At 37.4% G+C, this 130,314-nt stretch overlaps 9 protein-coding genes and 1 pseudogene across 12 annotated transcripts; 5 read left to right on the plus strand and 5 right to left on the minus strand.

The window, feature by feature from the left end:
* Positions 1–31,503: 31,503 nt before the first annotated feature.
* LOC135789273 (soluble guanylate cyclase 88E-like) lies at positions 31,504–42,702 on the plus strand (annotated as a pseudogene).
* A 6,250-nt stretch (positions 42,703–48,952) lies between these two features.
* Positions 48,953–55,931, plus strand: tnfaip8l2b (tumor necrosis factor, alpha-induced protein 8-like 2b). Its single transcript, XM_065298204.1, has 3 exons — positions 48,953–49,140; positions 53,815–54,134; positions 55,077–55,931. Exons 1-3 carry the CDS (start codon positions 49,125–49,127, stop codon positions 55,317–55,319), a joined length of 579 nt encoding a protein of 192 aa, XP_065154276.1. The 5' UTR covers positions 48,953–49,124; the 3' UTR covers positions 55,320–55,931.
* Positions 55,877–57,890, minus strand: lysmd1 (LysM, putative peptidoglycan-binding, domain containing 1). Its single transcript, XM_065245421.2, has 3 exons — positions 57,711–57,890; positions 57,084–57,385; positions 55,877–56,896 (listed from the first exon to the last, which is right to left on the minus strand). The coding sequence occupies exons 1-3, from the start codon at positions 57,888–57,890 to the stop codon at positions 56,746–56,748; spliced, it is 633 nt and encodes a 210-aa protein (XP_065101493.2). The 3' UTR covers positions 55,877–56,745.
* Positions 57,891–58,282: 392 nt separating this feature from the next.
* Positions 58,283–63,238, plus strand: scnm1 (sodium channel modifier 1). 3 transcript variants are annotated; one of them, XM_073811590.1, is made up of 10 exons: positions 58,283–58,411; positions 58,810–58,922; positions 59,058–59,128; positions 59,219–59,307; positions 59,393–59,487; positions 59,597–59,697; positions 59,813–59,845; positions 59,903–59,955; positions 60,036–60,180; positions 62,070–63,238. In XM_073811590.1, coding segments are annotated over exons 1-10 (810 nt in total). In that variant the 5' UTR covers positions 58,283–58,410; the 3' UTR covers positions 62,179–63,238. The 3 variants fall into 3 exon arrangements, with proteins under 3 accessions (XP_073667691.1, XP_073667690.1, XP_065154274.1); XM_073811589.1 differs by having other exon boundaries at positions 59,813–59,955; XM_065298202.2 differs by lacking the exon at positions 58,283–58,411 and having other exon boundaries at positions 58,418–58,922; positions 59,813–59,955.
* Positions 63,173–74,951, minus strand: tmod4 (tropomodulin 4 (muscle)). Its single transcript, XM_065298200.1, has 10 exons — positions 74,790–74,951; positions 69,826–69,988; positions 68,319–68,475; positions 65,975–66,097; positions 64,841–64,933; positions 64,609–64,739; positions 64,318–64,425; positions 63,904–64,047; positions 63,629–63,773; positions 63,173–63,516 (listed from the first exon to the last, which is right to left on the minus strand). Exons 2-10 carry the CDS (start codon positions 69,931–69,933, stop codon positions 63,494–63,496), a joined length of 1,032 nt encoding a protein of 343 aa, XP_065154272.1. The 5' UTR covers positions 69,934–69,988; positions 74,790–74,951; the 3' UTR covers positions 63,173–63,493.
* Positions 74,952–75,477: 526 nt separating this feature from the next.
* Positions 75,478–83,858, minus strand: vps72b (vacuolar protein sorting 72 homolog b). The gene is made up of 6 exons (XM_065298198.2): positions 80,030–83,858; positions 78,059–78,211; positions 77,736–77,859; positions 76,874–77,050; positions 76,647–76,791; positions 75,478–76,420 (listed from the first exon to the last, which is right to left on the minus strand). Exons 1-6 carry the CDS (start codon positions 80,144–80,146, stop codon positions 75,988–75,990), a joined length of 1,149 nt encoding a protein of 382 aa, XP_065154270.1. The 5' UTR covers positions 80,147–83,858; the 3' UTR covers positions 75,478–75,987.
* Positions 83,859–95,906: 12,048 nt separating this feature from the next.
* On the minus strand, positions 95,907–97,773 carry mcl1b (MCL1 apoptosis regulator, BCL2 family member b). Its single transcript, XM_065245423.2, has 3 exons — positions 97,295–97,773; positions 96,784–97,031; positions 95,907–96,665 (listed from the first exon to the last, which is right to left on the minus strand). Exons 1-3 carry the CDS (start codon positions 97,647–97,649, stop codon positions 96,549–96,551), a joined length of 720 nt encoding a protein of 239 aa, XP_065101495.1. The 5' UTR covers positions 97,650–97,773; the 3' UTR covers positions 95,907–96,548.
* A 438-nt stretch (positions 97,774–98,211) lies between these two features.
* On the minus strand, positions 98,212–105,754 carry ensab (endosulfine alpha b). The gene is made up of 3 exons (XM_065298197.2): positions 105,582–105,754; positions 103,829–103,951; positions 98,212–101,743 (listed from the first exon to the last, which is right to left on the minus strand). Exons 1-3 carry the CDS (start codon positions 105,636–105,638, stop codon positions 101,570–101,572), a joined length of 354 nt encoding a protein of 117 aa, XP_065154269.1. The 5' UTR covers positions 105,639–105,754; the 3' UTR covers positions 98,212–101,569.
* An 866-nt stretch (positions 105,755–106,620) lies between these two features.
* On the plus strand, positions 106,621–110,838 carry hormad1 (HORMA domain containing 1). 2 transcript variants are annotated; one of them, XM_065299051.2, is made up of 14 exons: positions 106,621–106,681; positions 106,816–106,960; positions 107,039–107,099; positions 107,199–107,235; positions 107,338–107,358; positions 107,482–107,508; positions 107,666–107,733; positions 107,867–108,018; positions 108,343–108,500; positions 108,611–108,697; positions 108,794–108,845; positions 109,652–109,731; positions 109,812–109,892; positions 110,348–110,838. In XM_065299051.2, exons 1-14 carry the CDS (start codon positions 106,649–106,651, stop codon positions 110,426–110,428), a joined length of 1,083 nt encoding a protein of 360 aa, XP_065155123.1. In that variant the 5' UTR covers positions 106,621–106,648; the 3' UTR covers positions 110,429–110,838. The 2 variants fall into 2 exon arrangements, with proteins under 2 accessions (XP_065155123.1, XP_073667819.1); XM_073811718.1 differs by having other exon boundaries at positions 106,816–107,099.
* Positions 110,839–123,208: 12,370 nt separating this feature from the next.
* onecutl (one cut domain, family member, like) lies at positions 123,209–130,308 on the plus strand. Its single transcript, XM_065245425.2, has 3 exons — positions 123,209–123,649; positions 123,921–125,225; positions 128,558–130,308. The coding sequence occupies exons 2-3, from the start codon at positions 124,181–124,183 to the stop codon at positions 128,866–128,868; spliced, it is 1,356 nt and encodes a 451-aa protein (XP_065101497.2). The 5' UTR covers positions 123,209–123,649; positions 123,921–124,180; the 3' UTR covers positions 128,869–130,308.
* The last annotated feature ends 6 nt before the right edge of the window (positions 130,309–130,314 follow it).

Genomic DNA, 130,314 nt, shown 5'->3' on the forward strand with positions numbered 1-130,314 from the left:
AAACACGGTGTGCATAAGATGACAACACACAAATAATTCTAGTGTCTTTTTTGAAGACACCCATTAAACATTCACAGTGCTGGAGGAAAATGTAAGTGAATTCATAGACTAATTACTTGAAAGCTAATTTGTGTCAGAAGCTGGCAAACTGGAGTCCAATTAATAAAATTAGTTTAAGGTGTGGTTTAGTGCAACTTTTATTGATTAAAGACGGGGTGCATGATCTCTGAAAGCTAATGTTGATATCTGAAATCACCTAAAAAAACATGCCCCTACCCCAATAAAATCTGAACCTTCTTTTGATAGACCCGCCCCATATATACGCAACCCAGGCAACGATGTTGGTTAGTAGACACGCCCCTTGTTGCTGCTTGGCTACAAGTGTGTTTTGGTAGTCGGCCCGACTGACTTTTCAAAAGTTTTTTTAAATAATCATGCATTTAATCAACATTTTAAGATTGCCGTTCTTAAGATGAATCAGCTCTTATGAACCATGCGCTCCTAAAGATATCTGATCAAGAGTTGTTGCACTCCACACTGTAAACAATTACTCTGGAGGGTGTTAAATAGAACCCATGAAAATTAGTTACAGTTTACTTAAAGTGCCCATATTATGACTGCTTTTCCACAAGTTATATAGGTGTATGAGTTCCACAAAGCATGTTTCAAAAGTTGTTTGCTCGAAATAGCTTGTAGGAAAAGATTGTTACCCATCTCTAGTAGCCTCTGTTTCAGTGCATTTCAGATTGTGCCGTTTTGAGCTGGTCATTACATATTTATGAGCTGCTGCTCCTTTGATCATGCCCCACTACTAACATCATGTGCCCGTGCGCGTGCTCAGTGGTATCGTGAGCAGTACAGACCATACTGTGTTATTATTTGTATATATTATTATTAACGGTTTATGTTGCCAACAGACAAATCAAGCAGAAAAGTGTCACTAATAAGTACACTCCAGGAGAAGAAACTCATGACACACAAAGATTCCAGAGTAAATTGTGATGTAGCAGTCACACTCGTGTACACTCGTTTTCCCTGGACAATACTAACATATTCCCGTTATAAAACATTTTCAAACGCATTATTTTCGCAAATGACAGAAATTTAGACCCGCCGGGGGATGTATACTCCATGTGGACCGCGTGCTAATTGCTAGAAGCTAGCGGGAGATCGGGACCGTAAAGTTATAAGAGACTCGGGGGTACGTTGGCTTCGTCAGAAAAGCCGGATCGGTAAGGCCCGGTCTCGGTTAGTTTGGCAAAACACTTTTGGCAAAGCACTATTACTTAGTTCATGTAGAATTGTAAAATAAAGCAGTTAAATATTTTTTTAAACTTTCGAAACCACGCTGCAAACTATATAGCCTGCAAAAAATATCTATATAGCCTACGGTCTACAAACAATAACATATACATTTAAAAGGTATAATTTACGGCATTAGCATCAATGTATGATCTCTGTTTTGAGATACAGATACTCTAGCATCATAAATGTAGTATTTTGTGACAGAAGATGACAACTTGCCAAATATAACGTGACTTCTTACCTTTTGTGTTGATATAGCGATCGCGAATCGAATCCAGTCTGTTTCAGATGTGTGAATAATCCATTAAAGTCCAATATAATACATTCAATGACCATTTTTGTCCACAAATGCGTATAATCCATGAAAGTTACATAGTCTGTTGTTTACATCAGATTTCGCATGAACGTCTTATCGCCTACAATCTGAGGACAATTTGCGCCGTAACACACTGTATATGAGATCACATTTTTGATTTAAATAAACACGCGTTTAAACTTTGTTTTTAAAAGTAGGCGGGAGTATAATCCATAATATCCAAATAGCGCTGTTATTTCCGTGAGCCATGATAACAGCATAGAGGGTATCAGCGAAGTGACTGCTCAGTGCTCTCTAGCTACCTGGTGGGTGGAGACCTGCGAGTGGGTGGAGACCTGCGAGTGGGGTGGTGGGCGGGAAAATCAAACTGAATGTGACGAAACGGCTAGTTACGTCACTTCGGAGCTGAGTTTGAACTCGCGCAATCTGAGACTCAAGGCTGAGGACATTCAGAAACCTGTCTCTCACTCAAAACTGCATGGATGGATTTTTTTCCAAGTTTGTATGCGTGTGGAAGCATCAGAGACACATAATAACACCCCAAAACCCAGAAAAAGTGAGTTTTTCATAATATGGGCACTTTAAGTATAGCAAGTAAAATACAAAATAATGGGTACATTCTACAGACGCTACAGACGCTATTTGTATTTTAACAGGTATAACTGCAACACTAAAAAATCAGGTAAAATATACACCAGAATATTAGCTTTGGCACAGCAAAGTGCACATGCGTTAACATCCAGGCGGGACTCAGAGCCACTGTTTTCCAATTTGTTGAGCAGCTACAGGTACGTTTTCATTTTTCAATTCAAGTTGTTGGTATCTTCATGAATGAAAATGTTAAGCTGTTTAACGGTAAAATCTACCAGAAGGTTGGTCATTTGCACGCTTCTCTGTCTTTGTTGTCGGATGATGACAGATTAACAGGTTAGAATTTGTTGTCAGTCAAGTTAGCATTGAAATAGATTGTCCAGTTCTTGCACCTGCATTTATGATTGAAATATATTAACTTACATTATTATTATTATTATTACTATTTACATGGCTGAAATTCATGAATTACAGAGCTGCTGCACATGAGTGTTTGAACTTGAGCAAGTGACGAGAGAGAGCTGAGCATCTGGACGGGCATCGAGCAGACGAACAAGGGTAAAGCGGTCGATGCGTTATGCTAGATAATTAACTTGTTGTTAAAGTTTTCTTGAATTTATCTGTTGATATATTGAGTTTTGTGTTAGAATGGATCAATTTATAAAGCATTTTATTTTTATTATTATTGTCATTTACAGATTTATAATTAACATTAGCCTTTCCATGTGCGTTTAAATTAATGTCTGTTTAAAAAAGTATTTCAGGGTTTATATGTTAAATGACTGAACCAAAGGTCTGTGTGAATGGGGTTTTGGAGTGGCCTAGTCAAAGCCCAGACCTTAACCTGTGGAATGACCTCAAGAGAGCAGTTTATGTTAAACCGGTTTGGTAAAGGAATGGGTACAAATTAATTCTGAACGATGTGCAGTCTGATTCAGAACTACTAAAGTGCTTGCTGCCATAGAAGGTTCAACAAGCCATTAAATCCAAGGGTTCACTTACATTTTCCCTCAGTACTGTAAATGGTTTATGGGCGTTTTATACACTAGGGTTAGGGTTACACTAGAATTATTTGTGTGTTGTCAGCTTATACACATTGTGTTTGTCTATTCTTGTGACCTAGATGAGAATCAGATCACATTTATTGGCAAATCACTGTAGAAAACCAGTTTATTCCTAGGGGTTCACATACTTTTCTTGCAACTGTATATCTGAAAATGACTAAAACACACTGAAATATTTATGATCAAAAAAATAGATTTGGATATGAACTGGATTAACTTTTACATGCAAAATCACAGCCTTCAGTGGCGATGGATTCTGCCTGATGGAACCTTGCTTGGTATTGATGGCAAGTCAAAACTTCTGTCCTCAGGTGGTTACAGTTAGTGCTCCATATTGATCTCAGATCATCTTTAAGATTCAGAGGAGCAGCTGGGCCAACAGCAGAGTGGTGACAGGTGTCTATTGAAAGGTCAGTAAGGAGTCTCCTACCTGAGGGAAAGCTGGAAAGGTTGGCTCTGCCACACTCCATCAAAAATTAATCCCAGCATTTCTTTCCCAAAGGACCGAACACCACCAAACAAACAGAGGGGATTGCGCGTTTGATTGCACATCCAATCGCAGTGTGAAAATAAAGAGGACTCCAGGCTAAATTTCGCAGGGGGTTGAAAAGTTGCATGCAATGTGGTATAAACGGTCAAAGCTATTATACAGAAACAAATTGAAAACCCCAGAAAGTCAGCTTGGGTTGAAACGTTCATCTGTTTGTTTTCATTTGGGACAGCCGCATTTGTTTTACACAAATCTCATCCCGTATCCTGAGCCACTGACCTCTTCAAGCCAAAAAAAATTTGTGCCACACACAGTATGATTTTTCATTGTGCGGGAGCAGCGTGCATGCTGTTCATTTTACTGGCGCAGTTTCATCCTTGTAGTTGCCTGTTAAAGGTCAGAGTCATAAAGGCATGGGCTCTGTGCCCTTACTGTTCAGCTAGAACAGAGGCACCTATCGTCTCAATGACTCACGCTGGACTCTTGGAAAGGTTACAGGCAAATGCTAAGGAAGAAAAAGGAGGCTGAATGCGGGCTCTCGCTGAGAGAATCACAGAATTGCTTGTTGTAATGTCAGGTGCCTTAATGACATTCCTTTGCTCCATTGGCCACAATCTTCAACTATATTTGCTGAACTATTGCGCAAGCTATATTTATTTAGTTTACATGATTGAGAACAAGTATGTGGACGGTTGCCATATTACATGAACTTCACTTAAAGTAAACGTGAACTGGAAGTCAGTGTATTTCCAAATGAAACAGAATATAACGCAAGGAAAATAGTGGGTGTGGCTTGTTTTCCACTGTGCTTTGATTGGATATAGAAAAGTAGTCATTTCATTTAGAAATGGAACTGGCATAGGACTGACAGTTGGAGGGTGCGGAGCCCAAACCATCTAGCTGACGTCATCAGAGAAAGATTGCCACAAGAGGAAGGATTTACATTTTCAGAGTTTAATTGAATTTGATTAAATAAATTTGTAAACAAATAATGATATATTGTTTATAATAAACACTGCAAAATTACAATAAAGGGGACATTTCACAAGACTTTTTTAAGTCTTTGGTATCCCCAGAGTACATGTGTGAAGTTTTAGCTCAAAAATACCATATAGATTATTTATTATAGCAAGTTAAAATTGCCACTTTGTAGGTATGAGCAAGAATTTGTCGTTTTTAGGTGTGCCCTTTAAAATGCAAATGAGCTGATCTATGCACTAAATGGCAGTGTCGTGGTTAGATTAAGGGGCGGTATTATCCCCTTCTGACATCACAAAGGGAGCAACATTTCAATGACCTATTTTTTCACATGCTTGCAGGGAAAGGTTTACCAAAACTAAGTTACTGGGTTGTTCTTTTTCACATTTTCTAGATTGATAGAAGCACTGGGGACCCAATAATAGCACGTATACATCACTGATCTATATAAATGACTGAATTGCGCATAGAACGCTTGACGTAACTGCGTGAGGTGAAGCCAGCGCAGAGTTCGAGCCGCCATCTTGGTATACCCAACCGGCAGAGAGCGTCATTGACTTCCATTCAATATCATGATCAAAATGTACCCCCTTTACAGCGTATCAGTTACACAAGGTTAATTTTTAGGATATGTGTACGTTAATTATTTGTTAATTCTGGTGTTATTTGCAATGTTTATGTTTTATTCGGGCAGGATAATGGATTTATAAAAAACCGTTAAGGTGAGTGTGTCTGTTGCATTTGTTAATGACACGGGTATAAATAAAGTTTTTTTGACATTCAGCTACACTGTGACGGTCAGCGTTATTTCTCTAAATAAGTTTAGGTAACTTGTAAGTTTACAACATAATTACAAAACTAGCAAATTATTGCATGCATATACGGTACAAAGTATGATTATTTATTTAGATTTCAGAATGAGCACGTTTATTGTCATTAATACTAATATGCTGCGGTCTGTCTGCTGATCTGAATATGTAATAAAGATGAATGTATAATAACTGTTTAAAACGCAAAATGTACAACTTTCAGTAAATAACTATTTACATGCTTTGGACGTTTGTGTTGTAATAATGTACAGGGTAACTTCACATATAAAAACGAAGACAGAAGTAAAGTGATGTTTTATCATTAAAATCTCATAACGTCCATTGATTTAATAGAACGTTTGGGTATACCAACATGGCGGCGCGGTGGCTTCACAAGTGTGACGTCATGCGCAATCCAGTCATTTATATAGATCAGTGGTATACATCAAAAAAGTCAGATTTTCATGATATTTCCCCTTAAAGGACTTATTAACAATTACAATATTAAAGTATAAGGAAAAATAATGTAAATATTAATGTTTCTACAATTTTTTTAGTTAAATCAATCAACATTCAATTGACTTTCTATCTACTTTCTATCTACTGTGGCAACCTTATCTGTAACACTGTCAAAAAAAGGTACAAAAGCTGTCATTGGGATGGTGCCCTTTAACCCTGGAGAACCCAGGAAAATCCAAAAACCCATTCATTCTATTGAACAAATTTGACCCCGTGGGTTCTCCAGGGTTAAAAAGGTCCTAATTTGTTCCATTTAGGTACAGCAATGTATCTTTAAGGTATCAATGAGTACATCTGAGGTACATTTGAGGAACTAATATGCACCAATTAGGTACAAAAGTGTGCACCACCCCAGCGACAGCTTTTGTACCTGTACATACTGTAAAAAACAAACCTTTACCTGTACATGGACAGGTTTTTGTCAATCTGCTAAAATTCAGCAAAAAAGATACCTTACGAGTTTTTTATGACACAGTTACAAATAAACTGAGCACATCTATATAATAAAAGTAACACAATATGCTGCAATGAGAACCATTTATTGCATCCCATAAAATTTGGAAAACACGCATTAATGTTTTATAACCTTCAAATACATCTCCATCAGCTCATATACAACTGAGCGAAAGAGCATTTTGAAGTATTTAATATTGGTATGTGGCCAATGGAAACTAAGCTATTTGCATAGTCGTCCTGCAGTATGACGAATGCATTTAAATGCAATACAGTGCAATTGCCAATGTTCTGTCAGGGATATCGGTCAATTTACTTGGGTTCTTTAAAAACTACATGTAAAATAATTACACAATAATAAGAAAAGTCTTGTTTAAAGTAGTTTTAGATTAAGTGTACCATGGCACACCGCCGTCACTGCACGCAACTTCCACTTATTTGACAACATTTTCATAGTAAACCCATTCGAAGTGTTAATTTTCGATGCAAATGCAGAGATCAACATCTGTTCACGGTTAAATAACATTTTGCTTGTATAAGACACCTCAAACGACAGCTGCCACACTAGCACATAAAGCTGACAGTGAACTTTTGAAAACCTTTAATTACTTACTGTATTTTTTGGACTCGCGACTAGCGAGGAGGAAACGTGCCACATGGACTTGAATATTGCATACTGACATACTGCTGTGAAGTTGCTCAAGCAGCCATTAAAGTATTCCTGCCATATACCGGAATCAAAATAGAAAATGGAATAAATAAAACCCTTGTTGTTGCACACTGCTGTTTAATATAACAATTTGCAAAGCTCTCTCAGCCAAAGTAAGCCATGGGGAGCCCAGGCGTGTGTTTTCAAAGTATCATATAACAATATGGTGCTCTTAAGTGCATATGATACAGACTTATTTTCAATCTCACATCAATTTTTCTCCTCTCACCGAGCAGGGAAGGAGCCAAGTGTAACATGCATAACAAATGTTGTTATAAAATATCTTTTTCATCCTTTCTAAAACAAAAGTTGGTAGATTTTAAGGATCTGTGTCATAGAGAACAATTTCAAACTGGCACCAAGACGGCTGTCTGCCTGCTTCTCTCTGCTCTGCACACTAAAAACAACTGAATGATGCGAAAGATCCAGACGTATATAACCACAGAACGAATGCAATGACAAGTCAAGTCTCTCTTATAAAAATAGAAGTCGAAAAGATGGAACGGTAAAGCTCGGTTTCCACCCCTCCGCCTTTATTCAGCACTAAATAATGGATTGTGGGTAGGTAAACGTTGGCAAATCCTACAGCCTTCCAGGAGGCAGAGTTTGAGGTCATTCGGGGTTTAAATTGGAGAAAGAAAATTCAGGAGGCACTCTGCCCTTTTTCCTCCAGCATGGCTGTGCAATCCAGAGCAAACAGCAGCAAGACATCAATACCATGGATTAACAAATCATACGCTACTAATAAAAAATCCTTTTGGCTGTAAACACTCCAGTCAGTTCTGTATGGGAAACATGCAATCAAATCCAGAAATCTCAAAATGTTTGCCAACTTAGAGAGCCATCAGAGCACATTTAAAGGTTCAAAGAAACATCTCAGCCAAAATGTAGTTTTCAAATAACACATTTACACTGTTGACCACCTACAGAGATATTCATAGACTGCTTTTAATGCATATAGCACAAAAATCAATCACAGTTTATGGGATACACCGATTTCATTCTGCGGATGAGAAAAATCAGCACACCTACACAGCTTCATCCATTACAAAATCTCTTTTAGAGTTTTATTCTGCAAGAAAGACTGTTCAAAAGTTGACACACTTAACACAAGTAAACTGAGCAAAAGTTAAAGGCCATCATTTGTTGTTCTTGCTATGGTAGACTCTTAGAAATAAAGGTACAAAGGCTGTCCCTCGGGTGATACCCTTTAAAAAGGTAACCTTTGTACCTAAAGGGTGTATATTAGTACCTCAGAGGTACATATTGGTACTTCAAAGATACATATTGGTACATCAGAGCCCTAGTGGCCAATTGAAATTAAACTAGCGCGATAACAGCTCAAGGACGACCAATGACAGAGCCTCAAGAAAAGACCCCCAACACAAAAACACCTAGATGCTCAGCTAACACCAATCTCACAGGATAAAACCTATCTGAAAAAAGGCAGCTTTGTGAGAGCAAAGGGAAAGACTCCCAGACAGACCCCTGAGATAATAAGTAGGATGCAGCCGGTCATTTGGAGCATGTTGAAGCTCAGTTGGCAGAACGTCGGCGAGCTCCCCCAGGAGACACCCGCCGTATATTAATGTACCGGTTAAGCTGGAAAAGAGCTTGCTTTGTTTACTACAGAATCAATGCCCTTACAGTTTAACCTGGTGAGAGACGTGTGGGTCATACAGAGAGGAGGAAATAAGGAATGAAAGAGAGAGCAAGACCATTTATGTTATATTTAGGTCTCGAAAGACAAAATACATGGGTTGTTTCTTAAAGGAAAACAGCACCTTTTTTAAATATTTTACTATGTTTTTACCTTAACTTAAATGAATTAATACGTACCTATCTGTTTTCAATGTGTGCACTTTTAATCTTTGTACATCGCTTCTAAAATGTGTTAGCATTTAGCCTAGCCCCATTCATTCCTATGGCTTCAAACAAAAGTTTTATTTTGTGCCACCATACTTAGTCGTGTAACTACTCATGTCTATAAAAAGAAAAAACATGGAAGTGTTTGGTCGCTTTTAAATTCATTCCTGATTGGAGCCATATGCGGCTTTCACATAGGACGCAGTGTGCGCTGCGCTATGAAACCCATTCATTTCAATGGTTTGCTCCGTGCGAGGGCGGTTTGCTCTTGCGTCGAGCAAAGCGCAAGCACAGTGGCCAAAAGAAACGGGGCATCCAAACAAGCAAAATGGACGAAAGCTTATACTCGGAATTCTCTGAGCTTTATAATACAAGTTTATGCTCCTACAAAGACATCGGAAGGAAACTTTCTACAAAAGTTTAATGCCTTCAAGAAAACGTTCTGGAAAAAATTTTCTCTTTTTATTACCTCTTTTTAATATGGAAAGGTTTCTTCAAAAAATACCAATTTCTAAATTACCAAAATACCAAAGGACTTTTAATAGAGATCAGAGATTAGAGAATATAGATTCAGAATAATCATCAAAACATACACAGAATTTTTACTGTTTGATCTAATGGGTTGCTTCCGGGTTTTATATCTTGGTTAAGAGCACCACCTGGGGGATAATAGCAGAAATACAGTTTGCCAGAAAAACTCGTCATTGGCAGGGAAGCGCTTTCTCTTAATTGACGAGTTGACTCATCAATGTCGGGGAAAGAGTTACAGACACGTGCAAAGTTTCTGAGAACACTTTTGTGACATAGTGCTAAATCCGTATGAAATTCTTTTTTCTATAAAACTAAGGAATGATTTTGTAAACAATACCAAGATTATACACTTTGTGCAATGTGTCAGCGCTCACGTAAGCTTTAGGATACAATTACAGCATGCAAGAGGTCAAAGGTCACATTTTTTGTTACATACAGCAAACATCTCCTCACTATCAGCTTGCTGCCTATCCGCTAATCAAACTGTAAAAAAACGCGATCTCTGTAGACAGCCCAGGCTTCACAAACGGCAATAACAACACAGTGGCCAAACCTAGCACCACAAAACAAAACAAAGTGTTCCAGCCAATAAACGACAAAAAGGATTTGGAGGTGGGGGTTGGGCGCGTTCATGAAAGCACGGAAGGGAGGGGAGGGGGAGGTGGAGGAGTTAGCTACACACCGTCTGTTTGAAAAAAATTCAAACGTCAACAAAAACTAACGTCTCGCAGATTCGCTTAGAACGCCTTTAATAATTTCTTAACAAAAGCCCAAAATATCTTTACTTTTTAATCTGCGACATAAAATACACTAGTAATACCCCGATTCATGACTTTCTAAAACTTTGAAGTCCCTTAAAAAGGGCATTTGCTAACAAGTTGCTAAATGGGACTACAGACTAGTTTAAACGTCATCATACATTAAGATCTCAAAAACAGAGCAACACGGGGCACAATTCCCAACAAAGATTTATACACAGAGTTCTCTATTTCCTTTCAGGGAAAATGTTTTAAGATCTATTTAATAAAGTTTGAAAGAGTTGTCAGAAGCTTGGTGGTAATGACGAAACCCCATGCATGGTGCAGTTCACTTGTAGCCTAAGGTTAGCTTTTTATATAGACTTTGAAATTCATAAAACTTGTGACAAAATGTGTAAGCATTATAAACTTTTGCAATAATCCAAAAGTCTATTGGAAAAGTTTATAGGCTTTTTGGCAAGGGAACCAGTGTCCCGCTAACTTACAAGTTGGCCTACAAAAATATGTGATCCCTGCGGTACCTCTGAAAGGGTTGTGGGTTCGATTTCCAAGGAACACAAATACGTATACCCTGAATGCACTTTGGATTAAAGCACCTGCCAATTACACAATGTAATGTAAATGACTATTATCCAGAAGGCAATTTTAAAAGTTTAAATATACAATTTTTTTTTACAATCTTTCTGGGTCAGTATGTGCTTTTTGGAGTTTCAAAACGCTCACGAGAGTGCAATGGAATTATAATGACCAAAAATGGAGAGCCAGCATGTTAAGTCAGATGAAGAAATAAAGGCAGCAGAGATGGCATGAGGGTGAGAAATAAGAGAAATTTCATTTTTGGGTGAACTATTCTTTTAAACAACGATGTAAAAACTGTAAATGTTTTACAGCTACTGGTTAAAAATTTGATTTGCCAGAAGCATTTTTTGCATTATTCAATGCCATGGAAATTGGATATGAGTGGTAAAAATGAATAACCCTTCCTAGCTTTAATACTGTATGTGTCAAAAGGTTTTGTACATATGCAACATTCACTGTGATTAAAATGGTATCAAGGGAAATGTTTTTATGTGAATGTTTGAAAATATTTTAGTCTTAAAGCTGGCCCCAAAGCATTAAATAATGTCAAAACAGTCTCATGTAATTAGACCCATATCTGTGGATAAAATATTTAATATGTTTCCCTTGGGCAGCTCATCTTTAATAAAAGAAAGCAGGTTTTGTGTCTATTTACATAGAGACAAAGAAAGAATATCTAATCCGTATCAGAGTTACAATAAAGCAGAACTTAATTATTCCTCTCACATTGTAAGATTGCTTTTTGAACACTTGCTGGCTATGATTACAATTCAATTGGAACTTATTACTTCAGAGCAATAATTTTGAAATCTTGAACAAAAACTTGATTGTGGAAAATGAGGAAAATATATTATGCATATAATTATGCATGACATTTACAATTCATATATTTAAAATGGTATAGGAATTACACAGTACTGTATAAGTCTGGCGAGCTCATCTTATGTTTTAAAATTGGTTTATTAATTTAGTGGTGACAGAGATACACAGTATAGTGGTTAACATTTATCTATCACTATAATAATATTAATACAACACGTTCATAAAGTACATGCAAGTAAATTCATATATACAGCGGGCCGGGGTATATATGTACAAAGTATTAAATAAAACATGTTTAATTCGTTTCCCTGTGGCATTTCACTTTATTTATTATGACTCAACTTGTATACTTAAATGTTCTGATTTCTTTGTTTGAATTAAATGTTTGCCTTGATGTTAAATCTGGTGAAAATTTTGTGTCAATAGCCCACTTAGAAATCCTCTTACTGATAAAAATGCTAATGTGTCAAATACTTATTTTCCCCGCTGTATGTACAAACACACGCAAAGATTCAAACTACATTTATGCATTTGGCAGACGGTTTTATCCAAAGAGACTTACGCTGCATTACAAAGTACAAAATTTGTTTTCAGTATCTGGATTTAAACCCATGAGCTTTTTCCCTGCTAACACAATGCTCTACCAGGGCATAGTGGTTAGAGAGTCGGCCTTGTAACCCGCGTTTTGTCAGTTCAAGTCTCACGGCTGGCAGGTTGCAACTGTGGTGCCCTTGAGCAAGGCACCTTACCCTAATTGCTCCTTGGGCATTGGGATAACTGCCCACTGCTACGGGTGCATGTGTTCAGGACTTGCAGTGTGCGTGTGATGGGTTAGATGCAAAGGTCACATTTTGTGCGTTGCAAGCTTGCCACGTTCACCATTTAAACTAATAAACATTTACATATTAAATAAAAAACCTCAAGCTCTGCATATGTGCACTTGAATGCGAGTTAATTGACAAGTCTAGTGTGACTACAACAACGTGTTCGTAGTTAATGTGATGAATAAGTCTGTAGTGGCTCTACTAGTACACCTGGATACACTTGAGCAGGATCAGCTTCATACAGTCAAATTAAAGCCTACTAAAGCTTGGACCACTAAGTTATGGTCCAGCATCATTTTGTTTGCAGCTATCGTCTAATGCAATGAAATATAGACATATTTAAATATGGCTTAAGGGTCCAGATGCTGTTTGGGGCTTCAAAATGCTTTATCACAGACATGCTGATGGCTCTAAAAAAAAGGCATAAATCTCCATTCTAAATGCTTCCTATGCTAGACAGCCCAGCAGCATCATAAACTGATTGGTTTCCTTGCGTATCCAGCTGAAGAGAATTAGATTTGATCCCTTTCTCCCACTCTGAATGACTGAGTGTTTGGCCTACAAAAGCGTACCAAAGAAAGCTCAGCAGCAATGTAGAAAACAGTTTTCCTCTTTTTTCCAAACCTCACAAACCTTAAACACCTTGACGGCGTCCTACAGCGAAAAGGAAATGGGCTGGAAAATATGGGTGTGACATCTAGACAGATGGTGTCAGCATCCAGGCACGAGCTGGGGGAGAGGGCATATGCCCACATTTGGACTGGTACAACTAGATGTTTTGGCAAAAACAGCACGGTTTAACACTCTGCAGTCAGAAAGGATGTATCACATCCACCAGAGCTTTAGAAGACAAAGATCCCGAAAATCTAAATTGTGTGTGTGTGTGTGTCCCGTTTCTCAGAGGAGATTTCGAGCTAGACTCGATCCAAGTGTGACAGAATCATAAGGATTTGTAAAGCAGTAACAAAGCGAGAAGGATCTTCACAAAGTAAATGAGTGTCACTCTTGACTTTGAAACGTCTGAGAAACAGCTCTGCCGATTGATCACCGCAAACACACTTAGCAGCGACAGAAACTCTGTGATCACACGGCACTGGAGGCTACAGTCCCGAGAGAGCCATTACAAGGATACTTTCAGCTTTATGGAGTGAGGTGTAACGGTGCTTTTAAATGAAACACTGTTGTCAAGAAAGTTGAAGTTTTTAAAGAGATTACAAAGGAGAAATAAAAAACAATATGTTATTTATAGTATATCAGGCAACATTACAGACTGTATACATTACAGTGGGATTCACAAGACTGAAAATCTTAGAATGAATGTAAATCAGGAAATCAAGTTTTAGGATTTGAAAATGCACAAACATAACATGTTTTCACTTGTTTCCCATGGAAGTGCCACACTTTTAAAAAATGCCAGCAGCTGGCGTTTTTGTCCGTGCTCACTGTCAGTGCCCTGCATTTTCGTCTATGCACCAAGATTTTAAAAATCGTGAAACTTGGTAAAGAACGCTGACCTCGTCAATAATACTCTACACTCTGCTGTCCAATCACAGTGGAGGAGGGGTGGTACCAACCAACCGCATCATACAATGACTGATAAACAAAACAGAAATATAATACCAACCAAAGCACTCAGCTGAAAAATGCTGGCAAGCACCCGCAGTTGCCGTGTGCATGGCATTTTCAGCCACATTTAAATGCTTTGGTGGACACAGGGCCTTAAGGTACATTCACATTAGCAGCGACTAGCAGCAGTAGAGCAACGCAATCTCATTGATTTCAATGGAAGCGAACGACAGTGACCGTTGCCAACTGAATGGGGACTGTCCAGTCGTGCGACAAAATTGAGAAATGTTTAACTTTATGCAAATTATGAGCGACTTTCTGAAGCGACTTCCAATGAGAACGAAACAGTGGAGTTCACGTCATCCATCTCTTGTCAGTTACTGGAGTGGACGATACTCATTTGTATATGACAGTGGTCACCAATCCTGGTCCTGGAGGGCCGGTTTCTCTGCAGAGTTTAGCCCCAACCTTAATCAAACACAACTGAAGCAGCTAATTAAGGTGCTTCAGGTGTGTTTGATTAGGGGTAGAGCTAAACTCTGCAGAGACACCGGCCCTCCAGGACCAGGATTGGTGACCACTGGTTTATGACAACCAGATTTAGAAACGCCTCTTTTGAAAGAGCCGAGTGACACACAGCGACAAAGTCGCTTATAATCAGGGGTACACATAACTGGTGCCCAAGTGCGCAATCAAAATAAAAAAATACGCATCAGACACTGCCGTAAAGGCGCTTTTGCGTACCAACACTGCTGGAATTTTGTTAGTGCATAATTGGTAAGATAATTATTACAAACGTATTAAAATTAATGTGTTGTTAGCAGATGCAACAGTCACTGGCCTGATTGGCCAATTTAAATATAATGGGCCCTATTTTAACGATCTGAAATGCAAGTGCGAAGCGCAAAGCGCAAGTGACTTTGTGGGCGGATCTTGGGCACTGTTGCTATTTTCCCAGCGGGAGAAATAACTCTTGCGCCAGGCGCAAATCAATAAGGGGTTGGTCTGAAGTAGGTTCATTATTCATAGGTGTGGTTTGGGCGTAACGTCAAATAAACCAATCAGAACGCTATCCAACATTCCCTTTAAACGCAAGGGCGCAAGTTCCATGGCGGGTTGCTATTATTATGACGGATTTACCAGGTGCACGCCAGCAGCGGTTCACAGCCGAGGAGACCCACGTTCTTGTAAGAGCAGTCAAAGACAGAGAAGTTGTTATGTATGGGGATAGGAGAAACCCGCCCAAATCAGCGTAGGTTAAACAGGCGTGAGAGGAAATAGCCACAATTGTCTCATCAGCTGGCATCCCCATCGTTGCGCCAAACGCTACAATGATGTCAGGAGACGGGGGAATCCCAAGCTTGCCAGCATAAATCGGGCACGCCGTGTAACGGGAGGTGGATCTGCCTCAGGACCTGACGCCAGCAGAGGACATCGCTGCGTCTACCCTCATCGCTGAAAGGGTTTGGGGGCTTTGAAATCGGACCCAAGAAACGCAAGCAAGGTCCAACCCCAAAGTACTCTTACAAATCAAGTTCATATACATCAAGGTTTCTTATGAAAACATTTTAATTATTATTTACATAAAATAAACGTAATACAGCCACAAAACAAATATGAAAATATTTTAATCGTTATTTGCATGAGAATTTTTTAATGCAGCCACACAATAAATAAAAACTATCACCACAATGCTCACCACTATGATTCCCCTTATCTCATGTGTTAATATTTTTTAGTGTAACAATTTATGATTTGCAAAAATAACTGTTGCATCTGTGTAGATTAGATAAGCAAAGTGTGTGCGCGTTGTGCACGCTATACATTATGGTCAAGCATGCGCCCTTAAAATAGCATAATGAACCAAGCGCAACGCGCCACTGACTTTAGACTAGTTTTTTTTGGTCAGTGGCGCAATTGTTTTTTGAAACTGCAAAATAGCATCAGGGATGGTTTGTGCCGCAACACGCCTCCTTTTTTGACAGTACACCCATTTTAAGACTATAAACCTGATGCTGTTTTTAATGTTAATCAAACAACAGACAAAGAAAATCATAATTTCCTTGTCTTGACTAAATAACGTTTGTAACTTTAATAAGGATTAATCCAGTTTACACAGTAAAGACTATGCAGTATTATCTGATTACTTTATTTAGTTTCTGTACTGTACCTAAAAACTACAGACCAATCTGAAAACATAAACAGCACTGTTTATTTCATTTGTATGTTGGTTCTGTTGTATTTATTTTGTTATTGCTCAGTATTAGATTTTTTTATTTTTGAACATTTACTTGTCTTTGACAATATATTTGAAATGTATATGAATTAGTAGTAATAAAGGTTACATGGGTTAAAATGTAGGCATATTTTAGATTATGTACATCATTACATGGGTTAAAATGTAGGCATATTTTAGATTATGTACATCATTGTCTACCATGTTTAAACCAAAGAGATATAGCAAAGAGAGTAGTCAGGAGATTAGTGATGATGACAGCATGTAGGATGTCGGTGCTATGAATAGTGCGGCACCAAGCAACATCTCCAGGTGCTCCTTTGAGAACCAGGCCAAAAAAGTTATGTGCACCCCTGATAACTTATAATGGTAATGTACCTTAAGTCACCTAGTCATTTAATCTGCATAGAGTTAATATCCATTAGTACATCAGGTTGCTTTGACACAAGGTTGCTTCCAGGAATACACCATAATGAGATTTCTTCTTGAATATGTGAACATAACAGATTGGTTCAGCCTTATACACAGCTGCTGTCCCTTGAATCATAAATTGCACATATGATTCAATATTTAAACATCCTATAGAGGACATTAAGTATGTGCAAACACCCTGAAAATGTTGAGAAGAAGGTTCAATACTATTATCCCATAGAAGTCAATTTTCGACAACAGTCTATTCACCCATCAGCCTCCCCTCAGTGTTATTTAGTTGACAACCACACAAAAGTAATCAGGTGCTCATTGTAATCATTTAGCAGCTGAATTCAGCCAGACAAAGGGCAGAGTGTAGGCCTGCTGTGAGCAGAGAAATAGAAGTCTTTACATCACATTAATGCTCCATGCCAGGAAGAGACATCGGCAGAGAGGCGATCCTCAATGGATGAGTGGGGTCCAGATTCCTTCAGGACCGTGATAATTACGTTCCTGGATCCAGATTAGGAGCATCATTGACTGAGTGCGCTTGGCCGTCGACCAGAACGTTAACCTCGCCACCAAAACGCCCTGACGAAGAAAGATCTGGCTTTGATAACTCTCTCCACATTTTCTATCTTTCCGAAGCCCCCCTTCCCACTTTGACCCTCAATCTGCATCTTTCCACCTCATTATGCTTTCCTCGCTCACTCGTCCTCTTTGAGCCAGGGAATGAAAGGCAGGAAATCTATTGGGTGCCAAATTCACAGGAGTGGAGGCAAATGGCTGTAGAGAGACAATGCTGCAGGAGAAATACAAGCACATTAGTTCACAGCAGACAGCGTTTCACAGGCCCTGTTCCTCTGCACTATATCACACGGGCCTGCAGGCAAAGGAACGGTAGGAACCCAAACCACAGATGGGAGGTGCAGAAGGGATCATCAGTCTGTCTCTGGTTCCTCCCTCCCCGTAGCACTGCAGACCTCTGGGAAAAAAGACGCTTGTCCAAACATTGGTGATTTTGATTGGTGGATGCAGAAGCAATGATCATAACTTATCGTTAGGTGAGGTTTTATTGCTAGGTGGAGAAAACAAAAATGGATCATTGGGCTTGAGTGGAGTAAATATGGCTTTAATATCTTGGAAAGACGTGAAAATTGGAGAATATATTTAAATTATTCACCCATTTGTATGTGCTAATATCTTGTAAAACTATTGTGTGAAAGCATACAGCTATTCATTTGCGAATTCACCGATGGTTGTTCTGCTGTCTAAAACACTTTCTAAACTTGCTATACTGAATAATAAAATAGTCTGAAGAACTATGGCAGAGTCTTTGATGTGCACTATAAAAGCATCGATATGAAATTCTCTCAGTTTTCAGTTTAGTCTCTGTCTCTCTCTCGCTCTCTCTTCCCCCCATATGTGCCTGCGTAGTAGAAGATGACAGCACAGCCCATTTTCTCTTATTATATGAAAGTCTACCTAAGCAAACACTCCTGGGAGCCCTTCATTTTCCAAGTAAGCAATCTCACACTCTTGCACAGCGACACACACACACACACTAACAGATACAAGTGAGCTCTTCATCTCAGTAGCTTGATGTCAAACTTAGCTGTTTATTGCGCTACTAAATTTATAAAAAGCGTCTGAGGTGCTCTGTCCAATGAAGATTCACAGGAAGTAAACGGATAGATGACAAGTTCACAGTTTGTTTCGTTCTGTCAGCAGAAAAGGCTAACATTTAGCACAGCTAACGCCAAACGCTCAGGCTGTACAATGTAGCTGACTAATTAGCCATTTGCATCTTTGAAAACTTGTTGACAAACTTCCCACTTGCGGAAACAATCATCCTGTAACAAGTGGAAAACGTCTTGTCTTGTTGTTCTTTCAACATGTTCTATGTTAGTGCTTGTCTATGTTGGGTAGATCTGCTATATTTGGGATCTTGTTTTTGCGCTTCTCCCCAGATAATATCACATACGAACTCATAGGCGTCTATTTTTATTTATGTTTTGGATGCATCAGTGCCGGTTCTTGCTTACTTGGTTCCCTTAGCGACTAAAAACACTTTTCACAACTTAGCAGATCTCTTATAAAGTGCAAGACTTGTTAGATCAGCGGTACCATTTTTGTTTAGCGTGCAAGGTGACTGTGTTTAAATACAGACTGTAATTAGTAATAAAACAAATCAACTTGACAAGAAATGTTCTCCATAAACACATTTTACACACCTTATCATCACATTGACGTTTTAATAATATCTTCTTCTGTGTCGTGTGAATCTAGAGAAACATTAGAGTGGGTAGATCATGACAGATGTTTAAAGTGCACCTATTTCATTGCTAAAAAACAACGTTATTTTATGTTTGCGTGGTTTATGGTTGAAAAACACATTATTATTTTCCACATACCGTACATTTTGTAGCTACAGATATACTGCTGTCCTCAAACGCATTGATTTTGTACAAAACTCATCGATCTGAAAAGCTCCGTGTCCCTGATTGGCCAGCTTATCTGTACGTTGATCGGTCTTAATATCCCCGACGTCAGCCGGAAATGTGAAGCTCCTTACCATGTTTGAAAGATTCGGTCATAATGCAACGCTAACAGGAGTTAATTTACAGGCTGCGAGTCCAAACGGGAGGAATTATGATAATGTCGGTCTTGTCCATGTCAACAGGCCCAGGAAGTAAACTGTTGCCTACAATCTGTTGTTTGTTATAGTCCAAGAAAAGAGATTTACTTTGGAAACGATAACTCGCGTCATTGTTTACTTTGGTCTTCTCGGGTCCAAATAAATGTACCCGACCCGAAATTACCCAAATCACTTGATACCTGAACCCGACGTGCATAAATATTTAAAAAAAGGAAAGACCCGACCCGAGACAAACCCCTGAGAAAATTACACCCGAGTCTGACCCGAACCATTTGTTTAACCCGACTGGACCCGAATGTAAACAGCAATGACCGACGTGTGTGCAGTTTGCAGCCCCGCACGCAGCAGTCAGACAGAAACCCCGCTGGTCTAGCAACCAATTTGGCGCGCTGCTCCATTTGTTTGAAGATGACACCCAGGTAACTGCTAAAATGTACATTGACTGACATGTCTGTCTCAACGAAAACTTAAATTACTCGAGACCCGATGCCCGAAGTTGCAAGAAATGTCCTCTTGCCATTTTATCATCCAGATTCATCTCATCATGAGATGCTTTTATAAACACTATTGAGGGGTTTCCATCTATTCTAGGCTCAAAATGGTTGCTTTAAATTATTTATTCAGTCATCAATTTAAAAAAATATATCTCGATTTTAAATTATTTCTGTGATAAAATGACATTTATGTCTACAAAAATTATTTAAAACATTTAAAAAGAGTAACTAAACCCTAAACCAACTTTTTTTAGTTAATGATCTGTAAGAATGATGCTTTTTTAGTGCTGTTCATTGATTTCAGTAAGTTTTTTGACATTTGGGTAGAAAGTGTTTCAATACTACAATATATGGTGTAAAAACGTCTGAGTGCTGCCCTCTTTAGGTTGAACGGTGGGTACTGCAGTTGAATTTTCCTATTGGATGTTGGGTCCAAAAAATTACTTGTGACGTAAGCAGATTCAAGCTCACCATGCCCTTGTTACGATCTCACCACACACTTGGTACGAGCTTTAGTTCGTCCCCTCTATCTCCGTTGGGATCTGCCCCCTTTTCTTGCATTTTTCAAATATTGCCAGTGGGTGGAGTCACGCTCTGACCAGGAATTTAGTTACCCTTTAAGCATAAACATTCACATCAAAGGATTTTTAACATAATCATAACAGACAATTTTGTAAAATAAACCTTTGAATGGTATAGTGTATGTATTTCAAAAATGAATGACAGCATCTCAAATCCTCTATTATTCTGCATGTTTGAATGGAAACTCACAAAAAAGCGGCACTGCGGATATGATTTGAATCTGTGCGGTGGCCTTTGATTTAGCCTGTGATTTGCATGTGTGGATAATCTAATATCCCGCCTGTTCACACTCCCTGGAGTCCCTCAGCAAGGACTGACTGACCTTCCTCCACCCACCATTACTCAGCACTTACACACACACACACACACACACACACACACACACACACACACACACACACACACACACACACACACACACACACACACACACACACACACACACACACACACACACACACACACACACACACACACAAACTGTTGTTGTTGACAGCAGCAGGAATAATGGGGACACAATGATTGCTTCTCAGAGCAACTGATTTAAAGAGGTGTTTTTAAGGGAAATACTGAACCCTTGCCTGCCTCCATATACACAAGCTCCGGTCAAGGGCATTGCAGCTATATTTTATATACAAGTGAGCAAATCTATATTCAGCAGCTACACAACAGCAACAGACAAAAACTGAAGTGAAATAGGAACATAATGATTTGCCTGATAGAATAAACAGCCTCTTATGATTGATTAAACCCTCCCGCCAGCCCTGCCACAGGTGATTATGGGTGACCGTTTTTTTACATGGCTGTTTATTTCAGATTTAAAGCCACTAAAGAGGGCCACAAACAGGGACATTAAAATGTGTGGTTGATTCTGTGTGTTGGAAGATTGGAGTTTATGAGACCGTGGGTCAGGTTTTACCTACAGCTCATTGTTTGTGGGGACCAAATGTCCTTACATGAACAGTAAACCTGACATCACCTTCATTGTGTGGGCCAGCCAACAGTCCACATGAAAAAAATGTCTGATAAATATTTAGTAATAAGTAATTGGTGTGGAGTCATCATGCAAAATAACACAAACCTTTTAACTAACTGAGCTTGAAATGCACTATATTCAGACTATATACCCCCCCATAATGCAACCCATTTTGTATGAGATAAAACTGCTTTTATTTAGTCGCCGATACAACTGGAGAGTTACTGTGTACACGATTTCCCCTCAAAGAAAATGTTCAAAACCACTCTTCATTATTTTATGCATTTAACTTTTAAATGAAGGAAGAATTGCAGAGTGCACCTTTTAAACCTGCCCTGCCCATCCAGTCCTCAACAGATGTGGCCAAAATGAACCTGCCTAATGCAATTACAGAGCAGCTGTTGCATCCAGATATCACAAAGGTGCATATAAGCAACTGAGTGAGTATGCGTGTGTGTGTGAGTGTGTGTGTGTGTGTGTGTGTGTGTGTGTGTGCTAGAAGAATCAGTATACATAACCATGCAAGCTGTGGCCTCAGCAGGCTGAAATTGGATTAGTGTCAGGCTTGATAAGACACAGGACAGTAAAGGGAAGAGTGAGGAATTGAAGAAAAGAGAATCGGCTATAGTAATTTTATTTCCAGATCAGGTGGCTGAAGGTATAAAGGGAGTGCTATATTGCTCAGCACAGTAAATGGAATATTCATCCACTGATTCTCTCTCTCTCTCTCTCTCTCTCTCTCTCTCTCTCTCTCTCTCTCTCTCTGTATTTCCTTCACTCAAAAAAATGATTCAAGCCCTTCTTAGAAATGACACATTAATATTGTGTTTAATTAATTTAAAATACCTCATTAAGAGCAATAAGTATATATATTTAATTAGTATAACACAAAATAAATATGTACTATAATTTATTGATTTCTTTTTAATTGCGTTAACACAATTAGTTTGAGTTTGGGTTCTGTAAAAATAATTTCCCAGCATGCTTTGCATGCAACAGCTTTTGGAGAGTAATTTTTTTAATGAAGTGTTATTTTATGCATTTTTAGGTAAAGAGAAAGACTTAATAGTGTTTAAAGGTAGGGTAACAGATTTGATCCTGAAACATTTTTAGTTATGCTGGTGTTATTCACTTTGTACTGCAAAGTTTTCTCACTGGTGAATGAGACATGAGACGTGACCGTCTGATCTGTGCGTGTTCATGTGTTTGGAAAGAGGCGTGACTTTGGATGGCGATTTGACTTGAGGGTGGGATCGGGATTTCATTGCTAGGCGGCTACCGTTAGCATTTTTCAAAATGTGTTACCCTACCTTTAATGTCCATTTATCTTATTGATTTAGAAGCGTTTGTGTTATATTTTTTTAAATTGTTTGGTTACCATCGTGCAGAAGAGTGGCGCTTGTGGTTAGGTTGTGGATGTGACGTTTTTCTCTCTATGAGCACTAACTCTCTTAATGCCTGTTTGGAGAATAGTCTCTTTTAACATTCTCATCCAAAGTATCATATGATATTATTATTAGCATGCTAACATGTGCTTATGCTAATTAGTATGAAATGAAAACGTTTTATATAAAATAACAGAATTGAGTTCTTCAGACTACACTACATTGAGTTACTCAAACTACGCTAAATCGAGTTATTCAGACTACACTAAATTGAGTTGAGGCAACTAATTGAGTATTGCCATTTACTTTAAATTGAGTTGGAGTAACTCAACATATTTTTATTGTGTAAAGCAGTTTTTATGAGTTAGGGGTACACATTCATATTGGATGGAAATCCTGCCCACAATTTTATTGAGTTAATACAATGAATCATTTGAGTGTTGCACTATTTATTCCTCCTGCATTGTACCTGATTTCATTCAAAATGTTATCTTGTGTCCCTACCTATGGCTTGGAGAAGGACTAACAGGAAGTGCTAGACAGCACTGGCTTTTGATTGGCCTAAGGAGTTATTATGTTCTCACTGGTTAAAAAATGCATAGTTTTAAGAAGCATGTATTTCAGCTAAAAGATCCAGGTTAGACCAGCAAATGGTTAGTGCTAGTTGTTGCAAATTTATTTGGTTAAATCGCCCTGGCATCATGCTGTAGGCTTTCTCATGAGGCTTTTTGAGCAACACTCTAAATTCTGCTGGGTTCTTTTTAACCCAACGCTTGGTAATTAGACAGAACACATGTTGGGTTAATAAATCAACCTATCCTGGTTGTTTTAATGCAATGCTGGGTTGTTGTTTTAACAACCCAACATAGGTTTATTTATAACTCAACATGTGTTCTTATTCATATTTACCCAGCATTGGGTTAAAAACAACCCAGTAGAATTTAAAATGAAGAAAGAGCTGCTGGTTAAAGTTGTTAAATCAAACTATGATCTTCTGGTACTTTCCATTTTTTTATGATTTGTACATTTAGGTAAGTTACTTTGGTAGATAGGAACATAAATGTAATGTGAAGTGTATCCAAGGACACCAATAAGCTCTATACACCAACCCACACTCTATATAGTGTGAAGTGTTTTGGCTGAATCTGTGTTCTGACCCCTATTTAAATGTCAGTGCAGCTTTATATATTATAAGGCTATTACTGTAAGTTGATAAGTCATCTTTTACTGAATTGTTAAATTGGTAAAAGAAAAAAAGCCACAGCATTGGGGTTCTAGAAAATCTCTGGTCTGTGTTGCTTATATGCTAAAACATGCTGCCAAACAGAATAATGGATCAATTTGATCAAAAAAGTTTTGTGTTCAAACTGAAGTCTGTCATACACTTTAAGTTTTGCTTTGAGAAACATCATTTTCTACATTTCTAGAAGAACCTTAATAAATGCTCGGTGTTAAAACTTCTGTAGGTCGTTTCTGTGCATTAACAGCCTGTATGCACGTTGTAGTTTTAAAATTATGTTAATGTTGTTTTTCTACCACTGTTAAACTTCCATCAGAATGTTTAGCAAACTTTGCTGTAATAATCTAGGGATGCATAACGATTAATTGCAATTAATCTATAGCAGAATAAAAGTTTTTGTTTACATCATATATGTGTGTGAACTGTTTATAATAATTATTTTTATATAAATATGCAAACATCCATTTATAATTTTAAGGAAAAATATATATTTATATATTAAGTATGTATATTTATATATTATATAAATTAAACACAAATATACAAACAAATATACACATAAACATTTCTTAAATACATGCATGTGTGCATATTTATATATACATAATTATTATACACAGTTTACACACATAATATGATGCAAACAAAAACTTTTATTCTGCTATAGATTTATCATTATGCATCCCTATATCTGACCATTGAATTCAAAAGTAGCAACAGAAATGGCTTTAAAAAACACCCCCTTTCTATCACGTCTGAATAAAAAAAAAAAAATTAAAATACCAATGTTAGTCTTTTAGTATACAGTACAGTGGGTGTCAACAAAAACATTGTATTATGGTAATGTGATGTTTGAGAAGCAATGTGTATACAAATAAAGGAAGATTACAATCACACTTTACGAGAGGTGTCTCTATTATCCACATAATACAATATTGCAAATGATTTAGCGATACATAACAGCACCAGATAAGAGTGATTTTTTTAATGAATCACAGCACACACAAAATAAAATGCTAAGGCCCCACTAAACCCTCCACCAAGCATAACTGAATTGAGCATTGTGTTATCAATAATTTCATTAAAATGCAATTTAAGAACTATTAGCTTTACAGTGGCTTTGTAGATGTCTTAAAAGTGATAAATGATTTTGCACAACCACATTCATAGGCAAACATATTAAAACCATAAGTCATATTCATATATTTGTAGCAATAGTCAACAATCCATTGTATGGGTTAAAATTATTATTATTTATTTTTTTAAATCATTATGGGCATGTTGCATGGATATATTTTGTTAATTTTCTACTTTAAATAGATATAAAAAAATTATTTAGATTTACGTGTTGCTAAGGACTTCATTTGAGCAAATTTAAACGCGATTTTCTCAATATTTAGATTTTTTTGCACCCTCAGATTCCAGATTTTCAAATAGTTGTATCTATCATGGCCAAAGTTGTATCCTATCATAACAAACCATACATCAATGGAAAGCTTGATGCATAAATCTCAATTTAAAAAAAATGCCCCTTGATCTGGTTTGTGGTCCTGGGTCCCATATATATCTTTCTAGAAGTTAAATTATTATAAGTATTTAATACTTTATAAATCTACTTCAACTTCATTGATAGACAAAACTGTTAAGGGCAGTGTGTGAATTGTGGAGTGAGAGGAAAAGAGAGGAGAGATGGAAAACAGACAGATACAACTTTGGGGCATAATAGCTTCTGGCTTGTCTGCCAAGAGATTTCCATTTCCAAAACGTGTGAATTATCCACAATGCTTTTGTATGGTCACGTTCCTATTAAATAAGCTGCAGACTCGATGCTTATCTTCTCCGACAGGGACCACACAAATCATTTGCCAAATAGTGAGTTAATATTTGAAAATGTGGCAATATTTCGGTGAACTCATTCTGGTGGTAAATACGCACTCATTGAATTAACATTTATGAGGGAATACATATTAGATATGATGGAGACATTTGTATTCTTTCCTGAAAGAGTCTTGACTCGTTATGCATAAAATCCATCAGGGCCAGACTACAGGATGTGTTGCCGTGTAATATTAATATTTTTAATATTTTTACTGGAAACATGACTCATCCATTGCTTTTGAGTAGACTCAGGCAAAACTTAAACTACACAAGCACTACACAAGTACAAACAGCACCCGCTTATGAAACAACAAATCTTATGTATTTTTAACCTGACATAACATCACATAAATTCTGAAGGTTTTCAGAGCAACATAAGCATGCTGTCTTCCCACACACGCATGCACACACATTCACATATGCTGTTTTTAAACACACACATAGGTATCCACTGAGAGCTCCCGGTTTGCCTCACAGATAGGCGACTTGGGATTTTAGAGAGACGAATCGCAAAGCTGAAATGCTAATGCAAACAAATGATAGTGGTATTTGTTATTCAGAAGAATCTGCAGAGGCAAAAGTACCTCACTAGACAGCAACTAGATGAATGTTCAGAAGTGCAGACCTGTATATGTAAACAACGGCAAAGCCGTCATTAAAGTATAATATATGTGTAGACTGTAACAAGACAACAAATATTAGAGATCAATATGTCTTAACTCTTTCCCCGCCATTGACGAGATATCTCGTCAATTAAGAGAAAACGCTTCCCCGCCAATGACGAGATTTTCCGTCTTTCCGCAATACCGCTATTATCCACCAGGTGGCGCCTTCCACAACTTTTTAAACCCGGAAGTATTGCCCTATGGCAAGCGGCTGCATGTCCGTGTCTGTTTTAAAGATCGCTCTGAATCGGATCTCTATGAAAAGTCCGTCATAAAAATGGAATTATCTCTGCTTTTTGCTCAAAATGTGGTGTTTTTGCAAAAACCTACCCATTTAAAAAGCTGATTGCAAAAGAACCACTAAAGGTAGGATGAAACGTTTTTTTTTGTTTGAAAGCAGAGGGTCTGTTCTTTCATTTGGTATATTGTATGTTTATATATTTAAAGAAGAACATTTTCTGGAAGGCATTAAACTTTGGTAAAAATCATGAAAAACGCTGGCGCTGGCTGGCAACTTTTTTTAAAAACGCTGGCGGTGAAAGAGTTAAAGGGGACATTTCACAAGGCTTTTTTAAGATGTGAAATACATCTTTGGTGTCCCCAGAGTACATATGTGAAGTTTTAGCTCAAAATACCATATGGGTGATTCTCACGAAACCATTGAAACACAACGGCACTAATGATTTTAGCTATAAAATGTGTAATATAGTAATATTAAAAAGCATCAGAATTAACACAATACTGTGTTCTACCTTGCACAATGTGTGATTTCAACATAAGAATTTATAATTTGTCAATTTTATCTCATTTTCTGCTGAAATTCTCATTACCGCAATGTGTCCGGCTGTGTTTGAACATGCGTTATGTTGTAATTTAATCAAATTAACACAAAAATATTTAGAAAAAAAATAAATGGATGTTTTCTAGACTACTTTAGATGACAGAAAAAATATTTACTGAATATTCATGTATAATAATAATAATGAAGAAAAATTAGGAAAATGATGTGTCCATGCCTGATGTTCTCATCCTCCGCAACACTTTTTGAGAACAGTTTAAGCACACATACAGAATTTTAATAAAGTTTGATTTTGAGTGACCAAGCACATGGACCAGTTACTTCAAGATGGCTACCAGGTAAGATAATTTTTTTACAGTTAATTTGAAATATTGTCTTGTCAGAATGCTTACACGACATTTTGATTATCATTACCGCAACAGATGCTTATTAAATGTTAATTTAATTAATAGAAGCATAATACTTTGATTTTAAATGCATGTGCAGAATCTCCAAATTATGTTCTTTCAGGTTTGTCATGTCATTTTGAAAATATGTCAGTGTTGATGTTTTCTGACTGTTGTGGTAATGAGATTTTTTTAGGACTAATTTTTTAAATTATGTTACAAAAAGTGTTAAATGATAAGTAAAAGTGTTTAAATTAATGTTCCCATTTACTCCAGACTTTGTTTTTCAATGTCTGGTGGAAAAAAAGTAAATTTAAGCAATTTTTACATTTTCATGCTTGACATTTTTAAAACCAAGTTTTCGTGAGAATCACCCTTGTAGGTGTGAGCAAAAATATGCAATTTTTGGGTGTGTCCTTTTAAATGAAAATGAGCTGATCTCTGCACCAAATGGCAGTGTTGTGGTTGGATAGTGCAGATTAAGGGGCGTTATTATCCCTTTCTGACATCACAAGGGGAGCCAAATTTCAGTGACCTATTTTTTCACACGCTTGCAAAGAATGGTTTACCAAAACTAAGTTACTGGATTTATCTTTTTTACGTTTTCTAGGTTGATAGAAGCACTGGGGACCCAATTAAAGCACTTAAACATGGAAAAAGACAGATTTTCATGATATGTCCCCTTTAAAATAAATGACTCTGTCAAAATGTCAATGTGAAATTAATTCAGACACAATGTCAAAGCAGTACTGGCTTTCTACTCATGTGGAATAAAATATTTGAAGAAGCTGTTGCCCATGCAGTTCAGGTTCAGTTCATAGTGTCCATGACTGTTGTCGAAAAAATCCACACAGCAAAGTGAGGTCCTAAATTCCATTTCTACTAAAGCACAAAAGAGACTGAAATTAAAGTCATTATTCACTGATAATCTTTCCCACCAGTGAGCTAAAAACAAAAGAATCAGAGTTAATGATGATTTCAACTCTCAGTCTCAGTTTTGTGAAAAAAATTATTTTTGTGAACCGAATCATCCAGACAAAAGAACATTTCATCTGTCGGCGAGCTTGATTACTTGCAAAATTCATGTGCAGTGTGAACTTGTGGCATAACACATAATGTAAGTGACTACTGTTGCCAACATGTAGCCAATCCTTACACCAGTAACAATGTCACACATCAGAACAAAACTCTCTTGCGTGTCAGCTTGTCTTCATTCATTATTTCTTATGTTGCGTTTACTAAATGTATTAAATTTAGTGCAGCATCACTTATGCATTACCTGCATGTTTCACCAAAAAAGTAGATCACAGGTACTTCAAGGACAGTTACACGTATCAACGTGTTATAATTTGGGACATACTAATTATGAATAAAATTTAGGACAGATAGTCTGCTAATTAGAAAGATTTACAGCCCCAACTGCATAAGAAAGCTATATGGAAAAAGCTAAAAATGCATTTGTAAAACCTCACAGAAAAGGAAAAAGCTTAGTTTAATACTGACAGATGTGCTGATTTATAAATTATCGTTACTGATGAAGACCTTAAGGTTATGACCCTTATTTCTGAGAATGAAGAAAGGGAGTAGCCTACGTGTGAGAGGATGATGATGTGCTGACAGGGTTTAATTGGGTGACTTTATAAATAAAATTGTCCTTGTTTTGAGAACAACAGGAACATAATTCACGCTTCTCAGGTTTGTCTCACACGGAGCACTAATTGCACTCATATTTCCATTAGACTTACATGGTACTATGTTAATGCATTCACACAAGTGAGCATGTATGTGCACATTATGTGTAGGACAAAAATAATGTAAGCTGATTAAATGTGTTCCAAGGCTACATCAAAAATGAGTAATGTCACAATAAAGTGCAAAAACCCAGTCTTGCAGATTTTTGCGTTGACAGTAGCGTTAAGGATGATGTGTAAACATTGGCCCCTAGTGTGCACTTGCGGTAATGCACAGTAAAATGAAAATGAATAAAAACATTTTAGTGAGCAGTTCATAGAGAAACATTTTGTTTGACTAAAGATATCTTACCTTTAAAATGACTTATAATTATTTCTAATTTACACTAAAACAAATTAATACAAATATATAAAATATAAGCAAATTGCATGTATTTCCTAATTTTTTAACTATTTTTGGCAGTTTGAACAGTAGGAGCTATTCCATCTGCTTATGCTCTTATCCCAATGTTTAGGAGCCAGTGTATCTTCAGGGATTTAGGTACCCAAGTAAACACAGAGACACCAAACCCCATTTCCCATGTCATACAAGTTTTCATGTACTATATTTGTAATTTCTATTTAAAAGCAGCTTATTGGATTAACTTTTTCTAGAAAGGTCTCTATAAAAATTCTCTGTGTGGTTGTGATTTCCTATGTGTTTAATATTTTAGGTATTTATGTTTACTACCTGCCACAAACACACTTCTACTTTCCTGTTTTAGCCCAAATGGTCATTGTCCTGACACAGAGCAGTATGAAGTGCCTCAGGTGCCAGAAACAGGTGTTCAAAGAGAGAAAAAGAGAGTGAGAAAAAGGAGAGACATCTACAGACAATACACAAGTAAGTAAGCCACAAACATATACTTTTTCATCATATTATTTGTTTACACTACAAAAAATGACTTTCTTACTTAGTCTTACTTGTCTTGTTTTCAGAATAAATATCTAAAAATTCTCAAATTAAGATTTTTTTCTTGATGAGCACATTTAACTAAGAAAATTAGTTACATTTCTAGACAAAAAATATACAATTTATGTGAACGTGTGCTTGAAGCAAGCTAAAATATCTGGCAATGGGGTGAGAAAATTTTCTTGAATTAAAGGTGACATAGAATGATTGAACGGGTTATTTATCCTTGTTCTGTGATATGTAGACAAAAAATTTTTTTGTTTGGGTCTGTAATGCCTTAGAAGCTTCCTAAAAACCTCTCTCAGATAGCTATATTAGGGTGGGGGATTTTAAACAAGTGGTTTTGCACCTATTTGGCTCCCCCTACTGGCTTAACTTGCAATCTCATTACTGATTGGCTGACTTTGCTGCCACTCAAAAAATGTAGCCAATTATTTTAAAGTGGAGGGGCAGTTAGATGCCTGTGATGTCATAAGCATCAGTTTTTCAGATTGGGCCGTTTTCTGGGTGACATTTCTCAAAGAGGAATTTCTATGGACTGAGATGTTTAGCATGTCTAGCACTTTTTGTATGTTTGTGAATGCGGGTAGACTATCATTATTCAACAAAGACAATGTAAAAATGTTTTTTCATTCTCTGGCCCCCTTAAGTTTTTAAGAAAAAAGTTAACTTATTTCAAGATTTTTTTTCCTCACCCCATTGCCAGATATTTTTGCACAATTTTACTTAAATTGTATTTACTTATTTATTTTTTCTAAAAACTAGACTTATTATTTTCTTAGGTCATTTTGCTCATCAAGAAGAAGCATCTTAATTTAAGAATTTTTAGATATTTCTACTAAAAAAACAAGACAAAATACTAAGTAAAAAGTCATTTTTTGCAGTGTATCTATTAGATTCATTCAGTTTGGTAGAACAGTAACCAATAGTTTTTGGGGCAGTGTAACAAAGGCTCCAAATCCTCTGAAGATGTATGGCCTGTATTTAGAAGCAGTGAATGACTACATAAATGAATCGTATGGAGAGGACGTATGGAGACTAATCGAGGCCAGAGCCAAGATCCCTCACCTGAAATTTGTTCGACACCAAATGTACAAGTGAGTTCTGTATTTTCCTTTAAACTGCATTTGTCCGATATGTAATAACTCTTATGCCATATATTGCGTTTGGGTGTACATAGCAGTTTAACAATTCTGGTGTTTCTTACTTCAGTGATAATCTTATCCTACGACTGGCAAAGGCTGCTGGATAGGTTCTGGGAAAAACTCATGATGAGCTCATATACGCTTCTGGAGTCTACATGGTCAAGCGGATAGGAAACTACGGTTATGAGAGGATCCTAAAGGTGATTTTAAAACATTGTAGTCCGTATCTAGGCTGGTTTCTTGTATGTAATTCATATAGTAAACGTATAGGCCCTTCCCAAATGGCGCACTTCATATGGATTTTCGGTCTCATGGCCTTAAATTGCGTGTGCTTGCTTAGTCTATAGGTTGTAAGGTGTCCCATCTGTCTCGAGTCTGTCCTAAAATACGACTCCGGTGCACCCTCGTGGACTCGCTTCAAGGGTCCCTTAAGTCTGAACTACATGATGTCATCAAAAGGTGGACCCCATGGAAGACCACAAGTCCGGAGTGTGCCATTTGGGACAGGGCCATAGTCCAACATGTTTCCATTTACATATCCAAAGTGACTTACAATGCATTCAAGCTATACATTCTCCAAGTACTGTTTGCGCATTCCTGCCCAGGATTCAAACCCTCAAATTTGAACGCAGTTCACTACCAGTTGAGCTACAGAAACATTTATACATATAACATGTTATATTATACACACAATCACGTTTAATTTCTCCTCTAATGTCTGTGTCTTAGGTACTGGGGCGCAATGTACAAGACTTCATCAATGAGATAACCTGCACGAATATTTCAGTTTCTCCTTCTCTAAAGTCCAGCCACCGTTTCTATGTCGAGGAGGAACGCAAAACAAGCCTCACCCTGCATTACCGCTCAACCAGAAAAGGCTTCACACAGTTTGTCAAAGGTAACGGTCCTCGAAAACGAACAGTTTGTAAGTCATATAAGTCAAAAACCCTTGTGACTTTCTTCTGTGGAACACAACAGATGAGGCAAAATGACAGCTCCAGTTCCCATTCACTTGTTGTATGGTATAAAGAAAATAATGACGTGTCTGTCAGGGTTGGAACAATATGAGGGTTAATAAATGACAGAATGGTAATTAATCCATTTATGCGTTTTGAACAATGAGTCAACTCACAAACTACAGACGTCTTTCAAAGATTACTTACATATCCCCTAGGGGTGTAACGGTACGCAAAAATCACGGTTCGGTGCGAACCCCGGTTTTGAAGCCACGGTTCGGTTCATTTTCGGTACAGTAAGGGAGAAATGCAAACATTAAACTGCAGGTTGTTTATTACTTTAAACTTTTTTTTACAATTTGTTTACACTTTTTTAAACACTTTATTAAAATATAACAGATAAAATATATATAAAATGAAAAAATTATAAATAAAATACTACTGCAAAGTTATTTTTTACATTATTTTATAACAGAAGGTAACCTTCTCTTAAACTTTTTCTACTAAAACCTTGAACTAACAAATTCAATTCCTGAATACATTTATGAACTATTAGCCTACATTTTTGCCACTAAAAATTTTCTGTTTTGATTTATTTTGGATTGTTTAACTCACAGAATTGAATTGGCTATGTACCATCTCTGTATAAAAATAATATTACTGCTCTATGTGTAACTGCATAGCAAGCAACATGATGATACACTCATTTTGAGATTAGTGAGCTGCATACATAGCCATCTTTGATCTTTTGCACGTTTCTCCTAATCTTTGCTTGTGTTGTCAATGTAAGCTGTGACTTTACTTACGAACCCCTCCGCAGCTGAGTAACAGCTGAGTAAGCCCGGGTTACAGCTCTTCTCTGTCCCGACCAGCTGATCGCATTGTGACAATGATATGATTGACGTGATATGCAGATGAAAAATCTGATCACGCATTCCTTATTCTCGCTGTCACAGAAAGCGCGTCTCATGAATGCGTAGCAACGAAAGACGTGCATCCTCTCACGCACTTTTGAAAGAACAAAGCAGCGCATTGACACGCGTTTAACATGCGCTTTTAGATACGACACGTAAACGTTTACATCAATAATCAAACGGATATACAACTAAGTAAATAAAAATCTTTCTGCGGGCCGAATTATGTTATATGTTTGACAGAAGACTTGCGCTGAACGCGGAGACTTCCGCCACTTAATATGTTCGTGCGGAAACGCACGTATTATGTTCTGCACAGGCGCACACAAAATGCATTCGGCCTTTCGGTGCACGTGCGCACCGTGCCGAAAGCCCTGAACCGAAACGGTCCGGTTCGAATACACGTACCGTTACACCCCTAATATCCCCCATTCATTTAAGAATTGTGCATTATACAAATTTTGCTGTATAAACATTTATCATATTGACAGAACAAAATGTGTATAGTAACCTCTGCACTCGTAGTTTCTGACATTGTTTGCGTATTAAAATTGAAATATGTGCGTGTTGAAATGGTTCAACGTTCAGAAGACAGAGATGTTTGATTAAATCCAAGACTAAAAAAGCCGAGTGTTCACAGACTGCTTAAAATTCAAACAGTGTCTCTTGTCACTACTCTGCAGGGCAGCTCTCTCAGGTGGGCCGTCAGTTTTATAACACAGACATTGAGGTGGAGATTTTGTCCAAAGAGGAAACAGAGAAAATGACATATGTGTTACGAGTCCAAACAGACAAGACCTTCATCTTCTCCGTACACACACACAACCTGCTAAATTGTTCTTTATTCTCACTCTTGTCTCTTCTGAAGGTGTACAAAATGAATTTTGACAATGCTGCGTTTAAGCACCGTATGCCCCAACAGAAAACAGCCCCAGGCTACGAGAAATTGCCCATGAAGCGAGGAATCTTTTTCGATATGTTTCCCTTCAGCGTGATTTTCCGAAGGGACGTGACCATGTATCGGATCGGAGACGGTTTGAAAGAGGTGTTTTCTGATCTGCAGGGCAAAAAAGTCAATTAAGAATTTACCCTGGTGCAACCCATGCTGGAATTCAGCTGGGACAATGTGAGTGGATGGGGGTGAGACTGGGTAGTATTAGATTAAAGGACTTCTAATTAAAAGCATACAGGTTGTGTTTGTGGATGCTGCCAGACTTGCACCAAAGCCAACATAAATCAGCATCTAAATTAATGCGGCCTAGCAGGGGTTATTACCATTTAATGCTGCAAAATCTAAATTTACAAAAATCGTTCCTTCACTTGCTCCTTGTATTCTGTCCCAAACAAAGGAGTATTGGGTCAATGATGTGACGTTTATTATTTTGTGTCCTATGGATAAATTAAATGTGTAAGGGTTAAAATTTCTAAATAAATGTGCAGATTTCTTGCATACATTCTCTTTTTTGAGAAACAAGTCTAAAGTTTCTGGGTTTATTTTATTTTGAAAGAATATTTGGGGGATTATTATAAAAATGTCAATCTGGTGTAACCGCTCGTGTCAATTGGTGTATTTTTTAAAATTAAATTATAAATATATTCATTAAAAAAGTGGTATAAAATATAATCATCTAGTTTAGTGTAATATGATTTTTTTAACATACATTTTTACATCATTTGTCAAAGATTGTTTAGAAAAGCTGTTTTCAGCATATATCAGGATAAATATTACAAAAAAGCATTAAAATTTACATTTAGAAATAACTAATAAAATGATTTTTTAAACTGATTATTTTTAAATTACGCTTACATGCCATCAAGGTGGATACAATATTTTATATTTCTCATTCTTTGGCGCAACTGGTGGTTACACCATTTGACATTCTCAGGTCAAAAGACTTAACTTTCATAAAAATGGTGCAAAATAATGTATTTTTTTATTGCATAAAATTAACATACATACAATATGTGCATTGAAATAAACCTGATGCATGATTCTAAAACAAGTAAAAATAATAATAATAATAATAATAATAATTTAATTTCTTTTTTTAATTGAATTGAATCTTGCCGAACCGTTTTTGTCACTGATCTTATTATCTGTTGTAGAGCTACACCCACCTCAACAATGTGTTTGAGCTCCTGTCCAAGGCTGTGGTGGAGAGCAAACAGAAGGTCAACATCCCCAAACTTAGCAAAGACAAACCAGAGGAAAAAGAGGAAAGTGAAAAACCCAAAAAGGATGAAAGAGGTGTTGCTTGGATCTGGCAAAGTTTTTGGAAGAATGGGCAAGGTACTCCCCAAATTTTCAAAACTAGCAATTACAATATTTATACAATGATCAATAAAAACACATGTTGACCATTCAAACCCCTTTCAAAACCAAACTATACACTCAGAAAAAAGGTACAAGAAGGTATTGACAACTAGTAATGTTGTCATTGGGGCGTTACCCTTTCAAAAAGCACCCATTTGTCCCTAAAAGGTGAATATTGATATATCAAAGGTAGACATACAGTACTGATACCTCAAAGTATATATATATGAAGAGTTTTGTTGCAAAACGAGATAAATCCGTTTTTAACATTTTTGTCAAAACATGTTTATTATTATGTTATTATGTTATTATTTTGTTTTATGGTGCTACTTTTTTATTTTTTAAGTTATGAAGGTTTAAATCAAAACAAACCAAGTGCAGTTGAATTAATATTAATAGGCTTTATGCCCAGCTGCACTACTTCCTGAACTTCAGCCAGCTCCTTGTTTCCTGTCTTCCATTATTGGACAAACTGATTAATCCAGGTGTGCCTGACCTCAGTAGTCACAATCAAACTGATTAATCCAGGTGTGCCTGACCTCAGTAGTCACAACACCAATAATCAGACACACCTGGATTTATCAGTTTGTCCAATAATGGCAGACAGGAAACAAGGATACATATATCTGTAGCAAAATGGCATATATTATGACCTTTTTAAAACGTACCATCCCAGTGACAACTTTTGCATCTTTTTTTCTGAGAGTGTACATCACTGCTTACATCTGCATTGGACAGTTACAACGCTGTCCAATGGGATTTATCATGATATAAATTAGGATACATAAGCAAGCTCCTTGATGTAAATTAATGCAATGACTTAAAAAACATCTCATCCTGATTCCTGTGTTGTCTTCAGACATTAAGGTGATGGATGAAATAAAAGGCACGGACCAAGAATACAGCAGCGCTTTGATTCAGTACAACAGCTCTGCTAATTCTGGAGGAGAGGACATTGAGCTGCTGGCTTTTCAGACTGTCACTGGTTAGAGATCTTCTAAACTTAAGTGCTGCCCTTAATGACCTCCATTATCATCTCTCTAGATGCAGTTGTATGCTTGTCTGATATAAAACACTTCTCTAGCAATGATGTAAAACAAAAGCAAGTGAATGAGATTACAATCATTATTTAAAGTGTTTTGGGACCACTGCCAGATAAATTGGAAGCTAACGTGACTCTCAAATGGCATCCACATCATCCATATCAATTTGTTGATTCAAATCTTCTGTAAATGCAGTTAACAATTACATTTGCTCGCTCTTGATCAGGCAAGTGCAGTGAAACAATATTTGAAGACATGCGAGAGCCCCCTAAAAAGCCTCTTCATCTAAAGGGTCAGATGAAGTATGTGTCGCAGTGGGACTCCCTCATCTTCCTTGGAACTCCCATGTAAGCGCTCACAATCTCACTCATCTTTATAGCACTGCAGTCTGTGCTTTTGGAAAAGATAGTAGCGTAGTTTCCGCCACATAAAACGGACACAATTTCTGCACTTTTATTGTAATATGACCATATCCTACTTCAAATTACCATGACATCAGGTTGGTTTAATTCTGACTGCAAAACCATTCAAATGCTTTGTCTTCTCTGCACAGTATTGAGACAGTGGAGGACATGATAAAAATGGGCGTTTATGTCAACAATTTAAACGTGCACGACTCAAGCAAAGAGCTCATTCTTGTCGGCACGCAGCAGTCAGCCGAGCTGCAGCTAGCAATTGACCAGGTACGACTGCGGCACATTAAGTATAAACCAGCATTATTTATTTATTATCCGAATACATTTAAATGCAAAGCAGAGGTCATTGCAGCAAAATGTTTCCTACAGTACATGTCGATTCATAAGAGTCTCTGGCTCTGGTTACACGCAAAGAACTGACATCCGAGTGACAGCTTATCTCCAACTGTGCCACCTACAGGAGCAGCAGAAGTCTGCGCAGCTCCAGGAGATCATTAAAAAGTTGGATGAGGAGAAGAAGAGAGGAGACTCCCTACTGTACGCCATGATACCCAAAGCCGTGGCAGACAGACTGCGCAAGGGAATAACAGCCCCGGAGACGTGTCAGGTACTGACACATGCAACACAAACAATTACAAAAGCAAATCACACTTCTCTGCCTATGCATTTACTAAAAAAGTAAACAGACATTAAAGAACAAACTCCCAAATGTAGATGGCATAAAGTAACTACAATCACCTCATGACAGCTGGTGACATTTCTTTTTCGAGGGGCGCAAATTCAAAATATGTGTTTGGAGTGCCGTGTGTGGCTCGTCATATCAAAATATCTGTTAGATTTTGTGAGCCTATGCATCATGGGTTATGTCAAAATACATGCCTGCTGAACAAGTATTGAAAAGGTTTATAATAAGAGACGCTCACGTTGACAGAATACTCACAAGACACCAATACTAAACTCTGATAATTCATGAGAGTATCTAGCAAACGTGAGGATCTCTTTTATCATAAACCCCTTCGAAGCATCTGCAGCAGGCATGTATTTTGACATGTTGCGTGATGCATATAGGTTGACATGACATGCTGAACACAAATTTTGACATGACGAGCCACACACACGACTGGCTAAATACATGTTTTGACGAGATTCGCGTTGTGTGCCCACAAAAAAAAGTTACCATCCGCCACTGCTCATGACTGAAATGGCTCTCAAACTACAGGTAGTTTAATTTTAAAGGAAAACACCTCAGTTTTTTTATATTTTACTATGTTCTTACCTTAATTTAGACAAATTAATACATATCTATCTTTTTTCAATGCATGCACTTAATCTTTGTACAGCGTGTCATGAATGTGTTAGCATTTAGCCTAGCCCCATTCATTCCTTAGGATCCAAACAGGGATAAATTTAGAAGCCTCCAAACACTTCCATGTTTTTCATATTTAAAGACTGTTAATTAAGTAGTGATTAGCAAATAAAAAAAGAATAACTATATTATATGACGGAAGTAGGGTGGCCATTCGTGCCAGTTCTGCCAGACACGTCCCAAACTGGTTTTCGGGTGCATTCTCCGGAAGTTCTCCATTAAGGTTTAATATTTCGGGTTCAATTTCAGAAAAGCAATGGTTACATTTCAAGGTAAGAATGAAACTACAATGACTGTATGTCTTAAAAGAAATAAATCTTAATTTTCTAATGTATTTTAACTGAAATGTGAGAACCTCGATGACGTATGCGGTTGAGTAACGCGACTTCCGGAGAACGCACCCAAAATCCTGTTCGGGACGTGTCCAGCAGAACTGGCACGAATGGCCACCCCAGGCGGAAGAGCACTTAGTTTGCAGCATTTTGACAGTAACATCTTCATTCCTGCTTACCCCCCCTCTCGCTCAATCTTCTGTCAATATTACTGCACCCGAGGTCGAAGTGCTGCAAACTAAGTGCTCTTCCGCCATACAATATAGTTCTCATTTTTTATCCGCTTCAAAAAGTGCCACATTTTATTTTATTTTATAAAAAGATAGGTATGTATTAATTAGTCTAAGTTGAGGTAAAAACATAGTAAAATATTGAAAAACTGTGGAGTTTTCCTTTAAGGCCCAACATATACAGTATACATTTGACAAGCTTGTGTGCAGAAAAATTTGGGGATGTATGTAGTACTGTATGTATTAGATTTAGGGTTATAGCTGGAAAATAGTACCTGGTTATTGGTCCCTACTTTAGGTAACATAAGTTTGTGACTCCTGGTAAAACAGACTGTATCTCATAGCAGTTAAAGATTACATGATAAAAATCTACTCTTGACATTCCCTTTGCTGTGATGTGTTTTTTTAGGTGTTTCCAGATGTGACCATTCTGTTCAGCGACGTGGTGAAGTTTAATGAGATCTGTATCCACATAACCCCTATGCAGGTGGTGGATATGCTAAGTGAGATTTACATCGTTTTTGACACACTCAGCGAGAAACATAATGTTTATAGGTAACTAAACTAAACCCGTCCACTAACTTTAAAACATCCTTCAGCTTTCTGAATGTTCTTTCTTTCTCAGGTGGAGACCATACGAGATGCCTACATGGTCGAGGCAGGTGTGCCCAATAAAACCACATTCCATGCACATCACATCTGTGACATGGCTCTAGACATGCTGAGCTCCATCAATCATTTGAAAGATCCCTCCACTGGGGACAACATCCAGATCCGTGTCGGTAAGTGCGCTCAGATTCACAAAGCATCTGTATCTGTAATCTTTCCATGAAATCTGCACGTCACACAGTTTGCAAAAGACCAACATTGACTTGTTCTAGCTAAATGTTTTTGAATGCTAGATTTCAGACTTAAACAATGATTGTGTGTTGGTCTCCACACAGGCATTTACTCTGGGATGGTGGTAGCAGGGGTGGTGGGTCTAAAGATGCCAAGATATTGTCTGTTACATCGTAAACACAGCTTCTCAGATGGAGTCAAATGGCATTGTAAGCAATTTTACTGTCTGTGTGTTACAGAAACAGAATTTAACAGACTTCAGAGTTTTTTAACTAAGAAATAAAATTCTCTCTCTTTTTGTGTGCTGTTAGGGCATGCAAATCCACATCAGTCTGACCACCAAAGATCATCTGGAGCATGAGCCATACATCATTGAGGAACGAGGAAAGATATCATCTGATATCATCACCACTGCCATCCTCCGTATTTCTGACATCAACAAGATCATGCATATTCACAACTTTTAAAATGTTACACTTTTATGCAAATTCATGCACTTATCCAAAGTGATGTACATTAAAGCTATACATGAATTAGGATGTGCATTACCATGTACCACGGTCTATCAGGAGTGAACTTACTTCTATAATGATTCTTTTTCTAAATTTCCTGCTAGCTAAGACTAAATTGTACCACAAAATAGGGCTGCACTATATAATGAAATGATATAAATATTGCAAATGTGCATATTGCAATCAATTGCAATACCATAATGAATTAATTATTTCAAAGTTAGTCTAGTTAAAGTTTTAGGTCGATGTAGACCGCAGAAAGACTGGAATACCAATGTTAAAGTCTGCATGAAATTTAAACTTTTATATGGCTTTTTTTCAAACGACTTATCTTTGAACTTCACTATTTAAAAAAAACAATCATGTCCCCTTAAAATCTTTATCAAATAATGTAAAATAAATATAGTAAAAAGGACATTCTGAAAATGTAACTTGTGCAATGGTGAGAAAATTGGCAAAATAATTAGAAAAATAAAAAAACAGTTTGGTTGTTCGGACGGATTGTTTCATTTTATTCTGCTTCGGACAATAATTTTCCTTTCTGTGCATCCCTACATTAAAGGAACAGTATGTAAGAAATGTATATCAATGAATCATAAAATGGCCCTGATATGTCACTAGACATTAAGAAATCATTTTCATTTCAAATACTTATATCACTGACAACAGTGGTCCAGCCAGGATATTGTCATTTAAAAAGTGGAGTTGCAGCCCTCAACTGATGTTTATGTTGTCATTTTGTGTATTGGCCACTAGTTGGGTGATTGCAGTACCAGTTTTAGCCACAAGTTTTGTTATTGCAATACCAGTTTTAGCCACAATCCTACATACTGTTCCTTTAAAGCTTATCTCCTCTCAAAACGGTCTCTCAAAATAATCGCAGTGATTAGCAAGTAGCAAAATGACCCAACTACATGTATGCTTTTTATTACGTTTTTAAGTATCGTTTAAATGGACTTTAAGTTAAAACATTATGTGAGCGCATACAGCAGTGGTTCTCAAACTTTTTCAACGTTTGGCCCCCTTATGTACGGTGCATCCCTTTGTGTCCCCCCCAAAGAAAATTTAAAACATAAAAAATTCAAAACTTCAAATTTCAAATAAACAAAACATATTAAAGTGTACAATGTAGTGCTGTTGGTTAGTAGCCTTATTTTTCTGAGGTTTAATTAAACAAAATTTATGATAAATGTATTTATTTTATAAAATGTGATTAAACTGGGGCCCCCCTGGCACCATCTCAGGCGTCCTTAGCTTGAGAACCACTGGCATACAGAATATTGCCTTAACATTATAAATTGCATTTTTCTTCAATATTATGCAGCCCTACCACAAAGCTGGCAGTATTCAGCAGGTGATCTCATCTCAAAATGTCAGCCCCCATGTGGTAACGCTGACCCGCTCAATGTAAAATTAAACAGCTTTTGATTAGCCTTTGATTTTTTTAACAACTTCGATCCATCATACTTATAACAGAATCAAAATGTGACAAAAACCTCTAATCTCTCCTGACTCAGGGTAAAGGTTATATGAAGACATACTGGCTTAAGGGTAAGAAAGACCTCTCTTTTAAGTCTCCAGCAGAGCTCAGATACAGCAATGAGCAGAAGGACTATGAGGACAGAAGCTCAAATAGGTGAGTGAGGTGAATAAGATTTCCACATTACAACAACTGTTATAATGATTAAACCAGTGATTTTACGATCACAGTGATAATTTGGAAGAGCACAACATTCAATGCAAACATTGTTTCTTTTTTCAAGTTCCACTTGCACTAACAGGAAACATTCCCCATTCAGTCTGAATACCCCAATGAGGAGCAGGCTGAGGTTAAGACCATACCACCACTAGAGGGCGCTCCAGACCCAAACACGTTCACCAATGAGTCCCAGGAGAAAGAAAAGGTTAAAAAGAAAAAGAACAGCAAAGGAGGCAAGGCAGACAATGCATCAGGGAAAGCACAGGACAGCACTCCACCTGCTGGAGAACCGGAGAATGCAGCTCCAGAGCTAAATAACAAAAAGCACAGTTTCAGAAGCCAATACTCATGACTACCAGTCAATCTTCCCAATGAGATGCACAGCCTGCAGTCTGCTGTAAAAATCCAGGAGAGATCACACACTGATTAGCCCCACAAATCTTTCCATATTGTATTTTCTCATCGAAAAATACAGTTTAAGGTGGAAGCTGTGCTGATAGCTTCAGCTGGGTTTATTTCAAGCAAAGATCATACAGATCTATTTTTGAAAATCAGATCAGACACAGAATGATCAGACGTTCCGTGTGTCTCAATTCGTTCCCTAGCTCCCGAAGTCGTGAATCAGTATATCGTGTACACAGGTTCGGGCACTGGTAAGGACCCTAGCTCACTTCACATTGGGACAATGTTCACTTATTTTTCTGTCACGTGGCTGCTTAAGCGCGTTGTGATTATTCACAGCTGTTACTCATCAACACCCGGCAAAACCAACATCTCTCTGACTTAATTTTAAAAAACAGTACATTGTGGAAAATGCTGTCATTATTCTCTTACATATCTGTGCATAAAATTGGAGGCATATAATTACATTTTAAATGTAATAAATATATTTACAATTTTAAATAAATATTATTATTTTAAATATTGAGTAGATTGTGGTCCCTTACTGTGTAGCAATGTGTGTTTATATTTACAACTAAAACAAACGTTTGTCTTTATAAAAGTTCTGTTACATTTCATAAAGTTTATTGAGTTGGATCACGTGATGTTCGGGTGGCGAGCGTCAGAAAAGGTCACGTGATTTCCGGTTAGGGAACATAGGGAACATCGATGCTCACTGGTTTTTGCGTTGCATTGTGGGAATTTTTAGGGAACGAACGTTCCAGTGCACTGAACGGATTTTGCGATTGAGACAGCCCTTAAAATGGCCGACTCCCTGATCAGTGCCCTGACTACTGAACAAGGGAGCTGATTGAGACACACGGAATAGCATTTATGTCAGGAAATTCTAAGCAAGAAAATCTGAAGAAAGAATTTGACTGTGGAACATAAAGCAGTTTCAGATTTGCCCCCCTCCCAAAAAAAATAACTTTTGCCTAAGATGGAGAGGAATTGCATGGTATTTTTGGAACCCAATTTGACATTTCAGACTGAAAGTAAATAAATCTAAATAATCATATTGCTTGCTAGAAAATGTTTATTCTCTGGTGTACAGAGCTGTGTAGCCGTCTAACACCTTGAACAAAATTCATCACAAATACAACCAATCAGGTTATATATACAGTATACAATCTATTATTTTATTCTGTATGAAAACAATTCTTTTTTGTCTGCTACAGTAAAGTACTTCCTCTTTTAAGAGTTTGAATAGCTCTCTATTTTTTTAATAAATGTAAGTGATAATGAGTGTATAGACCTTTTACGAGTAGACATCACAGTTATGTCAATGCCAGCTGCGCATGCAATGTGGTGGCAGAAAAACAGTGTAAATGAATTATACACGAGTAAGATAACTCACTAGAAAATGTCTTGTTGAGCTGTCTAGTGTCAGAATAGGAATGCCAAAAAAGATGACCTTCATTTTTTATAGAATACCATCATCGAAGACACCATTTGAAGATAAACTAGGTGTTTATTGTTGCAATAAGCCCTTAAATGGGCAGACTGAAGCGATGAAATCATCTGGAAATCTATTAATAATTAGAACAGAAAATAATTACAGAAGATGTTGTGTTCTGTCGAAGTCTGTTCCCTCTATGTGTTTTATCACGTTACATTTATAATTTATTAAAAAAGATTAAAGATTTGAATTGGTTATACTGAAAAAGCAATAAAATCAATATTTATTAAATATTTTATAATTTTACTGTTTTCTATTATTTCTATTTACCTTATATTTTAGTTTATGTCTTGTTCCTGTTTATTCTTAAATTATTATTATATAAATATAGCACACACACATACATGATGTAAAGTGTTATTAATATAAAAACCTATATATATATATTTGTATGTATATATTTATATGTATAAACATAGGACAAATAATAGAAAACTGGAAAATTATGAAATATTAAAAAAATTGTATTATATAGAATACATGAGTATATGAAGAGTTTGGTTCCAAAACGCAATAAATCCATTTTGACTAATTTCGGTAAAAATTTGTTTTCTACCAAGAAAGTGACAAGATGAAAACCGCTATTTTCTGTTACAAACTTTCACATAGCATCTTTAGGTTATAATAACATTACAAATTCAAATCCATAATTTGATTTTCAAAGATTTATTATGAAATCCATCCATTTACATAAAAACAATTACATTTTTGTTTCTTATGGTAAACAAATAACTGCTTATAACTGGTCCTGCACATGCAAAGCATAGCTTTCATTAAAACTGTGGTTTTGTGGATGAGGACGATGGAAACAGTGATCACGTACACAAAAACAAATCTCACACTGCTGTTATTATTTTGTGGAGGCTGGGCTGCACCAGTCTTAAGGTGATCCGATTCAGTGGATTTTTTTCACTTTTTTACTCGATAACATTGTCATTCACTTATTTGGTTCACAGAAAAACAAAGCAGATATTGGATTTTGCGTAGAATTACGTTTTTTTTTTAATACTGACCTGATCCAATACTGATTTTGGTGGCGTTTATCGCGTTTTGGAACCAAACTCTACATATTTACTTTAGCAATTCATACTGTAAAAATAATTGATTTACCAATAAAGAACATGTAATGTAAACACGCATTTGTGTTTACATTACATACATGCACACATATCAGTAGCCAAGCCATTTAGACTTTTCATTTATATAAACGTAACGTGATGAAAATGCTATAAGAAACATTACACTAAAGGGAAACATAGGGGAAACAGATTTCAAAAGAAATCCGCAACCATAAAAATCACAGTTTAATGCTAAAACACTTCACACCGCTACTGCAAAGCTGTCACTTTCTGCCACCAGTTGGGCTCTGCCCACAAAAAACGTCATCTCTGTTTGCAAACACACAATAGGTGTATTTGCATGTACAGTTGTAATATAGATGTTTAAAGGGATGCAAATTTACCCACACATTGTTCCAAACCTGTATAAATATCTTTGTTCTGCTAAACACAAAGCAAGATATCCTGATCAATGTTTATCAGTTTTGGTGCACCATTCCTGCTTCCCGTTTAAATCTTCCTCTGTGTTCAGAAGAACCAAGAAATGTATATAGGTTTGGAATAACTTGAGGGTGAGAAAATGATGACAGAATTGTCATTTTGAGGTGAACTATCCCTTCTTCAAGCTCTGAGAATTATAGGATTACTTAACTTCTTACACGTTAAATATGATTATGTATTACGCATTTGTGTTTACTGTTTGATGAGCACTGCAACATGTGAAACACCTGCATTGCTCAAGAGAAAACACATCTGATAAACACAAGTGACCTGAATAAACGTGAACACATGCAAATCAAAAATACATGACTACATACATAAAGGTCGGCACACATGCAATACACACAGATATACAAACACACACCCATAAATACACACTTGCACATGTAAACACACAGAGATACGAGATAAACCAGGAAGCAGACAATAGTATGACCACTTAAACTGCTTCTGTGCAGTCCTATGCCTACGACTCAGTAATAGAAGTCATAAATTAATTTAAGTCTGCATATAGACATACATCATGAACAATAATGGCAATCAATAACATAAATGTAATGATCAAATAAGTAACTAATACAAAATCTAAAAATAGTTCTTTGTCCCAGATTAATGCAATTATGAACATATTTGCATGTTTCTTACTAGCCAAAAGTATATTTAGATCTGTATTGAATTTTACAGTATAATCTTGATATCCAATGCTCTGTCTCTGAAACACATTACACACAGCATGTCTGATATCATTCAGTGATAAAGAGGAAGTCATCAGGAAACCACTTAAACTACACTTCCTGTCTGTTGCCTAGGAGACGAGCTTAATTTTTACTTCGGTCTTTTCTGAAAAACACATTATCAACAGTTTGTCTATCTCAGCACGTTAACATTCACCAACTGCATAGGTACACAATTTACGCTTTAAAAGTCCAGCTGGGGATGCAACCAATTCAACAGCTTCTAAAGAGTCTTTATTTTAGGCGCCAAGCCACATGCATGCATTCCCTTTGTAGTCCATATGCACTGGTGCTTACACCCAGATGGTTTCTATTCAGATAACAGAAAGATAAGCAGCCATCTTTAACAAGGACAATTGACTCCCATTACCAATGCACAGACATTAACTCAATGGGCGAGTTTCTATCACAAAGCACTGATTCATTGCACAGCATTTTCTAATTTTAGTTACTTAACAATAACATACTTTTACAGCACAAAGAGCAAACAAAAAGCTATTATGAAAAGATAGGTGGTGCACTAAATATGATAGCACTTTACAGAAACTATTTACTATACATAAGGATTATTTACTAGGCTATTTAGTTTGGTCACTAAAATGAAATATGGAGAGTAGTGTTAAAATAATAACTACAATAGGACATTAGTTGTGTATAAATATTTACATTATGCATTTGACAGAAGCTATTATCCACCTAAGCGACTTACATTACAAGGTATATTTTTTATCAGTACTGGTTGGTTTGTTTAATGTCTTTTATATCACTATCGCTCTTTTGATAAAAAAAAACAAATACAACTCTAATCAATATTTTATGTCTATATGTAGTAAGCAGTGTTGTAGTACTCGAGACTCAGACTCAGTCTTGGACTCGGTCTCGAGACCATATTTTAATGGTCTTGGTCTTGTCATGGACTCGTGAGCATTTTTGAGTCGGTCTCGACTAGGTATGCTAAACAATTAATCGCGATTAATCGTTAGCAGAATAAAAGTTTTTGTTTACATCACATATGTGTGTAAACTGTGTATAATAAATATGTATATATATATATATATATATATATATATATATATATATATATATAAATATGAACACATTCATGTATAATTTTAAGAAAAAAAAAGTATATATTAAGTATTTATATTTATATATAATATAAATTATACATAAATATACAAATGTATATACACATGTAAACATTTCTAAAACATATACATGCATGTGTGTACATTTATTAATACAAAGTTATTATACACAGTTCACACACATATATGATGTAAACAAAAACTTTTATTCTGCTAACGATTAATCGCGATTAATCGTTAAGCATCCCTAGTCTCACCTCGTACTCAAATACATTTGGAATCTGACTTATTCTCGAGTCCCTTTTAAAATATATATTACCGTTTCTTTAAACTGATGTAAAATTGACACGAACAGTGATTGGTGATTTTTTGCGCGCATCAGACTGGGGCGAGGTCAGATGGTCAGACCTGAGGAGGTTTTTGCACTGTCCAGTGAGATTTAAGCATTAGATAAGCCGTTGTTACCCAAAATGATAAGACAGTGGCGCTAAAACACAGAGAGGCACTACACATACATTTCTCAGACCCAACTTTATGTGGACTCGGTCTTGACTCAGACTCGACCTTTTCTGGTCTTGGTCTTTACTAGGACTCAACCAACTCTGGACTCGGTCTTGACTCGGACTCGAATGAGCTGGTTTCGAATACAACACTGGTAGTAAGTGAGATATATAGTAAGTGAGATTGTCAGTCCATCATTATAGCCAAATAAGTCACTAAAAAGTGATACAAAACCCTACAATATCCTGTTCGACACCCTGTCATGGAATATTTTGTAATCATGACCAGTTGACTACATTATCCCACTGATATACACAGTTAATTACCATAATGTCCCGGCACGTGTCCAACCATTTACATAAAAACGATGACACTTTTGTTTCTGATGGTAAACAAATAACTGCTTATATTATAACTGGTCCTGCACATGCAAAGCAGTAGCTTTCATTAAAACTGTGGTTTTGTGACACTGCTGTTATTATTTTGTGGAGGTTGGACTGCACAAGTCTTAAGGTGTGATCAGATGCAGTGGATTTTTTCACTTTTTTGCTCGATAACATTGTCATTTCGCCCATTTGGTTTAGCTAAAAAGACAGCAGTGAGGTGATGACACCGCTGTATAGGCTGAAAACCAGATCTAGTGATCACAAAGAAGTTAAAACCTCCCCTTTCACTGCGTTGGATTCCAGGATTACTGCTAAATTCTTTACAAGGGCTGCACTTGTTAGGGCAAGCAAAGACACCATGTCAGCAGCTTGCATACTGACAGGGCGGAGTGACAGAAAGAGAGAGAAACAGAAACAGAGAGAGAGAGAGAGAGAGAGAGAGAGAGTCAGGGGTGTGTCTTATACATTTAGTTCCTCGAGGAAGTACAAGTCAAATTATCTTGTTACTGTGGTGTGAGCATAAGAAGATAGACCTCACGTGGTGGTGGATTTGTTTGATTTGACCCAACTGAAGACATTTCACAATCAAGCGCTGGATTTTAAACAACTGATCTGAGCGCAGACAGAGGACAGAGTCTGAAAAGTAGGAGGGTGAATGAGAGAAAAGTCAGGTGAGTACTCTTTGGTCCTTATCTGTGCATTCTCCTCCATCATCACATAGAGAGAGAGATGTGATCATTAACATGTGAGAAAAGAAAAAAATGATAATGCATGGAATACAAGGGTTGTTAAAAAAATTACACTTTCTTACCTTAACAAAAATGTTTTATGTTTGTTTAATATTTAGAGATTTGCTTCGTTTAATGGTATCTGTTTAAAAATACATTAAGGTTTTCTCACAACAATAACAAGTTCAAACCTGTTCCTGCCATTCAACCACTCCCAAATAAAATGCGCAAGACACAGGGATAGGTGATGTTTCATCGGGTGAACCACCTCTTAAAGTACTGTCCAGCAATCTGAATAAACTAAGCACACCTTCTAGATCAGTGGTTCCCAAACTTTTTCAGTGTGTGGCCCCCCAGCGTGTGGCCCCCCTTGCATTCCTTCGCGGAAATTTGTGACAAAAACTCTTCTAAAACTCAACATTTTAATAAAAAAACATTAAATTATACAAAAAAGTAGTGCTTTTGGTTAGTAGCCTTATTTTTTTTAGGTTTAATTGCACAGAATTCATAATAAATTAATGTATTTCATAAAATGACATAAAACTGGGGCCCCCCTGGCACCATCTCGTGGCCCCCAGTTTGAAAACCACCGTTCTAGATGACCATATAGAAATAAAGTGTGTGATGGCACCATGACTCCATTTAACTTTTAAACAGTGACCTATCTAGAGCAAGCACTGCCCCAGTAGCCCATACTCTCACAGCAACAGTTAATGAGCTTTGTTATAGCAGCGAGTGTCAAGAGAGATTAGAGGTTATACGTTTAACTGAAAAGATTTGGTCTGAAAGCTGTGCCATAGTTTCACTTCCTTTTCGATCAGTTATGCACATGGTTTGAACATTCACAAAAACAACTGCTGCGGCTAAGTCGGACAGACTTACACAAACACGCTTACAAAAGAGTGTCTGTAAAGTAAAGTATGAAAGGGACAGGCAGTATTGAGTAATAAGGGACATTTTTCACAATGACAGAACGTGACATCATCACATACACAGATCACACAGTTCAGGTGCCGTGACAGAGAAGGGCGAGACATAAGCAGAAGTCTTAATTTGATTGATATCTAATCTTAGTGTGGTTTACGAGAAGCGACCCGAATATAAGAGAGATCTATTTTGCGACTTCTCTTTCATGTGGACAGGCTACTGCAGTGATCTTAATCGAAATATGCACGAATGGCCTGAAACAAGCTTCTCCCCCACAGACATCTAAAACAGGACTTTCCACACTCTCCTATTGTTACAAAGTTTGTAAAAGTCAGGTTTGTCCCCTCCGAATAAAAACCACACAGTGTGGGCTGTCAGTTGCATACTAAAGTCCAACATCGTTCGAAAGCAGGTTTTGACCTGTTGTTATGCCACAAGGTTTGTGCTGTGACTTGCTGCTTTTTAATGACAAGGTGACTGTGGTACGCGAAAATGATTCCTAACATCCTACAAATCCCCTGGGCTTCATCCACAGACACACACACACACACACACACACGTACACACATGTGCTCACACACAAACCCTGCAGGCTATACACTGAAATCATCTGTGGAATGCTAAATATTTACCTTGTCGGTGACAAACCTTTCAATCTGAAGAGCGGAGAGATATGCGGCCATTCTGGCTCACTGTAAATTGGGAAATCAGAAGACTGAGCCATGAAATTAATGAATTTGCTTGACTAAAATTACCTTAGATTTTTATGACAGGATATTCAGGCTTCTGATAGTCACTCTTAATCTTGACAGGTGTGACAGAATTCGATGTCTGCCTCACAAATCCATGAAAACCTTTTATGCGTTGAATACCTGAACTTATACCACGTGTCTGTTGAATGCTGTATTCTGATTGGCTAAGAAATGTTTCATGGGTATGCATTAATTTCTGATAACTGCACACCTAACTTGTCAAATGTCTTAAAAATAGGCACCAGAGCAATGTTTGTGGTAACCTTGGTATAAGAGGAATAATTGAATTATTTGAAAATAATGCACACCCGCGGTGTAACCATTGCACCTTGGGTGTGCATTATTTTCTTATAATTCAATCGGCCGTCGTCAATTATTCCTTACATATTTAGTCTTCTTAATCCATTTTACATATTTTTGAGAGAAACTGGATATTAAAAAAAAGAAAATAAATCTGGAATTGATTAAAAATTAGCATTAAATACTAGAATTGAACCAGCTTGTATAGTTTTCTGATACAATGCCTAAATGGCTATTTAGCTAGTTTACATTATCCAATAGGTATCAAGCCCTATGATGTCAGCAGGACGGTAATGTTGTTTCAGAGGACGTTAGCACAATACTGGCTGAAACACTGTATTGGTAGAGCATTGCTTTAACAGTCCAAAGGTCACAGATTCAATTCCACATGATAATAAAAACATACAGCGTAAATGCACTTTAAGGCACTTTGGATAAAAGCATCTTCCAAATGCATTAATGTAAATGTAATGTAAACAACTGACTATCCATTAGGCTGTGATCAGATCAGTTTAAATAGAAAATGATGACTGTTAAACTGCTTTTCCAGTTTAGCTGAAGTGTACAAAATGCTGATTGTACAAATGGTTTTGATGGTCTTGTCGCAGAAATTAATGCATGATCTAATGCGCTCAATGTTTCTTTAACTGAATAAAGGAAATAATAGGGAAATGAAACTAACTGTATTAAAAACTAATCAGGTTGGTTCTCCGTAAAACAAAACTGGAAAACATAACACAGGCGATGGTTGCCCAGAGATTTGACATCACTTTTGGCGCGCTTCGGTTCATTTAAAAGAACATAGTGTAGATTTGCACATTAATGTATTCTTGGCATTTAAGAACTGCTACGCACTGCAAACAAGGATCATCTTTGAGCAAATTAGTCTATTAGCTCATACTTTTTAATAAATGGTAAAGAAATCAACAAAATCTATTTTTTCTTGCAATAAGGGAAGCAAAATTTATGCAATCTGTACACAAGAGCATCAACACATTAATAAATGTAAGACATTCTTCCAAGTACATAGATGCCTGAATCTTGATACAATCTTACAGATTCAAGTAGGAACTTGTGAGTAAGATGCAATGATGTTCTCTCCTATACTTGTCTTTGCACGTCCTTTTGAGCACACATACTGTAAAGCCCTCCTAAACTATGCTATGTTGGACGATCCAGAGACTATAAGTGTCTTTTTGGGAAATTGTAAACTTCTTATTCCATTGAATTACATAAAAACACATGAATTCACATGTAGTGAAAACACTGAACACATAATGAAAACTAGTGGTGGGTGCACATACTGTTGTTTGGATTTCTTGTGTCAGTTATAATGAGTGTGTACTGCTGACGATAATGACACATCTTAGGAGTCTAGAGAACAATTAGTGTTGTTTATGTAATTTATGGGCAAAGATAAAGTCCTACATGGCAGGACCTTCCCCTGGTGGGCAAGGTGTAAAGACGCTACAGTCAATGGGGACTTCCCCATGATGGGACTCTAAGGGGGACTCCCTGACAGTTCAACTGAAGAGTACATATACTAATATACAGAAGACTTTTCCAAGGGGGATATACAATACAATACCTTAATCTTGTCTCAAAAACATAACAGCTATTACCTGTATGATTCTTCCAGAATCGCTCTACGACTAACATAGCCTGAAATAGCTTCTCTGAAATGTCTGAAACATCAGTATGCAAAAAAAACAGTATATCAGAAATACCTTAAAGTTCTACTTCAGCCAAGATTCTCATTAGGCATTGATTCATGAACACTTTTCTGTCCCATAAGACCACGGAAGCTGAGGAGCCACCAAATTATTAAAAGTTAATAAATGAAAAATACTGGACAAATGTGAGCTCGAAAGATCTTTCAAGTGTAGTGTATGCTACAAGAAATGGATTCCTTCTGATTAAATTTGCGTTGTGAGTAAATTATGTTTGCGGTTATGTTAGTACACCACAGGTAAACAAACCCGTCATAGTTTCACATGTTCTGCAAAGAAAGTAAGAGACTGTAGACTGGAATGCTTGTATGTTCTTAATGTGGAATTCAAAATTTTGTCAGTGTTTTGAAGCACACTGGGTTATAAATATTATTTAACATATATTTATACTAAAAGTTAATATGAAACTTACCTTTTGGTTTAATCAGGAATTTAAAGGCAGTTCAGTGGGTCTAAATGTGTTATGGACTTTATGTTAAAGGGATAATTCACCCAAAAATCAAAATAGTGTCATTTTCCTTTTGTTGTTTTAAACCTGTGTGAATTAAGGTTTTCTGATGAACACAAAATATATTTTGATAAATGATGAGCACACAGTAGACTTCTATAGTAGGAAAAACAAATACGATGGAAGTCAATGGGTACCGTCAACTGTGTGCTTACCATCATTTATCAAAATATCTTCTTTTGTGTTCATCATAAAAAAAGAAATTCATACAGATTAAGAACAACATGAGGATGAAACAATGATGACAGATTTTTCATTTTTAGGTGAACTATCCCTTTAACAAAAAAAAATATATGGCCCTATAAATAATGCTAACTGTAATATAAATGTATGGCAAACAAATGCATTAAGGTAAATTATCAGTAGGTGTTGACTTACTTAAATTCCTTTTCCTCTTCAGATATGGAGACGTTTAGCTCCAAGGACATGGCTCTCCAAGCCCAGAAAAAGATCCTGAGCCAAATGGCAAACAAGTCTGTCGTGCAGATGTTTATCGACGACACCAGCAGCGAAATTCTCGACGAGTTGTACCGCGTGTCGAAGGAGTACACCAGAAACCGAAGCGAGGCCCAAAAAGTAGTAAAAGATCTCATTAAGGTGGTGGTGAAGGTCGCTGTCCTTTTCAGGCACAATCGATTCAGTGATGAGGAGCTACAACTTGCCCAGAGATTCAAAAAGAAATTGCGCCAGGGAGCCATGACAGCCATCAGCTTTCACGAGGTAAACAACACCTGCACGTGTGATTTTGAGAGTGCTGTCCGTTTTCGCGTTAAATTTGCATTTTAAAGTTTATTAAATAATGAAATAAGTGCACTTCATTACAGTTTATTGATGACTGACACAGGGAGTTTCCATGCTATGGGTAGTGGTAAGGGTCATGTGCTCGAACCTAGATGACACATACGGCCGTTTTCTCAATCGGAAGGCTGTAGCCTACGTAGTTCGCATTTGTAGGCTGCATACGCCAATACTGTTTTATTTCAGAATATTAACAATTATAAAGTTGGCTGTTATTCTTAGTTAATCGTAAATTGTTGTAATATGGTTATGACTTGCGAATGTAATGCTCAGTTAACGTAAATAAACCAGGCTTGATGACGTATTGAGCCTGCATGCAACCTCCGGAAGCTGCAGCCTTCCGATTGAGAAACGGCTACTGACTGAAATGTATGGATTGAATGCACTGCAAGTCGCTTTGGATAGAAGTGTCTGCCAAATATATTAAGTTAAATGCAAATGTGGATATGTTGTTAAATAATTGAATGTATCAAAATAATAATAAATGGGTGTCAACAACCTGTTTTATCTTTTTTAATTTATGGAACAGCTGAGAAATTGGGTGCTTTGGTGCCACACTCAAAAACAACGAAAAAAATCCAGAATAAAAGCCCACAAAAACATGCATACACATTATGAAATAATTAAGTTATATATATATAATTTATAAGAATGTATCAATTTTATTAATAATTACTATTTATGTTTTTTTATTCTTCATAATCACTATTTAACATTTTTTAATAGATTATTTGGGGCCCTTCATTGGCCCCCATTTATCACCAGATTTTAACAAAGCAAGGCAGGATTGAAACTGAAGACAGATTTGTCAGGAGCCTAAAATGTACTTTATGCTAACTACAGTTGCATATTTCCCTTTCACAGGTAGATTTCACATTTGACAAGGCAGTTATGTCCGAAATCCTGAAGGAATCTAGGGATATGCTACTCAAGCTTGTGAACAGTCATCTTACAACAAAATCTCATGGACGCATCAACCACGTCTTCAACCATTACTCTGACCCAGAGCTCCTCACCCAGCTTTACAATCCAACTGGTTCCCTCAAACCCCACCTAACCAAAATATGCAACGGGCTTAACAAACTGCTGGAGGATGGGACGTTATGAGAACAGAATATGGACAGACTGGTCTCAAACAGGAATGGTATGGTGGACCACCTGTGAACTGAAACTGGGTACATTGCAATCAAGTGATGCAACAAGGACACTGTGGACTGACAAGGGCACGACACTTAAGTTTAACTTTTTTAAATAGTGTTGCAGTGTTATTAATAAACATTTAAGCATTCAGTGGCCTGATGATACTATAAAGACAAGTTGATGCTGTACCAGCCACTGCATGGAGTGAGCGCAGATCAAACTTTTTTTTTTTTTAATATTTTATATGAAAATGTTTTATCTCTATGAGACTCCAGCTGTATAGATTTCTTATTTTTCATAACAAAGGTTGTACCACTCTGCTGTAAATTAGATTGTATTGTCCAACTTGGTAATCAATCAAGACCATGCAAGCATTTTTGTAGGGTACTCTGTTAACACTGCCATCTAGTGTAAACACATAGCACTACAGAGAAAACCAATCCATTTTGACATTTCTGAGAGATATTTCTGTGAGCTACTGTGCTCTAAAATGGACAATCAACTAATAAATAATAACACAGGGGCCTCATCAATTGTTTATTACATAATTTAAATACAATAAAGTGCTGTTTAATTGTATTATGTGTGTCTTATATAACAGCTTTGTGCTTTTGCCAAACTTACTAAACCGGTAACAGGTTCATGTTTTAAATGGGTTCAAAATATGACAACATCTGACAGGTAGAATACAGGTTTAATTCAGGTAATGAATACTTTAGTTTAATTAATTTTCATAATCTTTTAACTACATGCCATTAAAAAAAAATTATCTTAATAGACCGCATGCAGAGCAAATTGTTAACTGAGGAAGATCTGCTTGCATTCATGACACTGAATGTAAATGTGTTGTTTCAGTATTTCCGTTTGGCACTAAACGCTTTAGCAAATTGTAAAAGTGCAAAACTTTATTGTATTCACAACGTTAACAGATCAATATCTGAAAGATGTTTTGTTGTGGCACATTCAATTAAAATATACATTTTGAATTTAGACCATAAAGATCTAACAGGTACCTGTGAGGTAGTATTAAATGTCAATTAGCAAATGTACCTGAATATCTCTGTTGCTCTGAAGCAGTAATAAGCACATTACACTCAAAACTTTGTCATAGCTTTTAAATTTTAAGAAATACAACAGTGTGGCCTTGAATTACAATTCACCTCATTTGTAGGCATTAAGTTTGTGAGTGCTATTACAACGTCAAGTGCATGTTAAAAGCTCTGGTGGCAGTTTTATATAACAGCACTTACAAATGTCTCACATACTGTAGCAAACTACTACATACCAGCAATCTCTTAAAAATATGCTGCTGACATTTTAATGCATGAAACCACTAGTGCAAGCCCTCTAAAATATTTCAAAAACAAAAAACAGTGTCTTTGAACAACCTAGATCAAAGCTGAAAGATCTCATCCTCTCGGTCCCTCAAATTCCTGGTCCGTTTGGTGATTGTAATGGGAATGGCTCCCAGTACGGGCTGCTGGAAGGATGCTGTGCTGGATGCTGGTTTGCTATAATAAAGCTGCTCCTCCATAAAGGAAAACCTTTAAACAAAGCAGATTTTGGAGATTACATTCCTCTCTTTACAAAAGTAAACAATGGCTTTAAACCAGCTGATTGTCATGGTAGCCCCACCCATGCACATCAAAATACATTTGACTTCCAATGTATTCTTGCTGTATGACTGCTACATTAACAAAACCTATTAAGCAATGCCAATATACAACTTACTGTTTCTCTCCCTCCTGGCAGGTCTTCACGGCAGCTTGTTTTGACTGACTGATCAAGCTGTCTATCTTTTTAAGGTACTCCACTGGGGACAGATCAGCATTTTCATCAAGTCTACTACAGTCTGTTTGGCTCGTGTGGGTCTGAATCTCGGAGTGTGTTTGTCGTGAGCTTGTTTCCTCCTCACTTAAATTGACTCCATTTGTGAAAGACAGAGACTCTGTCAGTACAGGGATGAAAAGGGACTCCTTCAGAAATATTGAATCGTTTGTGTACAGTCTGTTTGCCCTTTTGATTTGTTCCATCTATAAAGAAAAACAAATGGAGTTTTATGGAGTTTATCAGTCTAGAATTTATCCAGGAGCTTTATTGGTCACGTGCCACTGAGCATACAAGGAATGTGTTACCTGTTCAAGGCGTTTCTACAGTACAAACATGATAAGTTATACAAACACAACTTAAGTTACACAGATAGTCATGCATAAGAGAATCTGTTACTGCATTACCAGTGTAAATACAACACATTACAGTGTAAAATAGACACAAGTAATGACAAAACACTATATTGTTTCTATAAAGAACAACCAAACACAATATATAAACGTATTACGTTACCTACTGAATACTCACCGACACGCCGTATTTCAGTGACAGTCCTTGCAAAGTATCACCGGGTTGAACTTTGTGTTCAATTCGTCTTTGTCTAATGGGGGATAATGAAGAGGCCACAAGACTGCCATATGACCGGGTCCGGTGGCCACGGAGCAGGCCGTGTGTCCCGGATAGGGACTGTGTAGAATCAGCCGACATGGCCCAGGGCTCCAGGGATCAAACGATGAAGAAATAATAATGAACTAACAACATTAACTTTAGCCGACAACCTTGCGCATGTGGATGCATTGCGGAAAGACTGAGTCAAAACGAAATAGAAAACAAAACAATCCCCGATTTAATGAGCTTGCCCCAAATAAACTGGCCAGCAGGCTACGAAATAAGAATATGCTTTTGATAGTAGAAAAAAATTAATAACATAGACTTCCGCACGCGCAGCTCTAACTTTGACGGCTAGTTACGTAGTAGAAGTCAGCGGTGAGTTGAATGTGATCACTGGCAGACATTAAACTAAACACGAACTCTAAGGTCTAACGTAAAATATTACCAAATCGTTACCGGCTAAAGTCGGACAGTCTTAAAATAAATTTATCACAACAAGTTCTTAGCCGATTAGCTTAGCTTGTGTTGCCATGGTGTCGGATAAATATATGCTCCGCCCACAGGAATCCCAGAATTCCTCAGTGAAAACAGGAAGAGTGCTTGGTTTAGTTAGCTCATAGCCGTTTCTCAATGTCAAGGATACTTCCTTGGCAGGACTAGTCCTTACAAGTCACTTCCTTCAGAGGCGAGGCGAGGCTCCTTTTAAGCATTCGGAGAACACGTTAAATGGAACAGGCTAGCAAGTGCACGTCATTACGTCATTACGTGATTGAAAGGTGTGCTTTCGGTGCTGCGCGCAGAGGATTGTGGGTGATTTCAGCGCGTGAAGAGCGCGAAGGATACAAATTTGCATCCTTTCCTGTATATGGGATATTTGTCGAACGAAGGACTCAGTCCTTGGCTGAAATTTCGAGGATCCTCGACATTGGAACAGTCCTTCGACGGACGTCGATGACGTAGCATCCTCGAAATTCTAGCTTCCGAGGATCCTTCCTTGACATTGGGAAACGGCTCTTGTGTTTATATCGGACAACAATCTTTTCACACCCGAAAGAAACACAATCCCTATATTTAAGTATGTCGTTTAAAAGGGAGGGTGATGATCAAAGCCAACTAAATGTACTAAAGGTAAGTTATGCCTAAACCGCCGACATTATATGTTAGCTCGTGCAAGTGCATACAGTAACACAGACAGCCAAGTAATCTAATGGACCCACATGTAATGTATACATATTGTTAAACTTATTGTGTCTTTCTGTTAAGAAACGACGCGTTGCAGATCTACTCTCAAACTTTATCCCGGATGATGAAGCTGCTTTGATGAACAATGGAAGGTGATTGAAGTTTTGGGTGCAGTACTCATTGAATGTCATTGTAAGTAGCACCTAACCATGCTACTGTATCTGTTTGATCTTTCACTGTAGATACACGTGCCTTGTGTGTTCTCATCGTCCTGTGCTGGACACTGTTGATATGCTTATGGTACACAGAAAGGGAAAGCGGCATCTTGAAGGTGATGTATTTACTTGCATTGTATATAATGACATTCAAGTCATTCTTGTTAATGTTAAATCATTCTTGTTCTGCTTTGTCCTTAGGAATGAAATGGTTTTACGGCAAGAAGAATCAAATGCAACGTGAAATTGATAAAAGACGACATCAAGACTATGTCAGCGCAGACAGTGATCGGCAGGTGACTGAACTGCATTTGCATTAATAAGAGTTAATGCAGCTACATACTGTACATGCACATAAAACTTTTACAAAGTAAGGCTGCTTACTTTATTATTACCTGTCCGCAGGAACCTTCTAGTTCGGCTCCTTTACTGACCCAAACACGAAAAATTACTCATCATGCCCTACTCAGATCTACTCCATACAGTAGCTGTCACAAAAAGGCCAGGTATGTCTTGAAATGAAACCATCATTGTGCTTACAGTAACTTTGCTATGATGAGATACTAATAGTATTAATGAAATAAGAATGTGTTTTTTATCTTCGATGAACGACTTTTTTAGTGAACGACCTGATTCTGAATCCTCAAGATGTGGTCAAGAGTACAGAAATGATCAAGGCAGAAACTTTACCTCACCAACTAACCAGAACCCTACTTCTGTGAAGACAGCACATGCTGACACCTTGTCAGCCATAAGCACAACAAGTAATCTAATATTTACATTCTCTGTTATGAGTCTAGTTGTGTTTACATGTCATTTAATTTGCCATATGCATTGTGTTAAGTGTCATCGATAGAGCATCAGGACCAGAATGAAGAAAGAAGGAAGGTAAAGAGAAACAAACGATCCAACGCTGTAAACTCCAGCGAGTTTGAGACTCTATCAGAGCAAAGACAAAAGGAACTAGAGCACTACCTCAAATTAAAAAGGTATGGTGTTGACTTGCATTATCCATGGCATATCTGAAATGACTGTATTTAGCGCTCTTTTATATAACAAATTGATATACGTACTATCAACAGACAGATTTTCAAGTCTTAGTTATTAAAAATAGGACAAAACAAGGGTTATAATAAGCTACAATTACCAGAAATCAAGATATTTCTATAACTGTATAAGTTATTTTGTAACAAATGTACATTGTCTAGTCATGCCAAGCTCTAGTATATTTAATTGGGTACAAATTGAGAGAGTTGGCAGGCTTCAAATATTGTTGTGGACAATGGGGGCCCTGAAATGAAAAAAGTTTGAGAACCACTCTCTGACCTACAAAGGCAAAAGACCTTAACTTGCTAGAGTGTGAAACTGAGAAAAATGACTTTAAAGTTTAGACTTAATTTCTTCTTTATTTTTATTTTCTCGAAAAAAAACATAAAGTTGACTCAAGATACTAATGCAAATAATAAAGGAAGTCTTGAATGTCTCAAAAATAATTTTTTAACCAAAAAACGAAGTAACTGCCTTTTGCCTTTGTAGGGCAGCACTGCATCAGACCCTTATACTGGGTTTATATTTCTTTATTGCATAATATATTTTTCAAAGGCACTGGAATTAGATTATAGATAAAAACATTAATAGGTATCGTTAAAGGGACACTCCACTAAATATGCAAATTTTCCAGCTCCCCTAAGCGGATCCATTTAAGTGATCTCCGGGTCAGGCTGTACCACTTTTACCATAGCTTAGCATAATCCATTGAATCTAATAAGACCATTAGCTAGTGTTGTAGTCAAGACCACCTAAACCGAGACCAAGTCATGACCAAGACAGTCCGAGACCGAGACAAGGCCAAGACTTTAAAGGGTCGAGACCAAGTCAAGACCAAGACAACCCGAGACCAAGTCAAGACCAAGACCAGTGCAAGTCACTGCATTAAAACACTTATGATAAAATGTGGAAAATGCAAATGATTAGGCACTTCTTGTCTGTGTGTGAGAACTACACCACTACCATTAGCATCAAGCTAAAAAATGACCAAAGAGTTTCGATATTTAAAACTTGACTCTTCAGTAGTTACATCGTCTACAAAGACTGACGGAAAATTCAAAGTTGCGATATTCTAGCCAGATATGGCTAGAAACTTTACTCTCATTCTGGCGTAATAATCAAGGACTTTGCTGATGTAACATGGCTGCAGCAAGTGTAATGATATTACGCACTGCCTGAAAATAATCCTCTCGGTTACTTTCAATAGCAGGGGACTATTTTCAGGCACTGCGTAATATAATTGCGGCTCCTGCAGCTATGTTACAACAGTAAAGTCCTTGATTATTATGAATAATGAGAGTATAGTTCATAGCCATATCTGCCTAGAAAATCGCAACTTTTAATTTTCCGTCGGTCTTAGTACACGATGTAACTACAGAAGAGTCAAGTTTCAAATAGGAAAAATATCGAAACACTTTGGTTATTTTTTTGGCGCGATGCTAATAGTCTAATTAGATTCAATGAATTATGCTAAGCTATGCTAAAAGTGGACCATCAGATCTGGAGTTCAGCTGAATGGATTCCAAAATGGTAAAAATCAAATGTTTAACTCTAGGGGAGCTGGAAAATTTGCATATTTAAAAAAAAGTGGAATGTCCTTTTAAAAGGTATATATGATATAAAAAGTTAATACTTACACAAAGTATGACCAGTTGAAAAACAAAATTTTCACAGAGTAGTAATAAAGCCATTTTAAATCACTTTCATGCAGTACATATTTCTTGTGCTTTAAAATTGTGCTGATATTAACAACTTTTCTTATTTTGGCAATCTCCCCTGTGTTCCATCTATTTATAAAATCTCCATCTTTATTTTCACTCCACTATTCCAGTTCTGGGTGGATGCAGGACAGAAGTGGTAAATGGGTAAAAGATGAAAATGTGGAGTTTGACTCCGATGAAGAAGAACCAGCTGTGTTACCTCCCTGCAATGACTCTTAATGGCAGATTCTGCTAAAACGGCTAAATGTCAGGACTGAAGATCCATACCATTTAGCAACTGCCAAAAATGCAGCGGGCTACATTTCATCTGAACTATGTGCAGGATGATGATCATGTCTTGATGGTCACAGCTCTCATATGACATCTTTTATGTCCAAGCCTCTATGACCTACTTTATATACAATGTATACTGTTTTTTTTTTTAGAAGAAAAGTTTCTTCTCTGCATTTTGCAGTTTGTATTAGTACTGTGTACTTATGTCCTATAAATATTTTTCATCAAATAGCGGATTTGTTGAATTAAGTGTGGTGGTTGATTTATTTTATAACAAATTTGCTTATTTTGCTCTCCCTGCTGGTTTTGTGGCTCAGAATCTAGAACAGAATATAGAACAGCTGCATTCTGTGGTTCTTTTGCCTAATGCCATTAGAGCGAGGTTGACGTAATGTGACTCCACATTCAGCAACAGAAATAAGTGTGATGTTTAGTCAGCCACAAAAGTGACAGGAACCCACACCCAAAAAAGTTTGATAGCTTCTAAAGGCCTGTTTCTCAAAATCTCTAAAAGCACGTTATGCAAACTTTGTTTTATGAAAAACTAGAGTAACTGCTGGAGGTTGAAATCTTGACAGGTGTGCAGCTGTTCCAAAAATGAACGTAAATCACCTTGAGCCCCCTCCCTTTCCAGTAAACGGGTATATTTGGATCTTTGTAACTTAAACTCATGAGACAGGGTTTCATGACTGGTTGGCTAGTGTGTATAAATAGAGTAGGTTAGGAAATGCGACCATAGGTTATTCAATTGGTCCACTGGTGTTGTGATTCCAAGTTTGGGACTAAGCAAAGTTGTCACATTAATAACTATAAATTTCTCTCATTATTAATTTAATACATATACTCAACACATACATCATTGTAGTGTCCAAATCTACAAGTGATACAGTATATAAAGCAGATTGAAGGTTTTGTATTTTAATAAGACTTTGAAATCTAATTAAACAAAATAGAATGTAACATTTTATTTAAAATATTTACAAAAATGTTATTGGGAGCACCATATGCATGAATGAATGACTGACTGGCTTTTTAGTGTCTTTACAAGTTTTCCAAACAGGAGCAGGTCAATTTTATTAGATCAGAGCAAAAGGTTTGATGAAATCCACAAAAAGCATTGAAGGTTTATCAAGTTGACTATAATGATATCCACAATGGTCGATGTTGAATTGTAAGAGCATATCTGTCCTGGCTGTCACTGTGTTGTCTTGGGTTGAGCAGGCCGCAGGGGGAGCTGTGATGCCTCAGAGAAGTCCTCCTTTCAACTTAATCTCTGCTGACGAACTAAGCAAGTGAATGCAGAAAATATACATTTTAATATGACTGTATTTCACAAACAAAGTGTACATGCAATAATGGCACCGTCTGGCATCATTATTTAAGAGAATGCACTTACGAAGGTCATTGTTTCTCGTGATGGCCATAGCAGCTCTAGCACGTGGGCCCTGCTGGGTAAAGTGATAGCCAATCTTCATGATGCTGGGGTTGTTTTCCACCATGGCTGCAATCTCCATTTCAACCGAGTCTCCCAGCTTTTGTCTCTGTGTGAATAAAAACGCACCAATGTTTTTTTAGATTTAAACATGCATACTTGCGTATATGCATAATATTAGAGATATATAGCATTTCAGTCTTTTAGACTTCTTTTACGGGAGTTTTGAGTGTTATTACCTGGTTATCGATCTTAATCTCAGTTAGGGTCGAATTTTTACCCAGTGCTTTGATGACAGCCATCATGCCTTGTCCTGTGATGAAGTTGGACTCAATGTTAAGGCTCTCTAGAGTGGTGTTAACTTGTAACATCTCAGCTATAGCCTGATAAACAAGAAAAATGACATCAGCTGTCTAAAACCATATTACATTTCCATATTACATTTTACATTTTAATTAACTATTGATTAGTCTTTGTATTCATCTAATGTACTTTATTGATTAAACTAGATGAAACTAATTAGCTATATGCAAGATTTCAAAGATTTGTTTTTGCTTTTATAGACTGCATATACAAATGAGTCAATGACAAATTAATTTATTTGACTTTGATTTTTTGACTTTGACAAAATCAAAAGAGCTTAAAGTACTTACAAAAGCCACAGGATCATTACTGCGTGTCCCAGCAATGCTGAGATTTAAAACGTGTGTGTTACTCTTCATGCTTTCAAACATCTCTTTTAGGGTTGGGATGGGAATGTCCTACAGCATAAAACAGATTTTATCATCCCAATTCACAAGCAGAGAAATATCAATTATTATAGTTCAGTATATTAACAGTATTTATTATCTGATCTCCACTGAAGATCATTATGCACTGCATGCTCTTGTTATAAATTTTTATTTTATTTTTATTTTTTTAGTTTTAATTGATGTGCTTTTTACCGGGATGTTGTTAAGGTTGACCTCCGTCAGCCCGCTGTCATTGTTCTTAATGCTGCGAATAGTTTCCTCTACATCTGTGTCATTTGGAGGTTCATCAGGATAGATCTTGTACGCGTCTGCTTTCACCACACCTAAATGAGAAGAGACCCGCTTATTTTATTCATATATTTCACTTTATATTGTTTTTGATACTGTCTGTGTCTAGAGAAAGATTATATTGATGTATACGTACTGTTAATGCCTTCTGTGTTGGCAATCTTGCCAGTGGTGTTCAGAGCATCGTAGTACTGCTTGTTGCTCATGAGTGTGTACATTCCCAAGATGGCTGTGATGAAATGAAAGTCTCATTAGTTAGTGATTTAAACATCAAATTCTTTGGGATTACCGTTAATAAACATGCTTGTGAGCAAAGCTGCTGCAAAGAACTGTTTAGTAGAACTGTGGCATGGCTGCAACTGCACACCAGGTGGCGCCAAATCACAAATAACTTCCTCCAGGTTTTAATTTACGATGCTTGATTAGTGGAAAATTAATTTATATTAGATTAATTCTATATTATAATTCTAATTCTATATTCTAGATTAACTCTAAATACCTCTCAAAGCCGCTCTCGCATACAATAATAATATTAAAACCTTATTTAGAATATAGGAGGACTATCCAGATATGTTTAATCTCCAGTTATCTGCCCTGCAGCACAGCAAAAGCAATGGCAGAGCGGTAGACCTCTACTGAGAGTTTAATCCTGATGGGCTCTACTGGGCTGCAAAACTTCAAAACAATTGCATGATTTGCCCAAAAAAGCATTATTAAGTGCAAATAGGACAATCTTTAAATAACTTCTATTCCGAATACAGTTTCAGTTTGGTTCAGTGACAGTAAGGTTCATTCTGACTAGTGGCTACCTACTGTAGTTTGCTCCTGTTGGTTTTTATTTTAGTGACCTGCTGAGCTTGGGGAAACAGACACCGTGTGCTATAAATCTGTGCATGAATTTGACCTAGACAGTTCATGGTTCCTCACAGGAAAGTCACCTGAGCAGTTTCTTTCTATGTATTGAAAACGGTGCAATATGAGACCGATTGTACAACATAAATAGAGCAGATGGAATTAAAAAGGACTCGGGGTTTGATAGACAGGTGTTATTGTGATCAGCTGGTTGCAATAGTAAATAGAGGATTAGTTTACAGCCATGGATCAACAACTGGATAAAGATCAGAGCCGTAGTAGGACATTACAGGTTATAATGTAAGGATCAGAATTAGAGCTGTAATACGATCTACACAGAACTCTAGTTTGTTGGACCGGATGTCATGAACTATTGTTTGTGAATAAAAATAACGTTGAGAGACCACAACTGACTCACCTGCAATGTCACACATTTCAGCGTCTGTTGCATTCTTAAGGGCCTCCTCGAGCTCGGGCTCCAGAGTGATTTGCTCTTCTAGAGGGATCTGTCCTGACCCTGGTTTAGGGACAAATGCTTTGCCTACAGACAGTAGACAGAGAGAAACAATGAAACATTATAAAAAAGTTTGACTTAACTTAAAGAGTAAATTGGCACGAACTTTGTAATAAATATTCCTATATTTGAAACTACAATACTAATTTCTTGCTAGAAATGCAATCAAAGGTGTAAAAATTGAAAATATAACATTGACATTCCACCGAATGGGTAACATTTCTGTCCCCAGGATATTAAAAGTATAAAAATGCATGAAAATGAACTCAAAAATACATTTTATTATTAAAGGCGCTTTAAGCCATAGATATGTACACTAGATGTTGCCTTGGCTACGGCAGTTCATTGGACCGAAGGCGTCAACTAGAGCCGCCATCTTGAAACAGGGGAACCCTGCATCAGCGTCATTGTAGGCAATGGTGTAACGAAAATAAAATCACCATAAATCGTCATTAATGCGATTTTTTTTTTATTTCTTTAGGTTCGTTTCAACAGTCAGACATGTATTTAGCATTGAGTCCAGAAAACAAATTAAGTTTTGATTTTATGAAAATCTACTTTTTCTAGCTATAATGCATAGTGCTAGTAGGCCTAACATCCATACGCAGCACAAAGGTCCGGCATCGTCCATGAATTCAATGTACACGCGGAGATAGCAGCTTTACCTAGCTACTTCCTATGACAATACCCCTGTTCTAAGATGGTGGCGGTTTTGGCGCATGCTTAGAACCCCAAGGCGACATCTAGTGTATATATCTATGGCTCTAGTAGGCCTAACATCCATACGCAGCACAAAGGTCCGGCATCGTCCATGAATTCAATGTACACGCGGAGATAGCAGCTTTACCTAGCTACTTCCTATGACAAGACCCCTGTTCTAAGATGGTGGCGGTTTTGGCGCATGCTTAGAACCCCAAGGCAACATCTAGTGTATATATCTATGGCTCTAAGCGAATCTGTGTGACGTCACTTTTTGTTGACATTCGAAGTGTTGTCAAACAAAACTGAGCGTAGCTAACTCCTCCCCTCCCTTTCGTGCTTTCTGAACGAGTCATGAAAGCGCCCAACCCCCACTCCCAAATCCTTCTTGTTGTTTATTGGCTGGAACACTTTGTTATGTTTCGTGGTGGTAGGTTTGACCACCTTGTTTTTGTTTCAATTTGTGGGGCCTGGGCTGTCTACAGAGATCGCGTTTTTTACAGTGTGTTCAGGGGACAGGCAGCTAGCAGATAATGAGGAGATGTTCACTGTATGAAACAAAAAAAATGTTTTATGGCCTAAAACGCATGAATTCGCTTAGAGCACCTTTAAGTAAAGTATCTTTACATTTAGTTAACTGCAAAATTTTGAATGTATAATTAAAATCATTAACTACCTAGAACCCTTAAGAAATACTTAGTGGTTGCATGTGCCCACTCCCTGCCTCTATAATTTACCATGAAATATTATGATTAAAATCCTTCAGAAATTTATTGTTTTTGCATTAATGTGTGACTTTATATCCAATTAATGATTTCCTTTTTTTTTATCATTTTTTGATAAAATAAACACTTTAGTCGTGTCCCCAGGTATTTGATGATATTTCAACCACGTCTGAGAGGGTCAATCTCAACATACTGCCCTGTTACCTAAATTACTTTTAGATGAAATTTGTTCATTTAAAAAATACACATTTTTGAGTCCATTGATGTGCATATTAGTTTGTAAAAAAAATTAAGAGGTGCCTGAGATTGACCAATGTACATTTCTACGAGTGAAATATGCGTGTTGTTAGATATAGTATTCATAAAAGATAAAAAAAATTGAGTAAAATTACAAAACCAAATGTTACCCGTTCCGTGGAATGTCCCAACTATATTTACACTAAATTTGTGCTCCAACCACTTCCTTGGCTGTCATTTAACTTTTTCAAACTCGACCAGGCTCAACTAATCACATTCCCCTTGCATGCCCATGCATAGAATTATGGGACAGGACAGTAAACTTAACCTAACATTGAATTCGGACATGTCTTGATGCCCTCATGCCATGGAATGTGCCTCCGACAGCATTAGAGCTTTCGGACGCAGCCAACGAAGTGACAAAATGCACTCTATAGAACAATTTGTCCTTTAAGGGCAACTGTAGAAACATGGAGCGAAATGGCGACTTCCATGTAAGGGCAAGCGTGGTGTATGTAGATTAAATATATTTAAAATTTAAATCAAACTACAACATGAGTGAAATGGGATTGAGTGTATGATCGTACCTCTCTTCTCCCCTGTAAAAGGAACCAGGTCATCTCTGTCCGGGTGTTCAATGGCTTGCTTCTCCAAGTAATCCATTAGGGCAAAGCGATCATAAGGGCCTGTGGGACTTTTCTTTGTCTGGTCACGCTGACGCATACCGGCTGGAAGCATGGCATTCTAAAAACAAAAAGAGCAGGAGAGTGTGTGAGCTGAATTTGGGATATGGGCTTACAAATTTATTGCTACACTGTTTATTTTTACTATTAACATACAATGGCTAATGGCATTACAATTAAAGTGAAAACTAATAGAACAGAAAAATGAACATACATTTCTGCTGGACAAAAAAAGTTATTGAAGATGACTGAACAAATTTTTGACCCAGTCTGTAAAAACTCAGCAAAAGTCATTTTTGTGTTTGTGATTGACTGTTTTATACATAAAATCTTCCTACCTCATTCAGTGAAAATATAACCTTCATATATTTAAAGAAACACACCCACATTTTGGAAATTTAGCTTATTCACCGTATCCCCCATAGTTAGATAAGTCCATACATACCTTTCTTATCTCCGTGCGTGCTATAACTCTGTCTGACGCAGCCCCTGCTAGCTTAGATTAGCACAAAGAATGGAAGTGAATGGCTCCAGCTAGCATACTGCTCCCAATAAGTGACAAAATAATGCAAACATTTTCCTATTTATGTGTTGTGATTTTTATAGTCACACCGTGTACAACAAACAAGGTCATATGAGACACAGCCATATGAGACATTTTGTACACACTGTGACTACAAATCACAACACATAAATAGGAAACTGTTCGCATTATTTTGTCACTTATTGGGAGCAGTATGCTAGCTGGAGCCATTCACTTCCAGTCTTTGTGCTAAGCTAAGCTAGCGGGGGCTGCATCAGACAGAGTTACAGCACGCATGGAGATGAGCAAGGTATGTATGGACTTATCTAACTCTGGAATACTGTGAATTAGCTAAATTCCCAAAATGTAGGCATGTTCCTTTAATATTGACTGAGTACGGTCATGTCAAAGATTATAATTATAGTGAAATCAAGCTTTAAATGCTTTTAATCTCAAAAATACATTATAAGATTTTAGCCTGGACTTCACAGGCATGGTCACATTTCCAAAAAGTATTGAGTATAACTCAATGTAAGCAAAACTGATGTTCTGTATAAAGACCTTAACATGATTTCACAAACTTTGTTATTAGAAATGACCTATACATAGTGCAGAGTTTTATTACTGCTTAATTTACTTCATACCTTTAGCTTCATTTCTAAGTTTAAGTTAGATTTGGATCACAGGTGGTCTGAATCCCCACTAAAGCAGGTCCTCACTGTATAGGACTCATCTGTACTGTATATTAAAATGGCAGTACAGTATCTCAAGGATATAACCGCGGGGGACCCATGCTTTCAGAGCTAAATGTATGTATATTAAAATTATAAACATTTCTGATTTTCGGACTGTGTCCCACTCAATGTCTGTTGTGGTAACGGCATGTACCTCTGGGTCCATCTCCTGTAGGTCATACTCCAACTGTTCCAGCTCCTCGGCGCTGAGGCCCCGGAGGATGGCATCCTCATCAATGTCACGTGGATCAGTCTTCGACATGCTGGCTGCTTGGTGGTTTTCTCAATACACACAGCTGGCCCAGAGACAGCGAGCCCTGAGAGAAAAAGATAAAAATGATGAGAGATGAGCAAGCCAGATAATACATTCATGCTTCATCAGCGACTAGAACAGACCCACAACTTTGACAATTCTGGTTTAAGCAGAATTATTACATTTGGCTAGCAAATAAGACACAATAAAGTCACAATAGCTGCATTCAGGCGCTTTCTTTAGAAGTTGAGAATGGCAAAACCCGTTTTCCATTCCAAGTAACTTTTAGCTTAGCCAGGAGAGACAACACTAATGAAACATGATAGGGAACTGCTTACATTGTTAAATGCCACAAGGCCCAAATTAATTAAAAAGAACAAGGCCGGCATTTGTTTACATGGCAAGAGTTAAGGGTTCTGAGGATACGGTGTACTTTGGAAAAGAGATGGGAACTTATAAAAACCTGGCCTGTTATGAGAAAACTACTCCCTACTTCTTTAAGGCATAGAGATAGTCTTGGCTATTTTAGTCTCTGAACGGTAACCTTCGGGTTTTGGGTTACAGTAAGGAGGAGAAGGTTAGAGCTCAATAGTGCCGAGTTATCGCTGACCCACACTTATGTCTAGGTGGCCCATGGTGCCACCCGCCCGCATGTGAAACTGGGTGATAGAGAGTCAAAGGCTAGTCAACAGTTTCAGACCACCACACCCAAACTGGATTTGCAACACAAACAACAGACAATACACACCAATGTGTAACTAAGACATAGCACATCGGTCTGTAACTGAACTCTTTGGAAATTTTGTCCTATTGCCAATATGGTTGTTTTAAAACTTTTAAACTTCTCAGATTAAAAGATGGGCTCTCCGTGTTTACATTCATCTGTTTAAACTATTTGGAAAACAGTGAGGTCATGGTCTGTAAATACATGCTAATGAACATATCCATCTCACACATTGGATCACATACTGCTGCTTGATGATGGTCTCAAATAGATCAAATAGATGTTTACTGAACTGTTTGTCTAAGTGTATGTGTGTGGTTGTACACATTAAAAAATGCTCGAAAATGGACAAACCCAGCCCGTTGGATTGTAATTTAACCTATGTTGGGTTGTTTCAACCCAAAATGCTGGGTTGTTTTAACCCATTGTTGAGTCAAATAAAAAAATATATGGCTGGGTTAATTTAATGCACCCAATGCTTGGATGAAAATAACCCTAAAAATTTTTAGAGTGTATGTTTGCTTTATCAGACAGTGCTAAGCAAGAGTAGTATGGCTCTAATTTGTAAAGCCAGTTAGAAAAACATAGGATTAAAAAGCTAAGGACAGAACAAAAACTATGTCTAGCTAAAGATTATACACATCACTTGGTATAACACGATATTGCCAACACAAAACTTACAGACCAACACCGTACCAATTTCAATATCATATGCAAGTTTTCTTATAAATTAGACTGATCTTCTTGAAAGAAAAATAAATATACATATATTCCTCTGAAATAACCCAATTTTTTAAGAAACCTGGCACAAGAATTGGCTTAGGGCAGTGTTTCCAAAACATTTTACAATGTCACACACCTCCATCACTTTCTATAGAATCACACACATAGACTACAGTGATACAATGTATTATTTTAGCACATATTGACCACAAAATATATATAAATTGGCTAGTTTGACTGGACATTTATTGTACACTTTGGGAGGGGGGATTAATGAATAGGTTTTATCCTAGTCCTAGACTAAAATCCATGTTTTAGCTGCTGCCTTAAAGGTGCAGTGTGTAACATTTATAAGATCTCTTGACAGAAATGCAATATAATCTACATAACTATATTATCAGCGGTGTATAAAGACCTTATATAATTAACTGTTATGTGTTTATTATCTAAGAATGAGACGTTTTTATCTACATACAACGCGGGTCCCCTTACATGGAAGTCGCCATTTTGTGCCACCATGTTTTTACGGTAGCCCTAAACGGACACTACTGTATTTTGTAAAACACTACTGTATTTTGTCTTAAACAACAACATGTTTGTCCTGTGGCAGCTACCGTAGCTTCTCTATGCGTTTCGTTGAATAGTGGACTGAGCTGTTGGTTGCAATCTCACTGCTAGATGCCGCTAAAATCTACACACTGCACCTTTAATGTAAAAATATCTTGCGCTGACTTGCATTTTAAAGAGCACCTATTTCATTGCTAAAAAAAACCTTATTTTGTGTATTTGGTATAATACAACGTGTCTGCGTGGTTTATTGTTAAAAAACACATTATTTTCCACATACCGTACAATTCTTCCTGAAACGCAAAGATTTGAAAAGCTCTGTGTTGGCCAGCTAATCTGTACATTGTGATTGGCCTGAATACCTCTGACATCAGCCAGAAACGTGACGCTCCTTACCATGTTTGAAAGATTCGGTTGCTAACGAGAGTTAACTTACAGGCTGAGTCTGAAGCGAGAGGAATTATGATAATGTCGGTCTTGTCTACATCACCAATCCCAGGAAGTAAACTGTTGCCTCCATGTGTTTGTTGTAGTCCAAGAAAAGAGAATTACATTGGAGACGATAATCGCGTCATTGTTTACTTTGGGGTTTGTACCTTTTGCATATCGGACAATAGGTGTTTTTTTTTTTTTACATATATCAGTGTCTGTCATTGTTTTATCTCAAGATGCACACAACCCTAGTATTGTTCTTTGTAAGGTTTGTTTGTAAAAACTACTTAAATGTCCTAATATAACTAAGACCTAGTCATGGATGATTCTAAACCCTGTCTGGGATCGCTCCAGTGTGTTTTGTGCAGTGGATACACTAGAGTGAGATATGGTGGGTCGCACAAAGCCACTTGGCTGTATAGGTAAATCACACAAAAACAGTTTAGTCCAACCAATCACAAGCAATGGTAATGATATGATAAACCATAATATATTTTGATATTGCAATTAAATTTACATATCTTTAATAAAATTATGAGGAAAATAAAAATCGTGTGTGTTCCAGGATAGATTATAGCACTTTTAGTGGATCATAAAAAGGAAAGGTTTGGGAACCCCTGCACTAGAGGGGCACACAATTGTTTATTCCTGAAAAATACATAAACTCTTTTTTAAAGTTATTTTAGTTTTTAACTAAGAAAAAAGTGTGCATTCCACATCATCAGCCCTAGTTCAATGATAGAAATAGCTATTAAAACTAGGGTTTTCTTAAGTTTAAAAATAAAAATACAAAGCAAATGCATGCACACTAATAGTCAGGTGACTTTATTTGTGTTGTGCACATATCACAGGAAGAATCAGCTGTTCTACACACCTGTTTTCACACATACCAGCTGACATCAACTCAGTCCTAAAAACATATTAGCTGAGTTTCACCTGTTGTTCAACTTCTCTGGTTGTGTAGTGGGTCTTTTAAATTAGTCCTTCAACTTGGAATCCCTGCTATTCCACTGTCGCAAGGCAGCAGGCATATGACCTTACCAAATGAATAAAACTTTTTTAACTACATTTATTTGTAGTTAAATGTATTTAAAAAAAATACTTAGGTTTACGACATAAACCACTGATATAAATATACTCATTACTGAACATTGATCTTGAGTCTAGCAATCTGGAGCTTTGATAAACTGATTTCTGGGCATTGACCAGACAATGTTAAATGTCACAGGGACACAGCGCAAACATTATAATGAGTCACTTTTCCATAATAAACAGTAAATCAGACCTCTAATATTGTAGCTGTATTGCAGTGTCTAAAAGAAGAAAACAGCATTGACTGCAGACAGAACTTTAATTTAATACTTGTTTACACTGTTTTCTTGTAAGTATCTTACAATCTGACCTTTAGCAGAATAACAGTAAATGGAAGCAACTTGACCCTGTTTATTGGTCATTGCATTTTGTCTATGAGACAGAAAAGTTTGGTTGGGTCTCAGAAACCCAATTCCCCCTCTGGTACTTCAGGAGGGTGCAGAACGAATATCGTGCATTGACATATTGGATACCGAATCTTTCAGCACCAAATGTGTTTCTGCCAAGCTGTCAGCAAAGATCAGAACTCCCAAGACATACAGCAAGCCTAAAAACAACCTTATAATACAGATTCACTATTTATTTACATGGCTACGGCTGATCTTAGAACAGTTTGTGTCGTCCTCTGAGATTAAGGAGCGCTTTCCAGCTCATAAGATTTCACACTATTTGTAAATTGCCTTCACCAAGTCTCACTGCTCAAGTGTAAAATTCCAAATCAAGCCCGGCTTAATTTTAGCTTCTCAAGTCAGCTACTTCCAGCTGTGTAAATCCTTTCTCTGCTTGCAAAACTACAGTACATAGTAACACTCAGAGCTTGCAAATAAGGGTTTGAAAACGAAAATGTCTAGGGATATCTCACAAAAATATCAAGAGGTTTATTACAAGAGTGCTTAGGAAAGCTTGACTTTTTCACATATTCATAAACTTGAGCAAAATCAACAGGTGCTTCTCATGCAGTCAGGCCATGCAAAAGTCTGCACTGTTTGCCATAAAGCCTAACTTTAATTTAAAAGATGTACCCTTACATGGTTACCCTTCATACAATCTGTATCCTTTATACATGCCTCCTAACCATTAATTACAAAACCTGAGTGCTTAAACATACTAAACAAAGTAATAATAATAAAAGCATCAGCAGCTGGTTATAAATTATATGAAATAGCCAATAAATTGTTAATTTTATAAAGGAGAAAAATATCTCATTACACATAAAGATATCCATGTCCAAACACACAACAGTTTCTAAAGGTGTGGCACTGATGCTACAAGTCACACAAACACACACAGGCACAGATTACAGAAAGAGAGGTTGTGCGCTACCTACCCTCACTAAAGTGTCAGAGCTGCTGGGATCTTCAGTACAGCAACACTAAGTTTGAAATCAGGGAATGGACCCTCTCTCTCTCTCTCTCGCACAGTAGTCCCCCCCCCCCTTTACCCCACCCTTCTCTCTCTGCTGTCTGTCTCCCTAGCTCGCCTACTTTTCTGAGCTGTGCTGAGACAGGGACACTGCACACTGGCAACTCTTCGTGAGGTCAGCTTTTAATTAATTTGGCTTTGAAAGAGAACTGACTGAAAGAGAGAGAGAGAGAGAGCGAGAGAGAGAGAGAGAGAGAGAAAGAGAGAGAGAGAGGGTCGTGGGAAGTAGTTCTGGCTAGAGTGGATACAGCTATGGCCCAATCTCGCGAGATGTTGGATTTAGCGAGATTTCACTAGATTTTGGCCGTAGCTGTATGTCTTCTTGCCACAACCCGGTAAATTTGGTTCACTGAATGAAAGCGTGACCTCTAGAGTACAGTGGTGGTTTTGCGGATATACACACTGTACAGTACGTAAAGACCAAATCTGAAAACAATATTATCTACTTACCTTCTTTAATTATCATATTTTTGGTAGTTTTTGTGTACGGTGTATTTCTTGTCATTGCTTGTTTTGTGTATAATGCTTTGGCAATTTTGTAACTAAACACAATTTCAATAAAGTACTACTTTACATTTTAAATCAAATCCCAATTTATTATGCTATTTTAATCATATTAACACACTCCTTTTACAATCAATTACAACAATGCCATTAAAAATAATAAATAAAGTGCAGAACAGCAAAATAACAACACTCCCTACTGAAAAATCCAGCAAAGACAAGCATAAGCTGGAAACTGGTTTTAGCTGGTCTTCCAGCCTGACCAACTAAGTCCAGCTAGACCAGCTTAAAAAGTGATCAAAACACAGCAAGACCAGCTTGCTACGCCACCAGCTTAAACCAAGCTGGGAGACCAGGTAAAACCAGCTCACCAGCTTATGCTGGTCTTAGCTGGATTTTTCAGTAGGGCTGAAGAAAAAGTTGTAGTTTAAATTATACAAACCATTACTATTACATTAGATATTTGATAGCCAACAGTTTAATGCAGTTGTATGACACCAAATAACAGACTAAATATTTGTGAAACTTCCAATACCCTACACTGTTTGACCTGGGCAACCTCTTTTCTTTCCACATTTTAATCTTTAATCTAGTTTATTTTACGCCATCCCTTGTTTAATAACAATCTTCTGTCTGAGATTTTTCACAGCAGTGTCAGCTGGAGTCGCTGTGGCAGTGCAGGGCAGGCCGTGAGCAGCCACATATTTTTTGTAAGCCTCCCTGATGATCCTAAAGGCTTGTACATTAGCGTAAGGAATGTCCGTGATGGGGTCTCGATAGAGCGCAGGCTTATGGGTAACGGGGCAGACCTCTTGGACAGGAATGCGAGGAGCTGGGGATTGAGGAAAGCAGCGCTGGAAGGTTTCATCATCGCTGAATGTAATGTAGGTACGGGAGCATTTGGCATTTCCTGGTGGCAGTGTATTTACAGAAAAAGCATTGGTGGATTGGACACTAGATGGTGCAGCAAGGGTTGTATCTGATTGGGAGAAAGCTTGGGGTCCTGGATTTGGTTGGGCATCCTGGTCCAACCTGGTAATGAGATGAGGGTTAGCATTTGTATTTCATAAGCTCTTTAGGCATTTTCAATACAAAAACTATGTTGGTCCTGCCTTTATACTTCAGACCTGACTCTAGCAATAAAACCAGACAGATGCATGTGTTGGCATACCACACCCTATCTAAAGAAAAGTCCGAAGTCAACCAAGATCAGGTGAGCAGGTGCATAAAACAATAAGTAAGACATGAGGTGAAGTACCCCTCAACATCAACGTTTTCCTCTTTAAGACTGACGTCGGACACCAGTGGCATGAGCACAGACTGATACCGTATAACAGAACCCACACACTGTCGTTTCATATGGACCTGCCGTTTCTTGTTGGCCTCTAAACGCTCATAGTTTTCTGCAATACAAACATACAAATACGTGTTAAGGCCTTTAAGATTTATAGAGAAATTAGCTCTCAACGCATGTTTGTTCCTTACCCAAAGATCGTAGATTTATCTCTGCTGTGACCTTGGCCTCTGCCAAAAGTTCAGCTTGGGTCAAAGGTCGCTCATGTCTAGCGCCCTTCCTTCGACGTGGAGCAACTTGTCTCTCCTGCAGCCTCAGGTACGTCAGTCGTGTGTGTTCTGTCGTGGACTGACGCACAGACTTTCTGTCTAAAGGACAAATCAATTGATTTGGCAATTAAATTACAATTTATCAGACTTTATCTTAAAAAAGCTGATTATTAGGCTAACATATTTTGCAGGACTGTGTGCTGCTGACACAACCACATTTGGTGCTATGTCAGGTCATGACGAAAACTTGGTTTATAGACAACGATCGCATTTATAGCTTTATAGACCAACAAGCACATTTTATTGCACTGCTATCATCTTATTCACATGGAGCAGCATCATTTTTTAAGGATATGACGGATGATGATAAGACGTGTTATCAAAACTTTATTACATTGTAGTTCGTTTGTAAACACAGTCCTTTTTGCTCTTATTATGGTTGATGTTATTTGTAAACATACTTTTTAGGGCACTAAATTATGTCCACTCACTTCCTGTTGAGTAATGATGTTAATGATGTACTGTACTCTCTTTACTGAAACTATTTTTAAGTCTTACACATCCTAGTAGGATGTGGGATATAAATATTTAGAAAGTGCTCTGTTTGTATTGTAGATATTTTGGGAATTTTGTTTTTGCAAAAAAAATAGCTCAACCCTACAATGAATAAAGAGTCAGATTTGTGGATTCAAATATGTTGATCTAATGCATCAACAAATGTATTAACTAGTAAACTTCCTCACATGGACAGATTATGTTAAGTGAAAGAAGAAGTAACTCTCACTCCTACTGATGTCCTCCTGTAGTTCGGGGGGGTTGTATTTGTCAGCTTTTGCCTTGTCTGTCCTCCTCGGCAGTTCAGTCAGTTTTCTTTGTTTTGGTTTCTGCCGGACCACTTTAACAGGCTCCTGCAAAAACAAAGGATTACAGGAACTGGGTGTTATATGACAAACACTGTTTGTTTAAAAATGTATAGAAATCTATTTTATTTAGGAGATAATTTAATAATATGAACCAAATCTAAAGACTCTCTAGCATTTCGTATAGAGAGCACCTCGCTTGAAGCAGTATAATACTGAGAAGATAAGTCAGATTCTTCAGGAATACCTTATAGGCTTTGGTCACCACTCTGGTCTTCCTGCGCGGTCCATCTTCCTCATGCTCACTATTAGGTTCATCACCCTCATCAATGTCAAAGTCACTGTCCACCTCGTCTTCAGTTTCAGAGAGGTCACCCTTATACTCTTCATCACCTGATTCCTTTAAAAAATCACAGGTAACCAAATAACTAAAAGTGACTAAAATATAAATAAAAAACATTAAGTATTTAATCTTATTATACACATATACATGTCGTATCATACTTGTGCTTTGGTAGTATCATATATATGAGTATGTGTTAATATTTTACATATATAGTATCATATATGTGTATTTGTTCTAATTATAGTATAAAAAAATGTATGTTATATATAGTAATGTAAAGGATTATTAGGAACACCATACTAATACAGTTTTTGACCACCTTTCGCCTTCAGAACTGCCTTAATTCTATGTGACATTGATTCTACAAGGTGCTGAAAGCATTCTTTAGAAATGTTGGCCAATAACAGGATAGCATCTTGCAGGTGATGGAGATTTGTGCACATCCAGGGCACTAAGCTCCCATTCCACCACATCCCAAAGATGCTCTATTGGGTTGAGATCTGGTGAGTGTGGGGGCCATTTTAGTACAGTGAACTCATTGTCATGTTCAAGAAACCAATTTGAAATGATTCGAACTTTGTGACATGGTGCTTTATCCTGCTGGAAGTAGCCATCAGAGGATGGGTACATGGTAGTCATTAAAGGATGGACATGGTCAGAAACAATGCTCAGGTAGGCCGTGGCATTTAAACGATGCCCAATTGGCACTAAGGGGCCTAATGTGTGCCAAGAAAACATCCCACACACCATTACACCACCACCAGCAGCCTGCACAGTGGTAACAAGGCATGATGGATCCATGTTCTCATTCAGTTTACGCCAAATTCTGACTCTACCATCTGAAATCGAGACTTATCAGACCAGGCAACATTTTTCCAGTCTTCAACTGTCCAATTTTGGTGAGCTTTTGCAAATTCCAGCCTCTTTTTCCTATTTGTAGAGGAGATGAGTGGTACCCGGTGGGGTCTTCTGCTGTTGTAGCCCATACCCCTCAAGGTTGTGCGTGTTGTGGCTTCACAAATGCTTTGCTGCATACCTCGGTTGTAATGAGTGGTTATTTCAGTCAAAGTTGCTCTTCTGAATCAGTCGGCCCATTCTCCTCTGACCTCTAGCATCAACAAGGCATTTTCTCCCACAGGACTGCCGCATACTGGATGTTTTTCCCTTTTCACACCATTCTTTGTAAACCCTAGAAATGGTTGTGCGTGAAAATCCCAGTAACTGAGCAAATTGTGAAATACTCAGACCGGCCCGTCTGGCACCAACAACCATGCCACGCTCAAAATTGCTTAAATCACCTTTCTTTCCCATTCTGATATTCAGTTTGGAGTTCAGGAGATTGTCTGAACCAGGACCACACCCTTAAATGCATTGAAGCAACTGCAATGTGATTGGTTGAGAAGATATTTGCATTAATGAGAACTTGAACACCTTATAATCCTTTAGGTGAGTGTATACATATCATATATGAGTATTTGTTGTTATTATAAACTATATAGTATCATGTGTATTTGTTCTTTTTATGTAGTATCAAAAATGAATGTTCCTTGCCTATTATACATTATAAAGTATATGTGTATTTGTTCTTATTATATAGTATCAACATTGTTGTTATTATACACATATGGTTTCATATATGAGGTTTTGTTCCTATTATACATTTGCCAATATAGTATCATAGCATTATATATGTCTGCTGGATTCGTTGGCTTTCAATATAGTATAATTTTACACATTACAGGACAATAAAAGTAACAGGGCAAATTCTCATAGATAACATTTCACGTGTTCATCATGACTTAACTAACACAATAAATGTTTTACAACTGATTTGATATCTCAGTAAATGGTTATATTATTTACAATACTAACATCATGAAATCCCCCATAGGTGGTCTTGTAGAAGTCATCTTCCTCTTCTGCATCCAGCAGTCTGGACATGCGGTTTCCCGCGGTCTTTCGGGGAGCCCGGCTAAAAGCTAAACTCATACTAACATCCGTTGTGTAATGAATATAATATACAGTATATTAATAACACTTAAATATATTATATGAGAAGTTATTATAGATCAGCGTTTAAAAAGGCACCAGAAATCAAATGTCATAATTTTCAAATGTGTTGCGTAGCGTGATGACCAATTTTAAATTGTATAATTTGTATCAAGAAGGAGCGAAAATAAAGATTTTTACAATCAAGCACAAAAGCTGAGTAAATTTCAGACTTACTAGTCTAATAGGTATTCAGGGAGTAATCGATGCAGGGGGGTTTTCTTCAGACCAAACTAATAGAGCTGCAATTCGCAACCTGACCGCCAGGTGGAGACAGAAGTCAAATACAAACAGAAATTCTTAATACACTAAAGTAACCTTGTGATGATGATAAAAAAAAAACCTTGTGATGATGAGATGTTGTTTAGATTCTTCCTCTCAAACGTCTTGTGACACATCTGTCACATAGCAAATACAAATTATATCAGTTTGATATCCTATTGGCAAATGTATGTATGATTGCAAATTAGCTTGCTAATTTGGACTCATCCAATTTAAAGATAGTTTCGATGATAAGCAACCTCATGCAACTCAATGAACTGCAATTCAAAACATTTCCGACGTATATTTACAGCAGCATTCCAACTGCATTCCATGGTCACTCTGTTGTCTTCTGACAAGCCATGAATCTTTCTTGACAAAGGACTGAAGGAATTATAACTATGAATTTTATAATGCCGTACATTTTTCTAAAGACTAGCAAACAAATTCACATTCTAAATGACTCACTGCTAGTTTGCAGAAGTGTGGAGGAGCGTTGCATTAATTTGATTCTTTACAACAGGTCGAATCTGTTTATAGACCACCCACAAGATAAGGCGGTCCAAACTCTTTGAAAGTGGCCGGTACTGTACATACGCCTATGATTTTTTTATTGCACAATGAATTGCCGGCAATTATAATTACAATAAAACCATAAAAGACCAAAACAGTTTCACCAAAGCGAAAACATGAAGAACATGGCACCGTGGAGATGAAAGTTTATAAAAAGTCCACAGGGAAAAACCTTAATATAGGGAAATGACAACCGTCAATTGTTTTACTGATCAATGCACATTGTTAAAATAGAAATGTATTTTGGTTCCAGCTGTGGTAAAGTGGCAGAATTCCCCAAGGGGTCAAGATCACATGATTTCCGAGGTCCCATATTTGTTTACCTTTTTCCTGTGTGGGAAAGGTTAAAGTACACTTGCATGTTTAGCTAAGATCTCTTTCTCGTAGACAGACTCACATTGAAATATTATTGTCACTACAAGGATTTTCCACGAACTGTACCACAACCTGCAAAGAAAACTTTTCCATTTTAACGCTGTCATTTAAACAGTATTAGGTGTTTGAATTAAGTAAAAGAGTACTTTTGAAATGCATAAGAACATAGCCTATCTTCATGAAGTAGCTGAAACCAAAACACACCCACACAAAGGGAAAATCTTGAAACTTTATTTTTATTTCTAAATTCCCTTGCTTAAAAACAGGGCTACACCACATAATTTCTTGCAATGTTGCATGTTTTCATCTATAATTCTATTGCAGTCAATAGTCGGTCTGTGCTGGGAAAGTAATGAATGCCGTGTTGACAGAATGCGGATGTCCTTGGAACAAAGCTTCAGTGTGTGTTTTAGGCAAACATTAAAAGCCATTCCATCTCAACACATTTACATTCATTTGAAAACCAAAGGTAAAACCTGTGCACACACCCCTGTGCAGTACTCTTCCATTATCCAATAGGAAACGTTCAAAAACACCAGCAGAGGCACACTATCACACAACGTTAAAGGAAATAAAAGGCAGTATCTCAGAAAGAAGTTAATTAAATGTTTGAAATACTTTAAGGTTTATGTAGATTTGTTTTGAAGAAACAGCTCTGGTTAAACTTTTCCGAATGATTTCCCTGACTAAGAGAGCAGGCATGTTGTTTTTTATACTCCCACGCTTCAAGTTAATTCCTGGTAGAGGTGTGCTGGCAATTGTTCAAGACAGAATAAGGAAGACGGGAATTTTAGGCCCCCAAGGTTCAATACAGGTTCAATACAATGGGAATGTAAAGATATGCAATCCTTGATTACACAATTTCCGGCTTCAGAACATACCGTTCTGGGATCATGTCCATAATTAAGTGAGGTTTCTACAATAGTTGAGTGTTAAGAAGAAGCAGGTTTCGGCTTTGCCGATTTGGGAGCCGTGCCCTCAAAGAGAGCTTTGTAGTCGCGAATGGTATTCAGTTTCTTGTCTTTGATGTCTGTTTTATCAGTTGTCTCTCTCAGGCTCCCTTACTATCGATGTAGAGTACAAAAACATCTGTGTAACTGAGACGAAACTGAGAGTTAATTCCTTTCATTCAGGAAATACAAAACAGTGACCCCTAATACCGTTGTGTTACCCTAAATTGGCACTAAACTGAATGATTTTAGTTTGTTGTTATTTGGTACGTAGCTCAAAGACTCTACAGCGCGCCGTGTGATTGGTACCATATGAAATACGTAGTTGTTTGGGCCCCTCTGAACACAGACGCATTATAAGAGCTACAGTGGGAGTTGACCTCACAGCTCAGGAATGTGAAAACACGCTGTAATCGAGCTTAATGTGGGTGGTACATCTCGGCACTGCTCCCTCCCAAACATAGCCCAGTCTGGTATGTAGACCACACATCATTGAATGATAAAGACCCGATAGGATGAATTGAAATTAAATGAGAGGAAAGAAAAGGAGATAGAAGTCCAGCCACCAGACCTCCAGTTTTACTCTTAAAATGGTCCAGAAAGGTCTTTCTATTCAAATGTTTGTGTTTAGGACCATAATCAGAGGGTGTGAGAGGGTGTCAGCTTCAATTATTTTTAATAAGATGAACACAATGAGCACCATACAGAAAATCCAGTTTAACAACAATGTATGCACGACCCAGTTAGCATACATACATAAATTAAAATAGCATACAGAGTTAAAGTATTTGGGCAGTGCAACATTGATTGTCTCTTTTGTATTTCAATTCCTGTCTTTCGCATCACGTCAAACGCATTACATAATGCCAGAGTTCCTGTCTGGGCCTGTTGAAAGCCTAGGGGTTGACCTGAGAACACAATGTTCTCGTCTGAAACCATGGTGACGCAAGCTCTAAGACGTCCAGCCTCCCACTCACATCATGACCTCTTTTTATTCAAAAACGGCAGCGGTACCACTGCCCAAAACATTTTATTAGACTCATGAGATGAATCAGTGCATTACTCAGTTTCGTCTCTCTGTAACAGGAAAGGTAACTTTCTTGATAGGTATACTATGAAATGTTTATTCTACAGTGGCAGTATTTTGAAAAACTTAAGCCTGGCAAATATATGTTTATGTTGATGATGGGTAAATTACCCGGTAAATGGACAAGAAAAATGCTAAACTTCATAAACAGTGATAATGATGATTACTGGTAATTATATGATGATGTTTCCAAGGCAACAGAGCTGAAAAAAGATTTGCACACCCATATATCCTCCCTGAAAGAAATTTACAGCCAATGAGGACGTTTAGGACTGCCCAACAGGCAATAAACTCATCAAAATCTGCAGTACTTCTGTTTGTCTACATGCTCACTTAATGATAACCCAAAGTGTGAAAATATTTTATGAATCAGTATTAAAGTGTCTTGCATCACAGATTGTAAAGTATATGCAAAAGTAAATACTCCAGCAGGAGAATCTGGTACATGTGTCTGCAAGGTGGGCAGTTAAACAACATTCAGGTGCATGAGGTAAAGACATACACTGACACGCACATGCACGCACACACGCACACACACACACACACACACACACACAATAAAGTTTATGAGTTCTGTCTGTATACAAACATGTTAAAGTACATAGACAAGTAATTCAACAGACACTATGTTGCATTACCCAAAGTTGGTTGTTCCTCAGCTTCAAATTGTTACAAACTTGTATACATTAATTTTTGTGCTGCTGAACTCAAAGGAAGATACTTGTTATCAAGCAGGAAACAGAAGCACCATTAACTTCCATAGTAGGGAAGAAAAATACTATGGAAGTCAATGGTGTTCAAAAACTGTTTGGTTACAAACATTGCTCAGAATATCTTTCTTTCTTAAAAGAAAATAATTACAGAATTAAAATTTTTGGGGAACTATCCCTTGGAGTGGATTGTTCGAAGTCATTCTATAAACAAGAAGTATAACTAGAAATATATTTTAAGTCAACATAAGCTTATATAATATGAATTGATGCATTGTTAAAGGGCCTGAAAAGTGTGTTTTGTTACTTACATAAGAGACAGCAGTAAAGTATAGGAGTGTCTTAATTCAACTTCAAGACAAGGGTGATACATACATAGTTGACATTCCAGGCCAAGGAGCAAGAATTTTTTCTCATTGGTCCCAGGTACGTGTAGTTTTTAAATTAAAGTGTAAATACCCACGATACCCAACCTCAAAAGAAATACCCAGATATAACAGCTAGAAAATGAAAGCATCAAAGTCAAGAAACCCTACCTGTGCCTCTGCACATGCTTATGAACACTTTGACTTGAACAAACTTTGATGTGGGTTTTAAGAGGTGTGTTTTCTATTTCTTTTGTCCAATGAAAATAGTTTGTCTTCAGATAAGAAAGAAATGAAAAGAGAAATTTAATTTATTGAAAACACCCTGAACATATTACCGATATACACACCTTAAAATAAAGGTATTATTAGTGCATGATTGCAAAACTTTATATCCGTATGAAGTTCTGATCAATGCTATGTGATGACAAACTAATGTTTGTACTTGAGCTGGGTACAATGAACAGTTTGCAAGTTATATGATTGTAAAAAAAATTAAAAGAGAATTTGAAGTATTGTTGGAACTTGCAGTGTTATGCCAACAGCACATATAGCACGTCATGGTGAAATGCTTTCTGACAATGGTTTTTATGTAAGCAAAGTTTTATAAAATTCTAGTTTGCTGTTGCTTTATAAAACATTTAGTATGAAGCTGCTACTTTATCCACAGAAATGCCATCAGGAGAAACACAACAACCTGGGTGTATTTTCCGATTAAACAAACAGTACAAGCTGTGTCATGCAGGAGATTGCTAAGTGACATCATCAAAGGATATACAGACATATTGCACATTGTTTGCACATTATGCTTATGTGGGGCCTTTGAAACCTCAAGTTTCGGGTGAGAATGACAACAAACCCATACTAAAAGTGCATTTCTGACAACTTAGCCCTGCATGGGAAACAGAAAAGTGATCGACTGAAATAAGAGTCGACTGTGGGAACCGAACAGTGACAAGTTCCCACGTGTTTACAGTTGCACAATTTCACTGTGAAGGTCGGGGTCAATGTCATTTGAGAGTATACGTTCTATGAGATAATCACCATGTTGTTGACACTTTCATGTCCATTTTTGTATTTACTGAAAATAAATTATTTTTTGTTTATACCACGGGCCTGTTGAATGCTTTATTCTGATTGGTTGAGAAATGTTCCAGGTGTGTTGATTATTATTCTGTAAAACGCACACCTGATCTGTCAGATGTTTTTAAATAACCAGCAGATCAATGTTTGTGGTAACTGTGCTGTAAGCAGAATAATGACTTCAGTCCTTTGAATTATTTGAAAATAATGCACACCTGCATTATAATGACACTCCGTGGGTGTGCATTATTTTCCAATAATTCAATAACGCTTATTCTTACAGCCTGGAAACTGCAAGTAAACTATTTTAAAAGCATTTTTTTTATAAAAAGTTGTATTTTCCCCATGCATAGCTGCCACAAAGGAATTTTCTCAAGAAAGGTCACCTCTTCAGTCAAATCATATTATCTTGTAGTAAACCTGAGACATATAATCCAAAACTGCTGATAAGGATAAAGGAAAATTTAAACTTAAACTGTGTGAATATGTAAAATACACCCTTGAGGAATGTTTTGAGAACACTGAGTCTATTTAAACAAGACACGGAGTCTGACAACAGTGCATTCCTATGAATCAGCTGCAGTACAATTTCCTGTTAAAGAAAGATAAAGAAATCTGCACTGGCATTTTAAACCTGTAATGGCATGTTTTTTTGGAATGTTCCCTACAACATTAACCAGTAAGTGTTGTATCAGTGCAAACATTTCTTGCATTAAAACAAAGTTGTGCACGGGGAAAAGCAAAAAAAACTCATCTAACATTAAAACAACATAGGTCTATGTACAACCAAACGGAAAACATTTAACTTGATCTTATCTTTGAGCATAATGAAATGAACAGGTTTGACTTGATGTCCAGGAAAGGGCAAAACACTAGGCACAACTTCTGAACGCCATTGCTACAAATTTATTCAGCATACAGTATGCAAAGTAATTTGACAGACAAACAAAATGTGGCTTGGCTACAGTCCCTTATTTCATCATGTCTTTTTGAATGTGCATTTTATTATATGCATTAAATATATAATCTCCATTGTATGTGCATTTATGAGTTTATCAAGAGTAAAATGTTTCCTATATTTACATTTTTGCGTAAGGGGTTTCTTACCAATTCAGGAACAAGCATGCTGCAACAAGCCATTCATTTTTCTCAACCATGACACTTTGCATTTGGTCTGCATAAGGGCCATGGGCATCTTCCTTGTGCACATTGATAAAGTGCTAAAAAAAACATATATTTGAATACACTAAAGATCTTGCCCACAGATTATCTTTTAAAAACGTGTCAGGCGATCCTGGTTTCCTGTTAAATACATTTGGGGGTAAATAGGGCCTATAGTAGACATGCTTGGCTGTGTTTCCTTGTAAAAATTATCAATAATATCTGTTTTTTATAATCATCTGTCTCTTACAATATTAAACAAACATTTTCAGCAAAGCGAACCAGTAAAAAAAACAATATAAATTTCTCTGTATTCACTTTACAACATATGACATACTCAGTATTATCAATCTTTTAATAGTAAAAAGGAGAACTCTGTTAAACATATTCAAAAATTCCCAGAGGACTTATTTTCCCCTTGTTACCTGATCTCCGCCATTAAAATACAAAAAACCCAGTCTATTGAATAGATTTGTTTTTTTTTAACCAGTTTCAGTTTCCTCCTCTCATTACAAACTTTCTCAAAGATTTTTTTAAAGCAAACGTAAGCACACAGGATAAGGAAGGCAAAGATGCACATAAAAAAATAATAAACCCATCATATACTTCATTTCCTTTTAAATGTGAGAGTATAAAGCTATACTGTCCTTTAACTGATAGCAGAATTTATTGTTGAAGTGTCATAAATCAAGGGTGTGGTTTCAACTAAACTCTTTCTGATTGATGGGTTTGGAGCTGTTAGATCAGCATATGGGTCAAAGTACAAGGCTGTGCATGGTGTGATAAACCATTGTTAAATTCCTGATTGACAATCAATGACTGTCTTTGTGTAGTATATATATGTAGTATATTCATTTCTACGTATAAACAAAAAAATGTACGATTTGCAATGGGCGCATATAAACAATTCCTGGAAATTGTCATATCAACTATAAATAATTGCAAAATAATGACTAACTCTAATAAACCTCTGCAGATGCGGTGTAGATCTTTTGACAGTGCTTAGATTAAGTTTTTAACACTTTTACATCACTGATGCACATTAGACTCACAATATCAGCCCACAATTTATTTTGAGAAAGGCTGTGGTTTGAAATACCAAGAAGCTGATCATCATCATTATCTTTTACTAGAAACAAAAGTGAAAATAACTTGAGATATCTCTCTGGATGTTAATTTAGGTAAATGCCATTAAAAAAAACCTACATTTACAGGAAGCTGAAAAAACGTTAGCTAGCCTAGCCCGAATGGAAACGTTAACCAAAAAGTTTATTTGATGTTCTTTTTTATGCAAAAAATATTTTATACACCCATACTTAACAGTTTGGTTCTTGTGGTAGAATTGAGTAACCTGAATTCTTTCTGTTTTAAAGAGATAGTTCACTCAAAAAGAAAAATTATGTCATTAGTTACTCACTCTCATGTTGGTTACGAACCTGTACACATTTTTTGTTATGATGAACACAAAGGAAGATATTTTGAAGAATGTTTGTAACCAAACCGATCAGAACCATTCACTTAAGTTTGTGTAGTATTCTTTTTTTCGTATATGGGCTTCTGATAGGTTACAAACATTGCTTAAAATATCTTCCTTTGTGTTCATCATAACAAAAAATAATGTGTACAGGTTTGTAACAACATGAGGGTGAGTAAATGACAGAATTTTCATTTTTGGGTGAACTATCCCATTAATGCCCTGTTATCCCAAACAGATCAATCCATCATGCAAGTAGACTGAAGTCAATACAATAACAATGATTTTAAATAGGGATGCACCGATAGGATTTTTTGGGGGGGCGATATCGATACCGATTTAAACAGACAACTTCTGGCCGATACCGATGCGATACCGATATTAAACACTTGTATACAACACTATGAAGTTGTTCTATTAGCTAGTTTATTTCTGCATCAAATTATTTTTACTGAACATGGATTGGATCTGATTAACATTCAACTGACCAACATAATAAGAGAGGCACAAATTAAGCTAAAACAAATATAATAAGAGAGCATGACAACCTTCAAAGGTGGTTTTTGATATTCAGCATTTATTTATTAACAACATTAACACATTTTTTACATATAGTAGATTTCTTTATGCAGTTAATTAATAAACAATCGGTATCGGCCTTTCTCGTGCTATTGCCGATATGCCGATGGTTTCAAATTCATCAAAAATCGGCCGATTAATATCGGCGGCCGATACATCGGTGCATCACTAATTTTAAACAAATGTCATGTCTTTTAGCAGATTGGTGGTGGGACATTCGTGTTGAGCACAGTTTTGTACTTGAGTGAGTACTTGAACTAATTGCATTATAACGTGATGATTGGAGTGCAATAATTCCTAAGTACTTTGATCAGTCACGTCAGGACACATTTACAGTATGTAATGGAAATAGGTTAGAATACTAATGCTATACTGAAGCAACATAACATAATTCAGTCATATAAGGTAACCAATCTAAATAAAGTCAGCTATAATTTCCCTTTGATGGCAGAAATTTATTTCTAAGAGACTTATGTTTCTTTTTTTTGGGATATTGTAAAACGTTTATCCATTTCTTTGTGGTTTGCTGTTAAATTAGGTCCAGTAAAAGGCCCCGCAGCACTGTATGACATCACATGAAAATGATGAATATACAAAGTCACTTTTAAACTTTTTGTTTACTATGACATAAAATAAATTAAACTAAAAAAAAGGCAGTCTCACATGTTTTGGTTTCAGCATAAGTCATTAAGTTGTTTTGACAGTGCTGGTGGAATAACCCTTCGGTCTTGTTCACCTCAAACGTTTAACAGACTAAACATCAGACCAGACTTCATTCCCACATTGCACAAGTTTGGACCTGTTACCTGTCAACCGCAAGTCTTAAATATAGCCACCAAGTTTAGTGTCACAGTAAGCATTTGGACTAAAATCTCTTTAATAAACATGTTGGTTTGTAAATCTACCAATTAGTCTTTTAAGATGGCCGAACATGACATTTAAAGAGAATGCAGCTATGTAAACAGTATGAGAGTTATATTTAGTCACTTGCACAAGCGCTCTCAAACTTTGAAACATTTAAAAACTTTTTTAAAGGCAACAAGACACATAAATATGAATTTTATTTAAATATCTGTTTATTTAAATATGGTACCTAATTTACATGCAGGCCACAGTTCACTTGCAACAGCCATTGTCACATAGTTCAAAAAGTGAGGTTCTTCCACTATTGTCACATAGTGTCACATGCATATTTTTGTCAGACACTTTTATTAAAAGCAACTTACAGAACATTTTACATAAACAGTTTGCATGCTCCCTGGGAATCAAGCCCATAAACTTGGCATGGCTAGAGTCATACTGAGCTATACTGGGAAAACATTACAGAGCATTGCTCTTACATTTAGTCACACACACGCGCGCATGCATGCACGCACGCACGCACGCACACACACACACACACACACACACACACACACACACACACACACACACACACACACACACACACACACACACACACACACACACACACACACACACACACACACACACACACACACACACACACACACACACACACACTCACTCTTGAGCAATATTTGTTGTGCCATCTAGTTGGTATCCTAGTTTCTCACAACAACAGCTTTTTCGAACATGATCTACATTTGTTCTGAATGAGGGATCCAAAAACCCACAAACAAGACGTCAATTAAGAAAACCAGATGTACTGAAGGACTAGATAAACTAAATGTATTTACATGGTGTCAGCCATTTAGCTCATTCATGTGACTTAAGAGTCCTCCCATTTGTGTAAATAGTACATAAAGCAAAATGTACTTACTGCAAGCAAGTAACACAAGTCAGGTGATGGTGAGTCAAGAATCCGCTGTTCCCAAACAGTCATCTGACTGCTTTAAACCATTGGTGCCAATTAACATTCAATCCCTAAGGCAAACATGAAAAACACAAAACCACGCGCCCAAAACCATTCATACTTGAGAGGTTAACAATGCAGTCCAAAAACAAGAAGACCAAGCCATGAAGACATCAAATAAGAATGGTTAATCTAATCAGGATAACAAAACACCGAGTTGTGGCTAGAAGGGATACAGCTACGACAAAAATCTCATAAAATCTTAGGTGGTAAGGGCTGTTAGGGATAGGGCCCTAATCCTACCCCCAAACCAAACATCTCAGAAGATTTAGGCTGTAGCTGTCTCCTATCTAGCCAGAACCAAAACCCGGGTGAAGGCAAAGGGGAAACAGGAAAAGCAGAAATACAGAATAAAATTACTGTACAAGACAAGTAGACATATGACATTACCACAGTGAGGGGTGTTTGGGAAAAAATCCTTCACAATAGCAAAATAACTGTAGACGTAAGTGGTTATAGTCTGTATAACTCAGTAAATGGAAGCTATTTACAGTTGCTAAGCTACGCAGCAATTTGGTATGTTGTTATGGGCCTTTTTAGTTGTTGGCACTAAATCTAGCTCACCCAATAAAAATGTAAAGTCTGAGGTAGAATGAAGTATAAAGCCTCTTATTTCTTCTGTATTCTGGATCCATTTATGCACATGTAACATATCTGTAAGATCAATAACGGCTAATGATAGGTACAAGATCGAATATTTCCACAAGGTTCTGCTGCAGATGGGATCATTTAAAAACTGTTCAAAGCAGTGTTAAATCAAGCGGATGCTAGCTGTAGGCGCTTGCTAGCTTTTTGTCAGCTGAGCGCTTTGGTTGCTATGATAGTTCTGTTTTGTTAATCAGTCGTTGAACAATGCAGTGGGTGTTTCACCCATTGCTGAACATTTTTCAACTCTCGGCACTCAGCATTGACAAAACGGACAAAACCTGCCAAGCGCTGCCGTTTTAAAAAAGCGCAGCACTTCCATTGGAAATTGAGAACATACAATGGCCGCCGGAGTAAACTGCTTGGTGTGCACGCCCCCTTAGAATATAAAAATAGATGGGTACATTGTCTGAAAAAAAAATTTAAGTGGTGCTTACCATGTGCAAACTCAGGGTTGGAAGTATTATTATAAAACGGTTAGTTCCAATCCTTGATTCTGATTGGTCAAAAGGTGTGCTTTATTCACGATAAAACACGGCTATGACCGCTTCACCCAACGGTTCTGTTTATCACTGCGCCCTTAGCAACACCCTTAGCAACCACACGTATCGGTTTGTTGTTTTTATTTGAGCTTTCATGCATATTACACATTGGAACACATTTTTGTTCATGGTCAAGGACAATTTTTTCTAGCGGAAGGAATGCTTTGATTTCATTGATTTAACTTCATGAAAGTTGCACTAATATTTTTTTTTACTTTAATATTGTGTGGTAACCATTTTATAAAAGCAATAAGGTACTTGAAGCAAGTGCTGTATCGTGAATAAGTAACGGCTGAGGGTATTGTTAGGCACGACGCAAACATGCCTAACAACACCCTTCAGCCGTTACTTATTCACGATACAGCACAGCCTCTCGTACCTTATTGCTTACATATAATGCTAATATTAGAATGATGTTAGCGTGATTAATCATGATGCTACCATATTTTAGCATGATGTATGCCGGGCAGTTGTAGCTGGTACCTAGGGTGTTACATCTAGTTGCTAGGCATTGCTTAGGTGTTGTTGCCATGCATTGTTAGGCTCTGTATGTTGGTTGTTATGCATTACTAAGGTGTTTTAGCTGGCTACCAAGATGTTTCATCTGTTTGCTATGTGATGATAGGCTCTGTAGACGGTTTCATTGGACACACGTCATTGTCGTTTTAATTATCCGTTTGGCTAGTGGCTAAACTGATCTCTGAAACAAATACCTTCCTTGTCGATAATAAAATGTTTTGGTTTGCTAAACATGAAGGGAGGCGACGAGCATGAATCACAACTGTGCAGAAAAGTTTGGCAGCCAGGGAAGAATTCAAGAACCTGTAGTTAACATTGTATACATTAAGTTTACACAGTAATATTAGCTCAGTGTAATAGTTGATATGCATTAGACATGATATATGAACTAAGCTAATTTACTTATCATTTATTTCCCTTGTTATCAGAAATAAACTACTATAAATGTACACATTGATATTTGGGTTACTTTTAAAAAAAGTAATGCAAGTTATTTTTTAAGTTATTTGATCAAAAAAATTATGTACTGAATTAAACTGAACGTAGTCACATTATGCACTCAGTTGACAACAGCTGACAACTCAGAAACTGAGATGGCAGGCAAGAGCTCGACAATTTTGTGATAAAATATGCAATTTCTGAATGTAGAACTTTTGAGTCATAAAAACACCTGCTAGGCCTGAAAGAGATCAAAGCCTCAGCCAAGAAAAAGTAACGCAAAAGTAACTAAAAAGTAACGTAAGCATTACTTTCCATGAAAAGTAACTAAGTAACGCAATTAGTTACTTTTTTGGGGAGTAACTTAATATTGTAATGCATTACTTTTAAAAGTAACTTTCCACAACACTGGTAACAACATAAACAAATGGCTTTCGTGGAACAAACATAAGTTCGGGTAAACTCAGCTAAAAATAGAGTCCTTTAAGAGTCGTTTATTTCTGATTACAAGCAAAATAAACAACTAGTTGATTACCGTAGTCCATATTTCATAGCTAAAGCGTATAAAAAAGACACTGGGCTAACAGTACTGTGTAAACTGTGTACTATAATGTATACAATGTTAACTACAAACCGGCTGCCAAACCTCCCTTCACATAGCAGTGTTCCATGATCGCCATCTCCCATCATCTTTAGGAAACCAAAACATTTTTATTTTTGACAAGGTATTTGTTCCACGGCAAGCGCCACCTACTATTGGCTTCAAAAAAGCTCTTCACAAACCTATGGGTGATGCCACGGAAACTACGTCCATATGGTTTAGTCCACAAAAGCCATTTGTTTATGTTGTTGCTACTGATGAAACCGCCTATAGCCTGGTTGCTAGATGTTGCTAGGTGTTGTCAGTCTCTATACATTGTTAACTCTGTATCTAAGGTATTCTAGCTTGTAACGAGGGTATTTTAACTGGTGGCTAGATGTTGCTAGGGTGTTTTAGCTGATCACTTGGGTGATCCATTTGGTTGCTAAGAAATGGTTAGGTTTATAAAGAGGCACTGTGCAACTTTTAAAAGGTTCTCTTGACAGAAATGCAATATAATATACATAACTATATTATTATCAGTGGTATAAAATTAGCCCTCAGCTAAAAACCAGAACCAAGTACCTAAACAGTTCCACATCCAAATGTCATTGAATATTTTTTCCAGGAAGTTTTAGGTTTCTTTACAATAGTAAAACATGTTGTCACATCACACGACTTTACCTGTATTCCACAGAGTTTAGCAGCTATGTATTACCTGGCTCAGGTAACCACAGCAGGTGCTGCTGTAGTGAGCTGGAGGATCAGGTGAAGCCCTGTGTGTGTCATTACCATAGTTCTCAACAGACCCCACGGATCGCCTGAAACCAGACACAAAGCCAATCTGAGCAAACAAGCACACTCACACTAACATTGTTTAGCTAAGGCATTAAACAAACAGTGGGTTGCTTCCTAATGGCGAACTCAAACCTTTTAGGCCAAGGTGTGTTTGTTCACATACTGTATTTCTCAATGAGCTAAGTGTTATGCAGACATCTTTTTATCTACTAGTTCAGCTTTGATAATATTTTGGTTTCTTTTTGTCTGGAATTTAAAAAATTCTCACTAACACACCTTTTTACGATCCACTGTCAACAGCCGTTTCTCAAGCCTTTTAAACAAAAGAGCACACCTGAGCCAGGTGTAATAAACCATCAAAGAGACGAATCATGATGACATCACTTTGGTCTCTTTTCTGGTGGTGGTAAAACAAAGCATGTTCTCTGACAGATGTTCCTGGGTGTTGGTTGAACAGTGAACACCTCTGTGACTGAACCTTTACTGGAGATCCAGTGTTTGTTTAAAGGTCATGACCCCCCCTTCAGGGACCCCATCAGCCAGGGCACCTTTCAAATGACCTCTCTTTAACCAAAGTATGACTCATACATGCAAAACATACATATTTCCGGTATGTGCTTACTTTATGAATCCCCATTTAACTATGGAAATTTCCCTTGTAAATGCGGAAAGCATTTACTAAGGAAGTGAACAGACAAAACTAACACTTTCCAAACGGCCTTTTGCTGCATATCCAGACATCCACTAATATGATAGTGGACATTAGGTCAGGTTTTTTTTAACGTTTTCCTTTAAACTGGCCAGTCTACATTTCAAAGGTGACTCATGTTAAGGAAGTGCAAAATTTGTGGAGTTAATCACACGTTAACGCTATGTGACAGTCATAATGGTAACAAAAACTTTAACTTCCACATTACACAGGATAACCTACTTTAAAAATACAGGAGCGATTAAGAAATCCGTTGTGAAACTTCCCCTATATTATGGAAAGTAACAGATGTGGAAAGAAACTGAGGTCATATTTAAACAGTCAAGTATAGTTTATGTAATTAGCAGACAGTTTTATCCAAACACAATTACATTGCATTCAATCTACACATTATTTTTTGAATCAGCACAGTTCTCTGGAGTTTAAACCAATGATCTTTACTTTACTAACTGGGCTACTAAATGCTAATTATTAACAGTTAAGCTAAAATATTTCAAGAGGAACATACTTGTAAAGTGTATATCTATCGTTTCACAAATACAGATTGTGGAAGTTAGTTGAGTTTCACTATAGTTAGAGATTGTGGTGACTATGGGATGATCAGAAAGCTGGGAGGAGTTTCTATACTTATAATGATGTATTAATATCTTCCAATGCCCAGTGAAGAGTCAACATCATTCGACTGGGCAACACAATGCAGTCTTTGAAATCAGATACGTGCATTTATTCCTCAATGAATGGCATTCACAAACCTCAGTGAGGTTCAGCTTGACTCTGTTAAACCTCCTACAGAGGATCCAGACCATTGTTTTACTTCCTCTTCTTTTAAACAGGAAAAATATCCCAAAACTCTTTGGTTATTTAATGCTAGAATAAACTTGAGTTCACACTTTGGACTCATTGTCCAGCATTACAGTCCTCTACTGAAGTGTGACTACATACAAAATCTCTAAAACAGAGTCCAAAGGCCGAAAGTATGAACATTGTGGTTTAATGTCAATGACAAATATCAAATACACATTAATACAAACAAACAGCAAGTAAGCTAAATTAACTTGTGTTTATCGACTCTGTGTTCAGCACGTCAAGCTCCAAAAAAAGCTTTAGCAGCCATATGTGGTAACTGTAATCATTGTCATCCATTTGGTCTTCTTTTTCTTTTCTAGACATGACTCAGAACAGCGCCACCACATTCAGATAAAAGCCTGATTCTCTAGGCTTAATTATCAGCTCAAGTTTGAAGCTGACAGCACCGCAACTATAAATAAGTTATGTGCAGATTTCTCAAGAAAAAAACTTTGAAAAAATAAAGTGACATGTTGAAAAGTAAAGTGTTTCATTCGAAGAGCCATTAAAGTTTTTAGAAGTGTGGAAAAGCAAAACAGTTTGACATGTTATTCTTTAAACTGCAAACAAAATCTTAATGAAAGTATACAGCAGCAGGAGGACAGAAGAGGAAATCTGCACAGTTTTAATTTTCATAAAAAAATAGCCTTTGTTATTCTAAAATGATTTTACAATAATGTTATATACAGTAGCCCTTCTAGATTGCTTTGGGCATAAGAAAAAAAATGTACAAAGTAAATCGGTTTAGAGTCTTTTCAGTTTTTTCTCGTATCACCGTATCAAATAAGCAAGTGCAGCTCCAAAAGTAGCCACACTACCAATGGCCATCAATGTGTTTCTCACCGCTGCTTCTGTATCTGGGACATGAAAAAAATCCACAAAGCCATCCTAAAAAGAAAAGACATCAAAATTAGAACAATTCAGAAAGCTTTAGGTGAAAAGCTTTTAGGTTACTCAATCCAAACATCCACACTTTATGACTTTTGTTCACTGAACACAAACTCACCCATGATTTGTTTCTGAGCAACCAGTCTTTTTGGTCTGTGAGAAGATAAGAGGAGATCCTTTCACCCACCAAGCTCACACAGTGACTTCGCCCTCTGTCGTTCAGGTGCTTAGACAAAACTGCCCCAAACGCCAGCAGGCTGGAAATACGACCCCAGTTTGTGATGCCGTCGCTGAAGAGCTCCTTTGCCACTGTCGTGACGAAGCTCATGTCGTCTGTCTCATCCAGATTTAGACGAGAAATCATACCTGAGAGAATCAAACGTTAATATCATATCGGCCACACATGATCATGCTTGAATGCTAAGCTTCGTAATACATGGCATAAAGTGGCGCAACCTGTCAGGCCAGGTGCGCCCATGGGTGAGGCTACAGCATGCCACAGGTTTTATTTTATTCAAATGTTTAACACACTCTCATGAATCCCTAAAGTAATGACATGAAAGCGAAAGACGGCGCAACTGCTGTGTGGCATATTTGTTGAAAGGAAGCAAAAAGCATAAGCCATTTACCATTATAAGTGATTTCGTGCTTCAAAACCAAACTGTCCACGACCCTCTTCATCGTTGAAACGACCTGTTTTTTCACACATTTTGAATGAGAAAGTCCAGCAAATTGTTTAAAGAAACAGTCAATAATTTCTCGCGTATCCATCTCCAGGGCTGAATAGTCATCGATTTCTTCGCAGTCCGAAACGGGCGTGGACGGTACTGAGCCCTGAAGGTCGCAGCTTATAAGCTGGTTCTGGTTTGCTGGTATTGCTAGTGGTTTGCGAGCAATCCCGCTCGCGTTAAAAGCTGTTATTCCGATGCATGGCCAAAATCCGTTGCCGTTGGAAACTTTACCTCCATGGTCCATTTTGATCATTCACACAAATGCCTATAATCCAATTTATTAACGATGCAATAGGAAAATGTCGCCCTTTTAAATGTAAATTTAACGCAAATGATCCTCTACAGTTTCCTTATTAAATGCTGTAGTGTTGACTAGTCTCAAAGGCTTATATCTCTTTTAGGAGGGCGGACTTTTTGTCTGACCAATCACAAACGTTTCACGTTCGAAACGATGTAAAGCGAAACGGAAATACGTTTTCTATACCTTTTAGAACAACAATCGCTCGTTCTGCACGTAATGTGCGTAAATTACGTGAAGAGCCTTTAAACAAACCTGCATAGTTTTGAATCGCTAGGGTAATGTGAAATACACTTTATTTAATGGAAAAGATAAACAGATGCAATGTTTGGGTTGAAAAACACATCCCGAGTCAGAATCCATTCACTTCCGCGTGAGTGAAGCGCTCCCCCTAGTGACAGAAATTGAAAACGTTTATTTTAATGAATAATTGTATTGTTTGTTTGATCAACTCTGCCCAACCACCCACAGAAAACTATACAGTACATAATGACAACAATTTGATGAAATACACAAGTTAGAATAGTCGCAGTTGCCATTCAGTGCTTCTGCTGTTAATGTAAAACTTTATTTAAGGTTCAGACATTTCTCCAACATTCATTTATATAACATCCATCTTTGCCTCAGTTATATTTTCATGTAAATATATTTTTTAACAGGGGGCAGATGACACATTTCCTTTATAAGCAAAACACCTGAAATAATCATGTATTTGAAAGAATACAATTAAACACTAAATGCTTCATGATGTACTTTATAAATCATGAATGCATGATTTACATCCCAATGCATGAATACATTTGTGTGTCTATGTACATAGAGCTTTGAGGTTTAATGTTTGGTGTTAATGTGTAGTTTGAATAAATATCACATTGCAGTGTAGTTGGAGGCTGTACTTTATGTGAGTTGTCTAAATTAAATCAAACCAATAAAAACATTATCACAATACAAGAATCTTTAGCCTCCCTATTTACACAAGGTTCGTATATTAGAACTGATATTCTTCTCAATATTTTATATTACAAAATAGAGAGAGAAAACAAAAGATTCAGACACACTATATTAACAAAAGAAAGATCAAACACAAACTAAAAACATAAAAAACATGTTCTAAAGACAACTCAAACAGATAATACAAGACGAAATGCACAAATATGACACCAAAACAGTTTAACTATTTACAATTTGGCTGCAGCACAAAATAAGATTATCTCCTAGCATTGTGCAATAACGCTTTCCCTAAACTAAAGGAAACATTATACATCCACACATACCATCAAGTCACAAATACTAAGTGCAAGACCATATTTCCCTGATGTATTGCCAACTGCTATCAGCACCACAACCTTCTTTAAAAACACATTCAATCCTTTGCATGTTAGTTCCCTTTTATAGTGAGTATATATTTATTTTTGTATTTTACAAGGCTAAGCACGTTTTTACTTAATCATCAGCTCACATGTAAATGAGTATGTGGTTGTAGAAAAGGCTCACTTTTTCCATTGGGCTATGCAAATGCTGGCTCACACAAAGTTTCAGAATCTACCGGTCAACGTAATGTTTGGGAATTCTAGCACAGATTTTTCATACAATACGTCATATAGCCTGGACTAAATGAGATGTTAAGCATTACAATAAATTTAAAAAATTGAATTTAAAACATTTTTGAAAAGTTTACAATTCAAACCCTCCAGAGAAGTTACGGGTAAAGACTAACGCTTTAAAAGCTGGACCATAGGATGTTATATCAGGTGGGATTATTAGTAGATCTTGTGACAGTTTCTAACCCTTTCATCCCGTAATAATAATCTGAATGATAAAACTCAAGTATTTAAAGTATAAAAGCAAATTGTGGGTAATATTTTCCAAAGATTTTAGGTTATTTGACTTTTAAATATGTAATTTTCATGCATTTAAGTGAAACGCATTACTATTCAGATCTGAAATACTGCACCAAAGATGCTGCTCATTCTGCAAATTTTAATCTGCACCCTATTCCCAAGAAAACACACTCACTGAGCCTTCATTTACATACATACAACCACATAGACTAAATTTGATCAAACAAACTAGATGAATGCATTCCATTGTCTCTGATGATCATGTGCATCACACTACATAAGCAGTAGTTGTCACAAAATAATCGCACATAAATCCTATTAACATATACACTGTTGATAGTTTAAATTAGAATTGATGCCCAGTTTCAATGTAGTAACTAGCTTAGAACATACCTGAACAGTTTAGAGAGCAAAAAACTTTCTTGCAGGTGAAAATGGGAGTTTTAGGCCTCAAAAAACAAAACAAAAAACAGATAAAATGCGATGATTAGATTAGTTTTATAATCCCCTTGCATGTATGCAACAAATAGTTCTGCTAATGGCTGTTATCAGTGAATGACAACAATATGTTTACAACATTAACTTAATCAAGTTGTTTGAAATCACTTGATGAATTAAGGCAGAGGATGTTAAACAATTTCAGTGAGTAAGGGGCTGTTTTTACTTCAACTGAACCATAAAAAAAAATGCGAGAGGCAGAGGAACGGAAAAAGGCTAGAAAGCTATCCATCTGCTTATAACCAGTATTGATCTGAGCAATTGTATACAGTCAATATAAAGAAATTCTTAGAAAACATTCATTCTTTGTCAAGTGTTGCCGTAAATGAATAGAGGGCTGCTAAAACATCTAGAACCAATGGCTCTCACGTACTGTCTATATAAAACAAAGCATTTAAAACCATCTTAAATCATTTTAATTAAATAATCATTTGTTGTGAATTTTTTGACACATTAAAAACCACCTAACATGATTTTGTTCTTTTTAATCGCTGATGTACAGGGTACACAGAGTAAAGTGCATCATGCTCCACTAGGGCCTGCAGTACTGAGGGTTTAGTTTTTCCCTACCCCATCCACCTTATTTTTGACGTAAATGTGGGCGCCGCCATATTTGAGCTCTTTTGTGTAAGACTTCCGGTGAGCCACTAAAGCTAATGGTAGTCGTATTACGAGTGACACGTGTGTGCCTTTTGACTGGCTAGTTAAATATTAATTATGTAATCAAGAAAGTCAGGCATGAATAGTGCAGTTAGGGGATGAGATAATAGCTGGTACAAACGCAGTAAATCTCTACAAAACATTTGCTTTGACCATAATTCAGAGCTGAAGGTGGATGTGGCACACCTTTGATCTGTATCCACATAGCAATCTAGTAAATCCTTTCATAGCAACTAAAAAAAATATATATGCTGATTTAGCCGATTTATATTCTGCTGTCCTATATTACAAAAAAAAATGCATAAATTACAGTCCATATAGAATATAAACTGCTTATTAGTTTCAGTTCTTAATGTTTTGCGCATATTTTTGTTTCCTAAATTACCTGTTCATGTCTCCCACTACTGCGTAAAAACATTGTAATAATATTTTGCATATAACGTAAACATTTGATATATTTTGATTCATATAATATATCAGGCCACTTCTTCACTTCATCCTCCCACTGGGTTATACATCACGAGTGTGGTAAATATTTACCATAACTGTAAATCATGTTTTGTGCATGCTCCCACGACACTGTTTTCTACAGGTCTGTCATTGAAACGGAAGTCTCTCACAAAAAAAGAAATACATCAGATCAGTTATTTCAGTGTTCAAAAATATGGTGGATATGGGACACTGAAGAGAATAACAAAGCTGTGTTGGTGAGACCTGCTAAAGTGAAAGGGAAAGGAGAGCAAAACTCTACACCCAAATGAAAACAAATTAAACAAATAACAGACAGCCAGTCCTGGTGAAGCTGGTCTGGTAGGGCTGGGGAGGTTTTGGAAAACATTTTGGAAGTTTGGTATGCGGGTAAACCTATAAGAGATGTTAGCCGGCCAGTTTACTTGTAACCAATGAGGATTTTCTTTGAGGAAGGTCTTGTGGGGTTGGAATGTGATCCCCGGTAACGATGTTCTTGTCTGGACCGGCAGCAGCAGGCAACTGTTTGTTCTTCATCTTTGCCTTGGCCATGTTGTAATCACCAGAGTCAAAATACTTTTGCTGAAGACAAAAGAAATTCAAATGAATAATTTATAGAAATAATATTAAAATTGTGATGATGGGTCAATAAATGTCAAATTTATTCTTGTTTAAAGGGAACATATCATGAAAATCTGACTTTTTCCATGTTTAAGTGCTATAATTGGGTCCCCAGTGCTTCTATCAACATAGGAAAGGCGTAAAATAACAACCCAGTAACTTTTCTCTGCAAGCATGTGAAAAAATAGGCCAATGAAATCTGGTTCCCCTTGTGATGTCAGTAGGGATAATACCGCCCCTAAATCTGCACTATCCAACCATGGCACTGCTATTTAGTGCAGAGATCAACTCACTTTCATTTAAAAAGACACACCCCAAAACGGCACATTTTTGCTCACACCTACAGTGACAAGTGGCAATTTTAACATGCTATAATAAATTATCTGTGGGGTATTTTGAGCTAAAACTTCACATACGTACTCTGGCGACACCAAAGATTTATTTTACATCTTTTAAAAGTTTTGTGAAATGTCCACTTTAATATACTTTGACCACATAGTACAATAATTTACTCATCCTGAAGCCATTTGAGATACACATGTCTGTCATCTTTCAGAGGAACGCAATTTTAGCTATTTTAGAAAATGTTCTGGCTCCTCCAAGCTTTATAACAGTAGAAATCCGGGTCCACGACTTTCAAGACCACAAAATGCACCCATCCTTCACAGAAGTAATCCACACTGCTCCAGGGGGATAAATAAAGGTCTTCTGAGGGTAATCAATGCAATTTTGTAAGAAAATATCCATATTTAAAACTATTTAAACTACAATAACTACCATTAGAAGCCATTTATTAAAGGCAGGGTACATGATTCTTGAAAAACACTTTGGAAAAGGGAGTCGGGCCGAGGACCAAAACACACTTGTAGCCAATCAGCACTAAGGGGCTACTAACCAACAACGTTGCTTGGGTTGCGTATGTGTGGAGCGGGTCTATCAAAACAAGGTACAGAATCTATTGGGGTAGGGGCGTGTTTCTTTATGGCGAGTTCAGACTTCATGATTTTCAAAACTAGTCGGGTCCCCTGTGGTTTCACACTGCGTGATTATCTGGGGAAGCGTTCAGTCGCTGCTGTTTAAGACTGCATGATGGATTGGCGACAGGGGTTTTCATACTGCATGACTTTAACGTAAGAAGAATCGCAGATAACTTTGTACCGGTCCGCAAACTATGTCTCACAACCAAACGCACCCGAGAAGTGACGCGAAGGAAACAACGCAAGGTCACGCGTGCAAGTCCGGAGTTGTCAAGTGACAATGGGATTATTATTAAAAATGGTCACCTGCAAGAGTTTAACATACAAATTGCATGTGCGCTCATTTGCAGCAGAAATAAGAGGAAATAAAGATTATGAAGGAGGAAATGTTTTGAGAGACTCCTCCCCGAACTTCCAGCTGCACTGTATGTTGCTCTCTTATTGGAATGAGGTCTTCGCCAATGTTATTGTCAGTCAAAACACATTTCACACGGCATGATTTTGAATCGCCGACCGGTCCAGATATTTAGCATGCCAAATATCTCACGGGTGTCGGCGACTCGTCTGCGATCCTCTCAGAACGCGTCTTTTATAATTCACACTGTGTGATTGTCACTCGCGTGCACGAGCATCGATTTGCCTGTGATTTCGGGCATTTGTCGGCGATTTCTCAAAACCTGTCGGCGAGTCAAAATCAGGGCTTAAATTGCACAGTCTGAACTCGGCATTAGGTGATATCAAATATCAACATTTAATAGATTATGCACCCCACCTTTAACCCAGTGGAGCCGTTTGGATTACTTCTGTGAAGGATGGATGTACGTATTTGGGCTTGAAAGTCATACACCCCGTTTCTACCAGCATAAAGCCTGGAAGAGCCAGGACATTTTCTAAAATAACTGAAATTGTGTTCGTCTGAAAGATGATGGACATATGCATCTCAGATGGCTTCAGGATTTACATCATTGTAAATCATGGGGTAATTTGCTGAACTATCCCTTTATTACTGTATTTAAAACAAACTAAATGCATGTTAAAATCTTTTATTAACTGCGTTCATTCGACTTACCCCTTTCTGCAGTCTCTTCATCAGAAAGTCAGAGCCACCTGGCTTTTGACCCAAGCTAGGATACTTAGCTTTCAGTTTGGCCTCCTCTGTCCATACAGGGTTTGAGTTTGTGTCCTGTGACTCCTGTGAAAGATGTTTATTGCCATGGTAAGCGAAGATTGGTACATATTCCATATAAAATTATTAATGAATCAGGATAATTCACTAATTTATTCATTTTTTTTTAATTTAAACTGCTGTTTAGACAGGAGACAGAAATTTGTACTTTAACAAAGAGAAGAAAGACAGTCAATCAACATGATTATTAAAAACAAGTCATAAATCTCTCACCCACATTATAAATTACCAACAATAAAACACAACCCATTTAAACGTGTTATTGTTTTTACTGCAGATCCCTACAGGTGTGGTCGCCTTATCAAATTGCAGGGCAAGGAAAGTATGTTTAACATGGTGTTACATTTTCATAATTACATTTTTAAAGACTTTCTGAAAACAGCACAGACACACTTGGATAAGAAAATTAAATCTGATGTTACTTTGCCCACTTGCAAACATATAAAAAACCAAGGCTACTAAAAAAAAAAAAACTTGAAGGTGTAACTAACTACATTTAATTATCTGTCATTATCCTTGTGTTTATTTGCTAGTGTTTGAATTATATGCTGCGTTCCCCTATGCTGAGGACACGTGATGTTTGTTTAAAATAAGACTTGGACAAATGTGCAGAAACAAAGTACAGCCTTAAGAGAGGGCAATGATGTAGACTGCAAAACATATACCTAAAGATGATTCAGTTTATGACTGTATCTGCATATATACAAACTGCTATTCAGCTTGTATGGCTGCAAAATAAGAGTAACTTACAAGTCGGTCGGAGTCTCCTATGCTTTTATATGCAGAATCTAAAGACCAAACCATTTCAACTCAGTTTTTTCAATCAACTTTAAGATTTTCAACCCACAAGGTCTCAAGAGGGGGTAATTACACTTTAAAAGTTTTAGTTTGTTTAAACACAATATCATACTCAAGATTTTACTTAATTTGAGAGCAGGTTCTGAGTTCCAAGGTTTAATCGTCGTAGACTCGTTGATACATGTTGTATCACGTATGGCAATTTGCTGATTCACTAAGCTCTATGACAAAAAATGTAGGAGTTGCTATAATCAGCACCTGGGGAAAACGCATGCAAGGCTGATGCGCAATGAAATGTACTCTTACAAAGTACCTCCTGATCACTCTTATTAAGAAAACATGACATTTTGCACAGTATTACCAACAAACAGTGCGTTTTATTCAAATGGCATATGGTGTTTAAACACCTCTTTTCTACTAATAATCACTCAATGCTATTGTGTGACAGTTTGGCTTGACAACTTACAAAAAAACATGACAACGGGCGGGCGACCCAGATATTTTCTCTCATACAACTCAACTGTCACTGTCAGGTTAGTGTAGGCGTGACAAAACTCAAACTCGCGGGAGGAACCAATCAAACACTTTTATTTCATGACGTCTGAACTCAGCTACTAATCAAAAAGAGGCTCCTTGCTGCTTGCGAAATTCTCAACTATCCCCTTGTTTAACTCAGTCAGGCAGGTGACAGTCAAATTAAAAAATAGCCAAGATTCAGATATTTTTCTGATAACGGCTTCCAATAAAATGCCAGTAATTTATCTGACATTTTAATAGTAAACTACAGACACCACTAGAGACTGTAGCGCGCGAGGCGCAGCCCCAATCGAATTCCCACCTGAGTCTCGTCCATCTGCTCCGAATGCGTCTCCGTGTCCTGGTTATCTGATGACATGGCCGTTCTGCTTTTGCTGACAAATCAATGAAAGTGTTGAAATGTGAATTTTGCTGTGTATCTGTGCCCGATCCGATCCACCCACGGTGCTCTGTATCAAAATGGCGTCCACTGCAGTGACGTTACATTGTAGGATGGTCACGAACAAGAAAGCCAATAGGAATAAGGTTTGATATGTGATAGACGGTTGAACCAGCCAAGTATATTTTCAATAATGACAATAAATTAACTATGTGACCAATGATCGTCTACAATGCTTTGCGTCCACACGCTCGTATTAAACATAAACAGGGCATTTGTACATGGCAAAACATTTTTTTTATTTTTTTTCTATAAGTATAATAGCCTTGATAAAATTGTTATTTGGGAAAAGCCTATATGCTATATTTGAAACTTAATACATAAGCTTTTCAAAACCAGCACCCATAAGCAACAATAATACGTTTTGGAAATCAGATTATTTAAAACAGTTTTACACCAATGCTTATATAATATTTACATTGCTATTCAGAACCTGACTATATTTAGTGCCTCAGACAAGAGGGGTATTTTATTCATTTACACGGTCAATTACATTGCTTGGAATATTTGTAAACGTAACATTACTTGAAAAGTGCATTAAACGACCCTAAACTGTATTGCACCATCCAAGTGATTTCATCATATAACCATACAAAACGTGTTAAATGGTTAAATGTTTCGCACCACTTTTGGTCTGACGTCACGTGGATACGAATTTAGGGCGGGAGTCTGGTGTTGTAACCGCCGCTGGATGGCGAGCGAGAGCAGAGAGAAAAAGACCGCTGAGAAGAGGCATTTACGTTTTAATTTATTTAACAATTTCTATATACAGTTTTCCATCTGGTAAGAAAATAATTGAAGACCATTTGACGCGTTTATTCTGATTGTAAGGCCATTAACGTTACATTAATAGCGCATTATAATCGCAGACGCGAATTGTTTTCTTTCTAATTAACCTTAGACTTGACTGAAATCCTGTCACAATCATCATGGCATGTGAACATAAACCGTGCTCAGTTAAGGTAAATATGGATTGGATTTGGAGTTACTACTTGAAATTGACAAAATATCACCAACATTATCACTTCTGCCACGTATTTTGCAGGCCTATCCCTGATGTTTAAATACTTTAACGATGTGTTTTTATGTTTTCCAGAGCTGCCAGATGTTGCCAGATGTGGTGACAACAGAAACACAGTCTTTATTGCTTGTGAAGAAACTTCTAGCCATTGCTGTCTCAAGCATCACTTACCTGAGGGGTCTTTTTCCAGAAAAGGCCTATGGAACTAAATATGTTGGAGGTAAATGTAATACATCATATGGACAAAAAGCGACAAAAATCCTCACCCACCAATGGCAAGAGTGTGTGTGTTTTCCAGAGCTTAAAGTGCTGATTTTGCGTGAACAAAGCTGCCCTGGTGCTCAACAGATTGTGCATTGGTATGTACGGTATATGTATGCTTAATATGATCTGTGGAAAAGATTAACTTTTGGTCTAAAAACTAGAAGCAGCACAATATCCCACCTCCATATTTTTAGGTTGCAGGGATGTTTCGATGCACTTCAACAAAGATATGTAAGTATGTCTTTTCATATTTGTATAGTTTTCTGTAATGTTTCTCAGTTATGCATCATCATCACTATTTTTTGACCTTATGCATCTGCTTTGTTTTATCAGCTGCGCATGGTTATTTTATCAGTGAGTATTGACTAAAGGATTAAAAAAAAATATGATTAATTATTTAATAATTATTAAATAATAAAAGTGTATTATTGTTTATATATTAATATTTATGAATAAATCAACTTCTTCTTCTTATAGATTTACTGTGACCCAGAAAATCCACAGGTGATCTGTTTTGACATTATTTAGAAAAATTTCATATACCTCACTTAATCATACTTGGAATGAAATGCAGATACAATCAGTGACGTGTCTGATTTGATCAAATTATTAATGCTTAAAGAGCTGTTTTGCTTAACATTATTTTTTTTTTGAGTTGCAGAAAGTAACTGAATGTTACCAGTTTAAAATCAGATACACAGAGAAGGGACCGCAGATTGACTTTGAGAGGTTGCATATCATTTAGATATGTCTATTTGACTGGTTATCAAAACCTATCAAAATCCTTTTTGAGATCACTAAGTAACCTAATACACTTTTTGTTTAGCTCTTTTGTAAATGTTAATGCGTTCTGTGTTTCCAGCAAAAATGGTCAAAGTTTGACTACAATGGCCGGCGACGACACACAGAAATCTTGTATGCTGCTGGTGCGCAAACTTTACATGCTCATGCAAAATCTCGGCCCGCTCCCTGACAATGTCTGCCTCAGTATGAAACTCTTGTACTATGATCAGGGTAAATCTAAGCTTGCTATTTTACTGTAATGAATTTTTTTTTTACAATTTATTGTAATTGATCTAAAAAAAAACATTTATTGTCACATGTTTGTTATGTTTTTCTGCCATTTTCTTTATTAAGTAGAAGTATTTACAGTATTGTATGTTAAACATGAACACAAACACCCACATTAACTTCACTCATCAATCAAAAATGACTTTCTCAATGCAAACACAGAGGTAACACCAATCAATTGGCGTACTTAAGTTAAAATGGTAAATGACACACAAAACCTTTATTTCAAAATTTTTCAAAATATTCCGCTGTGTATTTGTATTGCAGTGACCCCTCAGGAGTATCAACCACCTGGCTTCAAAGAAGATGACAGTGGGACATTGGTATTTGAAAGGGAATCAATCAAACTGACCATGGGACAGGTGGATACACCTTTTCACAGCCTCAGACTGAATGTCACAACTGAGCGAAAGAGACTTGAGTCGGTAAAATAGGGGATCAAGTTGGCACCTAGCTATCTATCTGTTAAGAAATGACATCAGTGGTGTTAGCGAAATTCATAGTGACAAATGCATGTGCTTATATGTGTAAACAGGTGGATGATGATGTGGAAGTCTGCGGGAGTACCAAATGGCTTTTGAAGTTTGAGGATGAGGCGATGTCCCAGACCACCGTTGAGCAGGTGGGGCCCTTCTAAAAGTTTGTTTTCTATTGAGCTTTTAGCTTTACCTAAACAAAATTTCAGTTCATCTCAAATGTTGGACCTTTTTGCTTACAGGAGGACATGACAAAGAAGAATGTCATCAGTGATGCTGGCATTGAAAACTCAGGTAAATGATCGACTTTGGTTTGCTAGGTAAATGGAATAAAACTAGACACATATAGACACACAGTTGTTAAAGGGATACTTCATCCAAAAAAATGAAAGTTCTGTTAAAGGGACACTCCACTTTTTTTTAAATATGCTCATTTTCCAGTTTCATAAACATTTGATTTTTACCGTTCTGGAATCCACTCAGCCGATCTCCAGGTCTGGCTGTACCACTTTTAGCATAGCTTAGCATAATCTATTGAATCTGATAAGACCATTAGCATTGCGCCCAAAAATGACCAAAGCGTTTCGATATTTTTCCTATTTAAAACTTGACTCTTCTGTAGTTACTTCATGTACTAAGACCGACGGAAAATTAAAAGTCGCGATTTTCTAGGCTGATATGGCAATGATATTACCCAGTGCCTGAAAATAGTCCCAAGGTTACCAAAGGGAGTATTTTCGGCTGCTGCATAATATCTTTGCCCAACGGGAAACATATCGAAACACTTTGGTTATTTTTGAGGGCTATGCTAATGGTCTAATCAGATTCAATAGATTGTGCTAAGCTATGCTAAAAAAGGTACCGCCAGACCTGGAAATTGGCTGAATGGATTCCAAAACAGTAAAACTCAAGTGTTTAACTCTAGGGGAGCTGGAAAAGTGTGTCCTTTTAAGTCAATTTGTCATGTTATTCCAACCCTGTTCTCCTTGCGTAAAAGGAAAAGCAATTACATGCAATCAAAACAAATGGTGTAGAAAAGTAGGAAAATAATGTAGCTTGTTTATGGAACATTTAAACATTTAAAGGTCTTTCAATTACAGAAAGCTCACAACAGGCTCACACAAGTAACAAAGAGGTTCTCATAACAAATAGAAAGGAAAAACTGCAGAATTCACCGCAGGTACAGTAATTCATTAATCTTGTTTAGAAGCATGTGTGTGTAAGTGCACAAGTGAACAAGGTGCGTGAATGTTTTTTCAGATGGACAATCTGGTAAAAAAAACTGCTGATCTTATGAGGGATGCCAGGAAAAGCCAGAGTATACGCAACATTGAACCTCAGGTAGGAATTTGTTTCACATTTATGTATTTATCATGTGCTTAGTGTAGATATTAGTGTGTTTAAAGGCGATGCCATAAAATAAAAAAATGTGTTCCTCAAAAAAGCATTTTTTTTTACCTTTTTATAATCTAAAACAAACTTTTCTCAGCACAAAGAGAACCTTTTGTGAAACAGAAAGGTTCTTTGGATGTTAAAAGTTCTTTATGGAACCAAATGATTTTCCTATTGCATCGTGAAGCACCTTTATTTTTAAGTTATTGTGTTATTTGGAGCAATGCATTACATCTTTCAGTAGTATTCAGCTTAGCTTATTTAGCTTATGGTAATGTGTCATTCAGACAGCTCCTGTCATGTCATTACAACCAGGAAAATGTTGAATTTATTGTGATCATAGTGTTCTTGTTTTGATGAACTGTAGTGAACCGCAGCAAAACGAACTTTCTCTGTTTCTGTAGATCTCCAAGTTTGTGTTTCCATTAAGCCAGGATCCCCAGCCGTCAGCCCCGAAGAGGCGCAAATTCAGTGTACCCAAATAATACCAGTAACACACTCATAATTACTCGTGATATTACGTACATACAGTGACCTACAGACATATGCCTTGTTATTGTAAGTTAATTTGATTCGTTCAGTTGTGAATATGCATTGCAAAAGGTTCTCTCAGACAAAAGGTCATGGTTTAAGTGCACATAACAAAATTAGTGCACAACTTTTTTTTGTTATTGTTAATTGTCCAGACAAACCTCAATAAACATTTCATTTGTGCTTTAAGTGCCAGGAGAGTTTAAGTCAGCATTGCTGGATTTTTGTCACAGCAGTCACCATGTAAAGCTTCTATTCGTCCACTAGATGGCAACAAACACATTAACAAAAATGTATAAATTCTGACCTGATAACATAGAGCTAGTTTGCAAAAAGAAAAATGATTAAATCTTAAAATAACTAATTGACTTTATATTGACTTTATTTTATTATTTTAATTTTATATTTGAAAGTTTACCCACATTAGACTGATTCTGTGAACTTATTTGTGAACTTGACCATTACACACTTAGCTAGACTTTCAGAATGTGCTTTTCATTTGACTCATTGCCCAGCTGTACTAAGAAGTTGGCTGGAGACAAAAGTGTTCCCATTCTAATTCTATATCTCATACTCTCAGTTCCAGATCTGCAATTTCAGGTCTGGATGTGACCTGATCTGTCACTGTGATTAGTGATTTCAGAATCTCTTGAGATGTTAGAGCACTTGCATACTCAAGATGTAGTTGTGCACCCAAGTCTGTTTGACTTAAAACTTTAGTTTGCTTGTTTTGTATGAGAGCAGTTTTTTTGTGTATGAACGCAATATGACCAATCTCATGCTATTTATGGTTATGATCATGTGTTTGGAAAGCAGCAAGCATCCTGTAAAATGCTAGTGGTGCTGTTTGAGTCTAAAGTTTTAGAAGTAAATCCCAAGGACAAAGGCATAATTATTACAGTGAAACTAGAGTCTTTTTTTGGCTGGTAGTACGTGTGGTTGTACTCCCATAGAGTGAACATGAGCAGGGAATGTAAGTGGAATCGTACTCGGACAAAACAATCGAATTGTGTGGTCAGGCTGTACATATGGGGAGGGGTGATATTAACCCTCAGGGCTTCTGAGGGGGAAGCTTCGGACATTTAGCAGGGGATTGTGATCCCCTGACCTTGCCAGAAGGATAGAAAATGTTTTGCTTCTGATTAGCAATTCTTCAGCTTAACAGCTTGGCCAAACTTAAGCCTTTCAACATACTTATACTTAGATTTTTTTATACAAAAGCTTATTAAGTTGTGATTCAAACTGAACACAGCATTTATACAGCTGTCCTAAATTGGTCTTAAAAGTCAAATACTGATATATTCTTTCCCACTGTTCATTTTTTTCATTGCTATTATTAGGTATTTTTACACAGCGTTACAATTTTAAACTTTCATCCCTAAGCGGATTGAAAGTGCAGCAATTGCTGAGAATTCCAAATTTAACCATATTGATTCGCCATATTGAAAATGCATTACAGTGCTGCTTAATTTGGGCTTGGCGTCTCTCCACATGACACATGTGTTCCTTCTGAAATAGCGGTAGCGTACACTTGACCTTGGGCTGGATGTATGTGCCTGTGAGCTGCGGACCATCACTCCTGTCAATGAAGTGTGTATCTGACCTTGGGCTGTAGTTACAGACTTGGCACTGACTAATTTCAGTGCTGGACTTCATATCGACACTGCAGTTGCTAATATGTTGGATGATAAATAACTATTGACTGTGAAGTGAATGGAGCTCCTAGGACAGAGTGGCTCACTAACATGGACCTTGAGTTAAATAGACAAGCTACCCACCCAGAGATCCTAGACCAGTGCTTTCAGTCTCACAGTATGCAATCGGCATGTGAAAAGATAAATATTTTGAGTCTGTATTTATTCGGTAGCACTTCCAATGCAGGCAAAAACTAAAATGGAGATTTGAAATTAAGTGTAGTTGCAGTGATAAGTTCAACATCTCTTACGCAACAAAAGGTCATGGTTAACAATGTTTCTGAGGTTTGAGCTATTCACATGTAAATTCTGAAGCGCAATCGATGACTCATGGACAACAAACCCACTTATGTAATTTGGCCTAAGGTGAAATGTTGGCACCTAAATTTACATATCTGTTTACACAGACAGAAACGGTGCATCTAGATGTGATCAACATTGTATATTATAATAGTACTTGAGTAGCAAAATGAATCCGACTCTTCTTTAGATAAGATGTAGGCGAAAAAAAATCGTATCGGAGAGCCAAGTGCTCAAAAAAAGTCTAGGCACTGCAGATGACAAATTTCATGAATCCTAAATCACGAATCAAGGCACAGCTCGCTGGTATTAAGATGCAGTGTGCGCGTCTGCCCCATAAAGTTTTGAAGTGTGCTGCCAAGTTAACTCCAGGCTCTCAGTCTCACAACATATGCAGAGCGCTGGAGGCAGAGACATTTTTTCCCTCAATCTTTCTTCTCTCCCACATGCCCGGCCCCACAGCGGCTGACTTCTGCCCATTCGAGTGCATGGGTTTTAATCTCATAGGGATATAAGGGCAGTCACTCCACTCTTCTTCACATACCCTCTCCATGGACCATACTGTAGATTTACATTTGTAGCACTGTACAGAGCTCAATACTGCAGAGAAAATCCCATGTCTGTACAGAATTAATGTAAACATGTGTCTTAGGTTAAGTTTTCATGAGCGACTTTCTAAATAAACATTTAACATTTAAAATAATCTGAAATTAAAAAAAAATAACTGTATACTAATAACATGGTTGTGAGCCAGTCCGTGAAAACCAAGCTAATATTTTTTTATGACTTACTGTTTTCTACATAAAATTATGCTACATAATAAAAATAAATTCTGCGAAAATTTAATCTTGATATCTTTCAAGTATATTGAAATTAAAGTAAAGTCAAACATTTTTAATCTCATTTTACCCTGGATTTCACAGACAGAAATGTATTGCGTCTTTGTTTGAAACTTTTTTCTTTTGTCTTTTTTAACTTTTTTAAATTGTGTTATAGGCCATATATAATCTATATATATATATCTTGCATTGCTAAATTTAAATTCAAGAAGTCACACTGCTCAGCAAATCCTCTTAAACTTTCACTGGGGTTTTGTTGGGGAGGAGAGATGCAAGAAGAACGATGTAACTGATATCTCAATCATTTGAGTAATTTTTCTTAGCAGTGGCCATAAGCAAGGAAAGGGCCTTTGTCCTAGCTTGGCTTTCATTTCCAGCACTGCAGGAATTGTGATGACTGTGCCTCGGGGCAACAGAGGCACCTTAAGGAGCCCCACCTTTAAATCCAGTGTGCTGTGACTCCAACCGTGACCCCTAGCTGCAGGGATCCCTCAGGCCAGATTTAAACGAGCTCCCGCAGGTCCTTCTCCATCCCTCGCTGTTCTTCAGAAAGCGCTTGCTGAATCGCTGCAGCTTGGCTTTCTTGGTTGTTCTGATTTGTATAACAGTAAAAAAAATTGCTGGTAAATGGTATCGAAATAAACGGTTAATCGTGTGTGGCTGCTCGCATATGCAGGAAGATGTGTGGGAAATTAGATGTGACATTTTGAGTGCTGGAGAAACGAAATTTCACATGGCGTGGGGGAACTGGCCACAGAATTCCTGGGAATTCTGGAGTTCAAAACAATTGAACGCCGATTCTCTGTTGTTTTTAAAATTGCCCCTCGGATCTAAAAAGGAACTGTAGATTTTGTGACCAAATAGACCCAGCTGTCTATTTACCATTGTTTCAGTCTTCTTCCTCTTCTTTTTCCTACCGTCTCACTATCATTACCACTATTATGGAGGCCGTGAGAGACGCAAGGCGAAAGAGGCATACAATATCAGGTATTGATCCACACCCATCACCACACAGAGAAAAAACCTGGGTTCAGGGGCTGCACAATTCAGACTGGACAGTGCGATCGATAGGATGCTCTATCAGCTGTTACCATGGCAACTCACAGAGCAAGGACAGAGCCCCGCCGTTTATTTACACCTGTCTCTTGCTTTACTCCCAGCCACCTTTTGCTGGTTAAAGTGCCATTTATGAAAATGCCAAGTATTATTTTTCTAAATCATATGCAGTTTATACTGCGTGTACGCATTTACATTTAAACAATAAAATGTAATCTTAATTTTCCAAAACAATAAATTGCCACTATTTGCCTCTCTTTGCACAAGTGTACCACGGTTTACTTTGCATTGACCCCAATTTGCAGGTCAAGCAAACATGTTCAATGCTGTGGCCGTTAACTTGATGAGGTCATAAAAGAACGAGCTAAAGCCTTTTTCAATGAGCGAACAAAACAGCAACAAAGAGAGGATCAGCAGACAACTTAACCAATACAACTTACAAGAAATCCTCTTATCTACATGAATATGGATTGCAAAAAACTTAACATGTGCACAAGTGTTTTTACGTCACGTCACATCAAATTGATATATAATGAAGTACAATTAACCTGGGCACGTTAGCGCCTCTTAAAAGCTCTTTAAAAGATTTATATCTTTAAAAAAGCCCTGCTCCATTTAAAGATAGTGTGTGTGTATGAGAGAGAGAGAGAGTCAGAGATGCAAAGGCTTTAGTTTAGTAAGATTGTGTGTTTTGAGCTGCAACAAAAAGACTGAGATCTTTCACCTCTGCAGTGTTTGTATCTGTCCAAACGTGTAAGCATTGCTGAGTACATTTTGAACTCACTATACCAGCGCTAAGAATCGAGGTGAGCCCCATAACCTTGCACACATACACAGCACTGACGGTCGGTGCTCTCCCTACCCCCTTCAATCAATGGTAGTTTCATGTGGCCTCCGAGCCCTGCAGTGACGTGTACATGTGTGTGCGTGAGTGACCTATTGATTTATCGACTGTCTGGCTCAGTCCGACCCATGGTACTGGACAGCCTGAAGCTGTGGAGCGTTGGACCTGTGCAAGCCCTTGTGCAAGTTGCTGGGGTCTGTACACACTGCATTAACTGTAGCAGTGCGTACTATTAGTATTACGATAGCTGGAATGTTAAACGGCATAGGTTTGATCTCTTAAATCTATCGGTTGATAGACTGAATGCACTGTACGTTTACAAACGCATCAATTATAACATATAAATGAAAACTACATGGCTGACCAAAGTTAGTCACTATCCCATAATGTGGGGTCTCTGTGTGTGCACCAGGCCTTCAGGACCATTTCTTTCTCTAATTAATGCTTTTATCCACATCCCACCTCAAGCTCCACACCTTCACTCGCATGTATACATACACACTAAGACACCCCCCCGAGAAGGGAAAAGAGTGGCGTGTGTCCAGCTGTCCTCCACCCCACCCCGTTCCCTGCCTTTTCACCGGTCAGTGTAGGCAGATTGAGGGGGCCTAAGGGTGTGCGCGTGTGTTAGGGGAGGTACCATTAGCACAGAACTGGTAGCAGCTGGCCTGAAAGAAGGGATTTAGTGTCACTGACCTGGCCATAGTGTCCAGCTGAGGGTCACTCATCTGCCCTCCTTCGGGCACGTGCTGACCGGCCATCTGTGTGTGCGTGTGTACAGAGCTCTCTCTTCTATAGGATTTCATCAATGGAGCGACAGTTGCTTGATCTTTGAGCATTTCTGTGACAGATGAAGCAGCTGGCCTGTTTGCACACATAAAACGTTTTATTTTTTTTACAGGAACGCCATTAGAGGTGGTATTATGTCATCCGATCACAATTAAACCCTGATATGCCATCCCTGTTGAGAAATTATGATTCAACTCCTCCGGGATGATGTCATGCTGAATGAGTGAATTTCGTCACATTTCCCTCTATACGTGGGGTGCTGCATGTCCTGATCATGGCACAGATCAAACACTGCATCTGCAGACACCCGTCCCTTCTTTTAATCTCTTCCTCGCTTCTATTCTTCTACCCCCCTTTTGCCATAACCCTGACGTGCTGCCTCGAACTGTTTAAGGTGATTGGATCGTGCCCATCCTCCCTTTTTGGTCAGCTGAGGTCAGAGGTCAGTGACCTTTGCCTGATTGGACGAAATGGAATGGTCATCTTGCCCTTTGTTGTCATTCAAGGGATAACAAAGGAAGAGATTTCACCGTCAAAAGTGCACGTGCACAGAAGTATGTCATTTATTTATCCCGCGACCGCTAACGTGCTACGTTTTTGTACTGGGGCGCTCATTGTACCAATGTTCATCTTTGCATATTCAACCACACCCGTTGCATGTGTGCACATGCACAGATGCCTTTTTAGTGTATATAAATATAATTTTTGCAAAAATGTACCAGATCGCTGTAATTCTGAGAATATAGATTTACGTATATTGGAGTGTGTGCAATATCTGTGATGGCCTCTGGTCTTTGACCTCTGACTAGTAGGCCGCCGTTGCTAGGTGACTGGTGCCTTTCTGACTGAGGTTTTGGTTGTGGGGTGACAGTCTAAAGGAGGGGGTCAGGGGACAGTGGTCACTCTAAACCTCCCGAGGGACACCCACACACGCCACACTCGGAGAGAGCTGTGAGCTGAAACACAAGCTCGCATCAGTGCCAGAAATGTGATACGGCCATATCAGAGATTTCTGGTATATGGCATTTAGGGTTCTTCTAGTAGTCATTAATAATTCTAAGCACATAAATGCGAATGAAGCAACAGCGTATGTTTTAAAATTAATAGGCTTTCCTTGAAAACCACCTTAATACAAGCATGCTTGGTTTATCTTCAAGGAAATATACAGGATAGTTTTTGATCTGTCAAAATCACATCATAGCATGCAAACAGCTATAGTTGTGGTGTTGATGCAAAAATTAAAAGCAACGATAAAAGGCAAGACTGCAGGTCTGTAGACTGTCAGCTTTAAAAGGCCACTCACTGTTTGTGTGTGTGTTTAATATTTTTCCACCAACGCTTTCATCTGTGTGGGAATTCTCTTTATCCTTTGCCATTTTTCCCTTTCCTCCTTGTTGGATGGAAGGCCATTTGTATTAGAAGACCTTAGCCTACAGCAAGGAACACAATATTCACGAAAAGATATTTTTACTCTGGGTGTTGATGTTGGAATACAAAGTGACGTCTATGTGCTTTGAAACCAGAAAACAAATCATTCCCTTCGTGTTTGCAGAGAACTGAAATGTAATAAACAACTCTCGAAACTTAAAGACCTTTTATGAAATAATGTTTCTGATATTCTTCTTTAAAATACTAGCAGCATACTGGCGTTGAGAGGCATGAATGTTTTGGAAAATTACTAAACACACTGAAATAAAATTGGTCTTTCTTTCTGGATGTAATATTTTTAGCTTTCACTTAAATTTGTGTATGTGTGTGTGTGTGTGTGTGTGTGTGTGTGTGTGTGTGTGTGTGTCAAAGAAAGGGGAGGGAGACTGAGATGGTATCAATCGCAAGGCCATTGAACGTATTGATTAGTTACCTTTCTTATTAACATGCTGATTAAAAAGAGCAGGAACAGAAACAGAGCCGAGCCACACACACACTGAGACAGGGAAGACACCACATCGCCGGATAGGAAAGAAGCAATGAAAAGAGGAAAAATCGTATGGATTAAGTAGGGGATACAGGACACGGAGGGATTCACAAAATGGAGAAAAGCGGTGGGATTTCTATGGTTTGGAGAACACTGACTGATGATTAAAAGAAGATAAGACGGAGGTTGCGGACCATAACACCCGCAGAGAAAAAGGAAAAGAGAGAACGAGAAAGAAAGAGGGGGAAAATTAAAAAAGCGAGAGGGGCAGGGAAAAGGATGCTAGCCGACTGCATGGCAAACCCTCCACCCACCCACAGAGCTTCTATTAGGACTGGATATGCCATTGCCAAGGCTATTATAAACACATAAACAATGCTGTGAGACCTCTCATACACAGATGTGTTTAAAGATGTTGACTGTTTTGCATGAACCAAAATAGCATATGATTGTGTTTGCATAGATGTGTATTTAATTTGTTAATTTACATTATTGCATGCAAGTAGAGCACTGGTGTTGTTGTGTGCTTTATAATTAAACATAAATAGGAGGAAGCATCAGTCATGTCAAGTGCTTGTATGTTTGTTATTTTGTCCGTAATTCATTCTTTGGATTAGGAGGCATGATTTTTAGCACTGGTTTAGGTTGGAATTGGATGCTGCAGTAACTGGTTTTGACGTCTGCAGTTACTGAGGTCATCATTTGATTAAAAAACCGACACCACAGCTTAAATAACAAATTTTTAAGACTAGAATTTTTAAAATAATTTGTTTATAAAGATTATAGAAATTGTGTATATTAAATTACTATTAAAAAAAATATATATATGTATATATTTTGTCCTTTACGAATTAATCTGAATTGCATCATCTTGCAGCACTTTTGTTTAACTTTAAACGATAAAATCTTGGCATCAGAAATCTATGTTAATGTCAAATTTAATTTGCTTTAGATAAATTTCACCGCTCTGTATTGCATATAATATGTTAAAATATAGGCGAATTGCTATGATTACTAATTTAAATGAAACGTATAGTACTACATACATGGACAGATATTAGACTAAGATTGCTAATAATTCACAATGGTAATGGTAGGTTGCCATCATGCATGTTGGCAACACGCCCACGTTTTCCAATCAATAAACAGAAGCAAATAGACGGGCGCGCGCCTGTTTGAATGCGGTTGAACAGTTGCTGTGGCACAGGGGTTAAATCGTAAAATCATAGGAAAGATTTTCTTTTAACACTACGGCTGAGTTTGAGAAAGCGACTGCATGGTGAAACGTTACTGAATGCTGTAAATGATCATGACCTTGACAGTAGGCCTAATCCACCAGATTCCCAGAGTACAGTGTTGTTTTAATATTTGTGAATTATTTTAGAATTGCTCTAAAACACTTATCTTTATATACATAACTTTATATAAAAATACATATAATGATATATGTATATATTTATTTGAAAATTTGGATTTTTGTGAAAATTATTATTATTTTACACTAAACAGCATAATTCTTACAGTGTAAGCATTTTTATATGTAGGTTATATGAAGGGCATTTAAACTCATGTAGCAAATTATTATTATTATTATTATTATATAATAACGCAATGATAAGTTCAACAGATAGACTGCTTTATTTGACTTTGAATGCGTTGCATGATGATTTCCTATAGGTTCTACTTTAAGATGCATTTACACAGACTTTGTTATAATTTTTATTTTCACAGTGCAAAAATTTGATGATGATTTGAAAAATATTTAGCACCTGTTCTTTCGAAGAACTACTTGGATTTAAGCCAAAAACTTAAAAACGCCAAAAATAACAGAATGTTTAAAGAGCAGGACAATGAGGTTCCTGAGTTACTCATATTAATAAATATTATGCTTTATGTTATTTTAACATACTTTATCAGACAATAAAATAAAAAAATAAATTAGATAAAAAAACAACAAAACTAGAGACGTCTAATATAGGTTTTTTTTTAAATAATTTTGCACTAGAGCATTGTATAATCGTATACAGTATTGAGTACAGTCAGGTAGCCTACATGTTTTATTTTGATGTGATTTTCTTTATTTTTTCATGGGCCTGCTCTCTGAGAGGTTCGGCCATGTTAATTGAGTTATTGACTTTCCTTATCGATCGACTTCTTTTTATTATTCACCAAGCGTTCTATTATTTTTGGACGAAATTAATTTGTTTTAAACTCTTTATTTTTCAGATTGGAATGTGATGTTTAGGCGGTGGGGTATATTATTTCTAGTGAAACTAGAGGTCCAAAATATACAAATTGATACGAAATATAAACACTGAAATAGGAGGAAAAACAAACTCACTTGACGCTATTATTTTTTAAAATACAGAAAGCATAACATTTTAAATAAATAATAAACAGCGGGGCTCACAGTTGTATTGACGAAAATATTTTTTAAATAAGTAGATACATTTACTTAGGAGAGGTAAACTGTAGCCAAATATATTCTTTGTTGTTTATTTTTTATTAACATTATTGTCGTTTGCAGCATTTTTTCATTTCACAAAATGTTTTGAAGGACGCATCAGTGTGGTGTAGCAGATTTATGTACAGTTGCTTTTATTTGTTATATTACTAATCATTTTACTAAGGGCTAAATATATATACATATCAGGCTAAATAATTTTATAGGCTATGATAAAGCTACATCCTTCTCCGAAATAAAGGATAAATCTGGATACACACGAAAAAGTGTGTTCAGTAATGAAGTATTTTACAAGCACTACACTTAACAATAGCCTACATTTATAAAACAATATAATTCAATATTTTTATTGCCACAGTAACACTACAAGGCCCACTGAGCTGTAAATTTCTATAATTTTCTATAAATGTCTCTATGAATATTTTTTAAATAATTATCACAGTTTACAAAAACAAAATTGTTAATTTACTTTTGTTTGCTGTATTAAAACGTTATTCTTATTTCCAAACATTGTGGTTTTTAAATACACACAATAAGATATTTTGTTTGTAAATGTTATCTCCGTCTTTTTGAGGCTAATCGGTAAGCCAAAAATATCAAAATAATGGTAATAGGATCTGGCTATACTATATAGCAATGACATTTTACATGTTGTGTATTGGCTGGAATTATGGTCGTTATCCTTATGGTTATTTGGTGAGCCTAAAATTATTTGGCTTCATATAGGAATAATTTGAAGATTTAGATTTATTGCAAATGACGTATAAATCATTCTTTCTTTTCAAAAGTTAATGTTATTTCACTTTCAGTTTCATACGTTCAGAAAACATAAAACGTATTCTATCAATGAAATGTAATCAATAATAGGCTTATAAACACTGCCTATATCAAACCTCAGAGACAAAATATACAATGTGAAGGAGTTAAAATCAGTAAGAATTTAATTACAATACTCACAGTCATCACACAATCTCAAAATCTGTCTATTTGGCTGTGTGCATTTAGTTTAATGTACGTGTTAACCTGCAGGCCTCTTGATACACGCCACTCGGGAGGATTACGTGGCTCGACCAAAGGCTCAAAGAACTCAATAGACAGGTATAAATAATTTACTAACTCGCTAGCCGCTGTTTTGATTTCCACGGCTTGTTTTGAACAGTGTTTGATCATTGATATGTGTCACAAACGAATAGAAGAGAACAAGATGAGAAAAGCCCATTCTGACATGCTTTACAAGTTGCTGGACTAGCTCACAAAAGCTCTAACTTAGGCAAATAAATATAATGTAAGTCAACACGAATCTTAGATTAAAATGGGGAAAACATAATAAGGGTGAAACTATAATAAGCAGCTTCCCATAGCGACCTACAGACTGTGACAATGAAATCAGGATATTTATTTACATTTATGCATTTGGCAAACGCCTTTATTCAAAGTATCTGACTGTGCATTGGTTACAGTTTTCGTTTTGTGTGTTACTAAGAATCGAACTCATGAGCTTTGTGCTGATAACGGGATACTCAAACTCCATTTAGGAACATTTCACGATTCTGATAATTCTGAGTTTTGTTAACGTATTGTTATTTATTTATTTTTTCATTAAAGTGCATTCAAGTTTGTGAAATTAAATGCCATTTGTTTTATTTAATGGTCAAATAATTAAAAGGTTTAGAAGAAACGTTTTTTTTCTTCAGAATCTGAAAGGATGTGAAGGTTTCCCCTCTCGATTTAAGTCTTTTTATTTGAGTGTTGTCTTCTTCACTCGAGCTCTCCATCCGCAGTGAGTGATCTTTCACCTCGACCCTCAAAGAAACCTTTTTTTTTTGCGGTAAGAGCTGACCATTTTACCTCCAGTCACACAAACTACACACACACATACACACTGACACACACCTCCCTCCCCCAGCCCTGCACGGCGCGGATCGATAGTGTAGCATCTGCTGCTGGAAGACAGCGGTCCCACATCGCACTGGAAAATTTTTCAAGCGCTAGAATTGCTCGTCTCTAAAAATTAAGCTGACAGATAGATATGATTAATATTCCGTGTTTCACACACCGAACCCACTCCCGTCTTTCTTTCTCCCTGTGTACCTCCCTCTCTCTGACACATTAAACGACACTGTTTTAAAAAGGAAAATTACAAAGTCTATTTTTATCGTTTATTAGTAGGTCGTGCGTTTTAAGAAAGGTCGCATAAAGAGGGTCATAGGTGCGCACTGGAGAGGACAAGCATATTGATCTCGTTTAGCACTTCTGTGATTGAGGAGGAAACTCTTATGTTAATTGTCCACTACACTGTAAGCTGACAACTGATAAGAACCTCTCTCTGTCAATGCGCGGTTCTGGCTTCAGTTAATTGCTTTTATCTTGGGAAAATAAAAATGTAGTTACTACTAAATTAATGCTTTGGCTTTCTAATGGGAATAAACTGAGCTATATATTATTTCCTGTGCTTTTTCAGCTATCACCAAAGTTTAATCCTGATAAATGGCCACATATAGGCTACAATAAGATAAAATACAGCACAGGAAATTTCTCGAATTCTACATTTCATATACAAAAAGATGCTCAAACCTATTTGGGAATTAAAAAGGGCATAATGATGATGAAATTAGCGCATCCAAAGGAAAGATGACATGATATTGCAACAAATCCTGAATTTGGATACATTGTTTTTGTAAGTCTCATCTCAATTGCCCCACCTAAGACAATGGCCACTTGAGGTCCGCAGGAGGGAAGGAGTTAACGAGGGTTGTAAATTCACCCCACATCTGTCAGATTTTAAGAGTGTGACGTACAGAGAGGGGGAGCTGGGGGACGAGAGAGAGGAGAGAAAGAGTTGGGGCCGAGATCGATGAGGATACAGAAGGAGGAGAAGGGCAAAACCACAGAGATAATGACAGCGACGGTGCGCGATGTTTAGACACAGATCGGCGCTCATTTTTGACACGGTTACAGCATAGCAAAGTCCGGACTGATCGGATCTGTGCACGCGAGCACCGCACGGCCTTTCGCGTCAGTTCGGTTGCGCATCCACGTCCAGCGAGAGACTGGCGGATAACGCGGGAGTGACGGAGGACGGACCGGACCCATCCATCGCTTTTTAGTGAAATGTGCTGATGACCCAAAAGTCGCTGTTACCCAAAATCGATTGTAAAATTGGGATTTCTGCAGGTGTGAGAGTAACCCATCCCATTATCGGCTTTTGATTGTGTTTTGGGGAGGGTGTACGGTTGTTCGCTTTTGGTCATCCCCGGTCGTACGCTGCTGTGAGGTAGGCAATTTCAACTCGGTTTTCTTCAATCTGCTTATTTATACGTTTTTAAAATGTCATATGATTAAATAAACATACATTAAAATGAAATAACGGCATGCTGTTAATAAGGTTAATGCAAACAAAGTTATTTGCACGGGTAACTATTTTTTTTTAGTAAGAAAATGAATCACTATATTAGTTAATGAATGTTTATACGCGTGTCTAACAAATATAGCGTAAATAAATAGATAATCAAATGAGTAATTATGATCCTTATCTTTTTTTTCAGTTTCAGTCTTCAAGCAAAAACAACAAGAATACAGATGAATTTATGGAGCACAGAATGTGTTTATTTGACCCAAAATGGTTTCCATTGTGATGAAATGTCTCTGAAATTACACTGTAGTCATAACTAAAATCTAAATCGCTCAAATTCAACACACAGGATTTGTTTTTCATATTAAATTACAAAAATCAGACAATAAAAAAAACCACATAGCAGTTTGGGTCTGGAGAAGAGGAGTGAGGAAGTCCTTCAGTGGTAAAGACATGGATGCCAATATGGGTGAGATGTCTGTACACAGCCATGTGGAGCTGGCACACAGTCAGGACAGCCGTGCCATCCTTCACTCTCGGGATCTCACGGCTGCCTTTCCTCGTCCCTCTCTTGGAGGCTCTTCCATGGGCCTGGAGTCTGAGCATCAGAGCACCGGGTACGAACACAGCATGACAACATTGGGCTACGGTAGGGATGCCCCGACCAGCTGTGGTAGCACCTACACCACACTTACACCCCTTCAGCCCTTCGATGACAAATTTCACCATCACCACCACCATCCCTGCCTGCCCGTCAGCAACGTCATTGGCAGCTTTACTCTCATGCGCGAAGATCGAGGTCTGGCGGGAAACTACTACGCTTCATACGGAAAAGACTTTGGTTTAGGACAAGGCCTGTCTCCACCGCTGGGCAGTGCAGGCCTGGAGACGGCAATGCATGGCTATGGCAGCCTGGCCAGTCAGAACGGACAAAGTAGCCAGATGCTCACAGGTGGCCACGATGTCCATATGGCCAGCAATGGGGGTAACATGTGTCGAACAGCAGCAGACTTTGGGAGGGAGATGTCACCACCCTCTTTAGGGGGCGAGCATGGGGTCAGCCACCAGCTAAACAAAATGGACGTCCATCAGCACACTCCCACCTACCACCACCATATATACAACCAGAGTTATCAGCACCATCTCGCCAGCCAACAGGCCTCCAAGCTCGGGGAGCTCCCCTCTCTCTCCCCTTCCTCCTCTGGGTCCAGCCTGGGAAGGGAGGGCATGCTGCCCGGCTCTCAGAATAGCGGCGGAGGAGAGGAGATCAACACGAAAGATGTGGCTCAGAGAATCATCACCGAATTGAAGAGGTACAGCATCCCACAAGCCATTTTCGCAGAGAGAGTTCTGTGCAGGTCTCAGGGCACTCTGTCAGACCTGCTCAGGAACCCCAAACCGTGGGGCAAACTCAAGTCTGGACGTGAGACCTTCAAGAGGATGTCCCGCTGGCTACAGGAGCCAGAATTTCAAAGGATGGCCTCTTTACGCCTGGAAGGTAAAACACTTATGCTTGTTTAGTTTACGGTTATTTTATATGTGTTGTTTTTGCAAAATGGTAAAAGTCCTGTATATTTATTTACATTGATGGATTTTGCAGATGCTTTTATCCAACACGACAACACAAATGTCTTGGATTGAACCCATGACATTTGTGTTGGTAACGCAATCTCCTGCGGGTTGATTTACAGGAACACACAATAACAAGTGGTACATGATGGCCAGCTATAAACAGTAGGAAGTAGCAAGTGCATCATTAATACATTCAATCAACAATTGCTAAAAAATAATCACCAATAAATGATGTATAATTGTTATTTTGTGTGAGTAATAGGTCACGTTTCACCTCTTACCTATGGCATATTAATGTTACAATGTTTTGACATAAAAGATGCTGAAACTGTAACTGTTGTCCAAAGCACACAAAGAGATCCAGAGAAAAACAGTAACATGAGAATAGACGAAGGCGGGGGGGTGGCGATGCAGGGATGGGGCGGTTTTCAAAATGTCGGCTGGCGTGCTGCAGCAGCCACTGAGGATTGTGGGGTGGGAGACAAACACAGACACGCAGATCCTCCGAAATCTTTCTGAATCCCAAGCGATCAATCACCTAAGCATGAAATATGCTTCAGAATGAATTATTCTGCTTGCATTACCACTACAGATATTGATTGGTGGCCACTGTGCCCTCAGTCATAGGGGTGTTCCATGCAACGAAATACACGGGATCAATCAATGCCCGAATGATGCGGCGTCCTTCTGTTGTTTCGCACACTGTTGTGAAAATCTAAAAGTTCAACTCTCATTACTCTCTTCACATTACTCATAGAATTTGAATTGATATCTGTGCGTTACACATTTCAGATTGTGAGATTCTGTTTGCAAGTCTCAATGTTTTGGGGTTTTCTTCTCACCGCTTCCAGCCAAAACACACATGGATGCACAACAGTGCACGCCTCTGTATTTCCCTATATAACCCACTTTCCATGAGTGTTGACTTTTCTCAGCATGCCCTTTGTTTAATTACTAGCTTGTATTGATTTCCTTGGGAAAGCAATGCAGGAGGCTCCAGCACACACCTCCTGTGAATACGACGGCATGAGCAAACATTAGAATGCATGCAGCTACACGCCGCCTCCATCGAATTCAATATACAGACACGTTTAATGGCGATTCAGCTTAATGCTGTGGTTTTATCCTGCATTTATGCAACACATATTTATTCTTTTGAACAGCAATCAATTTTAAATCTGTGAGTTTCCTCGGTTTTGTGCATATTGGCAAATAGGCCCCATGATCACGTAGCATTTGTTGTACTGGTGTTTAAAGTCACCCAGCTAAACCCATCTAAAGACATTTTTTATTTTATTTAATAAAAAACATTCTGTTAAAATATAACTTTGATTTATATTTAATAATTCTGACTATGGCCATGGAAAAAGCCAAATCAATCAAACTTTTATTCTCTTATTCTCAAAATTAGATTATGAGGCTTCAGCCTGGATTTCACAGACATAGTCAGGGTCTCATCCTTAAATATTCCATATTGAATATCCAATTTATTGAATTGATTCTTCAGTCATGAGATTGGGATGAATTTGTATGCTGCATTTTTTTTCTTTTCCAAGTCCCATTTCTTTTGTGTTATAGCCGTTGCCTTTTTGCAAACTGGCTGAGGTTTGATTAGAAAAGAAAGACATAGAGATGAACAGTCAGAAATGCAGTCGCAGGGCAGGGTAGAGATCATTACTCTAAACCTCAGCTCTCGGACAGCATTGGGATTTCAACACACAAGCACCGAAGCCTAAAGCCCTTGTCTTAAAGAATCAGAGAGATACGATCGGCTTAAAAACCACAGGCTGCCACATTCAGAACGATAAGGAGCGGCACGCAATAAAATATGAAAATCTTTACGGCCTATTTTTAAAATGGATAAATCTTGATGTAGTATTTTTCTCTGCCGCCTGCAAACGAGAATAAAAATAAAGGCTAGAAGACACCCCTTCATCCAGCACTTAAGGGGTTAAAACTCCTCTATAGGTCGGGCAGTCTGAACAGCACAGATTTAATCAATAATTTCTATCAGCCCCTGGCCGAAAAAAAATCAGCAGGGGGTGGAGTAGGCAGGGAGCAGGGCTTGGGGGAGAGGGAGGGGGTGATAGGCAATTGGGGGGTGGGGGTGTTTTATGAAAAAGCCTTTCGATCACGTTTTGGCTACATGAGACAAGTGGTATACATCATGATTAGGGCCTGCTCCCACGATCATAAGAACTCTATGGGGGGGTGTTTATGTCTGAGAGTATGGTACAGTGCTCAGGATTTATGGCATGGTAATTCGTACCTTTTACACATGATTACAACATCGGGAAGCATTTAGTTAATGGTTGCTGCTATAGTGGCAGCGGTGGGGTGATTGAGAGGAGGTACAGAGGGGTAAAATGCTGACATGAGTACTGTATGTGGACCATGGTATTGGCTTTGTTATGTGATGGATAGATTGAAACAGCGCTTCTACAGTGGACTGCTATGTGATGTGTGATATTACTGTCATGCGTTATGAGGACAATAGATTTTTGTATTTTTTCTGGTTTTGCCTACCTATTGAATTTTGTCATACGTCATCATTGTTGTCTTATCACTTAATTTCTCTTATCTTGAATTTTCACTCGGGATCAAAAAAGTACATTTATCTATCTATCAAGTTGGCTGATAGAGACTGTGGTTTTAATCTTGTCTACATTAAGTGTGCCATTAATTTAAACAGGTAATTATACTATAAATGATACTATAGTATGTAAATTCAATTAACATGATTAAGATCTGCATACATTTATTGCAAAATAAAATACAAGACACCAGAAAGCAAATAGCACAAGACTTAACTAAACTAAACCTTGATGGCTCTAACATACAGTGTCTTTATTTAGATAATTTTTACCCTGTTAATTTTTACCCTGCTTTTTTTGTTGTTGAATGCTTTAAATTAAATTTAAAGACAAATGAAATGGCAAAATGTCCTAATCTAAAAATCTGGACTTGTTAAGGCCACATACTATTCTACTTTAACACTACTATTGCTTTTTTGAAAATCTTGCCATTGCCATACTGTTTGGATGTTGGTTATTATATAATAAATTGATTGTGATGTTCCTCATTTTTTAATTGCTTTACATTTACATATGCACTTGGTATGTTTTTATCCAACCCATGATTTTACATTTCTAACACAATGCCCTACCAGTTAAGCTACAGGCACATCTAATAATTTATTAACATACAAAATGGCCGTATTTCTATTCTAACGTTCTCTCTTTTTGTCTCTCGTTTCAGCTTGTAAGCGCAAGGAGCAGGAGCAGTCTAAACTAGAAAGGAACCAGGGCCCCAAGCGTACCCGTCTGGTCTTCACAGACCTGCAGCGTCGCACTCTCACGGCCATTTTCAGAGAGAATCACAGACCTACCAAAGACCTGCAGATCACCATCTCCCAGCAGCTGGGCCTCGAGCTCTCCACCGTAAGCAACTTCTTCATGAACGCTCGTCGGAGGAACGTCAACCGCTGGAGCGAAGAGGGCCGCCCGTCCTCCACCGGCTCATCGGGATCCAGCAGCGCATCTCCAGCTGTGACCTGCTCCACAGCATGATGGGAAAACGAGGCATTTCTGCTCTGAACGGCACGGGGTCACCTGTAGCCGAAAGAGTTTGAGATTTTAAATCAAGGGTGTTTTTATATGGAAATCAACAGCAGATGAAACCAAAGATGAAGTCTTTACGAGGGTAATGTCCAAAATAGAAAAGACTGATTGTAGTTTTAGTGCTGATTCTTTTAGCCGTAATCGCAAAGGACTAACGCCCTACACATCGGGGCTTCTGAAATCATTCACAGGCCAAGATGTTGAGTTTCTGTGAAAGTTTTATTGAAAGGTATTTATTAGATATTGCATTGGTTAATTTATTGTTTCACTATCAAAAATCAGCGCAAGATCCTAATATTTTTGGATTTTCTTTGTTGATGGTGAAACGTGAACAATTCATGAAGAAATAATTCAAGGATTTTCTAGGTTCCAAAGAAAGACGTTTTTTTTTTTCAACAAATGGACAATTATGACCAAAGAACCAAAGAAGGATGCAAATGAGTCTTTCAAAGATTCTTCAATGTCGAAAAGCTACCGAACAAAGAAGCTGCAGCTAAAACCAAAATATGAACACGTTTTTTCGAGAGCTTGTTTTCTATTGTGCTCAAGGTTCAAATCTTGCGCCATCATTACAAACAGCCAGGCCACAGCTCGTAGTCCACTTGTCAAAAAAAACTTCTCGACAGTCTCAGCACAGGATGGCGTCGCTTCCTCTCAGACAATGTTGGAAGGGCAGCCATGACTCTATTTGCAACAGCCTTTAAACTTGAACAATTGATTGAACCTCGTGTGAGTTTGTGTCGATAGGAATCCAGAAAGCTCTCTCCTTGCATCATAAACCAGCTGACATCTATAATTTGAGCTCTTAAAAGTCACACTGAGGATGGAGAAATCTTTTGTACAAATTTCAAGCACACAAGCTGGCCGATGGCTGTTCGTCCTGGAAAGCTCAAATGAAAAACTCTGACGCAAGCTTGAACTGAGAACCACTTTGTGTATTTATAATTATTTATGTATTTATTTCCAATCTCCTAGCTATTTATTTTATTTATTTGCTAGTTACCGTCAGTATTTATTTCCTCTGTGTTGTTTGTGTATGACCCTCAGATAGGGGTCCCAATACCAAAGATGAAGATATGTCCTCCCTGAATGTCAAACTTTCTGAACGTTCTTAGTATCTTGATAGCCAGACTAGTGTTTAAATCCACGGTTCATACGTTCTGCATGTTTAGACCCTTCACAGCCTGACCGAATAGAACAGATTTTTTTATTATTCATTTATTCGGTCTGGTTAAGCACCAAGCGCGCATGTTTAGGTCAACATTTACTATACGACGCCCGCCGCAGCCTCTCAGGGTGGGCTGTGTTGGGCCTTGAGGGAGAGAACGTCCCTTTTTTTAATGCTTCTCATTCCCCTGTGTTTAACCTTTGCAGGGCATGTAGTGAGGGCCCTTC

Source organism: Paramisgurnus dabryanus, chromosome 13 (genome assembly GCF_030506205.2).
Source record: "Paramisgurnus dabryanus chromosome 13, PD_genome_1.1, whole genome shotgun sequence".
NCBI classification, from domain to species: Eukaryota; Metazoa; Chordata; class Actinopteri; order Cypriniformes; family Cobitidae; genus Paramisgurnus; species Paramisgurnus dabryanus.

Excerpts from the sequence above, each read along its gene's own strand:
- tnfaip8l2b (XM_065298204.1), top strand. Across the intron at positions 54,135-55,076 it reads CAGCCATCAGCTTTCACGAG|GTAGATTTCACATTTGACAA; the intron begins GTAAACAACACC and ends TCCCTTTCACAG.
- onecutl (XM_065245425.2), top strand. The coding sequence starts at position 124,181 with ATGGATGCCAATATGGGTGAGATGTCTGTACACAGCCATGTGGAGCTG. Across the intron at positions 125,226-128,557 it reads GGCCTCTTTACGCCTGGAAG|CTTGTAAGCGCAAGGAGCAG; the intron begins GTAAAACACTTA and ends CTCTCGTTTCAG.
- ensab (XM_065298197.2), bottom strand. The coding sequence starts at position 105,638 with ATGTCATCAGATAACCAGGACACGGAGACGCATTCGGAGCAGATGGAC. Across the intron at positions 103,952-105,581 it reads AGCAGATGGACGAGACTCAG|GAGTCACAGGACACAAACTC; the intron begins GTGGGAATTCGA and ends CATCTTTCACAG. Across the intron at positions 101,744-103,828 it reads TGAAGAGACTGCAGAAAGGG|CAAAAGTATTTTGACTCTGG; the intron begins GTAAGTCGAATG and ends TTTTGTCTTCAG.
- lysmd1 (XM_065245421.2), bottom strand. The coding sequence starts at position 57,890 with ATGTCGGCTGATTCTACACAGTCCCTATCCGGGACACACGGCCTGCTC. Across the intron at positions 57,386-57,710 it reads CACTGAAATACGGCGTGTCG|ATGGAACAAATCAAAAGGGC; the intron begins GTGAGTATTCAG and ends TTTTCTTTATAG. Across the intron at positions 56,897-57,083 it reads TGCCAGGAGGGAGAGAAACA|GTTTTCCTTTATGGAGGAGC; the intron begins GTAAGTTGTATA and ends CTTTGTTTAAAG.
- scnm1 (XM_073811589.1), top strand. Across the intron at positions 59,956-60,035 it reads GTCAGCCATAAGCACAACAA|TGTCATCGATAGAGCATCAG; the intron begins GTAATCTAATAT and ends CATTGTGTTAAG. Across the intron at positions 60,181-62,069 it reads CACTACCTCAAATTAAAAAG|TTCTGGGTGGATGCAGGACA; the intron begins GTATGGTGTTGA and ends CCACTATTCCAG.
- tmod4 (XM_065298200.1), bottom strand. The coding sequence starts at position 69,933 with ATGTCGAAGACTGATCCACGTGACATTGATGAGGATGCCATCCTCCGG. Across the intron at positions 66,098-68,318 it reads TTTTACAGGGGAGAAGAGAG|GCAAAGCATTTGTCCCTAAA; the intron begins GTACGATCATAC and ends TACTGTCTGTAG. Across the intron at positions 64,426-64,608 it reads TCAACCTTAACAACATCCCG|GACATTCCCATCCCAACCCT; the intron begins GTAAAAAGCACA and ends TTTATGCTGTAG.
- vps72b (XM_065298198.2), bottom strand. The coding sequence starts at position 80,146 with ATGAGTTTAGCTTTTAGCCGGGCTCCCCGAAAGACCGCGGGAAACCGC. Across the intron at positions 77,860-78,058 it reads TGGTGACCAAAGCCTATAAG|GAGCCTGTTAAAGTGGTCCG; the intron begins GTATTCCTGAAG and ends TTGTTTTTGCAG. Across the intron at positions 77,051-77,735 it reads ACAGGAGGACATCAGTAGGA|ACAGAAAGTCTGTGCGTCAG; the intron begins GTGAGAGTTACT and ends TTTGTCCTTTAG.
- hormad1 (XM_073811718.1), top strand. The coding sequence starts at position 106,649 with ATGGCATGTGAACATAAACCGTGCTCAGTTAAG. Across the intron at positions 107,359-107,481 it reads TGCGCATGGTTATTTTATCA|ATTTACTGTGACCCAGAAAA; the intron begins GTGAGTATTGAC and ends TTCTTCTTATAG. Across the intron at positions 109,732-109,811 it reads AACTGCAGAATTCACCGCAG|ATGGACAATCTGGTAAAAAA; the intron begins GTACAGTAATTC and ends ATGTTTTTTCAG.
- mcl1b (XM_065245423.2), bottom strand. The coding sequence starts at position 97,649 with ATGATCAAAATGGACCATGGAGGTAAAGTTTCCAACGGCAACGGATTT. Across the intron at positions 97,032-97,294 it reads GCACGAAATCACTTATAATG|GTATGATTTCTCGTCTAAAT; the intron begins GTAAATGGCTTA and ends TGATTCTCTCAG. Across the intron at positions 96,666-96,783 it reads TGCTCAGAAACAAATCATGG|GATGGCTTTGTGGATTTTTT; the intron begins GTGAGTTTGTGT and ends TTTTCTTTTTAG.